This window comes from Paroedura picta, chromosome 1 (genome assembly GCF_049243985.1).
Source record: "Paroedura picta isolate Pp20150507F chromosome 1, Ppicta_v3.0, whole genome shotgun sequence".
NCBI lineage: Eukaryota > Metazoa > Chordata > Lepidosauria > Squamata > Gekkonidae > Paroedura > Paroedura picta.
Genome location: NC_135369.1, coordinates 1,695,596 through 1,832,979, shown reverse-complemented (window position 1 = coordinate 1,832,979; position 137,384 = coordinate 1,695,596). Strand labels below are relative to the sequence as shown.

The 137,384-nt window shown below is 56.3% G+C and overlaps 5 protein-coding genes across 6 annotated transcripts; 4 read left to right on the top strand and 1 right to left on the bottom strand.

Moving 5' to 3' along the window:
- Positions 1 to 5,197: 5,197 nt before the first annotated feature.
- On the top strand, positions 5,198 to 8,200 carry LOC143827316 (uncharacterized). Its single transcript, XM_077317177.1, has 2 exons — positions 5,198 to 5,719; positions 8,123 to 8,200. The coding sequence occupies exon 1, from the start codon at positions 5,286 to 5,288 to the stop codon at positions 5,676 to 5,678; it is 393 nt and encodes a 130-aa protein (XP_077173292.1). The 5' UTR covers positions 5,198 to 5,285; the 3' UTR covers positions 5,679 to 5,719; positions 8,123 to 8,200.
- A 9,919-nt stretch (positions 8,201 to 18,119) lies between these two features.
- On the top strand, positions 18,120 to 53,435 carry MTMR11 (myotubularin related protein 11). Of its 2 annotated transcripts, none has more exons than XM_077319261.1 (17): positions 18,120 to 18,195; positions 22,631 to 22,703; positions 28,628 to 28,764; positions 30,573 to 30,645; positions 31,406 to 31,548; positions 31,887 to 31,965; positions 32,068 to 32,215; positions 33,759 to 33,846; positions 34,377 to 34,465; positions 35,592 to 35,722; positions 37,474 to 37,546; positions 38,539 to 38,609; positions 39,013 to 39,185; positions 39,733 to 39,903; positions 41,807 to 42,061; positions 42,763 to 43,041; positions 49,605 to 53,435. In XM_077319261.1, the coding sequence occupies exons 1-17, from the start codon at positions 18,139 to 18,141 to the stop codon at positions 49,731 to 49,733; spliced, it is 2,169 nt and encodes a 722-aa protein (XP_077175376.1). In that variant the 5' UTR covers positions 18,120 to 18,138; the 3' UTR covers positions 49,734 to 53,435. The 2 variants fall into 2 exon arrangements, with proteins under 2 accessions (XP_077175376.1, XP_077175386.1); XM_077319271.1 differs by having other exon boundaries at positions 18,137 to 18,195; positions 30,578 to 30,645.
- Positions 53,436 to 55,951: 2,516 nt separating this feature from the next.
- SF3B4 (splicing factor 3b subunit 4) lies at positions 55,952 to 69,655 on the top strand. The gene is made up of 6 exons (XM_077319252.1): positions 55,952 to 56,102; positions 57,714 to 57,842; positions 59,482 to 60,024; positions 62,380 to 62,571; positions 65,655 to 65,825; positions 69,135 to 69,655. Exons 1-6 carry the CDS (start codon positions 56,069 to 56,071, stop codon positions 69,317 to 69,319), a joined length of 1,254 nt encoding a protein of 417 aa, XP_077175367.1. The 5' UTR covers positions 55,952 to 56,068; the 3' UTR covers positions 69,320 to 69,655.
- Positions 69,656 to 84,283: 14,628 nt separating this feature from the next.
- Positions 84,284 to 131,391, top strand: SV2A (synaptic vesicle glycoprotein 2A). The gene is given in 15 exon segments (XM_077319240.1): positions 84,284 to 84,492; positions 91,087 to 91,984; positions 112,520 to 112,700; positions 113,215 to 113,260; positions 113,262 to 113,365; positions 113,837 to 113,910; positions 113,913 to 113,971; positions 114,908 to 114,997; positions 117,595 to 117,705; positions 118,019 to 118,107; positions 118,916 to 119,080; positions 119,244 to 119,377; positions 121,427 to 121,630; positions 123,194 to 123,353; positions 126,982 to 131,391. Coding segments are annotated over 14 exon segments (2,193 nt in total). The 5' UTR covers positions 84,284 to 84,492; positions 91,087 to 91,392; the 3' UTR covers positions 127,166 to 131,391.
- A 1,336-nt stretch (positions 131,392 to 132,727) lies between these two features.
- BOLA1 (bolA family member 1) lies at positions 132,728 to 134,730 on the bottom strand. Its single transcript, XM_077319229.1, has 2 exons — positions 134,606 to 134,730; positions 132,728 to 133,335 (listed from the first exon to the last, which is right to left on the bottom strand). Exons 1-2 carry the CDS (start codon positions 134,716 to 134,718, stop codon positions 132,897 to 132,899), a joined length of 552 nt encoding a protein of 183 aa, XP_077175344.1. The 5' UTR covers positions 134,719 to 134,730; the 3' UTR covers positions 132,728 to 132,896.
- Positions 134,731 to 137,384: the final 2,654 nt, after the last annotated feature.

The following is a 137,384-nucleotide window of genomic DNA, read 5'->3' as shown; positions in this document are numbered from 1 at the left end:
CAAATCCATCCGAGGTTTTGAAAAGCTCTTGGGCTTCGTTTTAGGGAACAAAGTAAGCCAGGTTCTGGAGTCAGGGTGGGCAGGAACCATGTTCTCACCCACCCCTCGCATCCAGGGGGTGGGGGATGCGACCAGGGCTGGAGCTGCCCCGGACATCAAGTTCGTACCTCCCAGGACCATGTTTGTAGCACAGGAGCCGCCCCAAATGGGTCTCTGGCAGAAATAAAATCAAGCCAGGGCCGCATCTCCTCCTTGTGAGGGTTTGGGTAGGGGGGGTGGCAGCTTCTTCTTCCCAGGCGGTCTGCTTGGGGGTCAAGGCTTGGAGCAGCCAGCATGGGCTCTGGGGCTGGGGGCTGGAGGGCAGTTGAACTTCCGTTAGGATTCGGTTGTGAGAACTCAGGTTGAATTTAGTGGTCTCCCCTTCCGGGGTGAACGGATATCTAGCGCTCACGCACATCCGTGGGCTGCGAAGGTCCTCACTAGGACATCTTGGGGGGGGGGGGGTCCATATCCAGCCTGTGCTGGAACGACTGCCCTGGTTGCCAGTTTGCTTCTGGATCGAGGTCAAGGTTTTAGTTTTGACCCTTCAGGCTCTACGTGGCCTGGGTCCTACCTATCCGAGGAACTGCTTATCTGCTTGTGCCCCTCGCAGGGCTCTTTGCTCCCAGGGGCGAATCTCCTGGTTGTCCCGGGCCCTCCGAATATTCACCTGGGGCCTTCTCAGCCCAACTGAGGGCCGGTCGATCGTTTTTGATCAGCCAGAGATCCCTAGAAAAATGGCTCTGTTTTCCAAATAAGATCTCAGTCTGGGGAAAAGCCAGAAATGCCGTTTGCACAAACCCGGTGCCAGATTTGGATGAAGAGAGGCTATCCCACTTGTGAGGCCTCCCCAGCTGCCTGCCCCCCCTCACAACCCAAGGAAGAGGGAAGAGTCGAGACCGTTTTAAACCAAACTGATTAAAGCCTAGGATGATGTGGAGTGTGTAAAATTCTGCTATTTACAATCCTGACCTTCTCTAAAATGCATAAGAATTTATTGCTAGACACCATGGTGGTTAGGAAAGATGCATACATTTTAAAATTAAGACTGTGAAAAACTTTTGCAATAACCATTGTCAATATTTTGTGGAATATGCAGGTGTTTTTAGGAAATGAAATAGTAAGTTTACTGCTATTAAAAAAAAAAAAAAACACCCTTCAGTTTACAAGTTTTATAACCTGGGAAGTGTTAACAAGATGATCATCATTACCTGACAGGGACAGTGTAACCGAGACAGTTTTAAAGTACAGATTAAGAGATGTCCCAAGTTCATGGTCTTCTCCTCTCTTGATTGTTTCTATCACCATGCTGTTCAGTGCCCCCAAGTAATGTTTGATGCTGACTGTTTTGACTATTATAACCTTATTTATTTATTACATTTTTATACCGCCCTTCCCTGAGGCTGTTAAAAATGGTTTGATTTATGTTCTATTCTACTGGTTTGATGTGCATCATCCTGAGACATCAGTGAGGGCTGGTATATAAACTGATTCAATAAATAAACAAATGAACTCAAATCATCAAATGCACTAGAGATTAAAAAAAAAAACCAATATTTTTCTAGCCTTACAGCTTCATCACCCCAAAGTTCATCGAAATCTGTTTGTCTCCCTTGTCCTTACTCTCTGTCTCCCCTGTGAAGATCCCTCGCTGACATTTGGCAAGGTGGCTTTTGCTTGTGGCTCCAGTTCTTGACAATCTTGTCTAATTTTGCTTAAAAGATCCTGAAGTGAGCTGTGCAATCTTGCACAAGTACTCAGGAACAGTCCTGATTTCTGAATGGCTTTGCTGACCTTGTGAAAATGCAGCATAAACACAAATTCCGGTTCTGCCATTTTCTGCAAAAGATTGTTTGCTTGAAACTTCACATCACCCTTCCCGTTAACCTCAGAGGACAATGACAGCCAGCGCCAGGGTGTTGGGCCTAAAATCTTCATGCCACTGCACAAAACTCAAGCAATAATCCAAAATAAGTGTGGCGAGAAGCTGCTTCTGCACGAAGCAAAGAGAAAAGTTCATGGTGCACAAAATAGGGAGATAAAACAGCTTAACAACTGTCCAAAACAGTGACAGTATTCTTACTAACGATGGATCTGACAGGGAATGCCCCCACGTTTTCTACAGACTAGTGTCTCTCAGGCCTCCCTCTCAAATGACAGCACTGTCACTGCTGTGGCTTTTCCATCTGCCTCCCACATGGCGTTGGACTAATATTTAGGCACTTTTGACTGGGGCTGCAAGTGCCGTTCTAATTGTTCCAGTTGATGTGTTGTTGTTCTTGTTATACAGTTATATTGATTTTGATAGTGTTTTATGTAAACCGCCCAGAGCCGTAGGGAAGGGCGGTATAAATAAACAAACAAATAAATAAAATGATTGTAGAATTGCCCACCTCTTTGTGGAGGATGAAAAGAAGGTATAAATCTCATTGATAACGGCAAAACAGTTCCCTGCATCCCGACAGCAATACACGGGCGAACAGGCCTCCAAATGTACAGGGTGACCAGCGCATGGAATAAATCTTGCAAATTTGTGGGGGGGGGGGTTTGATTTTTTTCTGCATGCCACTGCATGCCACCTTTTGCCCCACGGGGTCTGGTCCTAAACCGTTGAATAAAATAGAATATTCTGCTACGATGAAAACCATGTGGGCTACACTGGTGTGGAGTTATCAGCTTGAGGCGGTATTATTCTAAAATGGAGTGCAGGGAAACCTGCTGGAGACGGTTGTGAGGGCCCGTGCAAGAGAGGCCCAGGACTGGGCCGGAGGTCTGAGGCACTTTGGCTGGAGGCTCCCTGCATTTTGAGGCCCCCGGCTTCGGCCTGCTGAGCCTCCTGGCAAATCCGCCCCTCCACTCCTCCTCCAAGCCAGGCAAGACCTGGAGACGGCTGGGTTTAGGGTGCAGGCTTCCCTGGGAATGCAGGCAGCCAGTCATGTGACCCTTCACGCCGGGCTTTGCAGCCCTCCAGAGCTCTGCGCATGGCCACCGCAGATCCCCCCCTCCCCTTTCTTGCAGCCATCAACAAATCCCTAACCTCTTTTTCGCCTTAATAAATACTCCAACGAGCCCATTGATGGTACAGTTTTCTGGAATCCGTTTGCCCTTCTGGGAAATGTGTTCTTAAAAGCATTAGGGTGGGGCTTTGAGCCATTGTCCATTGAGAAGACCATTCCCCTCCCCTGTTGGGGCCTGCCCACTGGCCCCGGCTGCTGATCTCTAGCGTAAGATTGTCCCACTTTTGGAGGGACATCTGGGGGCACCTGGCAAATTGTACTTATGTTGAACTTAAAGATATATATATATATTACAGTACTATTTTTGCGCTCCATGCATTCTATGAATCTTTTTGTTGTTCTATATAGACCAAATTTTCAATCTAGAACCGCCCTGGTCAATGGTGTCCCGCTTTACCAATGTTAAGATCTGGTCACCTTAGTGTCAGGATTGTAGAATCTCTGTCATAAATTAGCCTGAGTTCCTCCATGTCAGTTATATTGTTTAATGGGACCTGGCGCCTGCTAGCCCCGGCCTTGTAGTTTGTAAGCAATAAAATAGAATAGTGATGTTATTCTAACCTTATCTTGTTGTGGGCTCACAGGGTTGTTTGTACCTCTCTCAAGGATGGGAGTTTGGAATCCTGTTTTTGTTTCACATATGTCTTTCTTCACTAACCCCCCTCCTTGGGAACTGTCAAGTTTTGGGCGGGAGAAATGTATTGATAAGCTGAGGCAAATCTGGCTTCGAGTCAGATTTGACTTTCAGTCCAATGCGTATAGTGCTAATCAATAAAACTATTTTCTTTTGAATAAGTTTTGTTGTGAGTTTCCTGTGCGTCTGACATCAAGTCAAATCTCACAACTCCTTTCACCTGCAAAATGCAGGGCGAGGGACATACTTTTTCTGAGCAGGGAGAGGGCCTGGATTGGGACCTCTCCCAGGGCGACGGCGCGAGTGCCGGCCCGCACAGCTCGGGCATGATGCGGGCAATCTCGGGGACAACCCCGGGGCCCGAGGAATTTTTGGAACGACACGTCACCCAACGCAGGCGATTGTCTAGATACGACCGCCCTACTGGGGATGAGAAGTGGCCGGAGCACCTGGGACTGCCTAGCTACGCGCTGGAGCCTGTGGGTGAGACACAGGACTTGCAGTACAAGCTGGACAGGGTGACTAACTGGCTGCAGGATCTTTCGGGTCGGTTGGATCCGGAGGAGAAGCGCCGAACGCAACGCCTGCTGAAGGAGGTGCTCGGTGGTGGTGCGCACGATACCAGCCTGCGAAGAGTGAGTGGTGGGCTTGCACTGCGGGAACACGGCATGGCGGACACGCAAGCGGCAGCGGATGCTGAGGCGTTGGCCAGGGCCAGGGCGCAGCTGGAAATCGAGGCGGAGGCAGGGGCTCGAGCGAGAGCGCAGCGAGAACAAGAAGGCGAGGACGAGGAGCGAGAGGACGAAGGCGGCGCGGGCGGCGATGGGGCCGGAGGGGACGGCGCGGACGGAGGCGAGGATGCAGCGGCGGCGGCAGCAGCAGCGGCGGCGGCGGACGTTGCGGGAGCCGAGGCGGCGGCGGCAGCAGCGGCGCGCGAAGCGGCGCGAGCGGCAGCGCGAGCAGCAGAGGCGGCGCGGGCAGCGGAACGAGCAAGAGTGGCGGCGGGGAGAGGACGAGGCATCGGCCGTGGTGCAAGACCCCCAGTACCGGCCCCGGCACCGGCGGATTGGGGCCCGGGGCGCCTACCGGCCCACCTCCGGGGTGTGGAAATGCGGAGCACCTATAAATTCAAGGCTAAGTTTTCCGGAGACCCCTCCGATTTTCCTACGTTCCTGGTGCACCTCCAGGCCTACATGATGGAAATGGGGTTCACTTTCCAGGACGACGCGGAGAAAGTGCGTTTCGTGGGTCAAGCCCTAGAAGGCAAAGCAGCCAAGTGGTTCGTGGACTTGTACCGCTATCACCCCCAAGCCATCCGTGACTACAACCATTTTATGAGAGCCCTGCGCCAGATGTACGTGGAACCGTTCGAGCGAGAGACCGCGGAGAAAAAACTCAGGGCTCACCGGCAAGGGAAGTTGTCAGTGGTCGAGTACGCCAGGGAGTTTAAGGAGCTGGCTTCCTCGGTGCCGGACTGGACGGAACCCCAACGCGTGCTGTCGTTTGTGGGAGGCCTCAATCCTACTCTGGCAGACAAATGCCTCCTCCTGGAAGACCCGCTTACAGTCGAAGGGTGGGTCCAATTGGCTGGGGAGATGGAAAATCGATTGGAGCGAGCTTCGATGGTGCAGGTCCTGGCAGGCAAAACCGTGGCGAAAACTTCCACCCCGGCGAAAGCCAAGCCCCGAGCCAAGTTGGAGCCGTCTGAGCGCACCCGGCGCATGGAAAAGGGGCTGTGCTTGGGTTGCGGCCAAGCGGGGCACTTTCTCGCACACTGCCCGACAAAAGCAACAGCGACTCCGAGGGCCGTGAGCAGCGCCCCACCGAAAGCCCAGCCTGCCAAGAAAACCACTCCAAAGAAAAGTGCCAAGTCTCTCCTGGTGCCAGTGGCGACCGTGCCAGCAGTGGACGACTCGGAGGAGGGAAGCGGGCTGGAGGACGAGGATCAAGCCGAGGAGCAGTCGGGAAACGAGGACGGTCTGCTGTAAAGGCGCCCCGCCAGCAGGCCGCCAACAGGGGCAAACGCGTGGTGAGTGATTCCCCCTTGCTACTCCTGCCTGCCAAGCTCTCCAACCCCAAGTCGGGGAAAACAGTGGGAGTCCGGTGTATCGTGGACTCGGGGTGCACCCAATCCCTAGTGAGCCCGGCACTGGCCGAGACTTTGGGGGTGGGAAAGGTGCCGCTGAGGGAACCCTTGCCAATCACCCAATTAGACGGGAAATGTGCTCCCGGAGGGGAGGCCACAGCGAAAACGCGCCCAATGGACTTGGACATAAGAAAACATTGGGAGCAAATCCAGCCTTTGGTAGCCCCTCATTCTGCCTTCCCTTGTGTGTTGGGGTTGGATTGGTTGACGGAGCATGACCCCCTAGTGAAGTGGAAAGAAGGGACTGTGGACTTTACCTCTCCCGCCTGCGAGCAGCACGCCCGACCGCGGGATCCCCCAAGTACGGGGATTGTGGCCGCTTTGGGATCGGGGGGGGCAGCGCTCCCTCCTGAGTATCGGGACTTTGCGGATGTGTTCGCAGAGGTCGAGTGCAACCAACTTCCTCCCCACCGTAAAACTGACTGTGCCATCGAATTGAAGAAAGGGGAACCACTCCCCAAAGCCAAACTTTATTCCATGAGCCCCCGGGAAATGGCGGAGCTTAGGGATTTTCTGGATAAGAACCTGGCGAGGGGTTTTATTAGACCGGCCACGTCCTCATTGGCGGCCCCGGTCCTTTTTGTAAAAAAAAAGGACGGTTCGCTACGTTTGTGTACTGACTACCGTGGGTTGAACGCGGTCTCTACCTGCAATGCCTACCCGCTCCCCCTGATTAAAGACTTGTTGGGCCATTTGGGGAAGGCACGGATTTTTACGAAATTGGATTTGAGGGAAGCCTATTACCGAGTTCGGATCAAGAAGGGGCACGAATATTTAACGGCCTTTAATACCCCCCTGGGGCAGTTTGAGTACACCGTAATGCCGTTCGGCCTCGCCGCGCTCCGGGCGTGTTCATGAATATGATTAATGAAATTATGCATGATTTATTGTACCAGGGGGTGTTGGTTTATATTGATGATATTCTTGTGTACTCTGAGAATGTTGAGAGTCATGCTGATCTGGTCCGCGAAGTGCTCAACCGCTTGCGGAAGCACCAGTTGTTTGCTAAACTGTCGAAATGTGAGTTCCACCGCGATGCGGTGGAGTTTTTGGGGTTCCGTGTCTCCCAGGCTGGGATTGAGATGGACCCTGGCAAGGTGCGCGACTTGCTGGCTTGGGAACCTCCCCGCACCAGGAGGCAACTGCAAAGTTTCTTAGGGTTCGCTAATTTTTACAGGACTTTCATCCCCAATTTTGCTAAAGTGGCGTTGCCCCTCACTGACTTGTTGAAAACCAAACAAGGGGGAAAAGCGGCGAGCCGCCCGGGGACGCCCCTTCTGTGGACTCCCCCCTGTCAAGACGCATTTGACAAACTAAAGTTGTTGTTTACGTCCGAACCAGTACTGGCCCATGCTGACCCTTCTAAGCAATTTACTGTACAAGTAGACTCCTCGGACGTAGCAATGGGGGCCGTGATCCTCCAAGAGGGGGAGGACGGGAAGTTACACCCGCTGGCCTATCTGTCAAAGAAATTCTCGGGGGCAGAGCGAAATTGGACTTTATTACGGACCTCCCTCCCAGCCACGGGAACACCGTTATATGGGTGGTAGTGGATGCTTTTTCTAAACAGGCTCACTTCATTCCCTGTACGGGAGTGCCTTCAGCACCAAAATTGGCTTCTCTTTTTATTGAACACGTGGTACGTCTGCACGGGATCCCGACACGTGTCCTGACGGATCGGGGCCCCCAGTTCGTTTCCAAGTTTTGGAGGGAACTCTTGAGACTATTGGGGGTGGAGCAAGCCCTCACTTCGGGTTATCACCCTGAATCAAATGGCCAGACCGAAAGGGTAAACCAAATCCTGGAACAGTATTTGCGTTGTTTTATCAATCACCAGCAGGACAATTGGGTCTCCTTATTACCGCTGGCTGAATTTGCCTACAACAATGGGGTTCATGCCTCAACAGGGGTATCACCCTTTAAAGTAGTGTATGGGACTGATTTGGCAACAGCCCCCACCTGGGAACTCAGCTCCACTGAGACTCCTGACATAAATAAATGGGCATCGACCATCAGTACAGGTTGGCCAAAAATTGTTGCTAGCCTCAAAGAGGCGAAACAGGCCTATAAAGCGCAAGCAGATAAGAAAAGAGTACCTGCACCTGATTGGAAAGTGGGAGACCTGGCCTATTTGTCTACTAAGAACCTGAGGTGCCAGCAGAAATCTAAGAAACTTGGCCCTAAATATGTGGGGCCATTTAAAGTGGTAAAACTGATTAATCCTGTGACTGTTGAGCTAGCTTTACCAAAGACTTATAGGAATGTGCATCCGGTTTTTCATTCCAGCCTGCTGCGAAGAGCTCCGGTCCCAGACGAGTGGCACCCTCCTCCAAACCAGCCTGTGCCAATTTACATCGACAAAGACACCCACTATGAAGTCAACCAAATTTTAGACTCTCGTTTGCACAAGGGTCGCCTTCAATATCTGATCGAGTGGAAAGATTTCCCCTCGGGGGACAAGGAGTGGGTGGAGGCAGGGAATGTGAAGGCACCCCGCCTTCTCCGGGCTTTCCATCGAGCATTTCCTGATTGTCCTCGCCCGGTAGATGCCGGCTAGATGGGGGAGTGAAGTTAGTTTTAATGCGGAGGGATGTCAGGATTGTAGAATCTCTGTCATAAATTAGCCTGAGTTCCTCCATGTCAGTTATATTGTTTAATGGGACCTGGCGCCTGCTAGCCCCGGCCTTGTAGTTTGTAAGCAATAAAATAGAATAGTGATGTTATTCTAACCTTATCTTGTTGTGGGCTCACAGGGTTGTTTGTACCTCTCTCAAGGATGGGAGTTTGGAATCCTGTTTTTGTTTCACATATGTCTTTCTTCACTAACCCCCCTCCTTGGGAACTGTCAAGTTTTGGGCGGGAGAAATGTATTGATAAGCTGAGGCAAATCTGGCTTCGAGTCAGATTTGACTTTCAGTCCAATGCGTATAGTGCTAATCAATAAAACTATTTTCTTTTGAATAAGTTTTGTTGTGAGTTTCCTGTGCGTCTGACACTTAGGCCTGTCTAACGCAAGGGGCTGGGGCACGGGGACTTTTGCAGGCAGCACAGGACGTGGGAAACCTTTACAGGAGACTTTGCCAAAGCCGCCCAGTGGCCAGAGGGAAGGGGATGCCTGACCCATGCGCACGCAGCATGGGGCTGGCAGGCGCTAACTCCCTGCCGCCTGGGGTGGGGGGGCGGGTTCCATCCCCAGAGATTTTGCTTTCCATCTGACCCTGAGCCCCACATCTCTTCTCCAGGAGGGACCAGCAAGGACTCTCAGCTCGGCTTTCCTTCCGGAGCTGCTTGCTCCAAACAACCAGCCTGCAGAAGTAGACTGTCGAACAGGGACCCCCAACCTTTAGGAGCCTGTGGCCCCCTCTGGAATTCTGACAGAGTGAACGTGGTGAACGCAGCCACAAAATGGCTGCCCCAGGAGGTGGGATCAGTCAGAAAATGGCTGCCACAGAAGACTGAACCAACCACAAAATGGCTGCCTCAGGAGGTGGGATCAGTCAGAAAATGGCTGCCACAGAAGACTGAACCAACCACAAAATGGCTGCCCCAGGAGGTGGGATCAGTCAGAAAATGGCTGCCACAGAAGACTGAACCAACCACAAAATGGCTGCCTCAGGAGGTGGGATCAGTCAGAAAATGGCTGTCACAGAAGACAGAACCAACCACAAAATGGCTGCCACAGAAGACAGAATCAGCCACAAATTGGCTGCGGTAGGAGGTGGAATTAGTCACACAACGGTAGCCACAGAAGACAGAACCAGCCACAAAATGGCTGCCGCAGGTGGCAGAACCAGTCAGAAAATGGCTGCCACAGCTTCTCTTCAGTCACACGCTGAATATCCTTGTACTGTGGGGCAGCAGCTGCCAAAGCCCTCAGAGGTCTGTCTGGGCCTTGCGTCTGTATGGCAGACGGCTCCTCAGCAGCGTGTTCCGAGGGCAGCCATTTCTCCTCCCCACAGGCCCGGTGCTCCTTCAGAGACACCTGGTGCCTCTCCTTGGAGGCCAGCGTCTGTTCTCTGCTGAAGACCTCCTCCCAAGCACGAGGCCGGAGCCGTCCCCCAGGGCCCTTCCCGACCATCCTGCGCGGTTCTGAAACTTCTTCTCCCGCCCTGGGACGGTGGGATCACTCTTTCTGCCACCTTTGCCGTGCTGCTTTGATCTCTCTGTTTTGCTCTTTGCTCCATCCAGAAGTTTCCTTGCCTGACTTGCCTTGGATTATTGAAGCATTTGCTATTTGGGGTTTGGCACAAAGATTTTAGGCCCAACACCGAGGTCTGAAGGAAGTCAAGGCCTGAAACGCTCAACTCTCCCCTGCAAAAAGGCCGCTGGAGCCGGCCAAAATGTAGAATGCCGACCAGGGTTTGCTAAGACGGCCATGGCCCTGTTAAGGAGCACTTTGGGGTAGGGACATTCATCGAAGGAGTTGCAGGCTGTCTTTAAGCAAAACCCTGGGTTGGCAGCTCCTAGGGAGGGGGAGCATACAGCTGTGAACAGCACTATCAGGACTGTGACTAGCCCAAGGTCACCCAGCTGGTTTATTTATTTATTATTCAGCTCGGATTTTCTTATTCTCTGCAAACAGGCTCAGGGCGGTTCACAACAGGAAGATAAAACAATCAAAACAATTAAAACAGCCTAAAGTAGGCTTGGGAGATGCCATGGGTGAGGATAAATTGTCTGCCTTGCTTCAGGACTGTGAGGTCCCTTCTCATCCTGTGATAAAGGGAACGGTCAGGCTTTCTTCAGCAAGGCCTAGCAGGGCCGTGGCTAGGGATGCCAGCCTCCAGGCAGGCCCTGGCCATCCCCTGGATTTACAGCTCAGCTCCAGACGAAAGAGATCAGTTCCCCTGGAGAAAATGTCTGTTTTGGAGGAGGGGGGGCTCCATAGTACATACTCCACTGCGGTCTCGAATCTTATGACTGGCTGGTCTTTAACCGTACAATCAATATCGATCACTGAGGTCCCTTCCTGCTCCGAATCACGTCCTCTCCTGGCTCCACTTCCGAAATCTCCTGGCATTCCCCAACCTAGAGCCTGCCTTGGTGGTTGAATGAGGTCAGCCCTTTTGCAAGGGCAGGAGAAGCAGAGGACACAAAGCTGCCATCTAATGAGTTAGACCCACTTCCACCAAAGTATCGTCCGCTCAGGCCGGCAGGGGCTCTCCAAGGTCTCAGGCAAAAAACTTTCCTATCACCTCTAACTGGCTCCTTTCAGCTGGGAATTGAACCAGGAATCTTCTGCATGTCAAGCAGAGGCTCTACCACTGAGCCACAGTTGCTAATAGAAGTAGAGGTGCAGCCTGAGGAAAGAGCACTGTTTGGAGACCTGAATCAGGCAGTCAGCAGGATAGTTGGAAACCACCTAAAGGGATTGGTCTCAGTTCAGCAATTAATGAATTTCAGTAGGGATCAGTGTAGCGTTCTGCATTTAGATAGGTGAGACTTGTCTTGGCAGTAGTTCGTGTGAAAAGGATCTGGGGGTCTTAGTAGACCAGACACTGAACATGAGTCAGCAGTGGGACTCAGTAGCTAAAAAGGCAAAGGGGATTTTGGGCTGTATCAAACGGAGTATCGTGTCCAGATCACGGGAGGTGATGGTACCGCTTTATCATACAAGAGTATAAGAAGGACAGTCTAATAATTAAACCAAACAGAAACAGACCTATCCAATCATCAGAAAGGCCCACTGTTGGGTGCGGATGGACAAACTCTAACGGAAGATGCAGAGAAAGCAGAAAGGCTTAGTGCCTATTTTACATCTGTTTTTTCCCACAGGTCAAAGTGTTTAGGCACATCTAGAGATGGCCGTAGCCAAGGGATAGTGTCTGGGTGGCAGGTTGACATGGATAGAGAGGTTGTCGAGAGGCATTTAGCTGCACTGGATGAGTTCAAATCCCCTGGTCCGGATGAAATGCACCCGAGAGTGCTCAAAGAACTTTCCAGAGAACTTGCACAGCCCTTGTCCATCATCTTCAGGACCTCTTTAAGGACTGGAGATGTCCCGGAGGACTGGAAGAGAGCAAACGTTATTCCGATCTACAAAAAAGGGAGGAAGGATGACCCGGGAAACTACAGACCAGTGAGTCTGACCTCTGTTGTGGGGAAGATAATGGAGCAGATATTAAAGGGAGCGATCTGCAAACATCTGGAGGACAATTTGGTGATCCAAGGAAGTCAGCATGGATTTGTCTCCAACAGGTCCTGCCAGACTAACCTGGTTTCCTTTTTTGACCAAGTAACAGGTTTGCTGGATCAGGGAAATTTGGTTGATGTCATTTACTTGGATTTTAGTAAAGCTTTTGACAAGGTTCCCCATGATGTTCTGATGGATAAGTTGAAGGACAGCAATCTGGATTTTCAGATCGTTAGGTGGATAGGGAATTGGTTAGAGAACCGCACTCAAAGAGTTGTTGTCAATGGTGTTTCATCAGACTGGAGAGAGGTGAGTAGCGGGGTACCTCAGGGCTCGGTGCTCGGCCCGGTACTTTTTAACATATTTATTAATGATCTAGATGAGGGGGTGGAGGGACTACTCATCAAGTTTGCAGATGACACCAAATTGGGAGGACTGGTTCTATGATTCTATCCACTCGCAATATAATAAATGTATTCATAAAAGATAGAAAAGTGTCCTATTTCTGTAGGACGTCTGTCAAAACGGAATCCAGGTTATATCCGTTTTCAGTGAGACAGACCAAAATTCCATTCACCCGGCCCAGTCTGGCTGCCAGTCTGCCCCTCAGCACTGCCGGGAGAGGAGGGCAGCAGAGCTGGCGAGGGGGAGGAGAACAGAGCCTAACTGACATGCCCAACTGTCACTTTGCCTCAGAACCCTGACAGAGTGCTCCCCTCCCCCTCCCCCCTCCCTTCAGGCCTGCTGCGAAGGAGCCTCTGACAGGCCCTGACTGAGGGGAGGGAGGCCTTTCCAAGAGCAACGCAGGGGAGCCTGAGGGCCTCCTTTTGAGGGGGGGGGGAACTTTCCCCTTCTGCCAAACAGTTGCCTGACAGGGAGGCCACAGAAAAGCCCCTTCTCACTTAAAATACTGCTCTGGCCGGGGGTTAGACACAGCCAAGCCATGTGTCTTTCTTCTTTGCAACTCTCTGCAGATTTGAGGCCACTGCACAGCGTTATTCTGCAGAGGAAGCTGGATTCTGTTGCAGAGTTTCTTTTGTCTCCTGTTTCATCTGCACAACAACCCTGTGCAGTAGGCCTCAAGTCCTTCATTTCAACAACAACCTGTGTTGTTGTTATGTGCGAAGTCGTGTCCGACCCATCGCGACCCATGGACAATGATCCTCCAGGCCTTCCTGTCCTCTACCATTCCCTGGAGTCCTTTTAGGTTTGCACCTACTGCTTCAGTGACTCCATCCAGCCACCTCATTCTCTGTCGTCCCCTTCTTCTTTTGCCCTCGATCGCTCCCAGCATTAGGCTCTTCTCCAGGGAGGCCTTCCTTCTCATGAGGTGGCCAAAGTACTTGAGTTTCATCTTCAGGATCCGGCCTTCTAAGGAGCAGTCAGGGCTGATCTCCTCTAGGACTGACCGGTTTGTTCGCCTTGCAGTCCAACAACCTGTGTGGGAGGCCTTAAATGTTTCTTCTCTACCACAACCCTGTCCAAAGTAGCCCTTTCTGCCTGGAGAGCTGATCTTTATACTCTGCATCTGAGCTGTAATTCCAGGAGCTCTCCAGGCCACACCTGTAGGTTGGCTAACCCTGGGTTGGAAATATTCCTGGAGGTTTGGAGGTGGGACTTCAAAATCGTACAATGCCTCAGAGTCCAGCCTTCAGAGGAGCCATTTTTGCCTGCAGTTGGTAGGGAGTGGTGCAGGAGTGTCCCTCCTGGCCTATGGGTTATGGCCAGCCCTTACCAGCAACTGTTTGTATTCTGGGGCGCAGACAGGCAGACCAGCATCAATCCTGTGAGTCTGGAAAGAGCAGGAAGATCTAAATAAATATTTACAGCCTGAAGCTGTAAATAGTGAACAAGTAAATGACTGGAGATGACTGGGGAAGGCACTGGCAAACCACCCCATATTGAGTCTGCCATGAAAACGCTGGAGGGCGTCACCCCAAGGGTCAGACATGACCCGGTGCTTGCACAGGGGATACCTTTACCTTTACCTTTAAATGACTGGAGACACAAGGGAACTGACTTGACTTTTTCCAACCTTGGCCTGGCAAATAAAAAACCAGTATAAAAAACCTTGCTAAGGTCAAGACTGCTGTGCACAGAGAGTCTTCCTCTTGGGGTTGCCAGCTTCCCTCTGAGGCTCTCTACTCTACCTCCCTCATCAGGAATCTGCTATGGGGAGAGGAAGGGATTTGATTGGAAAATGCTTTGAGACACCTGAGGCCTGCTGGGTCACTGCGGCCCAGACCCCTCCCAGCCCCACATGCGGCCCAGACCCCTCCCAGCCCCACATCCCTCACAGGTTGACTATTGTGGGGAGATGAATGGAAAAGGTGTTTGTAAACCGCTTTGAGACTCCTTTGGGTAGTAAACAACAGGGTACAAAAATCCGTTCTTCTTCTAAGGAGCAACCATGAAAGAAGCATGTGGGCACATAACATTTTATCAACAGTGAAAAAATGGAGAAGAAGGAGCAGGGTGGACACCTGTGTACTGTGACTACCCCATGTGTATTAGGGCAGAGGGGCATTTCGGTGGCCTAATTCCCACAAGAAGGGAAATGACGCAGAACTGGGAGGAATTGGTTGCCATGTAATCTTCCCCTAAGAAGAGTCTCCAGTCTGATTTTCCCTTCACATATCTGAGGACATGGCTCTGGAAAGCTCATCTGTAGCCACTATGCCACAATTCCCAAAGGTCAGTCCTCTCCCACACTCAATGAACATTCCACACCACAGGTTCTTGACACCCATATCTCCACACCCATGGCCTCATTTGCCACCATGCCACCACAACCTCCCACACAACACACACATCCAACCCCATGCCCTTACAGACTGGACAACTCCTCCCCTTCCTCTTCCCACTGCCAAGCTCTAGCGCCCGTTGTATTCTTGGATACAACGGGCTTTGCCCCTAGTAGAAGATAGAGCAGAGTTGTTCTCCCTTGCCCCGGAGGGTCAGACCAGAACCAATGCATTGAAAAGTCAAAATAAATTTCTTCTAAACATCAGGAAGAAGTTCCTGACAGAGCGGTTCCTCAGTGGAACAGGCTTCCTCAGGAGGTGGCGGGTTCTCCATCTTTGGAGATTTTTAAGCAGTGGCTAGGTAGCCATCTCACAGAAATGCCGATTCTGTGAATTTAGGCAGATTGTGAGTGGGTGGGCAGGAAGGATCGTGTCCCTGCTTGGCTCTTGTGGCCCTTTCTTGCATGCCCAGGGAAATGCCAATCCATGGGTGGGAGGCGAATTTCCTCCAGGCCAGACTGCCCATGGATTATGGTTTTTTTAATTGGGGGGGGGTGTATCATCTGGGCATGGAATTGAAGTCACTGTGGATGGGCAGCTAATTGTTAATTTTCCTGCATTCTGCAGGGGGTTGGACTAGATGACCCTGTAGAGCCCTTCCAATTCTAAGATTCTATGAATATGAGAGGCAGCTTGATGTGGTTAAGAGCAGCAGACTGTAATCTGGAGAACCAGGCTTGATTCCCCCCTCTTCCTCCACAGGCAGCCAGCTGGGTGACCTTAGGCCAGGCATAGTTTTCTGACAGTTATTCTTGAAGAACAGTTCTCTTAGAGCTCTCTCCCAGCTACATCAGAGCATGCCTGGGGTTGGGAGAAGAAGAGAAAGGTGTTTGTAATGCCCTGTGGGACCCCAACCATCTGCTGCTGCTGCTGCTGCTGCTACTACTAGAGTCATAGAATATGATTGGAAGTTGGAAGGGACTTCCAGGGTCATCTAATCCAGCCCCCTACACAATGCAGAAACTCACAACTACCTGCCTACGAACTGTGCCCCCAATTTCATACTGAAGTGATCCCCCCCTTCCACTGAAAATCTCTAGAATCCAGCCTGGCATGGAAGAAATTCACCTACCACCCCACAGTGACAAGGAGCAATCCCCCTGGGTCTTAAAGGTGGTCCAAACTTGAACAGGTGGTGGGACTAGATGGCCTGCATGGCCCCTTCCCCCTCTAGGTTTCTAGGAGTCTAGTTCAGCCGTGGAAGGGGCTGCATAAGGAGGTAGGGAGCTCCCCCTCACTGGCCGACCTCAAGCAGTGGCTGGGCAGATAGAATCATAGAATCAAAGACTTGGAAGGGGCCATGCAGGCCATCTAGTCCAACCCCCTGCTCAACGCAGGATCAGCCCTAACCATCCTAAAGCATCCAAGAAAAGTGTGTATCCAACCTTTGCTTGAAGACTGCCAGTGAGGGGGAGCTCACCACCTCCTTAGGCAGCTTATTCCACTGCTGAACTACTCTGACTGTGAAAATACTTTTCCTGATATCTAGCCTATATCATTGTACTTGTAGTTTAAACCCATTACTGCGTGTCCTCTCCTCTGCAGCCAACAGAAACAGCATCCTGCCCTCCTCCAAGTGACAACCTTTCAAATACTTAAAGAGGGCTATCATGTCCCCTCTCAACCTCCTTTTCTCCAGGCTGAACTTTCCCCTCAACCTATCTTCATAGGGCTTGGTCCCTTGGCCCCAGATCATCTTCGTCGCTCTCCTCTGTACCCTTTCAATTTTATCGACGTCCTTCTTGAAGTGAGGCCTCCAGAACTGCACACAGTACTCCAGGTGTGGTCTGACCAGCGCCGTATACAATGGGACTATGACATCTTGTGATTTTGATGTGATGCCCCTGTTGATACAGCCCAAAATGGCATTTGCCTTTTTTACCGCTGCATCACACTGCCTGCTCATGTTTAGTTTACAATCCACAAGTACCCCAAGGTCTCGTTCACATACAGTGATACCTAGAAGCCTATCCCCCATCCAGTAGGCATGCTTTTCATTTTTCTGACCCAGATGCAGAACTTTACACTTATCTTTATTAAATTGCATCTTGTTCTCATTTGCCCATTTTTCCATTGTGTTCAGATCTCGTTGAATTCTGTCTCTATCTTCCGGAGTATTTGCCAGTCCTCCCAATTTGGTGTCATCTGCAAACCCGATGAGTAGTCCTTCCACCCCCTCATCTAGATCATTAATAAATATGTTAAAAAGTACCGGGCCGAGCACCGAGCCCTGAGGTACCCCGCTACTCACCTCTCTCCAGTCTGATGAAACACCATTGACAACAACTCTTTGAGTGCGGTTCTCTAACCAATTCCCTATCCACCTAACGATCTGAAAATCCAGATTGCAGCCCTGAAAAAACTGATGTAAGATAGGCACTAAGCCTTTCTGCTTTCTCTGCATCCTCCGTGAGAGTTTGTCCATCCGCACCAACAGTGGGCCTATTGCCTCCTTTACTTTACGTTTGCTCCTCACATAACTGAAAATTTTTTTCTTGTTACACTGGGCTTCCCTGGCCAATCTTAGCTCACTCTCAGCTTTGGCCTTTCTGATGATTGATCTACAGTGCCTAGTAACCTGTAGGTACTCTTCTTTAGAGCTCTGTCCTTCCTTCCATTTCCTGAACATTTTCCTTTTCTTTCTTAGTTCCTCTTGAAGTTCTCTGTTCATCCAAATAGGCTTCTTAGAGCTCCTGCAGTGTTTTCGTCTTTCTGGGATAGTCATTGATTGAGCATGCAATAGCTCTTGTTTGAGTAGCGCCCACCCTTCACATGCTCCCTTCCCTTCCAGCATTCTCGTCCATGGTATGACACTCATCATATCTCTGAGTTTATTAAAGTTTGCCCTACGAAAATCCAACATCCGCGTCTGGCTACAAGCTTCCTTGGCTCCCCATCTCAAAAGGAATGCTATGAGGTCATGGTCACTTCCCCCTAGGGTCCCCACCTCCTTCACCCCATCCACCAACTCCTGGGTGCTTGCGGACCAGTCGCAAGCACCCAGGATCCTTTTCCTGGGTGCTTGGGGCTGGTGCTGCCTTGCGCAGGGGTGGGTCTGGATGGCCTCTGGGGCCTTGCACCTGCGTGGCTCTCGGATGCGGGCGGCGCTGCCCCTGGTTTGCCTGGCCGCTTGGCTGCCCCCTCTCTCCGGCCCTGGAGCTGTCAAGGCGGCTGGGCGGCCGGGGCTGGGCGCTCCTTCCCTCCCTCCCTCCTTCCCTCCCTCCGTGGCGCCGGGCAAGGGAGGCCGGCGGGGGAAGCGGCGCCAGGTCCTTCGGCGGCGGAGCGCAGCGCAGCGGGGCGGGCAGCGGCGAGGGAGGGAGGGGGGGAGGGAGGCGGCCCGGGGGGGGGGGGGGTCCGGGGCGGCCATGCTCCCGGGGGGGTCCCGCCACTCCTTCCAGGTCCTGCAGCCGGAGCCCGCCGCGGTGAGTCCCGGGGGAGGGGGAGGGCGGGCGGCCTCCTGACCGGGCTGGGGGCTGGGGGGTCCGCGTCGCCCGCAGCTGGGTTCGCATTCCGGGCTCCCTTTTGCAGGCGCCCCTGGGGGGGGGGGCTGCCCAGAGAGAGAGAGAAGGGTGGGGGCGGCATCTGTCCACCGCCGAGGGGGTCAGGGGGGTCCCCGGCCAGCCGGGTGCGAAGGAGGGGCTCCTGCCGGCCACCCCGGGGCCCCTCTGCGTGCCCCCCAGCCCCGTGCCGGGCAGCTCCGGACAGCAGCCGAGGGCAGCGCGCTGGTCTTCCTCTGGCTGGACTGGGGACGGGGGGGGGGGGTCTCCCCGCTTGGCTCTGGTGGCCCTTCCTTGCCTGCCCAGGGAAAGGCCCGCCACCGCTTTGAGGTCAGGCCCACGCTGGCCAGGGGTTCTGTTTCATTTGGGCGTGGGGTGGGGGCATCACCTGGGCATGGAATGGGGGTCCCTGGGAGGATTCCGCAGGGGGGGGGACTGGAGGATTTAGAGTGTGAGTCTCTGTGCATTTATGTTTGGGTGCGTCTGGGAGACCAGTCCACTAAGCCTGGCAGAATATTTTCACGCATTCGTCTTTTAAGCTTTATTTCCTGTCCAGAGAGATTTTTATATTTCCCCTAAGCCAAGACTTTCAGGCTTGATCTTGGTTTGATCCCCCCCCCCCAGACATCAGGGTAAAGAGCATAATATGTATTCCTACATTTACTTACTCTTTTGTAAGTCAGTCTGGGCGGGATACACAGAGTAAGTCCAGCCAGTCAACCGTAGGAGTCTTCAGTCAACCATGGCCTAGGATTTTGGTTGTAGAAATCAAAAAACGGAACTCTAGCAAAGCCTAAACATGAATAGGACTCCTCAAATGGTGCCGCGTCCCATAGCAGGATCCAGCCTCTTCACAGACTTAGACTGGGGGTCTTCAATCAGCAGCTGGACAGATACTTGTCCTGCCTTGAGCAGGGGATTGAAGGGCCTGGACGGTCCCTTTGAACTCTGGGATTCTAAGACTGCTGTCCCTAGACATTTTTATAAGTAACTTTGTTGAATCATTTAGTATGGTGCAACTAAAAATGAAATGTTAGCTGTATTTCCCTCAGAGTAACATGAGAACCAAAATCCAACATACAGATTCCCTTGCAAAGGTCACATTGAATGAACTACCAAGTTTAATCCTGGGCAGAAGCTTCCATGTGCAGAATGAAGCTTCAGGACCAAGTCAGAGTCCAGGGGCCCCTGGAAGACCCCCCAAGTGTCCTTCTGGGCAGAAGCTTCCGTGTGCAGAATGAAGCTTCAGGACCAAGCCAGAGTCCAGGGGCCCCTGGAAGACCCCCCAAGTGTCCTTCTGGGCAGAAGCTTCCGTGTACAGAATGAAGCTTCAGGACCAAGCCAGAGTCCAGGGGCCCATGGAAGACCCCCCAAGTGTCCTTCTGGGCAGAAGCTTCCGTGTACAGAATGAAGCTTCAGGACCAAGTCAGAGTCCAGGGGCCCCTGGAAGACCCACCAAGTGTCCTTCTGGGCAGAAGCTTCCGTGTGCAGAATGAAACTCCAGGACCAAGTCAGAGTCCAGGGGCCCCTTGAAGACCCCCCAAGTGTCCTTCTGGGCAGAAGCTTCCGTGTGCAGAATGAAACTCCAGGACCAAGTCAGAGTCCAGGGGCCCCTTGAAGACCCCCCAAGTGTCCTTCTGGGCAGAAGCTTCCGTGTACAGAATGAAGCTTCAGGACCAAGCCAGAGTCCAGGGGCCCCTGGAAGACCCACCAAGTGTCTTTCTGGGCAGAAGCTTCCGTGTGCAGAATGAAGCTTCAGGACCAAGCCAGAGTCCAGGGGCCCCTGGAAGACCCACCAAGTGTCCTTCTGGGCAGAAGCTTCCGTGTGCAGAATGAAGCTTCAGGACCAAGCCAGAGTCCAGGGGCCCCTGGAAGACCCACCAAGTGTCCTTCTGGGCAGAAGCTTCCGTGTGCAGAATGAAGCTTCAGAACCAAGCCAGAGTCCAGGCTGCCCCCCCCCCCCCGTATTGAATTTGCCCTTTGGTGGGGTGTGAACAAGTGACCCTCTGGCTTTAGGCGCGAGAAGCTGCCAGGGGCTTGCCTTGGCTCCGTAGTGCCGGTTGGGCCTCCTGTGTTTCGGCCTCCGGTGCCTGATTCAGGGTCGCTTGTGGGCTTGCTTGCTGCCCCTGGGCCCAAACCACGGCCTCTCTGTCCCCTCACTTGGCCTCCGAACACAACTCAGAGCAGAGATAATTTTAGAAACGGGTGTTTTCCGGTGAACATTGCGTTCTCGGTAGTGGAGTCCCACCAGGGCAACTTGCCCATTAATGATTCACAAACTTTTTCACTGTTGCTCCCTGAGCAATTATTTTTGCCCGCTTTCTGGCCACAACAGTCTCGGCCCTTGAGCCGGTAGCTAGGAAACCCAAGCTTGGCATTCGGCTTCTCCCGTGGACCGCTGGTCGCTTCCGAAGGGGAATGCAGCCGGAACAGGGGCAAGGCCAGTGTGTGGCCCTGACTCTTGGGGAAGGGAGAGCACCCCCGGTCAATTTTTAAGCACCCCACCCCACCCCCCCACACACACGCTTTTCGTTTGGCTTCTTTCCAAATCAAATGCGTTTGCATCTGGCCTTCTTCCTTGTGTTTGGCCCGTGATTTCTTCCGCCCCCGCCCCGCTCTTGAATTCTTTGAGTAATCAAACAGGGTTTTCCAAATCGAGGCAGAAATATGCACCGAAGAAGCCAACTTACTTGTCGGCTCCTCTGAGCAGCCGGCGGAGGGAGTGCACGAAAAACAAAACTGCAGATTTCAGGGCCGGAGGGAGACTCTCCGTTTTGCTCAGTTTCGGAAGCCGTAGGGGGAGACCTCCTCCCCCCCAGTGCGGCCAGAGACGCTTCTGAGGTCCTCTCTAGGCGTGACTTGTGGTGGGTGACTTAGGGCGAGTCTGCCTGCCCCCACGGTGTGCTTACTTGGGAGGAAGCCTTACTGAACCTAGCAGGACTTACTTGGAGAAAATGCGCTTGGAGAAGGTTTCGCTCCCTCATTCCTCCCTGGAAGGAGCTGGGGAGGAGCTTCTGTTGTCCTTAAGCTCATGGAAGGAAATAAAATCAGAGTCCAGATTTATTCAAGGCGGGAGCTTTCGAGTGCAAGCCCTCTTCCTCAGACTAAGGACTCCCTACATGAAGGAAATAAAGCAAAATCACACGTTTTATTGCAGGTTGTCTGTCCTGCCACAGCCTACTGCCTGCCCCGCCCCAGGACACCTCTCACAGGGCCTGGCATGTCCCCTTCTAGCAGGCCCATAGCTGCAGGGGACATGTGTGGGCTGTGCCCCCTTGGAAGTATGCCCTCCCCTCCCTCCCCAGCCCAGCTTGCTTGCTTTGCTTCTAAGACAGCCTGTGGCCTTTTTCCTTGCTGAGGTATAGCCCAAAAGGTCCCAGCCCTTTCCCATAGAATTGCCTGGGAAATGAGGCGAGAAGGAGCTCAGCCAGTTAAGCCTTTGCTGGCTGGACGGATGGGATTGAGGTGCTGCCCCTCCAGGGCCCAGCTCGATTCTTCTTGGATCTGCCGCCCTTCTCCCGGGGCCTTTGCTGCTTTCCCACTGGGTTCTTCCTTCTTTCCAGCTGGCCGTGCCAAACGGGAAGCCGAGCAAAGCTCACGCTAACGTTGGGTTGGCAGCGAGGAATTTTCCTTAGGAGCAGGTGGAGCCGAAGGAAGCAGCGGGGAGGGGGGAGCTGAAAAGGGACCCCCAGGATCTGAGAAGCCTGGGCTGCCAAGGGGCAGCGGACTGAGGGGGAGACGGTCAGAGGTGGCTTGCTGTGGCCGGCCTCTGGGGCGGGCCCCTGGTTCAAGTGAGCTGCCGTCTCGGGCTGAAGAAATAGAACAGAATCCAAGTCCAGCAGGAGCACCTGGAAAAGTGACAAAGCTTCATTCTGGATCTAAGCCAGGGTGGCCAAAACGTGGCCCTGCAGGTGTCCATGGACTACAATGCCCACGAGCCCCTACCTTGAATAAACCTTTGTTGGCCTTATAACTTCCCGGGTCTTAAAGGTGCCACTGGAATCTACCTGGCTCTTAGGTAGGCTCTCATTCATTGTTGCTAAGGTGTGTGTGTGTGTGGGGGGGGGGAGCTGTGTCTTGTTCAGAGTTGATGGGGGGAGCAGCAACTAAGGGCTGCACCCTACCCAGTTCGATCCCCAAATCTCTAGGATTTGCCAAACCCAGAGTTGGCATCCCCAAGGTGTGGCCAGGTCCCTTTTCTCCGCCATGTGGAGCTGCTGCAGGTTGGACGTTCATTTTTGTGTTTAAGACTTGCCTTTGGCATCAGACCAAAGGTTTCTCTAGCTCAGCACTCTGTGTCAGCCAGACGGGCAAAGGAGGAGACGCTGACCCAACTCTGCTTCTCTCCCCCCCTCTGCAGCCCAAGGATCCAAAGTCCCCCAAGATGAGTGGAAGGAGGAAGAGGGACGGTCCGGCTCTCCAGTGCATTCCAGGTACTGAGAAAGGGGGCCACTGCTGGGGTCGGGCAGAAGGACTTGGACCTTGAACTGCGAAAAGCAGCTTTTCTCAGAATGGATATGTTTAACGGTACTTGTTTAGAGCAAAATGGCCATGTAAGACTGCCTGCAGCAGCAGCAAAGGGCTTCCTCAGGAGGTGGGGAGCTCCCCCTCACTGGGGGTCTTCAAGCAGCGGCTGGACAGATCCTTCTCCTGGATGCTGGAGGCTGATCCTGCACTGAGCAGGGGGTGGGACTGGATGGCCTGCATGGCCCCTTCCCACTCCAGGATTCTAGGAGTCTAGTTCAGCAGGGGAAGGGGCTGCCTAAGGAGGTGGGGAGCTCCCCCTCACTGGCTGTCTTCAAGCAGCGGCTGGACAGATCCTTCTCCTGGATGCTGGAGGCTGATCCTGCACTGAGCAGGGGGTGGGCTAGATGGCCTGGATGGCCCCTTCCCACTCTAGGATTCTAGGAGTCTGGTTCAGCAGTGGAAGGGGCTGCCTTAAGAGGTGGGGAGCTCCCCCTCACTGGCCGTCTTCAAGCAGCGGCTGGACAGATCCTTCTCCTGGATGCTGGAGGCTGATCCTGCACTGAGCAGGGGGTGGACTAGATGGCCTGCATGGCCCCTTCCCACTCTAGGATTCTAGGAGTCTAGTTCAGCAGTGGAAGGGGCTGCCTAAGTAGGTGGGGAGCTCCCCCTCACTGGCCGTCTTCAAGCAGCGGCTGGACAGATCCTTCTCCTGGATGCTGGAGGCTGATCCTGCACTGAGCAGGGGGTGGGCTAGATGGCCTGGATGGCCCCTTCCCACTCTAGGATTCTAGGAGTCTGGTTCAGCAGTGGAAGGGGCTGCCTTAGGAGGTGGGGAGCTCCCCCTCACTGGCCGTCTTCAAGCAGCGGCTGGACAGATCCTTCTCCTGGATGCTGGAGGCTGATCCTGCACTGAGCAGAGGGTGGACTAGATGGCCTGGATGGCCCCTTCCCACTCTAGGATTCTAGGAGTCTAGTTCAGCAGTGGAAGGGGCTGCCTTAGGAGGTGGGGAGCTCCCCCTCACTGGCCGTCTTCAAGCAGCGGCTGGACAGATCCTTCTCCTGGATGCTTGAGGCTGATCCTGCACTGAGCAGGGGGTGGACTAGATGGCCTGCATGGCCCCTTCCCACTCTAGGATTCTAGGAGTCTAGTTCAGCAGTGGAAGGGGCTGCCTAAGGAGGTGGGGAGCTCCCCCTCACTGGCCGTCTTCAAGCAGCGGCTGGACAGATGCTGGAGGCTGATCCTGCACTGAGCAGGGGGTGGGGCTAGGTGGTCTGCAGGGCCCCTTCCCACTCTAGGGTTCTGTTCCATGTGTCAGACCAGTGGTTTGTTCCGGCTCCTCTTCTGGGGCTCTCCCGTGTCCCCCAAGCACAGCCGGCCGGCCTCTTCCAAGGAGGGCAGAAGGGGTTAATGCTGCCCTCCATGCTTGGGTGCAGCTGTCTGGAGGCCTTTTGTGGGCCCAGCAGAACAATAGTCCCCCAGGCCGACGGTTCCCCTGAGGCCGAGGCTGCCGCTTTGCCGCTCTCCTTGGCTTGTGCGACTGGCCAAGAACAAAAGCCGCAAAGGCCCCGGTTGCCAGGGGAAATGTCTCTCCAAGCATGGGGCAGGGGGCCCCTCTCTTCAGGGGCAGTTCGGAGAGGTTTGACACAGTGGCCGTGTTTGAAGACGCGTTTCTGTGGCAGCTGCTGAAGGCGGCACCCCTGGGGAAAGACGACTGCAGCCACAGGGTGCCGGTGACAACGGGAGTCACAGAATCCAAGAATAACAAGAGTTGGAAGGGATCTCCTGGGTCATCTAGTCCAACCCCCACAGAATGCAGAGTGGTGGGAAGGGCCCCAGAAGAAGGGCCCGGGGACACCAGGGAATACTTGGCCCTTGCCCCGCAGCACTGGCAGACTAGATTTGGACAAAGAGGCCTGTTGGGAGTCATGTGAGGGTGCCACCTCCAGTTTGTGAAATTTCATAAGAACATAAGAACTAACAAACAGCCCCCCTGGATCAGACGGATGGTTCATCGAGACCAGCCCCTCCCTTCAAGGGACCTCCTGTCTGTCATCCGGGGTGTCAACTGGAATTCCAGGAGACCTCCAGGCCCTATCTGGAGGTTGGCAACCTGAATAGCAGCAATGATTCCGAACTGGTAGATGTCGCCTGACCTTGTAAACTTACTTAAAGGAAAGGGGAAATGAGACTCCAGAGGCGAACCTTACAGGGGAACAAGAGTTCTTCTCCTTGCTTGCAGGAAAGAAGGAAGTTTGGTTTTATTTATTTCTTAGTTAGATTTGTTGGCTGCTGCTCTTGGTTCGGCCAGCTCACAGCGGCTAACAACATGAACACAATGCAGCGTTACAAACATAGTAGAGCAGTGTGCCTCCCGACGAAAGCTTCTCCCTTGAGTAAAACTTGGTTGGCCTGAGTGGGCTCTAAGTGGGTCCAGTGGTCAAATAGTCCTCAAATCCCTCCCCACACCCACCGGTTGTTTCCAGGTCACGATGTCCTCCGGAGCAGTTTAGAGGAGGGCTCAAGTTGAATTGGGTTGGGCCAGATGGGGTTGTTAGTTTTTACGAGGATTTTATTGTATGAGGGGGTTTTATGTGTTTTTACTGTATGTGACCCACTGCGAGCCTTGCGGGAGCGGCGGGCTATAAGTCCAATAAACAAACAAATGAATAAATAAGTTCTTCCCCCCACCCTGGCCTTAACCAGAGGCCTGCCGGAAGAACTCCGTCTCCCCTCCCCTCTAGATTCTCCCAGCAGCCAGCCCTGTGAGGTAGGCTAGGCCAAGAGAGGGACTGGCCCCAGGCCACCCGGTGAGCTTCCATCCTTGTCTGGCTGAGGGACAGGCTGAGGGACTTGGGAATGTTCAGCCTGGAGAAAAGGAGGTTGAGAGGGGACATGATAGCCCTCTTTAAGTATTTGAAAGGTTGTCACTTGGAGGAGGGCAGGATGCTGTTTCCGTTGGCTGCAGAGGAGAGGACACGCAGTAATGGGTTTAAACTACAAGTACAACGATATAGGCTACATATCAGGAAAAAAATTTCACAGTCAGAGTAGTTCAGCAGTGGAACTTGGATGCTTTAGGATGCTTAGGGCTGATCCTACGTTGAGCAGGGGGTTGGACTAGATGGCCTGTGTGGCCCTTCCAACTCTGTGATCCTATGATCCTATGATTCTATGACCAGAAGCAACGGACTGGCAGAGGGCAGGGATTGGGTGCCGCTCCTGAGGTCCTTCTGCAGCAGCTCAACCTCTGTCAGGTCACCTACGGAGAGGTGGCAGAGGTGGCTCGATGGTAGAGCTGATTGCAGAGACTGAGCTTGCAAGAGTCAAAGCTCCAACTTGCAGCCGGCGAAAGGAGCCGTGAGTCTCAAAAGCCCCCCCCCCCTGAAAAGCTGGTTCTCTGGGACTTGAATCTCGCTGGAGAGGAGCTGACATTCCAGGAGAACTCCAGGCTCCCCCTGGAGGATGGCAACCAATCCTGTCCACCAGGGCTTCGGTCTCCCTTGGAGAGAGGTGAAAGACCTGGGAAGGGAGTGTCTCCTGGGCAAATGATTAACCGGAGCCTGTAGGAAACCCCGAGCGGCTCTCTTCCTCATCCGGGAGACTTGACGTCTCTAAGGCAAACGAGGGTGTCGGGAGACGCCGCAGTTGCCTGGGCCGCGGGTGCTGAGCTTCCAAGGACAAACCTCCCGGCAACGAGCGCTTGGCAGCGGCTTTTGTGTCCAGCGGAGGGAGGCCGGTCAGGGAGGGTGACCACGGCCAGGCTCCTTCTCTCACTCTCCCATGGGGGAGTCTCTGCTGCCGCCACCAACAAATCGGAAAGAGCATCTCCTGCCAGCAGCAGCCGTGGCTGTTGCCCTCCCTCCCTCCCTCCGTCCCTACACACCTAATCTCCTTCCTTCCTTCCTTCCTTCCTTCCTTCCTTCCTTCCTTCCTTCCTTCCTTCCTTCCTTCCTTCCTTCCTTCCTTCCTTCCTCCCTCCCTCCCTCCCTCCCTCCCTCCCTTCCATCCTTCCTTGCATCCATGCATTCATCCATCCATCCATCCATCCATCCATCCGAGTCAGACTAGTCTACTCAGACTGGCAGGAACTCTCCAGGGTCTCAGGCCGAGACCTTTCCAGGGACTGAACCTGGGACCTTCTACCTGCCAAGCAGAGGCTCTGCCATGGCTCATTTCTGCTTCCTTCCTCCCTCCCTCCCTCCCTTCCCTTGCCTCCTTTACTTTACATTTGCTCCTCACAAACTGAAAAATCTTTTCTTGTTACAATGGGCTTCCTGGCCAATCTTAGCTCACTCTCAGCTTTGGCCTTTCTGATGATTGATCTACAGTGCCTAGTAACCTGTAGGTACTCTTCTTTAGAGCTCTGTCCTTCCCTGCATTTCCTGAACATTTTCCTTTTCTTTCTTAGTTCCTCTTGAAGTTCTCTGTTCATCCAAATAGGCTTCTTAGAGCTCCTGCAGTGTTTTCGTCTTTCTGGGATAGTCATTGATTGAGCATGCAATAGCTCTTGTTTGAGTAGCGCCCACCCTTCACATGCTCCCTTCCCTTCCAGCATTCTCGTCCATGGTATGACACTCATCATGTCTCTGAGTTTATTAAGTTTGCCTACGAAAATCCAACATCCGCGTCTGGCTACAAGCTTCCTGGCTCCCCATCTCAAAAGGAATTCTATGAGGACATGGTCACTTCCCCCTGGGGTCCCCACCTCCTTCACCTCACCCACCAACTCACATTAGAAGCTCCTGAGCCACAACACCAAGCTGACTCTCCGTAAACCTTCTGCTCCTTCTATTTTTGTCTGTGCACGGAAGCAATCTGGGCTTGGGGCTTGATTACTCTTCCTGGCACTTCTCCTTCCTGCCGGCTATGAAATTGCAGTTGGGCTCTTGCAGTTTGGGGATTATTGAGGTGAATTCTAGCGGGGAGGGCATCTCGGTGGTAGCCAAGGGCTGGTTCGAGCAGCCAAGCCTCTCTTGTAAAAAAGGGAAAGTGGGCCCTCACTGGTGCCAGGAGAGCACGGCAGGAGGTCGGGTGGCCAAGCTGAGGCTCTCCAGAGGTCATGGCCTACTACAACTCTCATGTGCATGCTGGAAGGGGCTCTTGGGAATGGTAGTCCATGGGCTTCTGGAGAGCCACAGTTCGGCCACTGGTTGCAGTTGACTCCCAGCAGTCCTGCGGGGTTTTCAAGACGACGTTCATGCCCATGTTTCCATCGGTCCAGGCACCTGGTTGCTCCCAGGCGAACTCTGAATTTCAGAAGAAGCAGGATCTCCTTACAGCAGGAACCAGGCCCAGTCACTGCTTTATTTTGAGCTGTGCAGCAGTGAAGAGTTTAAGATTCATTCCTTCTTTTCAGCTTTTCATTCCGGATTTCCTCAACCTGACAGCATAAATCCCTCCCCAAAACCCGCAGAATCCCCCAGAGAACCACAAAAGGCCTAGAGTTAAATTCTCCTCTGTTTCCCTCCAGTGTAGAGGACACGTTCTCCCCAGAGCAGAAACTTCTCATGAATTCTCATGCATCTTCCTCAATGCTTCTTCCCTCACGGCTGACACTCCACGATCCTTCGCCTAAGCGAGAGAAAAGCCCTCCATATTGGGACGGGTGCAATCCCAGAAACTGTGCCATCCCCCCAGCAAAGCACAGAAAGAATTGATAGCCCCGGCATAAACTGACGGGCACTCTAATGCCTCCAGGCTCTGTCCAAGGGCAGACTGACTGCATTCCTGTAGAACCGAGAGGCATTGCCTCCTTAGATTTTACAGGGCTAATAAACTGGGGAATTGGGGACGTGGCCTTAGTCTCCTGCAGAGTAAGGCCTAGGGACAGCCACTCAAGGAAGTCCTTTTAAAGCTGTTCCTTGTTCCTCTCCCTGGCCTCCTTTGCAGGTGAACACATCCAGGAAGAGGCCCCCCAGGTGAGGAAGAGCGTCCCTTCTCGAGATGGGGGCGGATATGTCTCCGGCACCCTCTACTGCACCAACCTCCGCGTGGTTTTCTTACCAGACGGCTCTGCAAACACGGTGGTAGGTTGACCAGCCTTCCTGGGCCACAAGCAGCCCTCCGGTCTGGGGGGGGGGAAGCAGGTAGCCCAGAATGACGCAAAGGCCATGGGAGGGGCAGAGGTGGAGTGGATGGCCACGGGGTGATCAGGGGAAAGCAGCTCCTAGACTGGTCCCCCGTCCAGGAGCCCTGTGCTGCAATAGGAGGCCGTTGGTTTCCAAAGAGAGTTGCCCACCTGCAGGTACTGAAACCAAGAGAAATACCGTGTGGAATTAAAGCTAATAACCATCAACATCAAATAATTCATAAGTGTGTCTCCATTTCTTCACTGGGAGGGTTTAGCTCAGGGGTAGTCAAACTGTGGCCTCCAGATGTCCATGGACTACAATTCCCAGGAGCCCTTGCCAGCATTCGCTGGCAGGGGCTCCTGGGAATGGTAGTCCATGGACATCTGGAGGGCCGCAGTTTGACTACCCCTGGTTTAGCTGATTGTGGAATTTGCTTGAAGAAAAGAATAGAAACCGTTTCAGTTTATACCTTTGTCAGTTCAGTATCAACGTAAATCTATTAACAGCCAATTCCACAAATTAGCAACCTGTACAAAATAAGGAAAATGTTACATAAATGTAGAAGGATGAGCAAAAAGCTCTCAATTCGACTTAAAGACAATCTGTTATCAAATCCAGTGGTTGAAAACATCTCCCAAATTATACTGTGGGCCATTCCGCACAGCGCTAATGTTGCCGAAGTGTTACCATTGTGTAACGCTATTTATTTTACATTATTCACAACGTCATACACAATCTGCAACACTCCTGCAACACTCCCACAAAAATCGCTTCGTTGTAGTGATTTTTGGGGAATCCATAAAAGTGGATTACCCCTAAAAGAACTGCTTGACTCTTGAGAACAACCTGCAACACATCCGAAAAAGACATGTGCATTCTCAAAACAGCGGTAACAAGCATGTCCCTCCCTAATCTCTCGCACCTGAGTTTCCGGCATCCCGATTGCCATTTTTCCTCCTTAAACCGGCCAAAGAAATGAATCAGGGAAGCTTCTATGGCTGAAATCCCTCCATAAGCAATTGTCCGTAAATTTTCCGAGCACAATACAGCCCCCTGTTCGACACTGCACTAATTTTGGCAAGAAATAGCACTGGGGGGGGGGGGGATTTTTTTTTAAATTTCAGAACGTGTAAATGAATAAGTGCCAGCTCCTAAGCCAGCAAAAAAAGGTCTTTCTGATACATCAAATGAACGAATATGCATTGCTACTGAATTTTTGTGTTTTTAAAAAACGTTTTTAAAGGGAAACACAAACACAACAGTTAATTGGCTGCTCTCTTTGATTGACAGCCAGGGGAGGGAGGAAGTGCGGAAAAATATCACCTTCTTTGTTGCGATTTCGGTGAGACCGGAAACTTGTGCGTTAAGAGAGCAGCGCTAGTGGGAGAGCCTTTTTCTAGACTGAACTGGCTGTGTGCCTTACCGAGACCTGCCGCTTTTGCTTCCAGCGCTTTTCAATAGCGCTCAGACTTAGCGAAATGGCCGTTGTGCGGAATTGCCCTGTGGCTGGAGATCTGTACTGCATTACGGATGCAACATGACTATAGTTCCAGGATGATGTTGCTGCACAAAGATGTTGACTGTTATTAGCATTGATTGCCACGCAGACCCCGTCCCCTCCAGGCTCCACCCCCAACATCTCCAGGTTTGGCCTGGCCCAGAGATGACAACCTGAGGGCAGACAGGGCAGAGACCACTCCTTGCCCAGGGGGAAATCCAGGGGGAGTATGCACTGGCTCACAGCCCTTTCTCCTCTGCTCCAGGACAGCTCCTGCCCCCTGGCCATGAGCAGTGAGAACGACGTGGCCCTCTCCTGCATCAGGCGGCTCGTGGCAGGTAAGGTCCAAGGACCCCATTCCCGCCTTCTGGCAGGGTCCTGCTGTGGGCGGGGCCTCCGGGCATGCTGCTTCCCCCCAGTGCGGCCCTGCAAAAAGTTTCACCCCTGAACTCTGGCTAGGTTGGGAAAACCCTGGAGGCTTTGGGGGGAGTGGAGCCTGCAGAGGGTGGGGTTTGGGGAGGAGAAAGACTTAAACAGGGTACCATGGAGACCCCCCCCCCTCCCAAGCATCCCTTTTCTCCAGGGGAACTGATCTCTGCAGTCTGGAGATGAGCTGCAATTCAGGGGATCCCCAGGCCCCACCTGGAGGCCCTTAACTTGGCCTCCATTCAGTTGCTAAAAGTGCAGGAGGAAACTGGCAGAAGGAACTGGGAACCAATTGCCAGTTTGGAGCCAGGAAGAAGTTGTCCTGGGACCCTGGAGGGTTTTTGACCTTCTGTGGGCACAGGAGGAGCCTGTGGGCTGCTTGTGTTATGCGGGGGGGGGGGGGAGGGCTTATTGTTTTGATTGCTGATTTTTTCCAAAAAATTGGGGAAAGCACTCCATTTCTCTATTGTGCACCACTCTGGGTGATCGTAGGAAATGGAGAGTGGGAGAGAAATTCAGCCAACCACAAACTTTGCCGTGGCCGAGAAACCATGTTAATGTTCCATGTAAATTTATGCAGTGTTCCATATAAACCGCCCAGAGCCGTAAAGAATGGGCAGAATAGAAATCCAGACAAGCAAACTGACTCCTTTTGGTTTTTGACCTCTTTAGTCAACAGTTTTACGAAAGCAAAGGTGCTGACAGGAGCCTCCACCCTGAAGTTCATCCCCGAGGAGCTGGTCCTCTACTGCAGGGATTTCCGGGTGCTGCGCTTTCACTTCCACGAGAGCGGCTTGGAGCCTCTGGCATTCCGGGTGAGTCTTGCAGTGACGCGGATCGGCCCCCGGATTCAAGGGGCCTAGAGCCCCCCACTCTTTACCACTTCACCAAATGGTTAGGAGCGGCAGAGTCCAGCCTGGAGAACCGGGTTCGAATCCCCACTCCTCCTCTTCCCAATGCAGCTTGCTGGGAGATCTTAAGCCAGCCAGTTCTCTCTCAGGCCTCCCTCCCTCCCAAGGTTTCTGTTGTGGGGAGAGGAAGGGAAGGCGCTTGGAAGCCCCTTTGAGACTCCTCTGGGTCGTGCAAAGCCGAGTCTAAAGCCAGCTCCCCTTCCCCTTCCCCCTCCCCTCCCCCTCCCCCTTCCGCTTTGCAGGTGACCAAGGCCATTGCCCAGGCCCAGGAGAGCAGTAGGAGAGGCCACGGCCTTGAATCTGCAGCCCTGAGGAATTTGGGTGAGGCAACGCAGCGGGCAGGCCAAGGGGCATCCTGGGATCCCTGCAGCCTCCCCCCCCCCGACCCCCTGTGGGTCCCATCAATCTCTCCGGCCTTTGCAGGGCACAGCCCCCTGAAGAAGGAGGAGGAGGAGGACCCCCCCACGCTGCTGTTCGAGACCCCCCGGGACTGGGAGAAGGAGCTGCGGCGCCTTGGGGTGGCCAGCTGGCGGGTCAGCCCGGTCAACGAGCGCTTTGACATGTCCACCAGGTAGAGGAAGGACCGGCCAGCTGGGCCAGCTGCTTGGGCAGGCCTGGCAAAGTGTGTGTGTGTGTGTGTGTGTGTGTGTGGGGGTCTCCTTGCCCCTCTGAGCACCCCACAGGGCCTGCGGCTGGTGCTCTTCCCAGGTGGTGCCGGACCCATGGGGACAGAGTTGTGGGGCAAGGGCAGAGGTGAGGTCAAGCTGGGGGAGAGGAAATTGGGGTAGCCAGCTGTGGACTGGGAAATTGGGGGAGGCTGGGGGAGGGAAGGACCTCGGTGTGTGTGTGTGTGTGTGTCTGGCAGCCTTGGGAGATTCTGTGTAGATCTGTGGCTGGGAGGAAGCAGGAGGAAGGGGCCTGGGTTGCCAGCTATGGGTGGGAAATTCCTGGAGAACTCGGGGGGGGGGGAGGCTGGGGTTGGGAAGGGAAGGGTGTAAAGACAGACTGCCCACCTTCCAGAGTGGCCACAGTTTGGTCACCAGGATCTCCAGGCGTCACCTGGAGGTTGCAAGCCCAAAAGACGACCTGCTGTGGCTGTTCAATGAAGTGATTTATTAATAGAGTTGTGTCCGTGGTGGTGGAAACTTTGGTGTGTGTACAATTCTATTATGGTGCAAGAATTTTGGACATTGTCTACTGATAAATACAAAGGACACAACTTTACTGAACAGCCACAGCAGGGCCTCTTCTTGGCTTGCGTCCTCTTTGGACCTATGATATTTCTCCAGCTTCACCTGGAGGTTGGCAGCCCTAAAGGGCCTGAAGTGCATCCGGCCTAAAGTTACCTTGGCAGAGCCAGGATTTGAACCCGGGTTTCCCAGAGCCTCATATAACGTCTGTGCAGCAGGGAGGTCGTTTGGTGTTCCGTTATTGAGATATGTATTTATTTGGTGCACACTCCTCAATCTCTTATCTGTCCTGAGCACCTGGTATGGGCCTGGCTGGAAAACAAATGAATGAATTGGGGAGCAGCCTCCAGGGGGGGCCTGGGGATCACCTGCAGACTACAGAGATCTGCTGACTCATGTTCGATGTGTGGTCTACTAAGACCCCCAGATCCTTTTCGGACATGCTACTGTGGGCGCAAGACAAGTCTCCCCCGTCCCATAGAATCCCAGAGTGGGAAGGGGCCAGCAGGCCATCTAGTCCACCCCCTGCTCACTGCTGGATCGGCCTCAAGCATCCTTGAGTTTCCGAACCGAGTTCAGCAGCCTGATTTCTGGGCAGAACACAGCCTCTGAGCTGCAAGAAGGAGTTACACTGCTGATCACAGGATCAGGTTTGCCGTGATACCGGAACAAGGCGAAATAACATATCAGTATTCATCACTCGTGTCCGGGCTCTGACCTCGGCCTCTGACATCTACAGGGATGAAATACGCCACGGGAGAGGAGCAGGCAGGAGAGATACAGTTCTCAAGGAGGGGGGGGAAAGTCTCCTTGGGAGTTTGCTTCACCTCTTGGGGAAGGGAGCTTTCTAGCACAAGAGCCAGGCCTGCAGAGGGAGGCACGGGCGTCTCTTTTGCCAACGGCCTTCTCTCTGTCTCCCTGCAGCCTCCCAAAGTACTTGTGGGTCCCCAGTGGGTTCCTGGACAACGAGCTGAAGCGGGCCTGCGTGCATTTCAACGGGCGGCGCATCCCGGTGAGAACTGCATTGCGGTCCCCTGTGCCTGGGTGAGATCTAGCCGGGAGAGGGGCTTGCCGAGGGGACGGGGGCGGGATGTGATCCTGGAGGTCATCTAGTCCAGTCCGATAATCCTTATCCATGATTCCTCTATATATTTGTGAAACAGCCTGGGGGGTGGAACTTGTCAAGCTGTCCAAGTTGGAATAGGGCCAATCAGCTTTGCTGGCTGCACCCTGATTGGCCCTGCCCCTGCAGCTCCCGCCCTCTGTCCTGGACTCTAGCCTCTATGCTGGATGGCCGCATCCAGCAGGGCTCTTTTGAGGTCTTTCTCAGGGGAAGGCCTCGGCTAGGGTTGTGCGATTTGGCCGTTTTGGTGGTCGTTCCCTCCAGGAGCAGCCAGCGCCGCGCCGCAGGGGGGGAGGGGGCGGTGCCGGCAGCGGCGTGACAGCGGGCGCAACCACGCAGGCGCGGAATTCTGAGGGTTAGACCTGCAAAATCTTCTGCATGGGGTCCAAATTCTTCTCCCTCTTGCTTGTCCTACCCAGAGATTGTGCTGGCACCATCCTGGGGGCAGTGATCTTCTTCGAGCGGCCAGTTTCCATGCTGATTCAGACCCAGAGAAGGAAGACATGAGGTATGAGGCTGGGGCAGTGGGCCATGGAAGACGTTGGCCAGAGAATAGCTGCCCTTTTTGGAAGCTGGCAGGTTCTGCGTCCCCTCAGAAGGTCTCCCTTCAAGGCCCCTGATGCACATTCACACCCTGAGCACCACACAAGAAGGCCTGGAGGCCCCCATCAAAGGGGATTCCAGGTTCAGCTGGACAGAGAAGAGGGATTCTGCAGAGGTGTGGGGTGGTCGTGGTCTGCAAGGCCCCTGACTGAGTCATCGAGGGGGGGAAGCACCAGGCCCTTCAAGGTCTCTGTCTTCCCAGCCTGTTCACTCTTCGTCATTTTGCCAGAAATTCAAAGCCTGGGCATATGGAGACTTATGGGGCTGGGTGTCACCAGCAGAGTCAAACATGAAGCTGCCTTGCATGGAATTCTGCCCCCCATTTATCAATCCATCCGTCCGTCCGTCCGTCTGTTATCCATCGTCTGCCTGTCTGTCTGTCATCTGTCTGTCTGTCCGTCCATCGCCTTTCTGTCTGTCTGTCTGTTCATGGTCTGTCTGTCATGAATCCATGCATCTATGGTCCGTCCGTCATCTGTCTACGCACGCACGCAGGCACGCACCCACCCACCCTTCCTTGCTTTCTTGCTTCCTTCCATCCATGCATCCATCCATCCATCCACACATCCAAGCCAGACTAGTCTACTCAGACTGGCAGGAACTCTCCAGGGTCTCAGGCCGAGGTCTTTCTGGGGACTGAACCTGGGACCTTCTGGCTGCCAAGCAGAGGCTCTGCCATGGCTCAATTAAAACCACAAATGGTTTTTCCAAAGGTTAAGCAAACCGGACAGGGTTGCCAGCTCTGGCTGAGAACCGTGTGCAGCATTTGTGGGTGGAGTCTGGACAGGGCAGGGTTTGGGGGGGGGGGGAAGGACCTTTGCAGTGTATGATGGCATGGTGTCCACCGTCCCATTCCCTGCCATTTTCTCCAGGGGCTGGTCTGAACTGGAGATGAGCTGCAATTCCAGGCTGGGCCCCCAGTTCCCACCTAGTGTCCGGCATCCCCATCAGACTCCAGTTTCCTCCTTGTTCCCTGCGCTGCCTGCTGTGCTTCTCTGACGTGGCCTGTGGTTCCTTCCTCTTCTGCCCAGGTGCGTAGAAACCCTGATGCTTGCAGGGCATCCCCAGTGCGTGATTGTGGAGACGGGGGCCGACCTGCCCAGCCCGGCCGAGATCCAACAGGCCCACCTTAAGTTGTGGGGCCTCAGCCTCAGCCTCGCAGGTGAGAATTCACGGTGGACTGCCTTCTGCAAGGGAAGTGGGAGAAGGAAGGTGGAGCTGGGAGGGGGGCGACAGGCACACCTGCAAGCTTTAGATGGGCACCTCCACCCGTCCCAGCAGCTGACCCAGAGAAACAGAAGATGAGTTAGCTCTGAATGACTTGTGCCAGCCAGACCCCCCCCCCGCCCACATGCACCCCCCCCCAGATCACTCACCACTCTCATCAGGCCTCAGGGGAGCCAGGGAAACTGGGGCACCAAAGGCGACCCGTCACTCTTCTGAGAGGTCTCCCACTCTTACAACTGAGCTTCAGGGGACAGTCGGGTTGCCAGCTCCAGGTTGGGAAGCCCTGGAGACATTTGGGGGTGGAGTCAGGAGTGGGCAGGATTTGGGAGTGGGAGGGATGTCACTGGAGCGCCATTTTCCCCAGGGGAACTGATCTCTGTCATTCGTAGGTGAGCCAGAATTCCAGGGGATCTCCAGGTCCCACCTGGTCCACCTGGTGGCAGAGCTCAGTCCCTATGGGGAAGAATGGCTGCTTTTTTTGGGGGGGGGCGCTCTGGCAGTGATCCCACAGAGGTCCCTCCAGTCCCCACCCTCCTCAATTCCCTGAAATATCCAGGTATTTTCCAACCCTCGGTAGGACGACAGGGCCTGGAACCTCAGGGCTTTCCTTGCGTGTCGGAAGGGGGCCCTGGGATGGCTCCGGTGAAATAGGTACAGATCTCAGTACTCAGCCAAACGTCCCGAGAGTTCCCTGCATGTTTCTCCCATGGGCTTCGTCTTTCAGTAGTTCTTCAGAAAAGAGGACTGAATCAGTAGGGAATTTCTTGGATGGTGAACTGAGTAATGAGATCTCCATATAGCTCACCGGATTTTGCACCGTCGGCCTTGTCCCTCTTTGACTCTCCTGTGACGGGTGCAGCTCTTCGTTTGCCCCTCGGCCAGCCCAGCTGCTCAGGTGCTTTTCCGGATCCCGTTCTCATGTTCAGCCGCAGGGCATCCAGTGCAGAGAAAGATCCTGGGCTGCAATGTGAGCTGGACTTGCGTCCAGGAAGGTGCGCAGGGGCCCGTGCGTAAGGCAGGCCAGCTCTGCCCGTATGCAAAAGTTCACGCTGCTTCCTAGAGAGTGCACGGCAGTTAGGGTTGCCAGCTCCCGGTTGGGAGATACCTGGAGCTACGGGGGTGGGGTGGGGAGTAGAGAAGGGTGGAGTTTGGGGAGGGGAAGGGAAGGGAAGGGAAGGGAAGGGAAGGGAAGGGAAGGGAAGGGAAGGGAAGGGAAGGGAAGGGAAGGGAAGGGAAGGGAAGGGAGGGACTTCTGTGGGTCCCCATGTCCTGGACCATTTTCCCCAGGGGAACTGATCTCTGTCAGATGGAGATCGCTTGTAATCCCAGGTGATCTCGGCCATCCCCCGGCGGTTAAGTCAACACGGTGATAAAAGGGAAGCAAGAGGCAAAGCCCGAAAGGGATACGCTGTTGGGACTGAAACCCAAGAAAGAAAGAGATTGTTTTGTTGAGAGTTAGCCTTGTGGAGAAGTATTATCTTGGGCGTGAAACATACTAGACTTGTTCTGAGATAACAAAAACGGGGAGTATTAATGGTCAGCCGGCCTTTAATTGTCAGCCGTTGCCTTGTGTCTCTCCCCCAAAGGCTCCTGCCCTCTGCCGTGGGCTTCCAGAGCCAAAGGCCTCACTTTCCCCACGTTCACAGCGTGCCGCGTTCCCACCGAGCTCTTTGCCTCCCTTGTCAGATTCCTTCGTGGGGCCGACGGATGAGAAGTGGCTGTCCAGCCTGGAAGGCGCACGGTGGCTGGACTACGTGAGGTGAGAGGAGGGGCTGTGTGGGGGGGGGGGGGTCTGAGCCGCCTCTTCAGTCCGGGCCAGCGCCAGAGCGACCAACGGGCAGAGGTCTCAGTGCCCGCCTGCCCAGCCTCCCTGCCGTGTGCCGCCCAAGAAAGCGCCCGGCTTCATCCCCTGGGGGAAGGGGTCCCTGCGGAGGCCTCGCTAGCAGACCCCGCAGAGTGGAAGGCGGAAGTCTGACCGGGATGCTGCTGAGGCCAGGTGGTCCTTGCCCAGAGCGAGAGTTTGTTCAGTGTGGCCAAACTGGCTCCAAAGGTAGTTCTGCCAAGTGTGTTTGGGGTCGCCAGCTCCAGGGTAGGAAATGAATGGAGGCTGGGGGGTGGAGCCTGTTGAGGGCAGGGACCTCCGTCCTCCATGCAGAACTGATCTCAGTATTCCAGAGACCGGTTCTAATCCCTGGGTCAATATTTGGGAAACTTGGGGGTTCTTTTGGAGAGAGGCATCTGGGGCTAGGCTACAAACCTGGCGCCTCTGCCTCAAACGCCTGCCCTCCCAGGCCCGGAGCAGGCGGAAAAGGAGCATTCTGGTCCCTTTAAGCTGCCTGATTCCTGCATGGCTGAATTGCACCCGAATCGTTTGGTGATTTGGCCGAAGGTGAATGGGGCAGGTCTGTTTGGACCCCTTCCGTCCCAAGCGTGTCTGAAGCAACACTGACTCAGGTTCTTTTCGGACTACCCGAACTGAACCCCCCATGCCAACCCCCGACAACTACCCAGCGGGTACCCACCAATCAGTAGTGAGAAACCTCCGAAGGCGAAGAGTCACCACTTCCCCAGGGAGGGAGGCTGTTCCAAGGCCAAACACATTTGACTCCTCCCTCAGATTTAGACAGAATCTCCGTTGCTGGAAGTCCCCTCCACCAGTCGGAGTTTGTTTGTAGAGTTTGGCAAGGGGCCGACTTCGTCCTTGCTCTGCTCCCCTGTGGGCTGCCGTAACGGCCTCCCTGTCCCTCGCAGGGCGTGTCTGAGGAAGGCGAGTGAGGTGGCCGTCCTGCTGGCCGAGAAGAGCCGATCCCTCATTCTGCAAGGTATTTGCCCTGTCGTTCTGCTTCACGATCCTGGGTGTGACCCGGGTGGGAATCTCTACTCTGGAAGCTCACGGGGGGGGGGGGGGGGGGCTTGGGCCGGTCACACGCTCACAGGCTGGCCGACCCTACAGGGTGGTTGTGGACATAAACTAGAGGGTAAAGAATGATGTGGGCCTGTTTGGGCCCAGTTGGGGAGAATGGCATAAGTAAAGATGTAGGAAGTGGAATTTTGTGATATCGGTAGAGATTCCTAAGAAATGGGAGGAATGTCTGTGCCTTGACAGCTCTCTCTCTCTCTCTCTCCCTCATGGCCTTCCAGCAAGCCCAGGCCAGGATCTGAACCCGCCTCCCCCCATGGCCGGTTTCTCAGGCTCTCTTTCCACCCCCCCCCTTCCTCTCTCAGAAACAGATGACAGGGATCTGAATTGTTTGCTGGCGTCCCTGGTGCAGGTCCTTTCGGATCCGTACGCAAGGACCCTCGCTGGCTTCCAGGGCCTGGTGCAGAGGGAGTGGGTGACTGCCGGACATGCCTTCCAACAGCGCCTCAACCTGTGGCAGAAAAACGAGCGGGATGAGGTGAGGCCGCTGCCGGGGGAGCCAGAAGACGGGGCTGGAAGGCTGACGGATAAGTGGACTTCAGACATGGGGGTGGTTTTCCTTCTTACGACTATAACAACATTGGGGGAAGGCTTCAGCCTCTCTGCCCCACGGTGGGGCTTCCAGAGGAAGTGTTGGTGCTTGGGTGGGGCGCAGTGGGGGGTCTTCTGGAGCTCTGGCCTCGGAAACGCTAGCGGAAGTGCAAAGGGACGACCCAGAGAGGGGAACCCTTGCAGGGTTTCATCCCCACAGGGCTGAGGAGCTGGGGCTGTGGGGGACCCCAGAGAGGCAGCTGGGGGTCCTGGCACCCCAGCTGAGACCCTGTGCTTTAGCCAGATGGTGGCAGCGGTTACCCAGAGAGTCCGTTGTACCACCCGCCTGGAGGTGGAAGCCAGCCGGATCAGGGGTGGGCAAGGATGGCACGGGCCTGCAAGGCAGAAGGGGCCGGTTCCGCCATGGTGGTTTCTACCGTGCTGATTTGGGTCAACTTCAGCATTCTGCTCTCTGTGCTCCTCCCCCCCTCCAGTCCCCGGTGTTCCTCCTCTTCCTGGACTGCATCTGGCAGCTGCTCCAGCAATTCCCGCGGTCCTTTGAGTTCACGGAGGCTTACCTGTTGGCCCTGCACGACAGCACCTACATCCCGCTCTGGAGCACCCTCCGGTTCAATTGCCAGTGGGAGAGGGGGCGGAACAGCCAGGTGAGCCAGGTGGGGGTGGGGGTGGGGGTGGGAGGTACGGGGATAAGGGGTACAGCCTTGCGCTGGATACGCTCCTTCCTCCAAAACCGGACACAGAGGGTAGCAGTGGGAGGTGAACTATCAGGTCCTTACCGGCTCCCTTGTGGGGTCCCACAGGGCTCAGTGCTCTCCCCCACATTATTTAACATCTTTATGTACCCTCTGGCTCAACTGGTGCGGAGTTATGCGCTGGGCTGTCACCAGTACACTGATGGCACCCAGCTCTATCTCCTCATGGATGGCCACCCGGACTCTCCCCTGGAACCATTCGCCAGCTGTTTGGAAGCCGTGGCTGGGTGGCTTGAGCAGAGTGGCCTGAAAGATGGAGGCCCTGTGGTTGGGCCGTCGGGGGGCAGACCAGGAAGTGCACTTACCCTCTCTGGCCAGGATGCAACGTAAGATCACGTCTCAGGCCAGAAATGTGGGGGTGACCATGGATGCCTCACTAACACTCGAGGCACAGGTCAAGCAGGTAGCTGGCCAGGCATTTTTCCATCTCCGCCTGGCTCGGCTACTAGCGCCCTACCTGTCCCCCGAACACCTGGCCACAGTGATCCATGCGACCGTCACCTCCAGACTAGATTTCTGTAACTCGCTCTACACTGGCCTGCCTCTGGGCTTGATCCGGAAACTGCAGCTGGTCCAAAACGCGGCTGCTGGGGTCCTCACGGCTACACCTTGGCGGGCCCTTCTCCAGCCAGTGCTGAGGCAGCTGCATTGGCTACCGGTTATATTCCGGATCAGGTTCAAGGTTTTGGGTCTGACCTTCAAGGCCATCCGTGGTCTGGGCCCACCGTATATGAGGGACCGCCTATCGCCCTACGCCCCCCTCAGGTCCTTACGCTCTGCAGGGGCTAACCTATTGGTTATTCCTGGCCCCAAGGAAGCTCGCCTGGCCTTGACCAAGGCCAGGGCCTTTTCGGACCTGGCCCCAACCTGGTGGAATGAGCTCCCGGAAGAGCTGAGTTGTCATCCTTCCGCAGGGCCTGCAAGACGGAGCTCTTCCGCCAGGCTTTTGGTTGAGGCCGGGCAGCAAGGGAGATCCTCCCCCCTCCCCTCACAAATGTGGCGGTTGTGTGTGCCATCAGCCCCCCCCCCTTTTTCTTCTTCCTTTTAGTGGGTTATGGAAATTGGGTTAGTTTGCATGAACCTGGCCGCCATTCTCATCTTGACTTGTGATTAATGGACTATGTTTTATTGTTCCTATTACTGTTTTTAGCGGATTGGTTTTATGTGACCCGCCTCGAGCCTCTGGGGGGAGGCGGGATATAAATTAAAAGATGATGATGATGATGATGATAATAATAATAATAATAATAATACTGGTAATGGTAATGGTAATAATGGTAATGGTAATAATGGTAATAAAGTGGTACGAACAGGCCTGCAGGTCCGGAGCGGTGCGAAGTGTCAAGCAGAGGATGCGTGCCTCTGGACGTGGGGCCCCCCTCAGTCACCTCGGCCAGTGGCCACTGATAGATCTCTCCTCCACGAATCTGTCGGATCCCCCGGTGGCCCTCCCAAGATCCTCTGGCACCCAGCTCCACATTTGAATCCCTCTCCGTGCAGAGTAGCCCCTCCTTATTTCCATCCTGACCCACGGCCCGTCCGTTCATTGGGATGCCCTCAAGTTCTAGTATTTTGCAAAAGGGAGAGAAATTCCTCTTTGCCAGGAGGCCTCCAGGCTCTGCTTCAAAGCCTCCCTCTGAAGGCTCTTCCACGGGGATCCCCTCGCACTGTCAGGATAGCTAGCTGTGTCCCTGCCCTCCCCCCCCCCCCGTGCTTGTTCCTCGAATGCCCGTGAAAGCGGAAGGGAAGAATGCTCTTGGGAAAGCTCCACTCTCCTCTCTCTCCCCCCCCCCAGCACCGTTTCCTCAATCAGCTTTACACTCCTGTGAACGGATGGCGGGAGACGCTGTGTCTGGAAATCCTGCCGAAGGACGGCTGCTCTGCCAAGGAAGCGGCGGGCGCCTCTTTGCCCAGCCTCTGGGACTGGGGCCTCCGGTACGGCCTCCAGCAGCGAGCGCAGTTCCGGAACCCGGGCTACCAACACGGCAGCGGCACCAGCACCAGCAGGCCGGTTCAGAACGGGAACTTCCTGCCCCAGACGGGCAACAAGGTGTGTCTCTGTGTGTATCAAAGGATGGCTTCTTCTTCTTATTCATGACATTCTTATACTGCTCTCCCTACATGGTTCAGAGCAGGGCACAAGATGGGTTGAGTGGCATCTCGTAAGAGTTGAGAGCAGGGGCCCCCAACGCGGTCCCTCTGACCCCTTGCGTAGTGCCCGCCAAGGTCTTTCGGAAAGTGGGAGGGGCTCCGTGAGCCTTTGCCCAGCAGGGCATCTGATTGGCTATGCAGATGAAAGGGAGCTTCAGCCTGGAATGTCAAGGAGTTACTATCAACTGCTTGACATGTTGTGGTTGGCTCCGCCTCCTGCAGCAGCCATTTTGTTTCTGTGCTTGTGTCTGTGCTTGTGCGGTGGCCTTGTGTCAGATTTCCAGGCTCTGAAAGGCTGAGGACCCTTGGCTTGGAGGCTGGTTTCTGGCTTGTATCCTGCTCTGAACAAATTTAGAGTCCAAGGACACCTTCAAGTTTTTTTTTCAGGGAGGAGCTGTCATGGGAATGCACAATTCCTCCGATGCCAAGTCGTGTGAGGGAGCGTGCGTGCACACGAAAGCTCATCCCTTGGACACAACTTTGTCGGTCTTAAAGGTGACTGACTGGACTCTAAATTGGTTCTGCTGCTTCAGACCAGCGTGCCCCCCCCACCCCCCGAATGGATCCCATTCTGAATTTTTCCTTTCTTTGTTCCCCCAGATGGAAAACCCTCGTGGGAACTGGGCTGTATTCTTACTCTCCAAGGGCTCTTTGTCTTTGCAAACACAACTTTTCCCATGGAAAAACGGCTCCCTTTCTAAAAAGGTGTCCCGGTGGGCACAGCTGTCGGAGGGCCCGGGGGACCAGAACAAGCCTCTAAGGGGCCAATCCGGCCTCCGCCACCTCCCCCCCGAGGGTCTCCTGCTGCTCCCGTTGCATGCTGGGCCTTTCGTCCGGTTATGGAAAAGATGTTACCTCCGTGGGAGCCCAGAAGTTCAGGTAAGAAGGATCTTGGGAAGGAGGGCGGCTGCTTGTGAGAGCGCCAGTCCCAAGGAAGAAGCTCACAAATTGAAGCAGAGAATGGCTTGTTGTCTTGGCTTGCCAGCCTCCAGGCGGGGGCTGGAGTTCTCCTGAAATAACCAATGACCACCGGACAATGGAGGTCAGTTCTCTGGAAACTTTGAAAGGACAAGTCCCTCCTCAGGTATGAACATTTCCCCTTCTGAGATCTAGGCAGTACCGTTCTCCACATAGTTTAAAGCCATGACTGCGTGTCCTCTCCTCTGCAGCCAACAGAAACAGCATCCTGCCCTCCTCCAAGTGACAACCTTTCAAATACTTAAAGAGGGCTATCATGTCCCCTCTCAACCTCCTTTTCTCCAGGCTGAACATCCCCAAGTCCCTCAACCTATCTTCATAGGGCTTGGTCCCTTGGCCCCAGATCGTCTTCGTCGCTCTCTTGTGCCCCCTCTCCATTCCGTCCATGTCCCTTATGCCATAACTGGTTCTTCCAAAGCCAGACAGAGAGCATTAAAGAAAGAGGAAATGTTTAGAAATGCTCGACCAGGGTAGCCCAGGCACTCCCGATCCCCTCAGTCCACAGCAGCTAAGCAGGATCGGCTAGTATTAGGAAGCATGACCTCCAAGGAATGCCAGGCCATGGCAAACCACCCCCCCCCCGAACATCTCTGGCCTGGCAGCCGGGCAGCCTTAGGATCTCCTGGCAACGTGACACGGAGGCCACACGCCCAAAGCTGCTTGGTGATTTTTCCCAGGAATGGAAGATTTTGACAGGCCTAACAATCACCTGTTCTGTTTCAAGCGGCCTCCGAAGTTCATGATTAGAAATACTTTTTTTTTACCACCCCTGGTCGATAAAGCCATTACTGACTCTGTTCCTCGTTGAACAGACCCCAGTTAATAAAGTCAGGGGATCTGACAAACAGGATTTGAAACTAAGCTCGGGGGGGGGGGGGAAGGCCTCTCGGATACTGTTTGTGCTACTAACAGCTGAGCTTTGAGGCTGAGTATCCGCTGAACAGCCCTGGCCAGGCAGCCTGCTTCGAGCCTCAGGGAGAAATCCTTGGGAGGGTCCCTCCAGTCCAGCCTCCCCTCTCACCTAGGGGCCAGCCAGTTCCTCTGCAGGGCCAGCCACAAGGCAGAGAGGCCGAGGCCTTCCCCTGAGAAGACCCTCAGAGGAGCCCTGCTGGGTCAGGCCAGGGAGGTCCCTCCAGTCCAGCCTCCCGTCTCCCCCAGGGGCCAGCCAGTTCCTCTGCAGGGCCAGCCACAGGGCAGAGAGGCCGAGGCCTTCCCCTGAGAAGACCCTCAGAAGAGCCCTGCTGGGTCAGGCCAGGGAGGGTCCCTCCAGTCCAGCATTCCCTCTCCCCCAGGGGCCAGCCTGTTCCTCTGCGGGGCCAGCCACAGGGCAGAGAGGCCGAGGCCTTCCCCTGAGAAGACCCTCAGAAGAGCCCTGCTGGGTCAGGCCAGGGAGGGTCCCTCCAGTCCAGCCTCCCCTCTCACCTAGGGGCCAGCCAGTTCCTCTGCAGGGCCAGCCACAAGGCAGAGAGGCCGAGGCCTTCCCCTGAGAAGACCCTCAGGAGAGCCCTGCTGGGTCAGGCCAGGGAGGGTCCCTCCAGTCCAGCCTCCCCTCTCACCTAGGGGCCAGCCAGTTCCTCTGCAGGGCCAGCCACAAGGCAGAGAGGCCGAGGCCTTCCCCTGAGAAGACCCTCAGAGGAGCCCTGCTGGGTCAGGCCAGGGAGGTCCCTCCAGTCCAGCCTCCCGTCTCCCCCAGGGGCCAGCCAGTTCCTCTGCAGGGCCAGCCACAGGGCAGAGAGGCCGAGGCCTTCCCCTGAGAAGACCCTCAGAAGAGCCCTGCTGGGTCAGGCCAGGGAGGGTCCCTCCAGTCCAGCATTCCCTCTCCCCCAGGGGCCAGCCACAGGGCAGAGAGGCCGAGGCCTTCCCCTGAGAAGACCCTCAGAAGAGCCCTGCTGGGTCAGGCCAGGGAGGGTCCCTCCAGTCCAGCCTCCCCTCTCACCTAGGGGCCAGCCAGTTCCTCTGCAGGGCCAGCCACAAGGCAGAGAGGCCGAGGCCTTCCCCTGAGAAGACCCTCAGGAGAGCCCTGCTGGGTCAGGCCAGGGAGGGTCCCTCCAGTCCAGCCTCCCGTCTCCCCCAGGGGCCAGCCAGTTCCTCTGCAGGGCCAGCCACAGGGCAGAGAGGCCGAGGCCTTCCCCTGAGAAGACCCTCAGAAGAGCCCTGCTGGATCAGGCCAGGGAGGGTCCCTCCAGTCCAGCCTCCCATCTCACCCAGGGGCCAGCCAGCTCCTCTGCAGGGCCAGCCACAGGACAGAGAGGCCGAGGTCTTCCCCTGAGAAGACCCTCAGAAGAGCCCTGCTGGGTCAGGCCAGGGAGGGTCCCTCCAGTCCAGCCTCCCGTCTCACCCAGGGGCCAGCCAGTTCCTCTGCAGGGCCAGCCACAGGGCAGAGAGGCCGAGGCCTTCCCCTGAGAAGACCCTCAGGAGAGCCCTGCTGGGTCAGGCCAGGGAGGTCCCTCCAGTCCAGCCTCCCGTCTCCCCCAGGGGCCAGCCAGTTCCTCTGCAGGGCCAGCCACAGGGCAGGGAGGCCGAGGCCTTCCCCTGAGAAGACCCTCAGAAGAGCCCTGCTGGGTCAGGCCAGGGAGGGTCCCTCCAGTCCCGCCTCCCGTCTCACCCAGGGGCCAGCCAGTTCCTCTGCAGGGCCAGCCACAGGGCAGAGAGGCCGAGGCCTTCTCTGAGAAGACCCTCAGAAGAGCCCTGCTGGGTCAGGCCAGGAAGGGTCCCTCCAGTCCAGCCTCCCATCTCACCCAGGGGCCAGCCAGTTCCTCTGCAGGGCCAGCCACAGGGCAGAGGGGCCGAGGCCTTCCCCTGAGAAGACCCTCAGAAGAGCCCTGCTGGGTCAGGCCAGGGAGGTCCCTCCAGTCCAGCCTCCCGTCTCCCCCAGGGGCCAGCCAGTTCCTCTGCAGGGCCAGCCACAGGGCAGAGAGGCCTTCCCCTGATAGAACCCTCAAAAGAGCCCTGCTGGGTCAGGCCAGGGAGGGTCCCTCCAGTCCAGCCTCCCGTCTCCCCCAGGGGCCAGCCAGTTCCTCTGCAGGGCCAGCCACAGGGCAGAGAGGCCGAGGCCTTCCCCTGAGAAGACCCTCAGAAGAGCCCTGCTGGGTCAGGCCAGGGAGGGTCCCTCCAGTCCAGCCTCCTGTCTTCTCCCCCAGGGGCCAGCCACAGGGCAGAGAGGCCGAGGCCTTCCCCTGAGAAGACCCTCAGAAGAGCCCTGCTGGGTCAGGCCAGGGAGGGTCCCTCCAGTCCAGCCTCCCGTCTCACCCAGGGGCCGGCCAGTTCCTCTGCAGGGCCAGCCACAGGGCAGAGAGGCCGAGGCCTTCCCCTGAGAAGACCCTCAGGAGAGCCCTGCTGGGTCAGGCCAGGGAGGTCCCTCCAGTCCAGCCTCCCGTCTCCCCCAGGGGCCAGCCAGTTCCTCTGCAGGGCCAGCCACAGGGCAGGGAGGCCGAGGCCTTCCCCTGAGAAGACCCTCAGAAGAGCCCTGCTGGGTCAGGCCAGGGAGGGTCCCTCCAGTCCCGCCTCCCGTCTCACCCAGGGGCCAGCCAGTTCCTCTGCAGGGCCAGCCACAGGGCAGAGAGGCCGAGGCCTTCTCTGAGAAGACCCTCAGAAGAGCCCTGCTGGGTCAGGCCAGGAAGGGTCCCTCCAGTCCAGCCTCCCATCTCACCCAGGGGCCAGCCAGTTCCTCTGCAGGGCCAGCCACAGGGCAGAGGGGCCGAGGCCTTCCCCTGAGAAGACCCTCAGAAGAGCCCTGCTGGGTCAGGCCAGGGAGGTCCCTCCAGTCCAGCCTCCCGTCTCCCCCAGGGGCCAGCCAGTTCCTCTGCAGGGCCAGCCACAGGGCAGAGAGGCCTTCCCCTGATAGAACCCTCAAAAGAGCCCTGCTGGGTCAGGCCAGGGAGGGTCCCTCCAGTCCAGCCTCCCGTCTCCCCCAGGGGCCAGCCAGTTCCTCTGCAGGGCCAGCCACAGGGCAGAGAGGCCGAGGCCTTCCCCTGAGAAGACCCTCAGAAGAGCCCTGCTGGGTCAGGCCAGGGAGGGTCCCTCCAGTCCAGCCTCCTGTCTTCTCCCCCAGGGGCCAGCCACAGGGCAGAGAGGCCGAGGCCTTCCCCTGAGAAGACCCTCAGAAGAGCCCTGCTGGGTCAGGCCAGGGAGGGTCCCTCCAGTCCAGCCTCCCGTCTCACCCAGGGGCCGGCCAGTTCCTCTGCAGGGCCAGCCACAGGGCAGAGAGGCCGAGGCCTTCCCCTGAGAAGACCCTAAGAAGAGCCCTGCTGGGTCAGGCCAGGGAGGGTCCCTCCAGTCCAGCCTCCCGTCTCACCCAGGGGCCAGCCAGTTCCTCTGCAGGGCCAGCCACAGGGCAGAGAGGCCGAGGCCTTCCCCTGAGAAGACCCTCAGAAGAGCCCTGCTGGGTCAGGCCAGGGAGGGTCCCTCCAGTCCAGCCTCCCGTCTCACCCAGGGGCCAGCCAGTTCCTCTGCAGGGCCAGCCACAGGGCAGAGGGGCCGAGGCCTTCGCCTGAGAAGACCCTCAGAAGAGCCCTGCTGGGTCAGGCCAGGGAGGGTCCCTCCAGTCCAGCCTCCCGTCTCCCCCAGGGGCCAGCCAGTTCCTCTGCAGGGCCAGCCACAGGGCAGAGAGGCCGAGGCCTTCCCCTGAGAAGACCCTCAGAAGAGCCCTGCTGGGTCAGGCCAGGGAGGGTCCCTCCAGTCCAGCCTCCCGTCTCACCCAGGGGCCAGCCAGTTCCTCTGCAGGGCCAGCCACAGGGCAGAGAGGCCGAGGCCTTCCCCTGAGAAGACCCTCAGGAGAGCCCTGCTGGGTCAGGCCAGGGAGGGTCCCTCCAGTCCAGCCTCCCCTCTCACCCAGGGGCCAGCCAGTCCCTCTGCAGGGCCAGCCACAGGGCAGAGAGGCCAAGGCCTTCCCCTGAGAAGACCCTCAGAAGAGCCCTGCTGGGTCAGGCCAGGGAGGGTCCCTCCAGTCCAGCCTCCCGTCTCACCCAGGGGCCAGCCAGTTCCTCTGCAGGGCCAGCCACAGGGCAGGGAGGCCGAGGCCTTCCCCTGAGAAGACCCTCAGAAGAGCCCTGCTGGGTCAGGCCAGGGAGGGTCCCTCCAGTCCAGCCTCCCATCTCACCCAGGGGCCAGCCAGTTCCTCTGCAGGGCCAGCCACAGGGCAGAGAGGCCGAGGCCTTCCCCTGAGAAGACCCTCAGAAGAGTCCTGCTGGGTCAGGCCAGGGAGGGTCCCTCCAGTCCAGCCTCCCGTCTCACCCAGGGGCCAGCCAGTTCCTCTGCAGGGCCAGCCACAGGGCAGGGAGGCCGAGGCCTTCCCCTGAGAAGACCCTCAGAAGAGCCCTGCTGGGTCAGGCCAGGGATTTTTGCACAGTGATTTGTAAAATGCATTTTTTCTATGCATTTGAATATTATATTTTTGTAAAAAAAACCATTTTTTGACATTGGTTTGAGTATCATGCAGGGTTTCTGGTCTGTTATGTAAGCCCCTGCCTTGAGGTTCATTGCTCCCACCTGGACGATGACAGCTTCCAGGAACCATCCAGGATGTTTAGTGAGAGATTTTTGTTAATCAGCTTACTTGGTTTATAAACTGCCATAAGGCCTTTTTGGAGAAAGGGGGATTAAAGTTGCCTTAAATGGATAAAGAACAGGGAATCCATCTCAGTGTGGTGTGGCAGTTAAGAGCACTGCCCTCTAAGCCTCCATATGTAGCCAGCTGGGTGACCTTGGGCTAGTCACAGTCCTGTTAGGGCTGTTCTCACAGAGCAGTCCTGTCAGAGCTCTCAGCCGTACTTCCCTCACAGAGTGTCTGTTGTGGGGAGAGGAAGGGAAGGCACAGGGCAGAGAGGCCGAGGCCTTCCCCTGAGAAGACCCTTGTAAGAGCCCTGCTGGGTCAGAGGGTTCCCTTCAGTCAGCATGGCTCGTGGCCCCTGAAAGACCTCTCCTCCGTGGATCTGTCCAATCCCCTTTTAGACCTCTCTGTGCTTGTGGCCATCACTCCCTCTTCTGGCAGTGGATCCCACATTGGAATCACCCATCATGGAACAAAGCGCTCCTTTTGTCTGTCCTGAACTTACTGCCCGTCTGCTTCTCTGGGTGCTCTTGAGTGCTACTCCTTTGGGAGAGGCTCTCTCATTGTACTCTCCCTCCCCCATGCAGAGTTTTGCAAGCACCCCCACCCCCACCCCCCACCCCCCTTCCAGACCAGACATTTCCAGCCGCTTCAGCCTTCCCTGCTAGGAAGCCGGGCCCAATCCCAGGCAGAGGGCTCCTCTTCTCTCCTGCGTAAGGGCCGGCAGTTCTGGAATTTCAGCTTCAGCCTCGGGGGTGGGAAGAGCCTGTTTCCAGGGCTGTTCTCTGGAGGGGAAGGAAGGGCTCTTTCCTTCCAGCCTGAAACCCGCAGACGGAGCCTCCGGCAGGAGTCGGCTGCTTCCCTGGCTGGTTGTCCCCGTTAGCTTTGTTAACAGCCGCCTGCCTTTTCTCTCCAGGTGGGTCTCTTTGCTTCCTCCATCGCCGGCCTCACGGAAGAGCTGCATCTTCTCCAGGAGCGGCTGAGCAGCTGGCAAGCAAGAGAAGCCCACGGCCCGGCCACTGAGAATGGGAGGGAGCCCCACTGAGGGCCGGTCCAGATCCGGGAAACTCCCCTGGGAGCTTGGGAGTGTCCAGTGGAGAGCCGGGCCCAGCAACTGCACTCATCCAGGTTTGGGGTCTCCGCGGCAGGACCCTCGATCCGTTCCCATCGGGATCAAACATTCTGCAGGTAGAAGCCAGACCGGCGCACTATATGTGCAACTGGGCTAATGCTCCTGCGCGGAAAGACTCTGTTCTGGCTGCCTCCTTCGTCAGCACTGGGTGATGTGGAATCTCATAGTCCCCCACCTAACTGGATTTCCATTCATGCTGACAGCATAGAACGGGAAGGGCACCCAAGGGTCATCTAGTCCAGCCCCCGAAACAATGCAGGGAATTCACAGCTCTTTCCCCTCCACCCCTGACCAGGGGAAGGCAAAAAGCCTCCGGATGCCTGGGCCAGCCTGGCCATGGAGGAATTGTTTCTGACCCCAAAATGGCCATCAGATTTGCCCTGGCCGTATAAGAAAGCAGATTTGCCCTGGCCATATAAGAAAGCAGATTTGCCCTGGCCATATAAGAAAGCAAGAGCTCACTCCTTCATGCCGGACTCTGCAGAAGCCACCTGGCTGTCCAGTGGCCATTTAGCCGTGGCTTCAGGAATTCTCAAGAAGAGAGCCACAATGTCAGCATTTTTTGGAGAACAGAGAGCATCAGTGGATTTCATTTTTGCATGGCATACTTTAAAAAATCCAAAGCAGCCCTGATATTCCCATAGCCTGACAGTGTGTGTTCAGTATGTATTGAGAGCCAGCTTGGTAGGAAGTGGTCAAGAGCCGCGGCCTCTAATCTGGAGAGCTGGGTTTGAATCCCTGCTCCTCCTCCATGGGCAGCCAGCTGGGTGACCTTGGGCTCGTCACAGCCCTGTTAGAAGCTGTTCTCACAGAACAGTTCTGTCAGAGCTCTCTCAGCCCCTCCTACCTCACAGGGTGTCTGTTGTGGGGAGAGGAAGGGAAGGCAATAGGAAGCCACTTTGAGATTCAGGCAGTACAAGAAACCCAGCTCTTCTTCTTCAATTTAAAAGGCCAAGGCGTCTAGTCAGGATCTCTTCGCAACTAAGGCACAACTCATTGGTGTTGATTGCTCCCGTGTGTCTGGCACTCTGAAATGCCTTGCAGGACCAAGATCAAATCTGGTTTGCTCCAGGATCTGGCAGAAGACACCCTGCAACCAACAGGTCCCAAATGGTCCCCCAGAGACTGACCATGGGGTCCCTCAGTTGACCACGCCCTGTGCCATCTCCTAAACCATACCCCCTGTCATAGGATCCCTCATTCTTTCAGAGGTAGTAAGGAAAGTTGCAGGGTCAGAGATTCCTGTTCTCCTTTGGAGGAAGAGAGTTTCCTGCCCTGGTCTTCCCTCCTTTCAGCTATGCCACAGTTCCGGCCATCTTCGGCTTTTCCGCTCTCTCATTTTCCTTGCTTGTTGCTTCCAATCGTTTTCTATTCCAGTGTGTTTTGCTGCCTCTAGTGGTTGATTCAATATTACATATCTCTGTGCACAGCATAAAAACCAGCATAGAAACACCTGCAGGGAGAGAATGCTGGACATACAGAAATGTAATATTGAATCAACCACCACGGAAAGCAAAACATGTTCGGAAGAGGAAACGCCTCCGAATCAACAGGATCAACACACAAAGGAGGAAATCAAGAGTGGGGGACGGCTCTTACAAAGAGAGACGGTTTGTGGGTAGCTTCGAGGGGGGCCATTCAGGCCAGAGTTGGATCCTCTGCAGACTGTGGCGAGGCGATGATGGAGTCCTAGAGTGGGAAGGGGCCACACGGGCCGTCTAGTCCAACTTGCTCAAGGCAGGATCAGCCTCGAGCATCCTGGATCTGCAGTTATAGGATTTTCTTTTTGGCGGCTGTTTTCTGCCCAAAAGAGCAGACACAAAATGGGTCAAAACAGGCTAGGCATTGTCACCGTTTTTTTGTAGCCTGTTCTAGTGTGGCCCAGTTATTCTGCAGCACTTTCTCTGGCTTGTTCTGCAGTCCATTCCCAGAGCAGGCTAAAAAGCATTTAGAGTGTGTTGCTGATGCCGAAAGGGGTCACGGCGCCCGGCCTCCAGTGGCTCGGAGAAGCGTTTCTTTTTTTAGTGCTCTGTCCCAGTTCCAGTGCTTGGAGTAGCAGAATGCTCAGGCCCTCATTTGCTTTGTGCAGAGCCCCTTCCCTTATTGTGCGGCATGACTTCAAGAAAGCCTGGCCCACTTGGAGGATGTCCCATGAATAGTTGAGGGCAGCCCCTGTGACAAGAGGGGGACCTCCCCCACCCCCAATTCACCTTCTCCAGCCAGGACGGACTCTTAATTATAGCTCATCTCTAGACAGCAGACTCCAGCCCCCCTGGAAGGTGGGCTCTCCGCTGAAGTCCCCCTCACTGGCAGTCTTCAAGCAAAGGGTGGATACATACTTTTCTTGGATGCTTTAGGATGCTTAGGGCTGATCCTGCGTTGAGCAGGGGGTTGGACTAGATGGCCTTTATGGCCCCTTCCCACTCTAGGATTCTGTGATTCTAAGTCCTTCTCCCAGGCTCCGTCCCCAAATGGCCAGGAGTCTCCCCACTTGGATCTGGGAAGCCCCCCCCCCAGGGGGGGACCTGGCCCCCATAAAGCAGCATCCTTTGCTGCATGATGGATTGCGGGCAGGTGACGGAGTACAGAGTCGCCAGCTTCCCCAGCCTCACTTGTGTTGTGGGGCTTCTCTTACCAAGGGAGATGCTGTCCCCACCCCACTTTTGGTGTATTGCCTGCTTTCACAAGGTGGGATTTGTGCCAACAGAGCAGCAGTGTGAGCTTTTTTCAAAGTACGGTAGTTCCAGCTTCCAGAGGAGAAAATACTTTAAAAGTTGATGAAACGTCTTCCTAACATGCCTCAGACCCACTCTCGGCACGGACGTGTCCCTTCTGACAGGTCCTAAATGGCCTGTGGAAGTGGGGAGGGCATGGAATAGCTTGATACTGTCAGGACTGGGAAGGGAGGGCCCTGAGAAGGGCCATGCCGCCCTGCCTCTGCTTCTCCTGTGCCTGGAAAGCCCCTGCTGGGGCGGCCGTGACGGCTGCTGCAGCAGAACAGACTGAGAGGCCAGTCGGGCACCTTTAAGGCCAAGCTTTATTCACGGCGTGAGCTTTCGTGGGCACACGGTGGCTACAGCAGTTAGGGACATGGTGTTACACGGCTTTTGGGATTCTGCTTTAGGGCAGCACAGCCAACTGCGACTTCTGTGCCAAACTGCACATTCCGTGTGGCACGAAGCACGAGGCATCAAGGTACGAAATGGCAGCAGCCCCCCCCCCCAAAGATGTACATTTTTTTATTTAAGAGTCGGAAAATGTCAGTATTTCAAAACCTAAACACTCGCTGCAGAATGGAAGTTATTTGGGTGCTGGAGGAGGGCGGAAGGGGGCTGGGCTTGCAGAGGGCAACCTGGGCCGCTCCCTGGGGAGGCCTCTTTGCCCCTTTAAAAAGAACTTTCGAAAACACCAAACACCTAATTTTGCACAGCGTCTCGTCCCAGATGGGCACGGCGGCCACAAAATCAATGGTAATAGGAACAATCACTAGCACCACTGTTGCTCCTCTCAAGGATGCTGAAATGGTAGAACACATGGCTGCTTTAGCTACTGTTATTAAAGTGTTGATAGATTACCATTATTAATAATAAATTATTCACACTATTTGTAGCATGATTAATGGTTGTTTGTGTTATTTTCGGAACAGCTTTCTCATTAATGCAGGCTTTCTCAACCAGGGTTCTGTGAAACCCTGGGGTTTCCCAAATGGGTGAAAGTTAATTTTTTAAATATATTTTTAATTTGTTAAACATATATGATCATGTCAACCTGCCTCACGGTCTCAAAATGGCCACTGATGGGCCTGGAGGGGGTGGGAAGGGGAGGGGCCCCAGGTGGGCATGTCCACAGCTCTGCTTCCCAACCATATTCTGCATCATCTCATCACTTCTGGAGTTTCTTGAAGCCTGAAGAAGGTTCCATAGGTTCTTCAACATAGAAAAGTTGAGAAAGGCTGCATTAATGCCAAGTGTGGGGGTGGCATGTGAGTTGTAGCCACCCTTTCCCTCTTATGAGAAAGGAACTTCATCCACGTTTAAAGCTTTGACTCTTGGTGTCAAAGAGTTTTCTGGTAGGTGGGGCCTGGAGCATTCCTGCATTCTGCAGGGCGTTGGACTAGATAAACTTAAACACATACACGGAAACCTATACCCAAATTAAATTCTGTTGCTCTTAAACGTTCCCCCACTGGATTCAAATTTTGTGTTGCTTCAGACCCTACCTGAATCAGACCCTACACGGCATTCCAAAGGAAGATGCATCGTAGATCGAGGCAGGGGCCTTAAAGAGTGGCCCTGGCATTTGCCCCAAAGTGTAACCCCTCTAATCTGGGACCCCACCCCTCCTCTCTCCTGAGTTGCTAGGACATGTTTGCACTTGTTACCGATTATGAGTTGGGGAATTCCTAGAAATGTGAATGGTGGTGCCAAGAGGAGGCTTGGGGTGGGACTGCCTGGAGTTATAATGGAATTACAGATCTCCAGATCACAGAGATCGATTCCCCCAGAGAAAATGACTGCTTTGGAGCATGAACTTTATAGCATCACCTTGAGCTCCCTCCCAGCATACTCTCCTAAATTTACAGAAATATCCTGTAAATATCCTGTAACAGTAACATTGGAAGCCACTGCAAATAGTAACTGTCTTTACCAGAGTGAGAATTTAATGCAATGTCCATGTCGTTACAGCAGTCTGACGTGCCAGTCCCTGGAGCCGTGGCATTCAATTTCTCTCGTGCTTCCTTTGGCTTCTCTTCTGTCTTTGGCAATTTGACAGTTTCCTCTGCCATCCAGCCAGGCTTTTCTTTTCTCCTGGCTAGAGGCCGAGGAACTAGAGATCAAATTGCCAGCATATGCTGGATCATGGAGAAAGCTAGGGAGTTCCAGAAGAACATGTACTTCTGCTCCATTGACTATGCTAAAGCCTTTGATTGTGTGGAGCACAACAAATTGTGGCAAGTTCTTAAAGAGATGGGAATACCAGAGCATCTTATTTGTCTCTTGAGAAACTTATATGCAGGTCAAGAAACAACAGTGAGAACTGAATATGGAATCACTGACTGGTTCAAAATTGAGAAAGGAGTTCGGCAAGGCTGTATACTGTCGCCTTGCCTATTTAACTTGTATGCAGAGCACATCATGAGAAATGCGGGATTAGAGGAGTCACAAATTGGGATCAAGATTGCAGGGAGAAATATCAACAACCTCAGATATGCAGATGATACCACTCTAATGGCAGAAAGTGAAGAGGAACTAAAGAGCCTGTTGATGCGGGTGAAGGAGGAGAGTGCAAAAGTTGGCTTGAAACTCAACATCAAGAAAACGAAGAAAATGAAGATCATGGCATCTGGCCCACTCAATTCCTGGCAAATAGATGGGGAAGAAATGGAGATAGTGACAGATTTTATTTTCCTGGGCTCCAAGATCACTGCAGATGGGGACTGCAGCAAAGAAATTAAGAGACGCTTGCTCCTGGGGAGGAAAGCTATGGCAAATCTAGACAGCATCCTAAAATGCAGAAACATCACCCTGCCAACAAAAGTGTGTTTAGTCAAGGCTATGGTCTTCCCAGTTGCAATGTATGGCTGCGAAAGTTGGACCATAAGGAAGGCCGAGCGTCAAAGAATTGAGGCTTTTGAACTCTGGTGCTGGAGAAGACTCCTGCGGGATCTGCCTGGATCTGGCAAGCTGCTGCAGTCCCCCCCCCGGGATGCCAGCCTCCAGGTAGGGTCTGGAGATCCCCGGTCGCCTCTCCTCGCCAGAAATGGGCTCCCCGGAGGGAGGGGCTGTGGGGGTGGGTGGGGGAGGGGAGCCTGCGGCCTTGCGCCCCATAGACCGGAGGGGGGGGGGGTCCTGCGCGGCTCCCCATTGGTCCTCCCAGGCACGTGTCCCTGGGAAGAAGGCCCCGCAAGTGCCAAAAGGGGGATGGGAAGAGCGGCTCGCGCTGATTGGCCGGAACGTCTCCCACGATGAGATGAGTGGGTCGAACGTGATAGCGGAAATGACGTCGCCCACTCACAACCGTTTTTGTGCCGATAACTTCCGCCCTGTCCCAAAATGGCGGCAACACGGCTGGGCTCGTACGCCCAGAAGATGGAGATGGCGCATGCGCAGTTTCACGCCCTGCCGTCGACGGTCTTTGGCCCGCTGATGTGACGTCAGCCTCGCGAGGCCTGGTTGAGCCTACTTCCGGCTCCAGGCGGAAGTGGACGGCAGGAGTGCGGGGTCGCTTCGCGCGCCGCTTCGGGCAAGATGGCGGCCGGGCCTATTTCGGAGAGGAACCAGGGTGAGAAAAGGGCTTGTCCCTGCGCATGGACAGAGGGCCTGCCAGGAGGCCGCGCCGCGCCCCTGAGCGCGTGCAGAGTGCTGGGCGGGACGGGGGGCTACTCGGGGGCCGAGGCGAGCGGGGCACAGAAGTGGCTTCAGTGATTTGGTTTCCACTCCGGCCTCCGCCCAGGACAGGCCCAGAGCGGCCGACGGTGCTGCCCCCTCCAGCTTGTTCTCACAGCGACCCTGTGAGGTGGGCCGGGCTGAGATCCGGCAGCTAATTCTAGGCGGAGGCCCCTGGGGGCAAAACCGTCCCAGCTCCGAGGACCGGGGTCTGCTGAGGCCCAGAGGGAGGGGGGGGGCGCCATGCAGGTGAGCCCAGCGGCCTCCAGGCAGAAAGCGAGGCGAAGTCTCTGGTGGGGGCTGAACACAGAATGGGCGATACCGAAGAGGCTGGGACTCTTCCGTTGAGAAAAGAGATGACCAAGGGGGAGCATAATAGAGGTGTAGAAAGTGATGCGCATGGTGGAGAGAGTGGACAAAGATAACGTTTTCCTCCCTCTCCCACAATAATAGAACTCAGCAGGGCATCCAATGAAGTCGATGGGCAGTAGGTTCAGACAGCTAACAGGAATTACCGATTTACACAGAGAGTGGTGAAATGTGTAATTCACTGTCAGCAGTGATGGTCCCAGGACTAAATAGCTTTATAAAGGAGATTAGATAGCTTCATGGAGGGTAGGTTTCATCCACAGCTACTAGCCATGGTGTCTAAAGGGAACCTTCACGTTCAGAGACCATGAATCTCTGAATCCCAGAGCCAGGGGTCAACATCAGGAGAAGGCCTTGGCCTCTATGGCCTGTGGTTGGCCCTCCAGAAGAACCAGTTGGCCACTAGGCTCATCCAGGAACGCTTAGTTCTTAAGGGGGAAAATGTCATTGTCCTGTACACGAGGCCTCAGTTCCAATGTCACAAATTATGGCAACTTTGCACAAGGAGAATTGAACTCAGAGCATAACTTCTGTATTCTGCAGACCAGCCTTGATATTCTTGCTTCCTTTGTAAGGAGTGCTAGGAGGGGATGAGGCCTAAAGGATTGAAATCCTTGACAATCAGCTGGGCAGCCCAAAGCCCCATGTCCTGTTAGTTGAACTTGGTGAAGTCGTGTTTTGGCAGGATGTTATACAGAACAGGCCTACCTCTCAGTCATTAGATTTTGATAGTAGGAGAAGCAAGAGTTGAGTAAGAGGGCGAGATGACAAGGCAATGTGAGGAAATGCTGTGAGCCAGCTTGGTGTTGTAGTTAAGAGTGGTGACTTCTAATCCCGTGAGCCAGGTTTGATTCCCCGCTCTTCCACATGCAGCCAGCTGGGTGACCTTGGACTCATCACAGTCCTGAGTTGCTGCTTGCACAGAGCAGTCCTGTCAGGGCTCTCTCAGCCTCCCCTCCCTCACAGGGTGACAGTTGTGGGCAGAGAAAGGGAAGGTGATTGAAAGCCACTTTGAGACTCCTTTGGGGAGAGAATAACGAGGTATAAAAACCCAACTCTTTCGTTTTTGAAGGCATGCCAAAGGGAGCATCGCCTCTGCCTACTAACCCAGGTATTTTCTTTTCTCTCTCTCTCTCAGATGCCACTGTGTACGTGGGAGGTCTGGACGAGAAGGTCAGTGAACCCCTCCTGTGGGAACTGTTCCTCCAAGCGGGCCCAGTCGTCAACACACACATGCCCAAAGACAGAGTGACGGGCCAGCATCAAGGTGAGCTAGTTGAGTGGAGCCCTTGTGCTGTGCAGACATCCACCTGGCCTCAACCAGAGCAAAAGACCCTGGCTCCAACTTGGTGGAACTAGTTGCCAGTCGAAACTTGCGCCCTGACGGAGTTCTCAATGTTCCTTAGGGCCTCAGGTTGAGACCATGGAGGCAGGAGATCACATGGGCCTCTCTCCCCTGCTTGGCTCCCTACCTGATGGCCAGTTTCTGGAATGGGATGAAATGGCAGAGGGTGTGCGGGTGTGCGTGAAGAAGCCAAACTTTGTTTTTAACTCTTTTAACAATGTTACTTTACTGTTGTAAACCACCCCGAGCCTGCTGGTGGGGGAGGGCGGCATTAAAAATGTAAATATTTTATTTATTATATTTCTCCTCCGCCACTCTCGGTTAGAATACAAAAAGTCCCATAACAATAGCCCCAATAAAATTTCAATTAAAACCACACAAAATAGTACCCAAACCCCCCCCCCCCAATATGGCAGAAAAAATAATATAGTTGGGTTTGTTGGATTTGCACCCTGATAAATCTTCAGAAGAGACAGTTGGGGCTTAAATGTGGCTTCCGAGTCATGACCTTGCTTGGCCTTGAAAATACCTTCCAGCTCATTCACACATCTGTACTATGGAGTGGGTCCCACAGAGGAGCATGGCTTCCTTGCTACCTCCTCCTCCTGCTGCAGTCTGAAATTGCTCCCAAATTTCTGCTTCTGAGGGACCAGGGTCCCCCATACACAAGCTGTGAGCCCCAAAGGGCAGTTCCAGTGAGTACGTAAAAGACAGCCAAGAGCAGTTTGTTCTTTGGCTGACTTATTTGTATGTGGTTGAGGGGGCAGCCATCTCTTTATGTTCCCTTCCTATGGCACACAGTGAGGCTTCATCTAGTGCACCCTCATACACAGGCCTACCAGTTCCTTTGGGGGGCCAAGAATAAGGTAGAGATGCTGAGGCCTTCATAGCATCAGAAAAACCCTGCTGGATCAGATGAGGGAGTGTTCACCCAGTCCAACCTCACTCAGTGGCTGGCCAGTTCCTCTGGAGGGCCAAACAAACACAGAATGGAAGCCAAGACATAGTATCATAGAGTTAGGACCTCCAGAGTCATCTAGTCCAATACCCTGCACGATGCAGGACACTCACAACTACCTGCCCATGCACAATGATGCCAATTTCATGCCCCAGAGTTCCTCCCACTAAAAATCTCCAAAATCTAGCCTGCCCAGCCACTCACCATCTGCCTAAGTTCATAAAATTAGTATATCTGTGTGATGACTATCTAGCCAAAGAAAGAGAACCAGCCACCTCCCGAGGAAGCCTATCTCCTGATGAAGCTCTGGGATTCAGAGGTGTGGTGCCTCTGAATGTGGAGGTTCCCTTTAAATTCCATGGGTTGCAGCCACAGATCGACTTATCCTTTGTGGATCTGACTCTGCTTTACCAGGTGTGCAGGGCCCAGTTGGGAGCATTTGCAAGGAGTGTGAGCCAGTGGCTGATCACAAGGAAGGGGTCTTCCAGTCCCTGTGCAACGCAGAGAGCAGCCCCTGTTGGAGGGCCGGGCTTTGCCGTGTGCCTTGAGATTGTCTTTGCTGCTTGGTGCCTCTGAGCAGCCCTGACTGTCCTCTCCCTCCAGGCTATGGATTCGTGGAGTTCCTCAGTGAGGAGGACGCCGACTACGCCATCAAAATCATGAACATGATCAAGCTCTACGGGAAGCCCATCCGGGTCAACAAGGCCTCGGCCCACAACAAGAACCTGGATGTGGGGGCCAACATCTTCATTGGCAACTTGGACCCGGAGATCGACGAGAAACTGCTCTACGACACGTTCAGCGCCTTTGGGGTCATCCTCCAGACACCCAAGATCATGCGCGACCCGGACACGGGCAATTCCAAGGGCTACGCCTTCATCAACTTTGCCAGCTTCGACGCCTCTGACGCTGCCATCGAGGCCATGAATGGACAGTATCTGTGCAACCGGCCCATAACCGTCTCCTACGCCTTCAAGAAGGATTCCAAAGGCGAAAGGCACGGCTCGGCGGCCGAGCGCCTCCTGGCCGCGCAGAACCCTCTGTCGCAAGCGGACCGGCCTCACCAGCTCTTTGCGGATGCCCCTCCCCCACCGTCGGTGCCCACCCCCGTCGTTACCACCTTGGGACCCGGAGTCACCCCACCAGGTGAGCCAACACTGCTTTGGTTTTTGTCTTCTCTGGATCAGTGTGCCCAGATTTGGTACATCAGCCTTCTGTAAGGTTTGTGGAGGAATTCCACTCCCCCCCCCCCCCATCAATTTTGTGAACCAGATGAAAAACCAGCTTCCAGGGAGGTAGATCTCGTGGAGTAGCTAGTCCTTTCCCCTAGTAAACCCTTTTGACCTGGATCAAGCCGGTTTCCAGAGCAGCAGGATGTACCCTCGTGGATTTACTGTCACATGGGCCAGGGATTGCAGGAAGAAAGGAGGGCAGGAGCAGCATGGCCTTCTTCCAGTTTGGTGTAGTGGTTAGGAGTGCGGACTTCTAATCTGGCATGCCGGGTTCGATTCTGCACTCCCCCACATGCAGCCAGCTGGGTGACCTTGGGCTCGCCACGGCACTGATAAAACTGTTCTGACCGAGCAGGAATATCAAGGCTCTCTCAGCCTCACCCACCCCACAGGGTGTCTGTTGTGGGGAGAGGAAAGGGAAGGCGACTGTAAGCCGTTTTGAGACTCCTTTGGGTAGAGAAAAGTGGCATATGAGAACCAACTCTTCTTCTTCCTCAGTAATCTCAGGGCTCTCTCAGCCTCCCCTCCCTCACAGGGTGTCTGTTGTGGGGAGAGGAAAGGGAAGGCGATTGGAAGCCACTTTGAGCCTCCTTCGGGTAGGGAAAAGTGGCATATAAGAACCAGCTCTTCTTCCTCCTCCTCCTCCTCCTCACTGCAGCCCTCTATCCTGCCTGAGCTGTGGCTTTTCTGGGCTCAGCAGCGACTGCTGGTGGAGGGAGGTACTGCAGAAATTTGGAGCACCTGCCAGAGGTTGTGTCTCCAACTCATGGCTAAAACAGGAATAAACGAATGGTCCAGGCGCCCCTTAAAGGAGCGAAGATTTTAATTCACAAATGCTAAGATGTTGGCTGGCGGATCAGTGTCAGTGCTGCCCCTTTTCCTCACATGTTGAAGTGGTTTTCGTCTTGGAGTGTATTTATTAATTGAAATGTCTATATCTACCTTTCCTTGTGGTTCAGGGTGGCTTACAGGTTAGAATCATAAATCCAATTTAATCCTCCTCCCCCGCCTAGAAGACACCTGTTGTCTTCAGGGAACTCTTCCTGCGTGATGGAAGCCGTGGCGTGCCGGGGAAGGCATGGGCCGTATGCGGGGCCACCCCCAAGGGGGAGCAGCCAGCAGGAGGCAGCCTGAAGGTCATCCTTGGCACCAGGGACACAATGTCTTCAGCTCATCCAAAGACTTTATCGGGGGGGGGGGGGGGGGTTCGGGTATTAATTCGGCCGGACACCAGTTCTGGTATTTCTTCTGCTACCAAAATCGCCAAACCTGAAAAACCCCCAAAAATATTTGGGATGTTTCGGGATCGCTGGATAGCTGCAGTTGACATGCCTTTAAAAGGCTCTCAGTCCCTTTGGAGAGAACTCTCCGCTTGGCGAACGGACTTAAGAGGATTGCAAGCCCTTTAAATGCCCCTGGAGTTCACACGTGTTGCTGTGGCTTGCAAAGGGCACTTAAATTTTAACGTTCCCTTCAAAGTTTTAATGTCTTTCTCCCTCCATTGGAAACTGGGGGATGGGGGCACCTTCTTTGGGGGGACCAATAGAATCCAGGAGAGGTATCAGTAGCTATGCTGCAAACCACTCCCCTTCCCCCGACACCACCAGAACAATTTTCCGTTATAGCCCATGGGGACGGCAGGATATAACGGAGCCCAAAAAATCCAGCATTCCAGAAAATTTACCCAATCTGTTTTCCATACCAGGATTGGGATTTGGGAATACTGGGAAATGCCAGTTTTTTTTGGGTTCACTATACTGATCCTGAGAAATAACGTTTTTGTTTGTTCTTTGCTCACACTCTGGTTGGCACACAGGGGTGTACAGAAGGACAGCATCCTTCAGACACGCGGCCACTGGCCACAAAGGACTTGGGGAACCAACCAACCCCTCGGCTAGCTTTGGCCAGTAGCTCTTAGCCTCATGTGCATTGAACTTCAGTTCATTGGGCAGTATCAGTTAAGGGTTCTGCACAGAACCACCTGGCTCAGGTGTCAAGGCAAAATAGAGCTCCATATTGACTGCAGATTGGAGGCATCCAGATGTCACCTAGCTGGAAGGTCTGGCTGCATGTAGGGCTGAGATGGGGAACTGTGCCACATTCAGGCAAATAATAGGCTCTGGAGCGTGTCGGTCCATTTCTCCTGCATTTAACGTCTTCATCTGAACTCTCTCTGCTGTTACAGTGCCCATGGGCATAACACTAAGGATGGCCGTTCCTCCTGACAACAGGCTCTCATTCTCCCCACATTCTGCTTTTCCCCTTCCAGGCATCCCGCCACCAGGATCGTTCCCTCCGCCAGTGCCCCCTCCAGGAGCCATGCCGCCAGGAATGCCACCGGCCATGCCGCCTCCCCCCATGCCCCCGGGGGCCGGAGCTCCTGGGCCGCCTGCTGGAGCCGCTCCTGCCGGGGCACATCCTCCTCACCCACATCCGTTCCCCCCCGGAGGGATGCATCCAGGTACGACTCTGGGCTCTGTTGCTGCAGATGAATGACTTTGTCCAGGCACTGATGCTCGGCTAAGGAGCGGGGGGAGCCGAGTGTGCTGCTGCAAGGCGCTTTCACGTCGTGCATGTTTGCTGCTGGTGGCGCCTGCCGGGTCTCAAGAACGCAGCAGCTTGAGAATGTTGGAGGAGCCCTGCTGGGTCAGGCCAGGCAGGGTCCACCCAGTCCAAGCCTCCTATGCCACACAGGGGCCAGCCAGTCCCTCTGCAGGGCCAGCCACAGGGCAGAGAGGCCGAGGCCTCCCCCTGAGAAGACCCTCAGAAGAGCCCTGCTGGGTCAGGCCAGGGAGGGTCCCTCCAGTCCAGCCTCCCGTCTCACCCAGGGGCCAGCCAGTCCCTCTGCAGGGCCAGCCACAGGGCAGAGAGGCCGAGGTCTTCCCCTGAGAAGACCCTGAGAAGAGCCCTGCTGGGTCAGGCCAGGGAGGGTCCCTCCAGTCCAGCCTCCCCTCTCACCCAGGGGCCAGCCAGTTCCTCTGCAGGGCCAGCCACAGGGCAGAGAGGCCGAGGCCTTCCCCTGAGAAGACCCTCAGAAGAGCCCTGCTGGGTCAGGCCAGTGAGGGTCCCTCCAGTCCAGCCTCCCGTCTCACCCAGGGGCCAGCCAGGTCCTCTGCAGGGCCAGCCACAGGGCAGAGAGGCCGAGGCCTTCCCCTGAGAAGACCCTCAGAAGAGCCCTGCTGGGTCAGGCCAGGGAGGGTCCCTCCAGTCCAGCCTCCCATCTCCCCCAGGGGCCAGCCAGTTCCTCTGCAGGGCCAGCCACAGGGCAGAGAGGCCGAGGTCTTCCCCTGAGAAGACCCTGAGAAGAGCCCTGCTGGGTCAGGCCAGTGAGGGTCCCTCCAGTCCAGCCTCCCGTCTCACCCAGGGGCCAGCCAGGTCCTCTGCAGGGCCAGCCACAGGGCAGAGAGGCCGAGGCCTTCCCCTGAGAAGACCCTCAGAAGAGCCCTGCTGGGTCAGGCCAGGGAGGGTCCCTCCAGTCCAGCCTCCCATCTCCCCCAGGGGCCAGCCAGTTCCTCTGCAGGGCCAGCCACAGGGCAGAGAGGCCGAGGTCTTCCCCTGAGAAGACCCTGAGAAGAGCCCTGCTGGGTCAGGCCAGTGAGGGTCCCTCCAGTCCAGCCTCCCGTCTCACCCAGGGGCCAGCCAGGTCCTCTGCAGGGCCAGCCACAGGGCAGAGAGGCCGAGGCCTTCCCCTGAGAAGACCCTCAGAAGAGCCCTGCTGGGTCAGGCCAGTGAGGGTCCCTCCAGTCCAGCCTCCCGTCTCACCCAGGGGCCAGCCAGGTCCTCTGCAGGGCCAGCCACAGGGCAGAGAGGCCGAGGCCTTCCCCTGAGAAGACCCTCAGAAGAGCCCTGCTGGGTCAGGCCAGGGAGGGTCCCTCCAGTCCAGCCTCCCATCTCCCCCAGGGGCCAGCCAGTTCCTCTGCAGGGCCAGCCACAGGGCAGAGAGGCCGAGGCCTTCCCCTGAGAAGACCCTCAGGAGAGCCCTGCTGGGCCAGACCAGGGAGGGTCCCTCCAGTCCAGCCTCCCGTCTCACCCAGGGGCCAGCCAGTCCCTCTGCAGGGCCAGCCACAGGGCAGAGAGGCCGAGGCCTTCCCCTGAGAAGACCCTCAGAAGAGCCCTGCTGGGTCAGGCCAGGAAGGGTCCTTCCAGTCTAGCCTCCCGTCTCCCCCAGGGGCCAGCCAGTTCCTCTGCAGGGCCAGCCACAGGGCAGAGAGGCCGAGGCCTTCCCCTGAGAAGACCCTCAGAAGAGCCCTGCTGGGTCAGGCCAGGGAGGGTCCCTCCAGTCCAGCCTCCCATCTCCCCCAGGGGCCAGCCAGTTCCTCTGCAGGGCCAGCCACAGGGCAGAGAGGCCGAGGCCTTCCCCTGAGAAGACCCTCAGGAGAGCCCTGCTGGGCCAGACCAGGGAGGGTCCCTCCAGTCCAGCCTCCCGTCTCACCCAGGGGCCAGCCAGTCCCTCTGCAGGGCCAGCCACAGGGCAGAGAGGCCGAGGCCTTCCCCTGAGAAGACCCTCAGAAGAGCCCTGCTGGGTCAGGCCAGGAAGGGTCCTTCCAGTCTAGCCTCCCGTCTCCCCCAGGGGCCAGCCAGTTCCTCTGCAGGGCCAGCCACAGGGCAGAGAGGCCGAGGCCTTCCCCTGAGAAGACCCTCAGAAGAGCCCTGCTGGGTCAGGCCAGGGAGGGTCCCTCCAGTCCAGCCTCCCATCTCCCCCAGGGGCCAGCCAGTTCCTCTGCAGGGCCAGCCACAGGGCAGAGAGGCCGAGGCCTTCCCCTGAGAAGACCCTCAGGAGAGCCCTGCTGGGCCAGACCAGGGAGGGTCCCTCCAGTCCAGCCTCCCGTCTCACCCAGGGGCCAGCCAGTCCCTCTGCAGGGCCAGCCACAGGGCAGAGAGGCCGAGGCCTTCCCCTGAGAAGACCCTCAGAAGAACCCTGCTGGGTCAGGCCAGAGACGCTCCATCCAGTCGAGCCTCCCACCTCACACAGGGGCCAGCCAGTTATCATGAAGGTCCAATAAGACATAGAAGCTGAGACCTTCCCTTGATAAGACTATAAGGAGAGCCCTGCTGGGTCAGACCAGCAAGAGTCCATCAGTCTTCCGTCTCACCCAGGGGCCACCCAGTGAGAAACGGGGCATAGAGGCTGAGGCCTCCCCCTGATGTGCCCGCCTGGCCCTGGGGTTCAAGGATTGATTGCTGTGGAATGTCCCTGTAGCCATCCAGGCTAGGATCCTCTGAGGCCTCGGAGAAGGGCAGCATATAGATTGAGAAATAAACATCTGCTCAGAGGCAGGGTTCGTGTGTCATGAAGGAGGTTTGGAGATCGGTGTGTGGGCGTCCGCACAGTGAAAGCTGAGGGGAGAAATGGGGGGGGGGCTGCTCTGTGCAGCTGTGCCAAGGGGAAAGGGGGGGCTGCGGAATCCCCCCCTCGGGACGGATGGTTGCCTGTTGCCCTCCCCACCACCAGCTCTGGTCGGCTTCACGGCCCCTCCTGAAAGGTAGATCTGTGGGGGAAAAGACCGCAAGTAACCCGCCACGTGGCATTTGTTCTCTTTCCAGGAATGCCTCAGATGCAAGTCCATCATGGAATGCCAGGGATGGGCCCGCATCACCCAGGGCCCCCGGGTGCGGGAGGTCAGCCCCCTCCTCGCCCCCCCCCAGGCATGCCCCACCCTGGCCCCCCCCCTATGGGCATGCCGCCCCGCGGACCTCACTTTGGATCGCCAATGGGTAAGTGAGGCAGCGCTTCTTCCTTCTGTGTTGGTCCTGCGTGGGGTTGCCCTGAGTTAGAGCCGGTGGGGGTCAGCCGGTGGCTTCTTCCTTAGGGTTGCCAACTCCTGGAGAATAGCTTTGGGGCTGGGAGCTTCCAGGACTCAAAGTGCTGAGAAAGGTATTTGCCACAGGGGGGCTTGGTTCTCGAAAGCTTTGAGCCCCCTCCGCGAAGATTTTGTTGGCCAGAATCTAAGGTGCTCCTGGGCTCCGGTTCAGATTTTCTTGAGGCAGTTTGGGGGCCAGTAGTAATTCTGGGAGATCTCCAGGCCTCCTGTGGGGTTTGGCCACCCATTTATGCCTGGAGCCTATCTGTGCCGTTTCTGATTCCAGTTTGCTCCCCTCAGAGAGCCCACCTTTCCTCCTGCCCCTAGCTGGGTTCTAAGCTACCTGTTTGATGAGCCTCACCTGGCCCCGGTACTCAAGCTCTCACCTGGCCGCCTCTTGCCAGGCAAGGTCCGGCTGTGTGATTTTCAGGTTCTTTCGTCCAGCCTGAGCCCACTGGGAGGGAGCCCAGGAAGACCAGGAGCGGGAGCGGGGGGGGGGGGGGAATCAGTGGATCTAAATGGGTCCAACACGGTGGTCCTGGCGTCAGTGTGTAAGGGGCGGGGGGCTGGAGAACATATGAAAAAAGAGTCATTTAAAATGCTGCGGAAGTCCTTACAGTCGCAGCCGTGACCTTTGCTTCACAAGACTTTCACTTCTGCCATCGATTGCAGAGGCCCCTGAGCCTCGAATTCGCATGCTGTTTGGTCAGGGCATGTTGAGAAGAGGTTGCTGAGTCCATCCCTTGCCTGGGCCTGGCCCATAGAACAGCCTGAGCAGGGGGGTGAACGGGTGAGAGTCCAGGGAGGCTTCTCTTCCTGCACATTTTAGTGTCTCCGCTGTGAGCTGGAGGAGGAGGTGGCTCCCCCCGAGATACTTTTGGGCCATCAGAGCGAGTCACCCCTCCCCAGTCGGAAGGTGGAGGAGACTTGGAAAAAGACGAAATTAATGATGACAACCAAACCCCCAGAGGTTAGAACATGATTGTTGTCAAGTGATCTACCAGGGGTGGAGGACAGAAGGCTAATGTTAGGGGAAAGGAGGCAGGAAGGAAGGCTGTGGAGGGGCATGAGGAGGACAGAGACAGGAGAGGAAATCGGAGAGAAAGGCAGGAAGTTGGAAGCGTGAGGTATTTAGAACTGGTTGACGCTAATGATAAGAGAAGGTACAGCAGGTTGATTAGGAGCCCGAATGGAGATGCATGAAATCGGGCACACTAGGGATCAGCAGGGCCGAGGAGCACAGGGCAGAGGACCTGAATTGTCAGCTAGAAATGATGACCAACAACTGTGCCCCATTCCCAACCAATAGAGAGAGTAGAGGGGTGGGCCCACAGGGGAGAGGCATCCCAACAACTGGAGGATGCGGCAGGCATGGCCTTGGGAGGAGGCTGGACAAAAGAAGGAGCGCGAGATATTTCCCTCCCCCCCAAAGGTACGCACAATACAGGTATGCTCACAATGCTCCTAACCGCCAGTCCATCCCGAAGGACGCAGGGATAGAGCCTAGGAGTGTCAGCCTGACTCCAACACAGATATTGTGCACTGCCTCTGCAACTCCAGATTCCGTGTTGGGCCTGCTAGAGGTGGCAGCCGTCTGGGTGCTTCAGTTCTCCCGACTTTTCTTTCTGGGGGACTTTAATGACCATGCGGAGCTGCCATCCTCTGGTAAGGGCAGGGACCTTGTGTCATCCATCCATGGCGACACAGGGGCTCTCGCAGTTTGTTGCTGGTCCACCCATCTAGCAGGCCACACCCTGGACTTGATCTTCAGCGCAGGGCTGGTAGTGCTGTGCCACGGTCAGACCACTTAGGCCTGTGTGGCTGGTGGTTGTATTTCGACCCGCCCGCAGAGGCTTCTGGATCAGGTTCCGCGGGACCCAGTGCCTCCTGGATAGGCTGGCCAAGGACTGGCCTAGCCAGATGCTTAGAGCCAGCTGTGAGATCGCTCCCTGACATCCTCTTCATCCCCACCTCCAATGGACCCCCTGGTAGGTGGAGGAGCTACGTGAGACAAAACAGGAACTGAGACACTTAGAACAAGCTCGGAGGAAGACTTGGGACCAATTTTGGGAACTTCTTATAGAACACTTGTGAGATGCCGGTGAAAACCGTGAAGCACAAATTCTACGTAGTCTGCCATCGCCTCCAGGAGCTCACGGCCAGCACAATCGTTCAGGGTGGTTTGGTTGCTCACCGCTCTTGAGGGGGGTGTAGAAACAATAGTCAGTTGGACATAAGGTGGGAGGATTTGGAAGCTTTCTTGTGGATAAGATCCTGATGCTCCACAGTGACCTCCCTCCAAACATTGATGCAATAAGGGAACCAGGGACCCCTGGGCTGCCTTTGGAGGGAGCATTTGGTGGCTTCAGGCAGCTCACGCCGACTGAAGTGGATAGGTTGCTGGCACCAGTGAGGCCAGCCACAATTACAGCCATCCACTCTAGCTGCTCAAGAACCAACTGTTTGATGATTTGTTCTAAAATTTTGCCAGCTATAGATGTCAAGCTGACGGGTTGCTAGTTACCCAGATTCTCCTCTTTCCCCTTGAAGATGGGGACAACATTTGCCCACCTCCAATCTTCTGGCACGTCACCTGTGCTTCACCTGTCCTGCATAGTGCAGGTGGTTGGACTAGATGACCCATGAGGTCCCTTCCAACTCTATTATTCTGTGAGTCTAAGAATTGTCAAAAATAACTGACAGAGGTTCAGAAATTACATCAGAAAGTTCTTTCAGGACCCTTGGATGCATGTCATCTGGCCCAGAAGATTTGGTTTCATTTAAAGAAACCAGGTGTTTATGGACTACCCCTCCGGTGCTCCTGGGCCACAACTCCCCTCCCTCATCACATGAAATTATTTCACCACGTTGAGCAGGATTCCCCTCACAAGAGAAGACTGGGGAGAAGTGGGAATTGAAATTGAGCAGTTCAGCCCTGCCTGGACAGTGTGCAGTTTACAGAATGATTTAGAAATAATCACCATTTTGATGTTGCTGCTAGTCGTAAGTGCTGTTTTAGTGGTTTTAAATTGGTTACTAATTGATTTCAACGTCTTTTACTGTTATTACCCATTATAATGCTGTACACTGCCTTGAGCTGGCTTTCTGGGAGGGAGGTGAATAAATAACTGAACGAGGGTCCCGAGTCAGCCCTCGGTACAGGTGGCTGTTTCAGGCACGATCCCTTGGAGGGCCTCTCTCTAAACTCTGCCTCTTCTTCCAGGTCACCCCGGGCCCATGCCCCCCCATGGGATGCGAGGACCTCCTCCCCTGATGCCTCCCCATGGGTACAACGGACCCCCTCGCCCTCCTCCCTACGGCTATCAGCGGATCCCCCTGCCTCCTCGTCCTGCCCAAAGACCCCTGGTGCCTCCGCGAGGGCCCATGCGGGGCCCACTACCCCCCTAAGCCAAAGGACAGCACAGGCCGCCTTCAAGAAGCCCCCGGTGGTCGCAGGTCTCCTCCAGGCTCCCCTCTTCTTATTTCTCTTCGGACCAACCTTCCTCCACCCTGGGGCATGGCTCCCTGTCCAGCCCCCCCCCAGCTCCCATATGGGAAGCCGTTCTGCCATCTGCCCTGGCAGCATGGTTAAGGTTTTGTTCATCTTGGTTTTTTTATTAGCTCCCTCGTCGCTGAGAAAGATGAACCCGTGTTAAGTTCTTTTTATTGTTAGTGCTCTTTGTGAAATGCAGCTGGCAAATAAAAGTTTAGGAAGATACTCCTCGGATGGGAGTTTATTTTTAACCACTCGTGCTTCTTGTTAAGGATGTGCGGGATGTGTGCCACGAACAGGGGCAGAAAGCAGCTGCCTCCCAGAGGGTGTGATTCTGGCCACGGTCTGAGTGGGGGGGGGGCTTCTCTGGGGCAGCAACCTGATTCAGAATAGGGCAGCTTCATGTGTGTGGGGAGGAGGGCCCCTGGCTCAGTGGAAGACCCTCTGCTCCATCCCCAGCACCTCCAGTCCCATGCACCAGGGGATGGGAAGGGCCTCTCTGTGCCTGAGACCTGGAGAGCAGCCTGTCTGAGTAGGCAGTCCTGACCTGGGCGAAGTGAGGGCCGGATTCAGTAGAAGGCAGCTTCATCTTGCATCCTGCAAGCTCTGTGGGGAAGAGTCTTGTGCTTGGCTCCTTTCTGGAGGCCAGTGAAGCGAGCGTCGCAAGGGAATGACTCCAAAGCGGCCGTGGGGACTGTAATGGGCCCAGTGCAAGTTCCCAACCCCTCCCTCCCCTGGGTGGCTGCAGGGCCTGAGGAGAACTGCCAGAAATGACACAAGTTCCAGGATCTTCTTGCACTTCAAGTGAATCTCACCTGTTTAAACAGAAGAGGACAGTTTCTTTACATGGGAAAAAGCGTTTTAAAAAAACAGCTGTGAATTTTCAGACAGTATGGAAGGAAAACAACAAAACTGGCTAGAACTGCGTACCGCCTAACTTCAAAAGTGATTGCAAACAGCTGAAGCTTTCTCCATTCCAAGGTAGGCTCTTAAAAATGTGCTTAAGGAAGGCAGGAGGGGAGAAAACGTCTCAGCTACAAAACAAGGTGCTCTGGACTGTTCCTTAAGACACGGAGGCCAAGTTGGCAGTAGTGCCTTCCCTTTGAGAAAAAGCCAGCTGACCCTCTACAACATGGCTGGTTGTGTCTGTTCATGAGAGATGGAAAGAGCCAGATTCAGGAGCCCTCTGAAGAGGAACGCCATTTGTGGAGGGGGGACTCTTGGGGGTCGCTGCTCACTTCAGAAGGGGAGCCCATCTGTCCTTGCATCTCAGCGAGGGGGTGGGATTTCAAATGCCAAACGCTATTGTCATTCACCTGCTAGTATTTGGAATCTGAAATCACCCCACTCTCCAAGAAAAGCAATTTCTGAACCTCTATCCATTATTTTTGACAATTCCTGGTGAACACGTGGAGTGCCGGACGATTGGAGGCTGGAAAATGTTGTCCTCATCTTCAAGAAGGGCGGAAAGGAGGATCCGGGTAACGACTGACCTGTTGGTTTGATGTCTATAGCTGGCTAAACTTTTGAACAAATCAAACAGTTGGTCCTTCAGTTGAGTAGACAAGTGGTCCCCAACCTTTTTCAGACCGGGGACCAGTCCGCAGGGGAGGTGCTGGCATGTTGGCGGGCACAAATGCGCAGGCATGGAGCTGCTGCACCTGCGCATTTGCGCCTGCGCCTCCCCACAGCACAAGATGTAAATTCTGGAATGAAAAGCACCTTCTGGGCCTGGAATTGGGGTCACCGTGGGCTAGATGACTCTTGGATTGTAGGAATGAGGACAGATGGACTCGCATTCTAACTGAATCCAAGGAAGTGAGCCGTGGCCCTCGAAAGCCCCTTCCCTGGCTCAGATTTTTTGTCTGGGAGGTGCTGCTGGCCTGTGGCTCTTTTCTCCTGACTCACTACAGGCGTGTGGCTCTCTGCCTCCTATCTACCCAGACCATGGCATACAGAGATAAATCCACAGCAGCTTCCCCTCTGTTTTCTCACGATCCTGCTCACTGGAGCTCTAATTGGGAAACTTCCCTAAACTTCACTCTTACCTTGAACCCCCCAAGGAGAATATGGGATTCTCACCCTTTCCAGGAGCCAGTAGGCTACTGCTGCCCATAATGGGCGACTCCGGTCATCTTAGCAGCACCTGGACAGGGAGGGACGGGGGCAGGGACAAGCTGCTCTTGATGGACAGCTCCCCCACCTCCAGGAAGGGGGGCTCCACTGTTGCTGCTCTCCTGGCCGCAATTTCTGTTCTTCCAAATCACTGGTTTTCATTACTCAGTTTGTACCCCACCCTTCTCTCCAAGGGGTCCCAAAGTGGCTGACATAGCTCCTTTGCCATTTCATCCACACAACAGCCTTGCGGGGTAGATTGAGATACAGCGTTTGTCTGTCTGGAGCAGTGGAAAAGAGCGAGATCAGCATGGTGGGACAAGAGGCAGAACTGAACTGAGAAACCACAGGGAAAAAAAACCTATTTATATAAAATCCTGAGCCATGGATCTTCATGCCATGGGTCAGTTTCAGTGGTGTGAAAGAACCCTTGCCTAATTTTATGGTTGGGGGTCACCACGACAGGAGGATCAGTATTAAAGGGTCCCAGCATCAGGAAGGTGGAGAACCCACTTTAAAGAGTGTCGTGCAGCATAAATGGCTCGCTTGCGTGGAATAGACATAAAACCGACCAGCCTAGCTGCTGAAATCTGCTCACCCGAGGCACAGAGCTTGCTGTTTCCAACCACTCCAGGTGGTGCAAGTCGGTTGTTCCTCTCTCCTACCCTGCAAAACAGGATGTCTCCCCGGTTGACGTGCGTGGCGCAGAGCACACCAGGGGGAAGGCCCAAATGGGGAGAGTGAGCTTGTCCAAAGCCATGGCTTCCGGCAGACGACGCTTCAGCAGTCAGTGATTCGTGGTTTAGCAGTAAAGAAGAAAGGAAAACTTTGGAGGGCAGAAGCAGCTCTTGAGGTCAAATCTCTGGGAACGAAAACTGCGCTCCCAGCTCAATAAAATCAGAGTCCAGGGGCACCTTTAAGACCCACAAAGATTTATTCAAGGCGTGAGCTTTCAAGTGCCAGTTGGACGAAGAGTGCTTGCACTCGAAAGCTCACGCCTTGAATAAATCTCTGTTGGTCGTAAAGGTGTTCCTGGACACTCTGATTTCATTGTGCTCCTTCAGACCAACAGGGCTACTCATTTGAATCTTTGTCCTCCCAGCTGTCCATCTCAAAGGAGCCCTTCTTAGGCAGCCAGATCCAAACGGTGCAACCTCCTGATTCTGTCACCTTCCTAGAGTCCCCTGGTGGGTCTCGTGTAGGGGGGAGAGGACCTGCAGCCTGTGAAGGTGTGGGCTGAGGCTCCCAAACCCCACTGCCATGGGGCAGTCCTTCCGTTTGAGTTGCCTCCGAGGCTGGGATGGGAATAAATGGAGGAGTTGGGGCTTCCTGAGCATCTTGGGGAAGGGCAGCAGGAAAACGTAATAAGCAAACGGACTGCAATGAGGAGCGGGGCCCTCGGAACAAGGGAGCCGGCCCGTCAAGTTATAACCAGTCCATGTTGGAGAGCCAGTTTGGTGTAGTGGTTAAGAGTGCGGACTTCTAATCTGGCATGCCAGGTTCGATTCCCCGCTCCCCCACATGCAGCCAGCTGGGTGACCTTCGGCTCGCCACGGCACTGATAAAACTGTTCTGACCGAGCAGGAATATCAGGGCTCTCTCAGCCTCACCCACCCCATAGGGTGTCTGTTGTGGGGAGAGGAATGGGAAGGTGATTGTAAGCCGCTTTGAGCCTCCTTCGGGTAGGGAAAAGCGGCATATAAGAACCAACTCTTCTTCTTCTTCTTCTTCTGGGACATCGACCCTGGGCAACCAAGGAAACCCCTTCCACACACACAAGGATGCATGGAAAGGAAGCCAGGGGAAGAAGGAATTTTCTCCCTTTACCGGAATAGGAACGGGGGGCATGCAATGAAAAGAAGGGGCAGGAGGCTTTGAACAGGACTTCAGCCAAAGTCACCAACCGGAGGGGTTCCCTGCCGCAGGGAGTGGGGGCACAGGCAGCTTCACGAGGAGCTGGAGAAACATCCAGAACAGCCACCTGGCCGAGAGGGAACCACATCAGGCTGTGAGTTCCGCATCCTAATCTGACTGGGGCAGGGATGCTCTACCAGATCCAATGGGATGATATTAATTCAAAAGAAATTCCGTCTAAACCTCCGGAAGAAGTTCCTGACAGTCAGAGCGGTTCCTCAGTGGAACAGGCTTCCTCGGGAGGTGGTGGGTCCTCCATCTTTGGAGATTTTTAAACAGAGGCTGGAGAGCCATCTGACGGAGAGGCTGATTCTGTGACGGTTCAAGGGGGTCAGGTTACCCTGTCAGCAATAAGGTTGTGGGTGTCCTGCATATTGCAGGGGGTTGGACTAGATGACCCAGGAGGACCCTTCCAACTCTATGATTCTATCTTCTTGGGGCTTCTGGTGGACCTCCTGCTGGCACCTGGGCTTGGGGCTTCTGTATGGCAGAGTTGACCCATTGGCCTGATCCAACATGGCTTCTCTTACGTTCTCATGTCTGGGGCAGGGATGCTCTGCCTTCTTGGTGCTTGGGGTGTGGCCCTGCTGGTGGACCTGCTAATGGCCTTGGGTTTGGGCCACTGTATAGGCCAAACGCTGGACTCCATAGGCTTGACCAAAGGTGGCTCCTCTTATGTTCTAATGCTGGGCCTAGAATCATGGTGCGCTTGGTTGGCTGGCTCTCCTGGAAAGATGATTCTTAAAGCTTTCTCTTTTTTGACTGGATCATTCCCGGAGAGGGTCAGGGTTCTGGGTCTCATGGGCTGGTACCACCAGTGACTGGGCTTTAATGTGGGTCAGGACAGGACCCTTTCTTGACCTGGATGCTTCCTGGGTGGGTGGCCCTGGTTTCATTCTTGGACTAGCCTTGCTGTCGATGGTTGTGTAACAGGGAGATGGGAGTGGTGCGAAGCACAGCCCTAACCCTCTGCAGGGGTGGCCAAACTGTGGCTCTCCAGATGTCCATGGACTACGATTCCCATGAGCCCTTGCCAGTGTGCTCCTAGGAATTGTAGCCCATGGACATCTGGAGAGACACAGCTCAGCCACCCCTGCAGTGTAGGGTTTTCAAGGCAAGAGATGCTCAGAGGGGGCTTGCTGGGGGCGGCCCCTGCTTAGCAATTCTTAGTGGTTTCCCATCCAAATACTGCTCGGGCCTGGCCCTGCTTAGCTGACAAGCTCTGATGAGACTCAGGACTGGGCTTGCCTGGCCCACTGAGGCCGCTGGAGAGGGCCCCTCGTGACTAGACTGGGCAAAGAGGGAAAGGCAACGAAGGCCCTCTTTCGGGACCATTGGAAAGGCTCTACATCAGGGGTAGTCAACCTGTGGTCCTCCAGATGTCCATGGACTACCATTCCCATGAGCCCCTGCCAGCATTCGCTGGCAGGGGCTCGTGGGAATTGTAGTCCATGAACATCTGGAGGACCACAGGTTGACTATCCCTGCAACAGCATGCGGAAAAAACAACACCGCATCTTTCATTGTTCACAAGCTCCGTGCCGAACACCTTCAGTGTGAGCATGGGGGGGGGGGTATGACTGATAATTAAGCCAGCATTTTTTCAAAGTCATGATGGAAAAGATAACACCTCCTGTGAGACACAAATCTTGGGTTCTGCTCTTGGCCTGTCGCTTGTGAAGCCAGCCTGGTGCCATGGGTAAAAGCAAGGGCCTGTGATCCAGAGAACTGGGCTTGAGTTCTCTGGATCACTCCCCCTCCCCCCCCCCCCCGCAGCTGGCTAGCTGACCTTGGGCTGGTCACAATTCTCCCAGAGCTCCCTCTGCCCAACCCCCCTGTGGGGAGAGGAAAGGAAGTCAGAAGGAAGCCATTTGGAGGCTCCTTCGAGTAGTAGAAAGCTGGGTGCAACAAACCGGCTCTTCTTCCGAAAGACTTCCGTGCAAACTCTTTTATGGAGAAGGGAGTTCCTCCAGACAGCCAACAATTGCACAGTGGCCCAGTCCTTCCACTGACGCCCCCTCATGACTGACTGCCTCTGCACATGGAGGCTCCCTTTAGTCACCATAACTAGCAGCGACTGATAAACTTATCCTCCATGACTCTCTTGTATAGGATAGAGCAGGGGTAGTCCAACTGCGGCCCTCCAGATGTCCATGGACTACCATTCCCAGAAGCCCCTGCCAGCATTCGCTGGCAGGGACTTCTGGGAATTGTAGTCCATGGACATCTGGAGGGCCACAGTTTGACTACCCCTGGGATAGAGTGTCAACAGAGCTCATATGTGGGCCTGGCTGTCTCCAGCTGAAAGGATTCCGGGTGCTACACCTGGGCATGTTCGCAAAATTTTAGAACAAATCATCAAGCTGCCGGAGTAGATGGATGTAATTACTAAGCGTCAGCATGGCTTTCTCAAGAACAAGTCATGTCAGACTAACTTGGGTAGCCGAGTTGGTCTGAAGCGGCACAACGAAATCAGAGTCCAGGAGCACCTTTAAGACCAACAAAGATTTATTCAGGGCGTGAGCTTTCGAGTGCAAGTCTAAGGAAGACTATGAATTCCCTTCACGACAGTGGGGATATATAGCAGAAATTAATTCTGTGGCACAGCCTACCGATTAACAGAATTGATTTTTGCTATATATTCCCTGTCATGTAAGGAGATCGTAGTCTGACCAAGAGTGCTTGCCCTCGAAAGCTCCCGCCTTGAATAAATCTTTGTTGGTCTTAATGGTGCCACTGGACACCGATTTTATTGTCAAACTTACGGTCTTTTTTTGAGAGAGTTTCTACCTTGCTGGATCAGGGGAATACTGTGGACATTGTTTACCTTGATTTCAGTAAGGCTTTTGATAAGGTTCCACAGGATATTCTTATTAACAAGTTGGTAAAATGCAGAATGGATCCTATTACTGTTAGGTGAATCAAAAACTGGTTGACAGATTGCCCCAAAGGGTGCGTGAAAATGGTTGGTCATCTTGGAGAGGAGTGACAGGCAGAGTGCCTCGGATTTGTCCTGGGCTCTGCGTTGATCAACATATTGATAAATGATTTCGGGAGCCTGGTCTGTTTAGCCTGGAGAGGAGACGACTGAGAGGGGACCTGATCACCATCTTCACGTATTTAAAAGGGTGCCATGTGGAGGATGGAGCAAAGTTGTTCTCTGAGTTGACAAACTGGAGTGTGTCCAGAGGAGGGCTACAAATGGGTGAGGGGTTTGGAGAACAAGTTGCATGAGGAAAGGTTGAGGGAGCTTGATCTGTTTAGCTTGCAGTGAGTTCCTACTAGATGGCCTGCATGGCCCCTTCCCACTCTAGGATTCCTGGAGTCTAGTTCAGCCGTGGAAGGGGCTGCCTAAGGAGGTGGGGAGCTCCCCCTCACTGGCCGTCTTCAAGCAGCGGCTGGACAGATCCTTCTCCTGGATGCTTGAGGCTGATCCTGCACTGAGCAGGGGGTGGGACTAGATGGCCTGCATGGCCCCTTCCCACTCTAGGATTCTAGGAGTCTAGTTCAGCAGTGGAAGGAGCTGCCTAAGGAGGTGGGGAGCTCCCCCTCACTGGCCGTCTTCAAGCAGCGGCTGGACAGGCCCTTCTCCTGGATGCTTCAGGCTGATCCTGCACTGAGCACGGGGTGGGACTAGATGGCCTCCGTGGACCCTTCCCACTCTAGGATTCTAGGAGTCTAGTTCAGCAGGGGAAGGGGCTGCCTAAGGGGGTGGGGAGCTCCCCATCACTGGCCGTCTTCAAGCAGCGGCTGGACAGGCCCTTCTCCTGGATGCTTCAGGCTGATCCTGCACTGAGCAGGGGGTGGGACTGGATGGCCTGCATGGCCCCTTCCCACTCTGGGATTCTAGGAGTCTAGATCAGCAGTGGAAGGGGCTGCCTAAGGAGGTGGGGAGCTCCCACTCACTGGCCGTCTTCAAGCAGCAGCTGGACAGATCCTTCTCCTGGATGTTGGAGGCTGACCCTCCACTGAGCAGGGGGTGGGACTAGATGGCCTGCATGGCCCCTTCCCACTCTAGGATTCTAGGAGTCTAGTTCAGCAGTGGAAGGGGCTGCCTAAGGAGGTGGGGAGCTCCCCATCACTGGCCGTCTTCAAGCAGCGACTGAACAGATCCTTCTCCTGGATGCTGGAGGCTGATCCTGCACTGAGCAGGGGGTGGGACTAGATGGCCTGCATGGCCCCTTCCCACTCTAGGATTCTAGGAGTCTAGTTCAGCAGTGGAAGGGGCTGCCTAAGGAGGTGGGGAGCTCCCCCTCACTGGCCGTCTTCAAGCAGCGGCTGGACAGATCCTTCTCCTGGATGCTGGAGGCGGATCCTGCACTGAGCAGGGGGTGGGACTAGATGGCCTGCATGGCCCCTTCCCACTCTAGGATTCTAGGAGTCTAGTTCAGCAGTGGAAGGGGCTGCCTAAGGAGGTGGGGAGCTCCCCATCACTGGCCGTCTTCAAGCAGCGGCTGAACAGATCCTTCTCCTGGATGCTGGAGGCTGATCCTGCACTGAGCAGGGGGTGGGACTAGATGGCCTGCATGGCCCCTTCCCACTCTAGGATTCTAGGAGTCTAGTTCAGCAGTGGAAGGGGCTGCCTAAGGAGGTGGGGAGCTTCCCATCACTGGCCGTCTTCAAGCAGCGGCTGAACAGATCCTTCTCCTGGATGCTGGAGGCTGATCCTGCACTGAGCAGGGGGTGGGACTAGATGGCCTGCATGGCCCCTTCCCACTCTAGGATTCTAGAAGTCTAGTTCAGCAGTGGAAGGGGCTGCCTAAGGAGGTGGGGAGCTCCCCCTCACTGGCCGTCTTCAAGCAGCGGCTGGACAGATCCTTCTCCTGGATGCTTAAGGCTGATCCTGCACTGAGCAGGGGGTGGGACTAGACGGCCTGAATGGCCCCTTCCCACTCTAGGATTCTATGGGTCTAGTTCAGCCGTGGAATGGGCTGCCTAAGGAGGTGGGGAGCTCCCCCTCACTGGCCGTCTTCAAGCAGCGGCTGAACAGATCCTTCTCCTGGATGCTGGAGGCTGATCCTGCACTGAGCAGGGGGTGGGACTAGATGGCCTGCATGGCCCCTTCCCTCTCTAGGATTCTAGGAGTCTAGTTCAGCCGTGGAAGGGGCTGCCTAAGGAGGTGGGGAGCTCCCCCTCACTGGCCGTCTTCAAGCAGCGGCTGGACAGATCCTTCTCCTGGATGCTGGAGGCTGATCCTGCACTGAGCAGGGGGTGGGACTAGATGGCCTGCATGGCCCCTTCCCACTCTAGGATTCTATGGGTCTAGTTCAGCCGTGGAATGGGCTGCCTAAGGAGGTGGGGAGCTCCCCCACACTGGCCGTCTTCAAGCAGCGGCTGGACATATCCTTCTCCTGGATGCTTGAGGCTGATCCTGCCCTGAGTAGGGGGTGGGACTAGGTGGCCTCTATGGCCCCTTCCCACTCTGGGATTCTAGGAGTCTGGTTCAGCAGTGGAAGGGGCTGCCTGAGGAGGTGGGGAGCTCCCCCTCACAGGCCGTCTTCAAGCAGCGGCTGGACAGATCCTTCTCTTGGATGTTTGAGGCTGATCCTGCACTGAGCAGGGGGTGGGAGTAGATGGCCTGCATGGCCCCTTCCCACTCTAGGATTCTGTGATTCTAGTTCAGCAGTGGAAGGGGCTGCCTCCGGAGGTGGGGAGCTCCCTCTCACTGGCCGTCTTCAAGCAGTGGCTGGACAGATCCTTCTCCTGGATGCTGGAGGCTGATCATGCACTGAGCAGGGGGTGGGACTAGATGGCCTGGATGGCCCCTTCCCACTCTAGGATTCCAGGAGTCTATTAAACAAACCAACAAATGAGGTGGTACAAACTTTATTTTGGGACTCATTTTGGGACTTTGTTGATTTAATTATTTCATGAATGTGAACAAATTAGGAACAAGCAACCAACTTCAGCCTCCTCCTGAGTGTGGCTGTTGAGGGGAGGCTGGTTTGGAAGTCACTGATCTGGAGGTTCACCATCAGCCAGAAATGACTTGACTGGCCTTAACGTTCCCTATGGGATCCCATGGGAAACCCTTGAACCAGGGATGGACTTCCTGCCTTCAGTGGTGTGGAGAAAGATGCTGCTAAGAGCTGGGAGGGAGGGTGGGAGGGAGGGTGGGTGGGTGGGTGGGAGGAAGGAAAAGGAAGGAAGGAGGGAGGGAAGGAAGGAAGGAAGGAAGGAAGGAAGGAAGGAAGGAAGGAAGGAAGGAAGGAAGGAAGGAAGGAAGGAAGGAAGGAAGGAAGGAAGGAGGGATTTGGGTGTGTAGGGAGGGAGGGAGGAAGGAAGGAAGGAAGGAAGGAGGGAGATGGGTGTGTAGGGAGGGAGGGAGGAAGGAAGGAAGGAAGGAAGGAAGGAAGGAAGGAAGGAAGGAAGGAAGGAAGGAAGGAAGGAAGGAGATGGGTGTGTAGGGAGGGAGGGAGGGAGGAAGGAAGGAAGGAAGGAGGGAGATGGGTGTGTAGGGAGGGAGGGGGAAGGAAGGAAGGAGTGAAGGGAGGGAGGGAGGGTGGGGGAAGGAAGGAGGGGAGGGAGGGAAAGGGAAGGAAGGATCTCATCATGCCATATTCGGCTCTGCTCCCCGCCATCTTTTTTGTGAATCCAAGGAGGATCTCCCCGCTATCCTCACATTCTGCATTTCTTTCTGGGAACCTGTAAACATGCATCTCTTGCGACAGCAGGCTGCAGAGCGTCACACATTGAGGGCTGTAAAATTAAAGTGAAGTGTACCACAAATGGGTGTAAATTGCAGCCTCTAATTGTGCTGTCGGCAGCTCCTTCCTGGAGGTTTTGTTGTGTGCTATTTAGAGGCCCTGAAACACGAGAGCCCCACGCAGAGCCGCTGATGGGTCTGAGCAGTTTGCCTTCACTGAGCGAGACAAATCAGTAGGAGCAAGATCAGCAGATCCGGAAAATTTCAGCACAAACTAACAGTCTTGGTTGCAGGGATTAGGTGTGTGTGTGGGGGGGGGGAGTGGGGAAAGTCAGACTGGGTGGGCAGATCTATACCCGTGGTTTAAAGCTAAGCCAAAAATTTGGACTTCTCTCACCGGTAGGGATTTATCTCCTGCTTTTATCCATGGATGCTGGTGTCATTCTGGGCTCCAGGTTGCCGTCACCTCTAGACTAGACTTCTGCATCTCGCTCTATGCAGGGCTCCCTTGAGGCTGGTCTGGAAACTCCAGCTGGTCCAAAATAAGGCTGACAGAAGTTGTTTGCGCAAACAGCTGGAGGCTGTAGAAGAAGAAGAGTTGGTTCTTAGATGCCGCTTTTCTTTACCCGAAGGAGTCTCAAAGTGGCTTCCAGTCACCTTCCCTTCCTCTCCCAACAGACACCCTGTGGGGTGGGTGAGGCTGAGAAAGCCCTGATATCAGTGCTCAGTCAGAACAGCTTTATCAGTGCTGTGGTGAGCCCAAGGTCACCCAGCTGGCTGCATGTGGAGGAGCACAGAATCGAACCCCATGCGCCAGATTAGAAGTCTGCACTCCTAACCACTACATCAAATGGTAAAGTATAGTATGATGTAGATTTTGCTGTGGGGCGGGTTCTGCTATGGACTCTTGCACAATTTTATAGAATCATAGAATCGAAGAATCACAGAATCCTAGAGTTGGCAGGGGCCATACAGGCCATCTAGTCCAACCCCCTGCTCAACGCAGGGTCAGCCCAAAGCATCCTAAAGCATCCAAGAAAAGTGTGCATCCAACCTTTGCTTGAAGACTGCCAGTGAGGGGGAGCTCACCACCTCCTTTGGCAGCCTATTCCATTGCTGAACTACTCTGACCGTGAAAATTTTTTTCCTGATATCTAGCCTATATCGTTGTACTTGAAGTTTAAACCCATTACTGCGCGTCCTCTCCTCTGCAGCCAATAGGAACAGCATCTTGCCCTCCTCCAAGTGACAACCATTCAAATACTTAAAGAGGGCTATCATGTCCCCTCTCAACCTCCTTTTCTCCAGGCTGAACATTCCCAAGTCCCTCAACCTATCTTCATAGGGCTTGGTCCCTTGGCCCCAGATCATCCTCGTCGCTCTCCTCTGTACCCATTTCAATTTTATTGAAGTGAGGCCTCCAGAACTGCACACAGTACTCCAGGTGTCGTCTGACCAGTGCCGTATACAATGGGACTATGACATCTTGTGATTTTGATGTGATGCCCCTGTTGACACAGCCCAAAATGGCATTTGCCTTTTTTACCGCTGCATCACACTGCCTGCTCATGTTTAGTTTACAATCCACAAGTACCCCAAGGTCTCGTTCACACACAGTGTTACCTAGAAGCGTATCCCCCAACCAGTAGGCATGGTTTTCATTTTTCTGACCCAGATGCAGAACTTTAAAAGGTAAAGGTATCCCCTGTGCAAGCACCGAGTCATGTCTGACCCTTGGGGTGATGCCCCCCAGCGTTTTCAAGGCAGACTCAATATGGGGTGGTTTGCCAGTGCCTTCCCCAGTCATTACCGTTTACCCCCCAGCAAGCTGGGTACTCATTTCACCGACCTCGGAAGGATGGAAGGCTGAGTCAACCTTGAGCCGGCTGCTGGGATTGAACTCCCAGCCTCATGGGGAAAGCTTTCAGACGGCTGCCTTACCACTCTGCGCCACAAGAGGCTCATGATGCAGAACTTTACACTTATCCTTATTAAATTGCATCTTGTTCTCATTTGCCCATTTTTCCATTGTGTTCAGATCTCATTGAACTCTGTCTCTATCTTCCGGAGTATTTGCCAGTCCTCCCAATTTGGTGTCATCTGCAAACTTGATGAGTAGTCCCTCCACCTCCTTATCTAGATCATTAATAAATATGTTAAAAAGTACCGGGCCAAGCACCGAGCCCTGAGGTACCCGGCAACTCACCTCCCTCCAGTCTGATGAAACACCATTGACAACAACTCTTTGAGTGCAGTTCTCTAACCAATGCCCTATCCACCTGACTATCTGAAAATCCAGATTGCAGTCCTTCAATTTATCCATCAGAACATCATGGGGAACCTTGTCAAAAGCTTTACTAAAATCCAAGTAAATGACATCAACCGAATTTCCCCGATCCAGCAAACCTGTTACTTGGTCAAAAAAGGAAACCAGGTTGGTCTGGCAGGACCTGTTGGAGACAAATCCATGCTGACTTCCTTGGATCACCAAATTGTCCTCCAGATGTTTGCAGATCGCTCCCTTTAATATCTGCTCCATTATCTTCCCCACAACAGCGGTCAGACTCACTGGTCTGTAGTTTCCCGGGTCATCCTTCCTCCCTTTTTTGAAGATCGGAATAACGTTTGCTCTCTTCCAGTCCTCCAGGACATCTCCAGTCCTTAAAGAGGTCCCGAAGATGATGGACAAGGGCTGTGCAAGTTCTCTGGAAAGTTCTTTGAGCACTCTCGGGTGCATTTCATCTGGCCCAGGGGATTTGAACTCATCCTGTGCAGCTAAATGCCTCTGTATGTATCATTGAGCAGGGGGTTTGGCTAGATGGCCGGGAGAGCCCCTTCCCACTCTATGTTTCCATCACTTATTCTTGGCTCCAGTTCGGGTGTTTAGACACCTGGTTGGTTCTACAAACCTATTTCTAGCCCTTTGTGTACTGGACATCCTATCCTGTTGCTTGTTTTGAGTTGCTCTGGGCAATTAGTTTTGTGTCCATGAATAATGTAAGTAAACAAAAAATGAATCAAAGTATGTATATTCACATAATAAGCCAATCAAAGCATCTAAGCAGACAGAAGAACCCCTTAAACCAGGAAGGAGGTCAATGGCAGTCATTGGGGTAGGCCAAGCAGAGCCATTTTCCCGCACTGGGGGAAGACAACTGCAGAGGGAGATGTTTAAAATTGTTATTATTTATTAGGTTCCTATACCGCCTTTCCCAAGAGCCTCTTGTGGCGCAGAGTGGTAAGGCAGGCGTCTGAAAGCTTTGCCCATGAGGCTGGGAGTTCAATCCCAGCAGCCGGCTCAAGGTTGACTCAGCCTTCCATCCGGGTAATGACTGGGGAAGGCACTGGCAAACCACCCCGTATTGAGTCTGCCATGAAAACGCCAGAGGGCGTCACCCCAAGGGTCAGACATGACCCGGTGCTTGCACAGGGGATACCTTTACCTTTACCTTTTACCGCCCTTCCCACTTTTTCGAGAGGTTCACAACTGTCAGAATGCAAGAGCATACTTGGTGGAAATTAAAAGTGGTATGTGAAACAGGATTTGAGAAGGTATGTGTTCTGTCAGTAATCCTTACAACACTCCTGCAAGGGAGGCTCGTGCTGTTCTCACTCTGTGTGCATGTAGGACTGAGGCTGAGACAGGGTGGTTTGCCAAAGGCCTCCTTGGGAGACGGATTGCAGTCTGGGACGTTCTGGGCCTCACTGCTCACTCTCTTAAGCTGATTTTGCGTGAGTGTGTGTGTGTGTGTGTGTATTCCCCCACATTTTAGGGGGAGCTTGCACATGACAAGAAGCTCCTTGGAGAGGGATTAAGGTCGCTATCCTCCAGGTGGGGCCCAGAGGTCTCCCAGAATCACCACTGGTGTCCAGAGGTCAGTCCTGGTGAGAAAAGATGGCTGCGATGGAGGTGGGTCATTGGGTGGGTCCTTCCCCCAGGCCTCTGCAGGATGCGCCCCTAAATCCCGAGAGGCCTTCATCTGATGCTGAAGCCCCCCCATAGCCGTGGCCGCTGGGGGTGGGGGCAACATGCCCTCCCTCCCTTTCCGCCCGGTCCTTTATGTGAGGGGCTCGATGGGCCAGGGAAGCTGCCCTGCAGGCGCCCCCTCCCCCCCTCCCCCCCCTGGCAGCGGGCAGCGTCTGCACATTGGCCGTCCTTGCAGTGCCACGCGTGCCTCGGCGGGCAGGGCTGAGGCGGGAGCCCGGTGGGAGAAGGCGGCTCGGCTGGGCTTGGCCGCTAACGCGCGCGCTCTCTCTCTGCCTCTTTTGCTGGCTGGCTGGTCCCCTGCATCCCCCTCCCTCCCTCCCTGCCTCCCTCGCTCCCTCCTCCCTGCCTGCCTCCCTCCTGCCTCCCTCTCGAGCATCCCTGCGCGGCCAGATGCGCGCCGGAGCGCCGGGGACCACCGCGGGGAGGTAAGGCGGAGGAAAGGGGGGGGCTGCAGCCGCCCCCCCATCGGGGCCCTCTTGTCCGCGGAGGGGGGGCCCTGCCTGCTTTGCGGGGCTCGGCGGCGCCGCTGCTTCGGGGGTCGGTGCGCGGGGGGGGGGGGGAGGCGGCGGGCGCCTGTGGTCTGGCCCTGGGGAGCCGTGGCGGGCGTGGCAGGGGGCGCGGGGGTGGGGTGGGGGTGACCTTGGGCTGCTCCGGGGCGCCGCTGGGGGAGAGGGGGCTTCGAGGGCGCAGGGAGGGAGGGGGCGCCCCGCTGGCTCTCCCGGGCCCTGACGCGACCCCCCCCCAAAGGCCCCGTCCGGCCCCGCTGCAGATGGCGGGCGGGGATGCGGGGAGGGGTCGCCCCAAGGAAGGCGCCCGGGAGGATGCGGGCGGCGGCGTCCCGCAGGCGCTTACTGGGGACGGAGCCCCTCCCCGCCGATGCCCGCGGGCGCCTGCCGGGGCGGCCCTGGGGGTCCCGCTGCCTTCCGCGGCCGAAGGTCGTTGGGCTCGCAGAGGGAGGGGGGCTCTGGCGGGGGGGGGCAGGCGCGCGGGTCCCCCGTGTCCCTCGGCCTGGGGGGAGGGGGGCTGTCTTGGGCCCCCGGGCCCTGCAAGCCGGAGCGGAGCGTCCCTTGGCCCGGGCAGCGCGGGAGGGGGGGGGGCGGTGACCTTGTCGCGCAGGAGCCCGTCGACGGCTCCGGGGTCTGCCTCGCAGGGAGGGCGGGAGAGGGACGGACCCGGGAAGGGGGGGGAGGCCTCCCGGAGGGGCTCCCGAGCCCCGCAGGACCCGCTTGGCACCTGCCCGGACCGCCCCGGGGGCCCGGCGAAGAGGGCGCAGGCTGGGGGTCCCGCCCAGGGCCCCCCTCAGCGGCTGCCGGGAGCCCGAAGGTCGCTCAGCCACGTCTTGTTTTTCGGGGTTCTCTCCGAGTTTTGTGGGTCTGTGGGCGGAGCGATGCAGGAAAAGGGGAGGGGCTTGTCCACACCTGCTGGCCGACCCCCCCGCCCCGCCCCAGGCTTCCAGTCCGGAGGGGGTGAAGAGCGAGCCGGGGCCCTCGTCTGACACTTGTGCAGGGGGTTTAACAGGGCCCGGGGATGGCTTAGGCCAGGGGTAGTCAACCTGGGGTCCTCCAGATGTCCATGGACTACAATTCCCATGAGCCCCTGCCAGCAAATGCTGGCAGGGGCTCCTGGGAATTGTAGTCCATGGACATCTGGAGGGCCCCAGGTTGACAACCCCTGGCTTAGGCCCTGCTCATGCCCGCGTGCGGTTTGGACAGCGCCCTGGGCGGATCCTCCCGCGGGCTCCCCATGCCCAGTCCTGCTCGACCAGGAAGCTGGCTGCCCGCTCTGGGCTGGGGAATTCCTGGAAATTGGGGGGTGGGGGTGGGAGGTGGCAGAGTTTGGGGGTGGGCTAAGGGAGGGGGAGACCTCAGCGGTAGCGAGCTCCTGACCGAGAGGCCATTTTCTGCAAGGGAAGTGACCTCCGTGGTTGGGAGAGAGGGCTGCCAACCTCCAGGTGGGGCTGGGAATCTCCCACTGCCACAGCTGATCTCCGGGCAGCAGGGAGCCCTATCCCTGGAGACAGCAGCCGTGCTGGAGGGCGGGCCTGCAGAGGCCCCTCCCCCTCCCCAGCCCCGCCCCCTCAGGCTCCACTCTCCCAATCTCCCGGCCTAGAGCTGGTGGTGACCCCTTTGGGAGACCAGCTGTGATCCTGTAGAGTTGCCAACTCAGGGTTCAGAAAGGCCTGGGGAGGGGTTCTTTTGGAAAAGGGGGGGCCGGTTGTCCCCAGGGGAGGGGAGGGAAAGCGACGATTGTCATTGGGAGATTTCCTGCAGTTCTGGGAGAGCTTCCGCCCCTCACTGGGAGAGGGTTGACTAGGAGATCCAGGTTCAAATCCCCACATGTCCCGGGAAGCTGGCTGGGTGACCTTGGGCCAGTCGCACATCTGCAGGGTGGTTGTGCTGAGAGGAGAAGGGCGTCAGCTGCTTGGGCCTCCAGTTGGGACCCCAGTGAATTAAACAGAGCCTTGACCGGGCCTATCAGTAGAGGACAGGCAGGCAGAGCCTTTCAAGGCGGCAGCTCCTTCCCTGCTGTAGCCATCTAAAAGACAGAAAAGGAATTTATTTGGGGCCAGACGTCCAAGGTGGCAGGCCCAGAATGGCAGGACTGGGGAACTCAGCAGGTCAACACACAGCCTCGGGGAGAAGCGACCGAAGGGGAGGCACCCCCCCCCCTTTGGAAAGATCTTCAGTCCTTCCCTGTCTCTGGAAAGAGGCCTTGGGAATGGCCCTGGGTCCTTTTTGACTTCCACGTGCTTTTGCAGCTGGGTTTTCCGTGCAAGAGAGGGGAATCTTGTTCTCAAATGCGGTGGAAGTGCATTATCCAGCGTGTGCAGAATTACACCGCTCTGGCTTCTCCCCTCTCAAGGCTTCTGCTTTTCCTCTTTGTAGCAGCTGAGGCTTCCTAGACAGACAAGCCGTTCAGCTTTGATTTAGGTTTTGGAATGCTACCCTAATGGATATTCTCTTGATTCCATCTGTCATCTTTGTGTAAATCATTCACAAGTCATCAAAACATTATGTTGCCAGCAAAACCCTTTTCCTGGGAAACGGATTGACATTCAGCCCGGCTTTTCGGTGGCTTGGGAGTCCCCTCCATCCCGTTGGCCAGGAAACTCTAATGGACTTCCCTAGCAATGAAGCACCTCCTTGGCCTGCAGAAGGCCCTGGGTTCAGGTCCTGGCATTCTGGTTTAGGAGAGCTGGAGAAACAGGACTGGGACAGATCCCCCCCTGCTGCAACTTTCAGCTTAGAGACGAACAAGGTTTGGTTGGGCATCCTTGTCAAAGGGAGAGCCAGATTTCCATCCTGAATTTCATCGGCCACTAATGTAAAGTTCTGCATTTAGGTCGGAAATGCCTCATTATAGGATGAGGGAGGCCTGTCTAGGCAGGAGGACTTTCAAAAAGGGCCTGGGGGTCTTAGTGGTTCATATGCTGGACGAGAGTCAGCAGCGTGATGCAGCAGCGAAAAAGGCAAACGTGATGTGGGTCCTGCAGAAGGATGATGACCCGGCCTGGCAGAAGGACGGTGTTGCTTTCCTGTGCTCTGGTTAGACCTCCCTCGGAGTGCTCTGGTCAGTTGGGAGCACCGCAGTTTAAAGAGGATCTTGATAAGCCGGAGGGGGGGTGTGTGTGTGACCTTGGGCTTGCCACGGCACTGATAAAACTGTTCTGACCGAGCAGTGATATCAGGGCTCTCTCAGCCTCCCCTCCCTCACAGGGTGTCTGTTGTGGGGAGAGGAAAGGGAAGGCGACTGTAAGCCGCTTTGAGACTCCTTTGTGTAGAGAAAAGCGGCATATAAGAACCAACTCTTCTTCTTCTTCAGTAATCTCAGGGCTCTCTCAGCCTCCCCTCCCTCACAGGGTGTCTGTTGTGGGGAGAGGAAAGGGAAGGCAGGAAGCCACTTTGAGCCTCCTTCAGGTAGAGAAAAGCGGCATATAAGAACCAACTCTTCTTCTTCTTCTTCAGTGATCTCAGGGCTCTCTCAGCCTCCCCTCCCTCACAGGGTGTCTGTTGTGGGGAGAGGAAAGGGAAGGCGAATGGAAGCCGCTTTGAGTCTCCTTCGGGTAGGGAAAAGCGGCATATAAGAACCAACCCTTCTTCTTCTTCAGTAATCTCAGGGCTCTCTCAGCCTCCCCTCCCTCACAGGGTGTCTGTTGAGGGGAGAGGAAAGGGAAGGCGAATGGAAGCCACTTTGATACTCCTTCGGGTAGAGAAAAGCGGCATATAAGAACCAACTCTTCTTCTTCTTCAGTAATCTCAGGGCTCTCTCAGCCTCCCCTCCCTCACAGGGTGTCTGTTGTGGGGAGAGGAAAGGGAAGGCGATTGGAAGCCGCTTTGAGCCTCCTTCGAGTAGAGAAAAGCTGCATATAAGAACCAACTCTTCTTCTTCTGCAGTAATATCAGAGCTCTCTCAGCCTCCCCTCCCTCACAGGGTGTCTGTTGTGGGGAGAGGAAGGGAAGGTGACTGGAAGCCGCTTTGAGCCTCCTTTGGGTAGAGAAAAGCTGCACCTAAGAACCAGCTCTCCTTCTTCTAAAGGGGTAGGGATTTGAACTGGTGGCTCCCTTGCCCATCTCTCGAGCCGTCCTGGAGCACTGGGTGGCCAACTGCAGGGCCCCCCACATCTGTCCTGTGCCCCGGGTGTTGGACCCCTTCCCCAGGACCCCGTGCCAGGGAGAGGCTTTGCCACCACGCGGTCTCTTGCAGGGCAGAAGGGCCGAGCGGCAGTTCATGAATCACGAGTTTATTAAAGGGCCCAGTGGCAGGTTTATCTCTCCCTCGCTGGGGCCGAGGCGTCGTGGCCTGCTCCTCCTGACTACACAAATTGCCCTCTGATTTGTTTTGGGCCATCGGATTCCACGCAGTCCGTGGGGGAACATAACGTGCCTCTCTTCAGAAGCAAGAGGCACGGACGCCCTTAATAATGCCGGGGGCAGCCTCATTAGAGGGCCATGCGGTCTCCTTCGCGAGAAGGGCAAAGCAGCGAAGGAGCCTGACGGTGCCGCCCTGTTCCCACTCCAGCCGAGCTCTGTGCCAGAAGGCCGGCCGGTCGGTCGGTCGGTCGGGCAGCCAACGCAGCTGGCCCTTGAGTTGCCAGAAACGGGGCCATTTTTCAGCCGCTCTAAATTAAAAGCCTGACTCGATTAGGACGGCATCAAGATGCAAATGGCAGCTGGGCTGGTTTCCTCGAAGGCTCCCGCGCCTGGCCTTCCGGGGGGGGGGGGACTGGACGAACATCCAACCAGATTGCCTGGCGCAGCAGGCAGTAGTCCAGGGGGCTTGCAGCCTTGCCCCCGTGCCCAGGGGCGCGTGTCTCAGGGCTCCTTGCAGCCGTCCTCACGGGGCTGCAGGGCAAAGCCGGGCCAGGCAGGAGAAGGGAGAAGGGGGTGGGGGCCCATTTCTGGAGTAGCTTTGGAGCCAAAGTCATGTCTCCTCAAGGGAGCAGGTGGGATCGCAGCCATAATGGAGGCTGCCAACATCCAGGCAGGGCCTGGGGATGGCTGGGAATCACAGCTTAGCGCCAGACCCCGGACTGAATGACAGCTTTGGAGGGTGGGGTCTTTGGCATGACAGCCCCCTCCACAATCCCTCCCTCCCCGTCTCTATCCAGGAGTTGACCACTGGACTCAGGGGCCCTGGGGGAGAGGGAAAGCTGCCTCTTGAGCAAAAGGACCTGATCCTGTGCCTCTCCTCCGCCATCGCAGTGCCTTCCCTGGTGCACAGAGGTCTCCCTGGGAAAGAAGAGGTGCAGGAACACATTTTTAGGCTCCATCTCAAGGGATTTTGTAAACAAATTCCATCCTGTATGTTTTCATCTTGCACTTCCTCCAAGGAGGGCAGGACAACATGCAAGGATCCCCCCTCCTCCATTCTGATTTCACAACAACCCTGTGAGGTAGATTAGGCTGAGAGTGGGGTTGCCAGGAATCACCTTAGCCACGGGGGGCCAGATCCAGGCAGGGGAACTCCTGGGAATTTGGGGCTGGAGCCTGGGGAGGACAGGTACCACAAACCCACCCTCCAAAGGGGAACTGAACTCTGCAGTCTGGAGGTGAGCTGGAATTCCAGGGGATCCCCAGGTCTCACCTGGAGGTTGGCCTCCCTAGCTGGGAGAGAGGGACTGGCCCAGGGTCACACTAGTCACTTCTGTGGCATGCTGGGATTTGAACCTGGGTCTGCGTTGGCCACTATTCCCCGTACCCCACACGAGCTTCCTGTGTGGTCAAAATGATGCCTGACAAAAAGAGAAGGGGCGCGGGGGGGGGGGAAATGAGCTTCATATCAATATTAATACGGAGGTGAAGAAAAAGGAAATCCCATAGAAAGAGCAGGAACGTGGTCACGTGACCCAGACTGTCCGGCGATTCAGGCCGAGGTCTTTCGCGGCCCCTCTTCCCACTGGAGCTCGGCCACGGCTGAGCCAGTATCCGTAGACGGTTAGTCAGCCGGAATGTGGGCTCAGGTAGGTGTTCAACAGGCAGTGCTGCAAAGAGGGATAGAGCAGGCCTTAGGAAGCCTTCCTGTGATTTCGGTAAAAACTGGGCAGGGGCCGTTCTGAACTTCCAGTTACAGGCAATTGGCTGCCAAAATCTGGCCCGCATGAACCAGCTAGGGGGACCCTGCTTGGTTAGAAAGGTGGTACAGAAACCTTAAAAAAATGAATAAATGTTGCAAAATAAACATTGAAACTGCCTGAAAAGGGAAATGGGCCCAATGAATAATAAGTTCCGCCATGTTGGGATTGTTTTAAAGTCTTTTAATGGGTATTTTAATGGGGATAGGACTCCTGTGACCCGCCACGAGCCTACGGGGAGTGGCGGGATATAAATCCAAATAATAATAATAAAATAATAATAATAATAATGTCCCTTCCCCCCCCCCCCACGACTGGGCCCGGATTCATCCCATCTGTATCCCAGGCTGGCCCATTTGGCCACCCCACTTGGGCCTGGACTTTCATGGGTGGTTGTTCTTGTGGACGGATGCTAAGATCTGCTGGTCTGGCTTTGTCCTTTTGGCAGGACCGTGTCCACCGGGCCCAGCGGAGCGGCTTCCTTGGCTGTCACTTCTGCTTTCCAGCCATAAGCGGAGACCCAACGGATGGGTGGCCCCTCCATGCCCTTCCGCAGTGGCCCCGGGACAGCCGTTGAGACTGCCTCTTCCTCCCCAACTGGAAGGCTGCAGCGGGGCCCCACAGCTTGATAGGCACCCCCAGAAGCCCACGCTGCCCTCCCATCCGAGCGGAAGCGTCAGCCGTCTGCCCCGCACCTCCTCCGTCTCTCTTCAGTCTCGAGACCCCAAAGGGCCTTGCGGGCGAGCCGAGAGCCATGGACGAAGGCTTCAGAGACCGGACGGCCTTCATCCGCGGGGCCAAGGACATCGCCAAGGAAGTGAAGAAGCATGCGACCAAGAAGGTGGGCAAAGGCGTGGACCGGGTGCAGGACGAGTACACCAAGCGCTCCTACGCCCGCTTTGAGGAAGACGACGACGACGACGAAGACTACCAGCCCCAAGATGGCTACTACCGTGGGGAGCCGTCCATCGACGACGAAGGGGCCTCCAGCGACGCCACCGAGGGCCACGACGAAGACGACGAGATCTACGAGGGGGAGTACCAAGGCATCCCCCGGAACGACTCGGTCAAAGGGGGGGACCCCCTGACGGCCAACCAGCAAGTGGTGAGCGAGTTCAGGGACTTTGACGACCTGGAGGGGGACAGGAAGAAGGAGAAGGAGGAGCTGTCCCAGCAGTACGAGCTGATCCTGCAGGAGTGTGGCCACGGGCGCTTCCAGTGGACCCTCTACTTCGTGCTCGGACTCGCCCTCATGGCCGACGGGGTGGAGATCTTCGTGGTGGGCTTCGTCCTCCCCAGCGCCGAGAAGGACATGTGCTTGTCGGACTCCAACAAGGGCATGCTGGGTAAGTCCCCCGGAAGGCGGCAAGGGGCGGGTCTTGAGGCTGGGGTGACCGGGGAGGAGCAGGGGGCCATCTGGCTGGTCTCCCCTCAGACCGTTCTGCTGCTGGGGTTTTGTCCCTTTTACAAGGGGATATTCTGGGTGGGTCCCAGGGGGGGAGTCGGGGGACAGGGTCATGCAATGCACAACGAACTCTTAGGCACCATCAGGAACCGTCCACACAGAATCATAGAGTTGGGAGGGGCTAGACAGGTCATCTAGTCCAACCCCCTGCTCAGTGCAGGATCAGCCTCCAGCATCCAGGAGAAGGATCTGTCCAGCCGCTGCTTGAAGACGGCCAGTGAGGGGGAGCTCCCCACCTCCTGAGGCAGCCCATTCTTCTGCTGAACTAGACTCCTAGAATCCTAGAGTAGGAAGGGGCCATGCAGGCCATCTAGTCCACCCCCTGCTCAGTGCAGGATCATCCTCCAGCATCCAGGAGAAGGATCTGTCCAGCCGCTGCTTGAAGACGGCCAGGGAGGGGGAGCTCCCCACCTCCTTAGGCAGCCCCTTCCACTGCTGAACTAGACTCCTAGAATCCTAGAGTGGGAAGGGGCCATGCAGGCCATCTAGTCCCACCCCCTGCTCAGTGCAGGATCAGCCTTAAGCATCCAGGAGAAGGATCTGTCCAGCCCCAGGGGTTGTGCCTCTCCTCTGCTGCCTACAGGAACCTTTCCCTGCCCTCCTGTCCCCTCTCAACTTCCCTTCCCCAGGCTGAACATTCACAAGTCCCTCAGCCCTTCCTCACTGGGCTTGGTCTCCAGGGATTGGCTAGCCCCTGGGTGAGACAGGAGGCTGGACTGGATGGGCCCTCCCTGGCCTGACCCAGCAGGGCTCTTCTGAGGTCCTTATCAGGGGAAGGCCTCGGCCTCTCTGCCCTGTGGCTGGCCCTGCAGAAAAACTGGTTGGCCCTGGGTGAGACAGGAGGCTGGACTGGAGGGACCCTCCCTGGCCTGACCCAGCAGGGCTCTTCTGAGGGTCTTCTCAGGGGAAGGCCTCGGCCTCTCTGCCCTGTGGCTGGCCCTGCAGAGGAACTGGCTGGCCCCTGGGGGAGACGGGAGGCTGGACTGGAGGGACCCTCCCTGGCCTGACCCAGCAGGGCTCTCCTTGGGGTCTTCTCAGGGGAAGGCCTCGGCCTCTCTGCCCTGTGGCTGGCCCTGCAGAGGAACTGCCTGGCCCCTGGGTGAGACGGGAGTCTGGACTGGAGGGGCCCTCCCTGGCCTGACCCAGCAGGGCTCTTCTGAGGGTCTTCTCAGGGGAAGGCCTCGGCCTCTCTGCCCTGTGGCTGGCCCTGCAGAGGAACTGGCTGGCCCCTGGGGGAGACGGGAGGCTGGACTGGAAGGGCCAATGGCCTGATCCAGCAGGGCCCTTTTTCTATGCTTGTGGAATTGGCAGACATGCAGAGACTGACAGGAAACCGCATGGCTTTTAAAAGACAGTGAACTCTGTGACCCTTCTGTCTTGGAGGTTACAAGGGAGGCCACTTTGTGGCTTGGCTTGCAGCTAGATAAGAGCCAGTCTGCCATTCAACCTACTGTGTAGACATTTCTGACAGTGAATTCTTGGCCGCTTCAGGTGGGCTCCCATAGACTACTTCCTGACAGCAAGGCACTGGGATAAAAGGCCTAATGCCCCAAGGGTGGCCAATTCAGTGCTGGATTTGGGGAGGGGGCTAAGGGGGGCACCATGCCTCCCTTTTCTTCAGGGGAACAGATCTCTGTGGTCTGGAGAGGAGCTGGAATTGCGGGGGATCCCCAGGCCCCACCTGGAGGCTGGCAACCCTAGTACCTGACTCCCTCGGGCCGTGGTCTCCCTCACGCTTCCTAAAAAAGACGCTTGCATGTCCTGGCGGGTGGCCACCCGGCTGATGGCCCCGGGAGCGTGTCTGCCCGTGTGTGCTGTTCTCGCTCTCCCTGGTGGCGCCGGATGCTCGGATGCTCCCTCGTGCAGGCCCGGCGGCCTGCGGTTCAGCAGGGGACACCCTGGCGTTGCCATGGTTACCGTTGGTACCCGGATGGGGGAGAGCTGCTGAACGTGGCGACGGGATCCGTCAACAGTAGGAAAGGAACGTACTCCGGGGAGCCTCCCGATCACAGGGCCCGTGCTCAGCCCAGCAGAGCCTCTCTCTCGCCCTTTGCCTTGCGGGTGCCAGATCCCCGTTTGCCACTGGCGAGGGCTGGGAGGAGGGGGCCAGACCTTGGCTGGGAGTCTGGGGGAGACAGGGAGCTCCGTGGGGCCCGATGCCACAGGGGCCCCCCTCCCAAGCAGCCCTTTCCTCCAGGGGATCTGATCTCTGCAGTCTGGAGGTGAGCTGGAATTCCAGGGGATCCCCAGGCCTCAGCTACTTTTCTGCTTGCAGGGTGTTTTTGTTTTTTTTTTGGAAGAAGAGTTTCCTCTTCAGTTTCCTCCCTCTGTTTTTTGAAAAAGGGCAGGACACAGGCCTTCCTAGAGAGAGAGGTGCAAGGGAGAAGAGGCGAATGTGCCTTTTTCCACCCCAGGGCACAGTGAGGCTGAGGCTTCCGGACAGAGGGGAAAGGTTTGTTTTAACGTCCCTTTCTGGGGAATGGTTCTCGTTCCCTGCAGAAAAGGGCTTCTCCATGGAAGGGAGGCAACCAGGGAGCGTGAGCAGCTCTGGATCTGGAATTTGGGGAGGGAGTTTAGGGAGGGGAGGGACTTCAGCTGGGTATGATGCCATAGAGCAGGGGTGGCCACACTGGACTACAATTCCCATGAGCCCCTGCCAGCATTCTTATTTAGTTCATGGATATCTGGAGAGCCACAGTCTGGCCACCTCTGCCATAGCATTGGTCAGCAGTGGAATAGGCTGCCTAAGGAGGTGGTGAGCTCCCCCTCACTGGCCGTCTTCAAGCAAAGGTTGGATACACACTTTTCTTGGATGCTTTAGGATGCTTAGGACTGATCCTGCGTTGAGCAGGGGGTTGGACTAGATGCCCTCCATGGCCCCTTCCCACTCTAGGATTCTAGGAGTCTAGTTCAGCAGTGGAAGGGGCTGCCTGAGGAGGTGGGGAGCTCCCCCTCACTGGCCGTCTTCAAGCAGCAGCTGGACAGATCCTTCTCCTGGATGCTTGAGGCTGATCCTGCACTGAGCAGGGGGTGGGACTAGATGGCCTGCATGGTCCCTTCCCACTCTGGGATTCTAGGAGTCTAGTTCGGCAGTGGAAGGGGCTGCCTCAGGAGGTGGGGAGCTCCCCCTCACTGGCCGTCTTCAAGCAGCGGCTGGGCAGATCCTTCTCCTGGATGCTTGAGGCTGATCCTGCACTGAACAAGGGGTGGGACTAGATGGCCTGCATGGCCCCTTCCCACTCTAGGATTCTCGGAGTCTAGTTCAGCAGTGGAAGGGGCTGCCTAAGGAGGTGGGGAGCTCCCCCTCACTGGCCGTCTTCAAGCAGGAGCTGAACAGATCCTTCTCCTGGATGCTTGAGGCTGATCCTGCACTGAGCAGGGGGAGGGACTAGATGGCCTCATGGCCCCTTCCCACTCTAGGATTCTAGGAGTCTAGTTCAGCAGTGGAAGGGGCTGCCTCAGGGGGTGGGGAGCTCCCCCTCACTGGCCGTCCTCAAGCAGCGGCTGGACAGATCCTTCTCCTGGATGCTGGAGGCTGATCCTGCATTGAGCAGGGGGTGGGGCTGATCCTGCACTGGCCTTCTTCAGGCAGTAGCTGGGCAGATCCTTATTCAGCGCTGAGCATGGGTGGGACTAGATGGCGTCTAGGAACACTTTCTTCTCTAGGAGTCTATGAGCCCTCCCCCGTTTTCTACTTGGGGATAGGATCTCTTTCACCTGGAATCCAGTTGTTCTTCCGGGAGATGTTCAGGCACCCCCTGGAGGGTGGCGACCCAAGAACCAACCTCAAGCTGATGTCTGGGCATGCTCATAGGTGCCCTCTTCTTTGTCCCCCCCTCAGACCTCCCAGGAGGCCCAGGGGCAGAGTAGAGGCCGTGGCAGTGCTTGGCATGCTGGCAGTTCCACTTTCCTTCCCGGCATCTCTAGGTAAACGCTCAGGCAGACCCCAGAGAGCAGCTGCCAGCCTGAGCACAGCATATTGGCCTTGATAGACCCAGGGTCAGATCCGGCACAAGGCAGCTTCATTTGTGGCCTCCCTTTTCCTGAGCCAGATCCTGACCCTGGACTGGGGGTCACTCTCAGGGCCTCACGCCAGGGGGAAGACCCCCAGCAGATGTACCCCTTGAGTCCTTTAAGCGAGACATGCTTGGAATGGAACCTGCTCCCCACGGCCACCCCTCCCACTGGGCCGTGACTCAAGGGGGCGATTTGCAGCCTGCAGTGCCCGATGCCCCTGTGAGGAGGTCGAATCCTGCCCAGAGACGCTCCTGGCAGAACAGGCACTGACTCATCCCCCCCCCCCCCCGCAGTGTGGCAGGATGTGTCAGGATACCAGGGGCCCCCCAAGCTGATCTCTCCGCTCCGCAGAGCCACTGCTGGGCCTGTGCTGCAGCGGATAAAGGCTTAGGCAGAATTAAATCCCCATGAAAGAAACCATGGCGGAAGGGGGGGGGGCGTCTTTTGCGGGGGTGGGGCAATGAGGAGGGAGCGTGGGGGTGGTGTGCGGTCGCCTGCAGGGAAATGCTGGGTTTTGACACGGATTTGGGGCCGGATTTCTCGGCACCTGTGAACTGCAGTGCGGCAAAGGCGCCGTGCGCCTGTCCCCTCCCACCTACGTCAGTTTGCAGGGCCCCCACTGGGAGCAATTCCCAGAGTTTCCGGGGACAGCAGAGTGGCCTTCCCTGGTCCCTCCTGTGGGCAGAGGTGGCCTAGGGAGCCCTGCCCCACAGGAGCCCTTGAGTCTCCCACCCTCAGTGTACCACTGATGGTCTGTGCATGGCTGGGTTTCATGGGCAGTCTTTTGGGGTCAAGAGAGCCCCAACATCTCTCTTTAGAAACAAAGAAGTGGAGGGTGAGGCCATGGCTCTCCAGTTAAAGAATCAGTGGAAAGACCTTCTCCTGAGACCCTGGAAAACCCTGGGGAGGTCCCCGGTTCAATCCCAGGCAGCATCTCCAGCTGAAAGGACCAGGCAGGAGGGGATGGGGAAGACCTTTCTCTGCCTGAGACCCTGGAGAGCCCTGGGGAGGGGCCAGAGCTCAGGGGCAGAGCCTCTGCTGGGCAGGCAGGAGGTCCCCGGTTCAATCCCAGGCAGCATCTCCAGCTGAAAGGACCAGGCAGGAGGGGATGGGGAAGACCTTTCTCTGCCTGAGACCCTGGAGAGCCCTGGGGAGGGGCCAGAGCTCAGGGGCAGAGCCTCTGCTGGGCAGGCAGAAGGTCCCAGGTTCGATCCCAGGCAGCACCTCCAGCTGAAAGGACCAGGCAGGAGGGGATGGGGAAGACCTTTCTCTGCCTGAGACCCTGGAGAGCCCTGGGGAGGGGCCAGAGCTCAGGGGCAGAGCCTCTGCTGGGCAGGCAGGAGGTCCCCGGTTCAATCCCAGGCAGCATCTCCAGCTGAAAGGACCAGGCAGGAGGGGATGGGGAAGACCTTTCTCTGCCTGAGACCCTGGAGAGCCCTGGGGAGGGGCCAGAGCTCAGGGGCAGAGCCTCTGCTGGGCAGGCAGAAGGTCCCAGGTTCGATCCCAGGCAGCATCTCCAGCTGAAAGGACCAGGCAGGAGGGGATGGGGAAGACCTTTCTCTGCCTGAGACCCTGGAGAGCCCTGGGGAGGGGCCAGAGCTCAGGGGCAGAGCCTCTGCTGGGCAGGCAGGAGGTCCCCGGTTCAATCCCAGGCAGCATCTCCAGCTGAAAGGACCAGGCAGGAGGGGATGGGGAAGACCTTTCTCTGCCTGAGACCCTGGAGAGCCCTGGGGAGGGGCCAGAGCTCAGGGGCAGAGCCTCTGCTGGGCAGGCAGGAGGTCCCCGGTTCAATCCCAGGCAGCATCTCCAGCTGAAAGGACCAGGCAGGAGGGGATGGGGAAGACCTTTCTCTGCCTGAGACCCTGGAGAGCCCTGGGGAGGGGCCAGAGCTCAGGGGCAGAGCCTCTGCTGGGCAGGCAGGAGGTCCCCGGTTCAATCCCAGGCAGCATCTCCGGCTGAAAGGACCAGGCAGGAGGGGATGGGGAAGACCTTTCTCTGCCTGAGACCCTGGAGAGCCCTGGGGAGGGGCCAGAGCTCAGGGGCAGAGCCTCTGCTGGGCAGGCAGGAGGTCCCCGGTTCAATCCCAGGCAGCATCTCCAGCTGAAAGGACCAGGCAGGAGGGGATGGGGAAGACCTTTCTCTGCCTGAGACCCTGGAGAGCCCTGGGGAGAGGCCAGAGCTCAGGGGCAGAGCCTCTGCTTGGCAGGCAGGAGGTCCCCGGTTCAATCCCAGGCAGCATCTCCAGCTGAGAGGACCAGGCAGGAGGGGATGGGGAAGACCTTTCTCTGCCTGAGACCCTGGAGAGCCCTGGGGAGGGGCCAGAGCTCAGGGGCAGAGCCTCTGCTGGGCAGGCAGGAGGTCCCCGGTTCAATCCCAGGCAGCATCTCCAGCTGAAAGGACCAGGCGGGAGGGGATGGGGAAGACCTTTCTCTGCCTGAGACCCTGGAGAGCCCTGGGGAGGGGCCAGAGCTCAGGGGCAGAGCCTCTGCTGGGCAGGCAGGAGGTCCCCGGTTCAATCCCAGGCAGCATCTCCAGCTGAAAGGACCAGGCGGGAGGGGATGGGGAAGACCTTTCTCTGCCTGAGACCCTGGAGAGCCCTGGGGAGGGGCCAGAGCTCAGGGGCAGAGCCTCTGCTGGGCAGGCAGGAGGTCCCCGGTTCAATTCCAGAGAGCATCTCCAGCTGAAAGGACCAGGCAGGAGGGGATGGGGAAGACCTTTCTCTGCCTGAGACCCTGGAGAGCCCTGGGGAGGGGCCAGAGCTCAGGGGCAGAGCCTCTGCTGGGCAGGCAGGAGGTCCCCGGTTCAATCCCAGGCAGCATCTCCAGCTAGAAGGACCAGGCAGGAGGGGATGGGGAAGACCTTGCTCTGCCTGAGACCCTGGAGGGCCCTGGGGAGGGGCCAGAGCTCAGGGGCAGAGCCTCTGCTGGGCAGGCAGGAGGTCCCCGGTTCAATCCCAGGCAGCATCTCCAGCTGAAAGGACCAGGCAGGAGGGGATGGGGAAGACCTTGCTCTGCCTGAGACCCTGGAGGGCCCTGGGGAGGGGCCAGAGCTCAGGGGCAGAGCCTCTGCTGGGCAGGCAGGAGGTCCCCAGTTCAATCCCAGGCAGCATCTCCAGCTGAAAGGACCAGGCAGGAGGGGATGGGGAAGACCTTTCTCTGCCTGAGACCCTGGAGAGCCCTGGGGAGGGGCCAGAGCTCAGGGGCAGAGCCTCTGCTGGGCAGGCAGGAGGTCCCCGGTTCAATCCCAGGCAGCATCTCCAGCTGAAAGGACCAGGCAGGAGGGGATGGGGAAGACCTTTCTCTGCCTGAGACCCTGCAGAGCCCTGGGGAGGGGCCAGAGCTCAGGGGCAGAGCCTCTGCTGGGCAGGCAGGAGGTCCCCGGTTCAATCCCAGGCAGCATCTCCAGCTGAAAGGACCAGGCAGGAGGGGATGGGGAAGACCTTTCTCTGCCTGAGACCCTGGAGAGCCCTGGGGAGGGGCCAGAGCTCAGGGGCAGAGCCTCTGCTGGGCAGGCAGGAGGTCCCCGGTTCAATCCCAGGCAGCATCTCCAGCTAGAAGGACCAGGCAGGAGGGGATGGGGAAGGCCTTTCTCTGCCTGAGACCCTGCAGAGCCCTTGGGAGGGGCCCGGAGCTCAGGGGCAGAGCCTCTGCTTGGCAGGCAGGAGGTCCCCGGTTCAATCCCGGGCAGCATCTCCGGCTGAAAGGACCAGGCAGGAGGGGATGGGGAAGACCTTTCTCTGCCTGAGACCCTGGAGAGCCCTGGGGAGGGGCCAGAGCTCAGGGGCAGAGCCTCTGCTGGGCAGGCAGGAGGTCCCCGGTTCAATCCCAGGCAGCATCTCCGGCTGAAAGGACCAGGCAGGAGGGGATTGGGAAGACCTTTCTCTGCCTGAGACCCTGGAGAGCCCTGGGGAGGGGCCAGAGCTCAGGGGCAGAGCCTCTGCTGGGCAGGCAGGAGGTCCCCGGTTCAATCCCAGGCAGCATCTCCAGCTGAAAGGACCAGGCAGGAGGGGATGGGGAAGACCTTTCTCTGCCTGAGACCCTGGAGAGCCCTGGGGAGGGGCCAGAGCTCAGGGGCAGAGCCTCTGCTGGGCAGGCAGGAGGTCCCCGGTTCAATCCCAGGCAGCATCTCCAGCTGAAAGGACCAGGCAGGAGGGGATGGGGAAGACCTTTCTCTGCCTGAGACCCTGGAGAGCCCTGGGGAGGGGCCAGAGCTCAGGGGCAGAGCCTCTGCTGGGCAGGCAGGAGGTCCCCGGTTCAATCCCAGGCAGCATCTCCGGCTGAAAGGACCAGGCAGGAGGGGATGGGGAAGACCTTTCTCTGCCTGAGACCCTGGAGAGCCCTGGGGAGGGGCCAGAGCTCAGGGGCAGAGCCTCTGCTGGGCAGGCTGATCTTCTCCCTTTTGTCTTCTGCCTCCTCTCCCAGAGCTGTTCTTGATGGATGTTATTTTGGAGAACTGCGTTTGATCCCACCCCCACATCAACATGCATCTGATGGGCCAAATAGCCAAATTAGGGTTCCCTTTGCCCATCCCTAATGAATCACAAGGAGAGAAAACCCTTTTTTATATTTTTACTGCAGAAGAAATATAGACACAGAGGGGATTCCCACATCTGTGCAAAGGACAATGCAGTGACACGAGACTTTATAACTTCCCATTGGAGGCAGGAAAGGTGATGCCCTTTCGGGTCAAACCAGTAACCTGGGGTCTTCACCCCCTTGCACATCCCACGGGACCACCCTGCTGTATCCATGCCAGCTCCCCGGAAAGGTCACAAAAGGCAACCTTTGTTCCCTCCCCCTCCCGGCCAGCCTCTAATGGTTAATATAAACAATTACAGCTTTTCCCTCTGCTCTTGAGAACAGGTCAGTTTGACACACCAACTTTGGCAGCTAAGTACAAGCTGAGACTTCTGTTTGCAAGTTATAAAAAAAAACAGTTATTTCGCTCCTCACCCCCTCACATCCAGCTGGGTGACCTTGGGCCAATCACAGTTCTCCTGGAGTTTTTCTCGCAGAACATTTCTCTCAGGGCTCTCTCAGCCCCACCTGCCTCACAGGGTGTCTGTGGTGGGGAGAGGAAGGGAAGCTGCGTTGGGACACCTTCAGGTCGTGAAAAGGGGGGTATAAAAGCCCAGCTCTTCTCTACTTAGTCTGTCCGTAGCAGGAGAAAAGAGCCAGAGCCCTGGAGCAACTTCAAGATTGATGATGTCTGGGGCCGGGAAGGAGCTTTCATGTGTATCTGCACGCTTCCTCGTGAGTAGTGGACTCACGAAAGGTCCTCCCCTACCAACAGCTTTGTTGGTCTGTAAGGTGCTGCTGGCTCTGGCTTTTTCCTTCCTGCTTCCAGCCCTTTTCCTGGACTGAGTGTGACGTGGTTAAGAACGGCAGCCACTGATCTGGAGAACTGGGCTGGGTGCCTCCGTCTTCCTCCACATGCAGCCTGCTGGGTGACCTTGGCCAGTCCACATTCTCTGAGAGCCCTCTCAGCCTCACCCACCTCGCAGGGTGCCTGTTGTGGGGAGAAGAAGGGAAGGCAATTGTAAGCCACTTTGAGACTCCTTCGGGCAGAGAAAAGCAGCATAGAAGAACCAACACTTGTTCTTCCTCCTACTTTTAGGCCATATTCTTGCATTTTCCTTGTCCAGGAGTTAAAGGGAACTTGCCTGAATACCGTATACCAGTCCCTTTTGTTAAATGTGGTATTTAATTCTAGTTCCCACATTTTAAAGCATTGGCTCACCTAAACATTCCTGAAGTTAGCTGAGCATGCAAGGCCATGTTGGACTTCAGCAATTGCAGGCAGAGGCCAAACTACGCAAGGGGTTGGTGCGCAGGTGGCGATATCAGAAGGCCTTGGTGTCATGGTAGGTGTCATGGAAGGGGAAGACCTGGCTGGAGGCCCAGTGTGGTGTGTGTCAGAGTATGCTCTGGGAGACTCGTCTGCCCTGGAAGCTTGCTGGAGGACCTTGGTCCCATCACACCCTCTCCGCCTACCCATCCTTGCTGTTGGGAGGGCAACATGGAGGTGAGGAGAATCCTCCCCACGGAGGCAGGAAATGTATTTCAAAAGCAAAGGGCTAAATCAGTCTGCATTGGAGGCCTGCTTTCTAGTGTCTAGTTTCTAGTGTCAGCATTCGGGCTCACCAGTTTGGTGTAGTGGTTAGGAGTGCGGACTTCTAATCTGGCATGCCGGGTTCGATTCTGCGCTCCCCCACATGCAACCAGCTGGGTGACCTTGGGCTCGCCACGGCACTGATAAAACTATTCTGACCAAGCAGTGATATCAGGGCTCTCTCAGCCTCACCCACCTCATAGGGTGTCTGTTGTGGGGAGAGGAATGGGAAGGCGACTGTAAGCTGCTTTGAGCCTCCTTCGGGTAGGGAAAAGCGGCATATAAGAACCAACTCTTCTTCTTCTTCTTCTTCTTCTTCTTCTTCTTCTTCTTCTTATGGTGTCAACCCACCTCAAGGAGGACAGTGTAGGGCTAGAGAAGGGATCAGGCACCTTTCTTGAGACTTTTGTTGAAAAACCATGAGGGAGGTCATGTGGGGGAGTGGCAAAGAAGCGCGCCTGTCACAAGATAAGAGGACTGGATTTCTTAGGGTTTACATGGGTTTTAAAAAGGGGTCCAGAGGGGAAGCTGGAAATCACAGGCCAGTCTGTCTAATGTCTGTTTCTGGCAAATTAGTAGACACTGATCAAAGACAGGATTGTCAGATGCAAAGAGGGACAAGGCCTGCTGATGGAAAATGAGCATGGCTTCTGCAAAGGCTTCTGCCTTTTGGGGTTGGGTGACCTTTGGCCAGCCATAGTCCTGTCAGAGCGCTCTCAGCTCCCCACCTCTGTTGTGGGAACAGGAAGGGAAAGGCATTTGTAAGCCGCTTTTGGGGCTTCTTTGGGAAGTGAAAAGCAGGGTATAAAACCCCAGCTCTTTTCTCTCACCTGTACCCACTTGCTTCCACTGGAGTTTGGAGTTGCTTGCAGAAGATTCCAAAGCATGTTTCTACCTTGGCATTGTCTCCCAGATGTTGACCTGCATTCGGGCAACCGTGGTACCAGACCAACCTGAGTGCACCGAATGGCAGGGGTTTGGCAGGAGGAAATTTCTGGCTGGCCAGCAGGCTGGGACAGCCCCCCCCCCCGCTTTCGTCTGCACAGAACCGTGTCTAATCTGCCTGAAATGAGGCCAGAAAGAGCGACAGCGGAAGGAAGGCAAAGTGTGACTCATCCCAACGTTTTTGGCGGAATGTTCCAAGGAAACGCAGCTCCAGGGAAGCAGCAGGGGTGGGATTTATTCCTGGCTGCTGCAAGACTTCAGCTAGGCTGAGTGGGAAGGCCTCTCTCCTTTGTCTGCAAGAAGAGGCGCTTGAGCTGTGAGCCCGAATGCTGACACTAGAAAGCAGGCCTCCAATGCAGACTGATTTAGCCCTTTGCTTTTGAAATACGTTTCCTGCCTCTGTGGGGAGGATTCTCCTCACCTCCATGTTGCCCTCCCAACAGCAAGGATGGGTAGGCGGAGAGGGTGTGATGGTACCAAGGTCCTCCAGCAAGCTTCCAGGGCAGACGAGTGGATTTGAACCTAGGTCTCCCAGAGCATACTCTGACACACACCACACTTGGCTTCCAGCCAGGTCTTCCCCTTCCCCATTGGGGAAATTCGAGATGAAGATAAGGAGGGTCCTACCTTACAGGGCTGGTTTAAGGATTCATTAAGCGTTGGAGGCTCCGGGGAAGGCTGCTTACACTGGAGGGAAGCCTCAGCAGTGGTGGAATGGATCCACAGGATCCAGCCCTCTTGCAACCAACTCCAACTTCAATCATCAGAAAGGCCAAAGCTGAGAGTGAGCTAAGATTGGCCAGGGAAGCCCACTGTAACAAGAAAAGATTTTTCAGTTATGTGAGAAAGCAGAAAGGCTCAGCGCCTATTTTACATAGATAGAATCATAGAATCATAGAGTTGGAAGGGGTCACACAGGCCATCTAGTCCAACCCCCTGCTCAATGCAGGATCAGCCCTAACCATCCTAAAGCATCCAAGAAAAGTGTGTATCCAACCTTTGCTTGAAGACTGCCAGTGAGGGGGAGCTCACCACCTCCTTAGGCAGCCTATTCCACTGCTGAACTACTCTGACTGTGAAAATTTTTCCCTGATATCTAGCCTATATCGTTGTACTTAAACCCATTACTGCGTGTCCTCTCCTCTGTAGCCAACAGAAACAGCATCCTGCCCTCCTCCAAGTGACAACCTTTCAAATACTTAAAGAGGGCTATCATGTTCCCTCTCAACCTCCTTTTCTCCAGGCTGAACATTCCCAAGTCCCTCAACCTATCTTCATAGGGCTTGGTCCCTTGGCCCCAGATCATCTTCGTCGCTCTCCTCTGTACCCTTTCAATTTTATTGACGTCCTTCTTGAAGTGAGGCCTCCAGAACTGCACACAGTACTCCAGGTGTAGTCTGACCAGTGCCGTATACAATGGGACTATGACATCTTGTGATTTTGATGTGATGCCTCTGTTGATACAGCACAAAATGGCATTTGCCTTTTTTACCGCTGCATCACACTGCCTGCTCATGTTTAGTTTACAATCCACAAGTACCCCAAGGTCTCGTTCACACACAGTGCTACCTAGAAGCGTATCCCCCATCCAGTAGGCATGCTTTTCATTTTTCTGACCCAGATGCAGAACTTTACACTTACCTTTATTAAATTGCATCTTGTTCTCATTTGCCCATTTTTCCATTGTGTTCAGATCTCGTTGAACTCTGTCTCTATCTTCCGGAGTATTTGCCAGTCCTCCCAATTTGGTGTCGTCTGCAAACTTGATGAGTAGTCCCTCCACCCCCTCATCTAGATCATTAATAAATATGTTAAAAAGTACCGGGCCGAGCACCGAGCCCTGAGGTACCCCGCTACTCACCTCTCTCCAGTCTGATGAAACACCATTGACAACAACTCTTTGAGTGCGGTTCTCTAACCAATTCCCTATCCACCTAACTATCTGAAAATCCAGATTGCAGTCCTTCAATTTATCCATCAGAACATCATGGGGAACCTTGTCAAAAGCTTTACTAAAATCCAAGTAAATGACATCAACCGAATTTCCCCGATCCAGCAAACCTGTTACTTGGTCAAAAAAGGAAACCAGGTTGGTCTGACAGGACCTTCCTCCCTTTTTTGAAGATCGGAATAACGTTTGCTCTCTTCCAGTCCTCTGGGACATCTCCAGTCCTTAAAGAGGTCCTGAAGATGATGGACAAGGGCTGTGCAAGTTCTCTGGAAAGCATCTTTAGGATGCTTAGGGCTGATCCTGCGTTGAGCAGGGGGTTGGACTAGATGGCCTGTATGGCCCCTTCCAACTCTATGATTCCAGTCTATGGCCTGTATGGCCCCTTCCAACTCTATGATTCTATGATTCTATGATTCCAGCCTTTTAAAAAGATTAAAATTTATTATTATTTATTATTATTAATTAAATGTATAGCCCGCCTTCCTCTGAAGACTCAGACCGTTCCTCCTCCCCAAACTGGCCAGCTAGAAATGTTTGAGCCTGGGGTCGGAGCTCAGCTGAACCTGCGAAGCCGGATTCTGCTCCGGTCCCAAACTTTGCCTGATCAAGGGCTGGTCCTGCTGGATCCAACCCATGAGGTGCCCCTCTAGTCTGCCCTCTAGTGGCCCCCCCGGATGTCACCAGCCCCTGGGTGGGACCTGCCCATCTCCCCGAATCACAGCTGATCTCCGCTCCCCAGGAGGTAACAGTTGCTTTGGAGCGTGGCCTCCCTTGCCCTCTGTCCCGCTGAGGCCCTCTCCTCTCCAAAGTGGTCCCCCCCCCCATAATTGGCAACTGCGGTTCTCTCCTTCTGCCTTTAAATCGACCAGCCAGGAATCGTTCCTCAGTCGACCGTGCATAGTCAGGGAGATCACGGCCCTCTGGCCCCCTTAAGAGCGGCAGCCTCTGATTGGGAGAACTGGGTTCGATTCCCCATTGCTCCTCCACAGGCAGCCAGCTGGGTGACCCTAGGCCAGTCACAGATCTCTGTTCTTGCAGAGCAGTTCTCTCACAACTCTGTCAGCCTCTCCTCCCTCACAGGGTATCTGTTGTGGGGAGACCAAAAAGCCCCTGGCTCTTCAGCCTGGCTCCATCCGACCCCTGACAATGTTGCTTCTCCAGCTGGGAGACTCACAAAGCTCAGTGTGATCTGGCCACAGGGATTCATGATTTGAGCATTGCCAGGCTTGACTACTGTGATATGCTGCACCGGGGTCTGCCCTTGAACACAACATGGACTCTCCCTCTGGAGCAGAAGGCAGCTGTCCAGTTTCTTGCTGGCATTCGAAAGCATGGTCTTATAAGAGTGGCCCCGGTCACCGATTTGCTTGGTCGCCCTTGGAGCTCTTCAGGGGCTTGGGAGAGGCGTTGCAGGGGGTCTGTGCCTGCTGCTGCTTGAGGGGCACTGCCTTGGCCGGGCATCGGCTCTCTTTGGCATCGGCTCCTGGAGCCGGCGATCCAAGTCGACCCGTCATTAAACTCCTTCCGATGCCCGATGGGAGATGTTTGGGGGCCTCCTGCCGGTTTTTCCTTCCGATACCCCTGGTCTGAGTCTGTAAGATTTCGAGCAAGAGGGTTTTATCGATAGTTCTTGATAGTGCCAAATGGCCTCGTGGGTCAGAACGGGCAACTGGACATTTCTCACGGAGCTCACGGAAGTCCCTCCCAGCCATCTGAGCCTCCGGCTGGCTGCCTGGAGGGAGAAGCATCAGCATCAGCATCAGCTGGAACTCCTCATGGGCAGGGGTCCTTGGGGGGGGGGTCCTTCCTCTCCTCCCTTCCCCCTGATGGGGCACTGCATGCTGGGGCAGGGCAAGTCCCCGCCTCTGCCGTGTTGAAGCAGCAGGTCTGGGGCAGGAAGGAGGCCGCATGAGACATCCCACCCCAGATAACTGGGGTTGCCAACTCCAGGACAGATGACTCCTGGAGATTCAGGGGTGGAGCCTGGGGAGGGGAGGAATGTCAGGGGGCATCAGGCCCTAGTGTGGCGTCATGCTTGAGCGCAGCGGCTTCTATTCTGGAGAGTTTGGTCTGTTTAGCATGGAGAGAAGGTGACTAAGAGGTGATATGAAGAGCATCTTCAGGTACTTGAGGGGCTGTCATGGAGGATGGAGCAGAGTTGTTTTCAGTTGCTCCGGGGGGTCGGACCAGAAATTAATTCAAAAGCATTTTTGGCTAAACATCTGGAAGAAGTTGCTCTAGGATGCTTTGGGCTGATCCTGCGTTGAGCAGGGGGTGGACTAGATGACCTGCATGGCCCCTTCCAACTCTAGGATTCTAGGAGTCTAGTTCAGCCGTGGAAGGGGCTGCCTAAGGAGGTGGGGAGCTCCCCCTCACTGGCCGTCTTCAAGCAGTGGCTGGACAGATCCTTCTCCTGGATGCTTGAAGCTGATCCTGCACTGAGCAGGGGGTAGGACTAGATGGCCTGCATGGCCCCTTCCCACTCTAGGATTCTAGGAGTCTAGTTCAGCAGTGGAAGGGGCTGCCTCAGGAGGTGGGGAGCTCCCCCTCACTGGGGGTCTTCAAGCAGCGGCTGGACAGATCCTTCTCCTGGATGCTGGAGGCTGATCCTGCACTGAGCAGGGGGTGGGACTAGATGGCCTGCATGGCCCCTTCCCACCCTAGGATTCTAGGAGTCTAGTTCAGCAGTGGAAGGGGCTGCCTGAGGAGGTGGGGAGCTCCCCCTCACTGGCCGTCTTCAAGCAGCGGCTGGACAGATCCTTCTCCTGGGTGCTTGGGGCTGATCCTGCACTGAGCAGGGGGTTGGACTAGATGGCCTGTATGGCCCCTTCCAACTCTAGGATTCTAGGAATCTAAGTTCCTGACAGAGTGGTTTCTCAGTGGAAGAGGCTTCCTCAGGAGGTGGTGGGTTCTCCTCCTTTGGAAGTGTTTAAACAGAGGCTGGAGAGTCATCTGACCAAAATATTGATTTTATGAGCTTAGGCAGATGGTGAGTGGGGGGGTGGGCAGGAAGGGATGGGCCAGGGTTTGTCTCTTGTGGCCCTTCCTTGCAGACCCAGGGAATTGCTGATCACCACTGTGGGATGGGAGCTGAATTTTCTCCTGGCTAGGCTGGATTTGGGAGATTGTTGGTGGGGGGGGGGGGGGTGGATCACTTGGGCATGAAAAGGGGGTCACTGTGGGTGAGCAGGTAGTTGTGAGTGTCCTGCACAGCGCTGGGGGTGGCACTAGACGACGCTGGAGATCCCTTCATGATTCTGTGATTCCCTGCTTTTCTTCCACATGCAGCCTTGGGCTTGTCCCAATCCTGATAGTGCTGTTCTCCCAAATCAGTTCTGTCAGAGCTCTCTCAGCCCCACCTCCCTCCCAGGGCGTCTGTTGTGGGGAGAGGAGGCGAAGGCTTTGAGACTCCCTCAGGGGGAGTGAAAAGTGTGTTATAAAGAGCAGCTCCTCTTCCTCTAAGGCAGCCATGCTGTTTGGGGGAATTGCTCACCATAGTCTGGAAAGCGGCAGTGATTTGGGGAGCCCTCCAGACCCCGCCTGGAGGTTGGCACCCTGAAGAGCGACGCTTGGGGTCTAGCCTAGAGAGCTCCGGCTTGAGCAGTGCCATCGCCAGTGGGGCTGGGGGGTGGCTGGGCCTGCACGAGAGGGGTGGCGGACGGACGTCGTGCTTTCTCGAACCCGCTCCCCCCTCCTGAGAGAAGCGCTGCCAGCGTCCTCCCCAACCGGCCTGTCACCTTGCATCGCTGAGACTCCGGCCCTGTGACTGCAGCGATGCTCGATCCGGAATCCGGGCTAAAAATAGGCTCCCCTCTCAGCTGGCGGACACTCGGCCTTCTGGCTGTGCCCCCCCTCCTGCTCCGGCCCCTCACTGGAGGCGGCTGACCCCCACGACGCTCCCCGGGAGAGCTCAGCTGCCCTCCCCATCACATCCGCCTCGAAGGTGCTGCTGGGATCCAGTCGGACCGAACACCCACCCCTGGGACCCTCTCCCCCCGGGTCCCTCCTGCATCATGAGCCCCTCAGTCCAGGGCAGGGAGCAGGCTGGGCATCCCTCCCCCTTGGGCACCACGCGTGCCTCCCCACGTGCTTCTCGCCGTCCTGTGGTCCGTTGGCCGTCTCTGGGTGGGGAGGGATTCCTGGGGGGCGAATCTCGCAGGGGTGATCCCGCCATCGATCCCGCCCTCTCTGCCGCCTGGATTGCAGCTGCAGTTCTGAGAAATCTCCAGGCCCTGGGGTGCAAGTTGGCAACCTAACTTGGGACCCACTTGGGAGGCCGTCTCTGTGTGGCTGGCCCATACCGGGTGCTACTCCGGGTCCTCCCAGGAGCACAAGCCCCCAGGTGGGTTGGCAGAGTGGCCTCCTTGAAAGACGTGGCCAGCCGTGGGTATTTTCAAACGGTTCGCCGTGTTGGTCTGAAGGAGCACAACAAAATCAGAGTCCAGCAGGGGCACCTTGAAGACCAACAGAGATTTATTCAGGGCGGGAGCTTTCGAGGGCAAGCACCCTTCCTCAGACTGGCACTCGGAAGTTCACGCCCTGGATACGTCTTTGTTGGCCTGAAAGGTGCTCCTCGGCTCTGAATTTATAGTTCTGGGTCTTGTATGTCAAAAAGACACTGCAGAGTGGGGGGGGGGGGCAGTACTGGACTCAGAATGGTCTTTTTCTAGCAGGGGCGGGGAAGAGGCTGCTGCAATGCTGTTGAGAGCGTCCACCCCATTTACAGTCCCCTCCTACAAGGGAGGAAGCCGGGACCCTCCCCCCTCCCCCCTCCCCCCTCCCCCCTCCCCAACGCTGCATTGCCTTGTAGGATCCAAGGCCTTGGGCTCCGATGCAGGTGGGAACGCGAGGCTGGCAAGGAGGAGGAGGAGGAGGGGTCCCCTGTCTTCCCCGTCCCCTGGAGGAGCATCTGGCGGGCTCCTGTAATTGGCCTGGCGTTTGGCCCGTTAATCTGGGGATTAGAGCGCCACTAAGAGGAGCTACTCAGCCACAGCCCGGCCGGCTAGAGGGATTACGTGGGGAGATCAGGCAGGGATCCTCTCCCCACCCCCTTTGCCTGGAGCAGGCTCAGGGTTGCGGCAAAGTTGTGCCACCCTTGAAGCCGCCCAGGCTCCATCCCCCTCCTGTGCCAGATGCCACGAGCCACGTGCTTGGCCACTAACCTGGATGCCACGCCATGCCCAGGGAACGCCAGCAGCCCCCTCCTTCTGCCCGGGACAGGAGGGGGTGAAAAGGTAGGGCTGGCATCTCCAAAACGGGCTGCCCCCAATCGGACTCAGGTTCCCAGGATGGGGGTGGGATGCTTGGGGGAGAGAATCCTGTCTCCTGCAAGAAGGAAGGCACCAGAAGAAGAAGAAGAAGAGTTGGTTCTTATAGGCCGCTTTTCTCTACCCGAAGGAGGCTCAAAGCGGCTTCCAGTCGCCTTCCCTTTCCTCTCCCCACAACAGACACCCTGTGGGGTGGGTGAGGCTGAGAGAGCCCCGAGATTACTGAAGAAGAAGAAGAGTTGGTTCTTATATGCCACTTTTCTCTAGTCGAATGAGGCTCAAAGGGGCTTACAGTTGCCTTCCCATTCCTCTCCCCACAACAGACACCCTGTGAGGTGGGTGAGGCTGAGAGAGCCCTGAGATTCCTGCTCGGTCAGAACAGCTTTATCAGTGCCGTGGGGAGCCCAAGGTCACCCAGCTGGCTGCATGTGGGGGAGTGCAGAATCGAACCTGGCATGCCAGATTAGAAGTCCACACTCCTAACCACTACACCAAACTGGCTTGGCCTGGAGCCCCTGCTCAGCTGGGAGCCATCCCGGTCTGCTGGAAGAGATGATCTTCTTCTTGGAAGATTTGATTAACGGAGCAAGGGTTTGCCCAGTCATAGATCTCCCAAGAATCATATTGCAGAAAAGGGGGATTTACGTTGATTCCAGGCGATCCAGTTCACGTGCAGCTTGCAGTCAAAGGGGAGAGAGAGAGAGGCCTGATCTTCCCCCCTCACAAACGGCTGGCTAGCCCAGCATCAGGAGGCAGGTAGTTATTTACTGGTTTGTTTCCTCCGCTCGGCTAACGTCAGATTGAAAAGACAAAGTTAAAATTCAACCAAACAGCCTACAATTCCCCCACCCATCCCCATTCCATCACACCCTCCTGGCTGCCATCATGTATGTCTCCGAAAGGCCATGTGGAGGGAGTGAGAGGACAAGACTCGAGGGGAGGACACAGAAGGCCACTCCCATTTAAGACAAAGTAGTAGAAGAAGAAGAGTTGGTTCTTAGATGCCGCTTTTCTCTACCCGAAGGAGTCTCAAAGCGGCTTTCAGTCGCCTTCCCTTTCCTCTCCACACAACAGACACCCTGTGAGGGAGGGGAGGCTGAGAGAGCCCTGAGATTACTGAAGAAGAAGAAGAAGAAGAGTTGGTTCTTAGATGCCGCTTTTCTCTACCCGAAGGAGGCTCAAAGCGGCTAGCAGTCGCCTTCCCTTTCCTCTCCTCACAACAGACACCCTGTGAGGTGGGTGAGGCTGGGAGAGCCCTGATATTACTGAAGAAGAAGAAGAAGAGTTGGTTCTTATATGCCGCTTTTCTCTCCCCAAAGGAGTCTCAATGTGGCTTACAAACTCCTTCCCTTTCCTCTCCCCACAACAGACACCCTGTGAGGTGGGTGAGGCTGGGAGAGCCCTGATATTACTGAAGAAGAAGAAGAAGAGTTGGTTCTTATATGCCGCTTTTCTCTACCCAAAGGAGTTTCAAAGTGGCTTACAGTCGCCTTCCCTTCCTCTCCCCACAACAGACACCCTGTGAGGGAGGGGAGGCTGAGAGAGCCCTGATATCACTGCCCGGTCAGAACAGTTTTATCAGTGCCGTGGCGAGCCCAAGGTCACCCAGCTGGCTGCATGTGGGGGAGTGCAGAATCGAATCCGGCATGCCAAAAAATTTCACATTCAGAGTAGTTCAGCAGTGGAATAGGCTGCCTAAGGAGGTGTTGAGCTCCCCCTCACTGACAGTCTTCAAGCAAAGGCTGGATACACACTTTTCTTGGATCCTTTAGGATGCTTTGGGCTGATCCTGCATTGAGCAGGGGGTTGGACTAAGATGGCCTGTGTGGCCCCTTCCAACTCTATGATTCTATGATTCTATGATTCTACACCAAACTGGCACCAAAGCAAGGCTTTTCATTCCAGGAGGTCACACCTAGTGCCCCCCAGTTGCCCCCCCCCCCCCGTTCTCTGGGTCATGGGCATTGTCCCTTGCTTGGAATAGCCCCCTGGAGGGTGGGAGCAGGGGTCTCCCTTAACACCACCCATCGGAGGGACGGGGGGGGGGGCATGGCTGGCGGGGTGGGGGGAGGTGGGACTGTGCCCTGCAGTCTGCCCCTTGGCCTCACCCCGCTTTCCTCCTCAGGCCTAATAGTCTACCTGGGGATGATGGTCGGTGCGTTCCTGTGGGGCGGCCTGGCAGACCGGCTGGGGCGCAAGCAGTGCCTCCTGGTGTCCCTCTCCGTCAACAGCGTCTTCGCGTTCTTCTCGTCCTTCGTCCAGGGCTACGGCACCTTCCTCTTCTGCCGGCTGCTCTCCGGCGTGGGGTAAGGGAGGAGTTGGGTCCCTATTCGGGGTGGGTGGGCGGGCTAGGCACCCCTTTTGGATGCTGTGGAGAGAGGGGGGGGCTGCCAATGGGAGATTTCGGGGGCCCCGGGAGAACAGCTTGAAGCGTGGAGGGTCCTTAACAGGCCGCCATGCCGCAGAATCATTCCTCCTCCTCCTCCTCCTCCTCCTCCTCCTCCTCCTCCTCCTCCTCCAAACGGGTTCTGGGGGTTCTGCTCTGAGCACCTCCCTGGGCCTAGACTGGCAAGCACTGCTCTGCTCCAGTCCGGCTTCTGTCCTTCCTCCGGCGCTGTGCTGCCTTACCCCGGGCAAGAAGGGCTTGGGGGGCCTGGGGAAGGCTTTTGCACAGGTTGGCCCAGCTCTGTGGTGGGAGGCGGTGCAGGCCAGCCCCAGCAGGGCTTCCCCTGCAGTCTGAAGTGGTACAGTCCCGCCCAGAGTCCAGCCTCGGGACATGGCCGCGGGCGCAGGGCTGACCGGGCTCTTCCTCTCCTGCAGCATCGGGGGCTCCATCCCCATCGTCTTCTCCTACTACTCCGAGTTCCCTGGCCCAGGAGAAGAGGGGGGAGCACCTCAGCTGGCTGTGCATGTTCTGGATGATCGGGGGCATCTATGCGTCTGCCATGGCCTGGGCCATCATCCCCCATTTACGGTGAGTGCAGGGGAGCGGGTTGCCAGCTCCTGGCTGGGAAAGACCTGGAGACTTTGGGGGTGGAGTCGGGTGGGTAGGATTTGGGGCAGGGGGGGGGACTCAGTGGAGTATGATGCTCTGGAGTCCACCCTGGAGATCGCTGCCTGCCGAGGGATCCGGGATTGCTTCTGTCCTGCGTTTCTGAGGCTGCCTGGGCAGACATGACGGTGCCAGGCCCAGGTGGGGAATGCCTGGCGTTTTGGGAGGGGGGCTGCACTGAGTACAAAGCCCTGGAGGCCACCTCCCAGAGGAGCCATCTTCTCCAGAGGAAAGGGTTTCTGTTGGCTGGGAATCCGTTGTAATCCCGGGAGAGCTCCAGCCGGCACCTGGAGGTTGGCTCCCTGTCCTGTAGTCCGCCCTGCTCCCCCCTTCCATCTGTGCTGACAGGTCCCCTGCCTCTTCCCCCCTCCCTCCCTCCCTTCTTGCCGCAGGGTGGAGCTTCCAGATGGGCTCTGCCTACCAGTTCCACAGCTGGCGCGTCTTCGTCCTGGTCTGTGCCTTCCCTCCGTCTTTGCCATCGGGGCGCTCACCACCATGCCGGAGAGCCCACGCTTCTTCTTGGAGGTAAAGGGACCCCCGAGAGGGAAGGGGAAGGGGAAGGGGAAGGGTCCCACCCACCTAGCAGTCGCACTTTCTCCCGCTCGGGAGACCTCATAAGAACATCAGAGAAGCCGTGCTGGGTCAGCCCAATGGCCCCCCCAGTCCCTCCCTCTGTGTCACGCAGTGGCCCAAATCCAGGGGCCCTCAGGAGCCCACCAGTGGGGCCAGAAGTCCTCCCACTGTTGCCCCCCAAGCACCAAAGACAGAGCACCCCTGGCCAGACAGGCTCTTCCATCCATAACTTGAGGCTAAGAGCCACTCAGGGACCTCTGCTCCAGGCGTTCATCCGACCCTCGCTTGAAGCTGTCCCTGCTTGTAGCCGCCACCTCTTCCTGCAGCGGGGAATTCCACAGGTTCATTCCTCTTTGGGGGAAGAAGGAGTTCCTCTGATCTGTTCTAAGCCCCCTCTTTGGAGGGGGGCTCCTGAGTGTCACGGAATGCCCATGAAGACGGCCTCCTGCAGTGGGGGGAGGCTCCTTGTCTTGGAGAAAGTGCCCCCATTAAACAGATTGGGCCCAGCCCCTGGGCACCGCGAGGGCACCCCTGCTCCATCACTTCCTGTCTTCCTTCCTCTCTCCAAGGACTCCGTAGCTTAGAAGGGACCCAAGCGTATCTTTCTTTTAAAACCGCCCAGTCCTATGTAGCTCGTGAGTTTTGAGTGCAGGGGGTTGGACTAGATGACCCATGAGGTCCCTTCCAACTCTATTATTCTATGATTCTGTGAGTGTTTTGCATCAGGCAGCTACTTAAGAGTCCTTGCGCCCTCGACTGATGATGGGGAAGGAGGGGAGCAAATAAACAAAGAGCTGGGTCTCTGGCCAGGGTTTTCTGTTTTTCAGTGCAATTCCGGGGGGCCGCATCTTGGTCTTGCATTTTGGCCTCTCCTCTTTATCTTTCTAGAACGGGAAGCATGACGAAGCTTGGATGGTCCTGAAGGCAGGTTCACGACACCACATGCGAGCCAAGGGGCACCCTGAACGGGTCTTCTCAGTGAGTAGCACAATGAGTTCAAGGCCTCCCCAAAATCTCCCGCATGTCCTGAGCCTGAGAGGGTTTCGGGGGACACTAACGCTGGGGGCCTGTTCCCCACGCAAGAGCTGTACCTTGAAGTCTCATGCATCAGAGTAAAGCACTCCCATTAGTGGCATAGCCCATGGATCCAGCCCCCTGCGTTTGAAAGAGACAAGAGAGAGAGAGATGCCTCCTTTCTAAAGGTTTATTAGGCATTCCCATTTTCCTTGTTTGTAAGTTCTTGTTTCTTTGGATTTATTTATTATTTAGATTTATATGCCACTCTTCCTGGCAAGCCAGCTTGGAGTGGAGAACAACAAATAATAATTACATAGAGTTAACACATTAACATTAACACAATTATGACATTAATTAAAATCAATTGAAACCAACTAAAACATTATTTAAGTTATTCTGTTGTCACACAGTCTCAAAGTGCTTGCCGGTAATATTCCTCATGTCCAGGAGTGGGTTCATCAGTTCTCCCCACCTCACCCCAACCAACCCCACCCGTGTTCTGCATGTGTTTTGTGCCCTCTTGATATTATGTCTTGCTGGACATAAACCGCTGTAATCTCAAATTAACCACCAGAGGGCACAAAACACATGAAGAACAGAGAACCCCCCCCCCCCCAAAAAAAAAAATCCCTAAAGAAACGAACAGAATGAGGCTGGGCAATGCTTAACACTTATTAATCTCCCTCATGAATCCAGGAAACTTTCTTGCATCTCTTTGTGGGGAGGGTTGGGGGGGAAGCAATTTTGCCCCACAGCCGGATCCTCAGTGTATAGAGCGGGGCAGATATCAAAGCGCGCACCCTCTGAAAGATTTATGTTTGCCCAGGAAAGTAGATGCAAGCTGCTTTCTTGCTTTCTTGCTTTGTGGTGTGGGATGCTAAGCTCTCACCAAAGTGCCCAGGGACACTTGGCCCCCTCCAAGACCCCCCCCCCGCTCTTTGTTAACAGCAAATCAGGGGGCATCAAGGGGAATTTATCTGGAATTTCCGCAAGTCACGCATTCAACAGGAAGAGGTCTTGCAAGCCTGTTTGAGCAGAGTGACGGAAAATTATGGATGTTTGGTGTCTAATATTTGGGGTCAGATAAAAATTCCCAGACATTCTTTGTAGGTAGTTCTCCACACAGCTGTCTTTGTGCTGGTAAACCCTGAAGATACTTCTGGTCAGGCAAAGGACATTAGATCCCATTTATTCATCCCCCCCCCCCCGGGCAACAAAATGCTGGGAAATGACCCCACCGTGTTTGTTGTTGCTGGAGCAGATGCCGTGGAAGCAGTTTTGCTGCAGTGGCCACAGCCCCTCGGTGCCTTAGATCAGTGGTCCCCAACCTTTCTCAGGTCAGGGACTGCCTCTGGAGTGAGGGAAGAGCCGACGGCCCGGGTGCTGCGAAAACGGGCACGCGCAATTGCCGCACATGTGTGTTTTCGCCACCAGGTGGCGCTAACGCACATGCGCGGCAACTGCGTGCGCACGTTTTTGCCACTAGGGGCGCTAACGCGCTTGCGCCACCGCCATGCCGGCAGCTGCGCCTGCCTCTTCCCTTCCTTCTTGCTGCCGGCAGGGGAAGGCAGGCGTGGCTGGCGGCGGCCCGGTACCGTGGCCTTTGTGGCCCGCCACCGGGCCGCGGACCGGGGGTTGATGACCCCTGCCTTAGATGCACTTTGGCATCTCTGTGCCCAGTGAGGGCCCCCAAGGCAATAAAGGAACTTAAAAAAAAAAACATAACACAATGAGTCTTTCAAAAACAGCACTTTGATATTAAACTAACAGCTAAAGGCTTGAATTGTTGGAGGATTAACAGAGTTGAGTCAGAGACGTAACTTGCTTGCTCCAGAGTTGAGCGATAACATGAAATTCCTTCTTCCTGCTGAATGAACGTCTTCGGTGCTCCTGGGCGTCTTGCAGGGACATGGATGGGCCTCTTCACGGACAGCGATGTGAGGGTGGAAAGTTTCCCCCAAACCTTGAGATTGAGGTTCCTCCAGGACAATATTTTTATGGCATTCACACAATCGTTGCCACTTGGACTGAACCGAGCTCCAAATCAAACCATGGGAGGCATATTTTCTTCATCTGGTTTCATGCGAGTTATGAAATTAGCCAAGAGAGCACAGCTTCCTAGGCATGAGGGGGGGGGGGCGGAAGGGGGGTGTCTCAGCTTGGCTCTTGGGATTAGGAGGCAAACGTCCTCCAGCCCTGACTGGCCTGGGTTTATGGGGTTATTTGGGGGGGGGCATCTGGGCCTGGAATTAAGGTCACTGGGCAGGCAGGTACCTGTGAGTGTCCTGCATAGTGCAGGGGTCAGACTAGATGACCCTGGAGGTCCCTTTGACTCCACGATTGTATGATTCACTCTCTCTTTACCCGAGCAAACTAAGTGGGCTGGAAAGTGGGGTGGCTGAAGGGCAGGGGGGGCCACACGAGGGGGGGCAAAGGGAAGGGGCCTAGCTGGGGGAAAGGGGGCTGCTTGTATTCTATCCCCCGGGGCCCAGGCACTCCCGACAGCGGCCCCGATACCTCCTGACAATACAAGCTCCTTTCCCGCTGTTTCTCTTCAGGTGACCCATATCAAGACGATCAAGCAGGAGGACGAGTTAGTGGAGATCCAGTCGGACACAGGGACGTGGTACCGACGCTGGATGGTCCGTTGCCTGAACCTCTCACAGCAAGTAAGTGTGGGGTGCAGAGAGGGAATATGCAGTGTGGCCCCTGAACACGGACCCTTCGTGGGCTCAGCAGAACGGCCTTTCTCGCTTTCCTCTAAGAGGCCCCACGGCCGCGCAATGTCCCTGAGCTTTTATCCTGAGCTGCTAGAGTGTTTGTGGACATTCCGTGCGACCTTGTGGCAGGAAATGGTGCAAGGGGGACGGGAGAGCTGCAGAGGGACAGAGGGGGCTCGAGTGATGCAGGACGATAAAACTGCACCAGCCCACCCTGGGAAGAGCTCTCTGGTTTCTCCACGGCTGTTTCTGCCCTTCGCAGGTCTGGGCCAATTTCCACCAGTGCTTTGCTCCTGAGTATCGCCGCGTGACCCTGATGATGATGGCCGTGTGGTTCACCATGTCTTTCAGGTAGGGCCCTCTGGGGGAGATTCCGGCAGGGAAGCGTTTCTGGAGGGGGCGTGCGTTTGAAAGCCCTGCAGTTTCCCTCTGGATTTGACATTTTCTGTGTTGACATCTCCAGTGAGTCATTCTCAAAGTATTCTGCCCTCGCCAGCCCCACCGTCTGTATGTCTCAAAAAGAGCTTCGCTGACAAGGGGCCTAGATAGGGATGCCACCCTCCAGGTGGGAGCTGGGGACCCCCCAGAATTAAAGCTCATCTCCTGAAGGCAGGCATCATTTCCTCTGGAGAGAAGGGCTGCTTTGGAGGGGGGGGGCCCTGTTGACATACCCCACTGAGGTCCACCCCCAAACCTAAAAGGAGTTCCCCCCAACCTGGATCTAAAAGCCCTCACCCCCCACCGTGGCCCCTCCTAGAGCCGAGATCTAGATGTGTTTGTCTTCCAAACATGGACAGCAAGACTCTCAACCCTGAATCTCCCCCCCCCCCCCACTGAAATTGCACTCAGGGGAAAGCCGGCCAGCTGAGACACCAGCAGGGGGAAATGTCTCACCTCCACAGGAGCCTTCTTCTCACTTCCCCCAGCTGGATGATCCTGGGCCAATCACAGTTCTCTTGGAGCTGTTCTTGCAGAGCAGTTCTCTCAGGGCTCTTTCAGGCCCAGCTACCACATAGAGGGTCTACCCTTGTAAGCGGCTTGGAGACTGCTTCTGGCAGTGTAAAGTGGGATACAAAACCCCAGCTCTCCTTCTTTTTCTCCCCTCCCTCCCTCCATCTCTCTCTCTCTCTCCCCGCTCTCTTTCCCTTCCCCCCCGCAGCTACTACGGCTTGACCGTCTGGTTTCCGGACATGATCAAGCACCTGCAGAACCTGGAGTACGCCTCCCGCACCAAGGTCATCGACCGGGAGCAAGTGCACCACTTCACCTTCAACTTCACCTTGGAGAACCAGATCCACAGCCGCGGGGAATACTTCAACGACAAGTAGGCAATCAGCACTGAGGGGGGGGGGACGCGAGGGGGGGGACGCAGGTGGGCCAGGGCCGCCTTTGTGGCCTCCGCGTCTTCTGCCCTGTGGGGGGGGGGGGCAGGCGCAGGGCCCCCTTCTCCCGAGGCAGCTCCGAGCGGCCGCTTCTCTCCTGGGCAGGTTCATCGGCCTCAAGATGAAGTCGGTCTCCTTCGTGGACACCTTGTTTGAGGAGTGCTACTTCGAGGACGTGACGTCCAGCAACACCTTCTTCAGGAACTGCACCTTCCTCTCCACCATCTTCTTCAACACGGGTACGGGCCGCTGGTGCTGCCAGCTCCGGGTGCGAATCCTGTTTTCCGCCAGGAGGCTGGTGGAGAGCCACAGAAGCAGGAAATGTCTTGCATGCGTTCGGCAGGCTGAATCCTGCCCGTGTGGTGTCGGCTGGGGTGGGGCCACGGGAATTGTAGCCCCACAATTGGGCTGCTCCTTATGCCAAACCTAACCTCATCTCCCTGGAGGCAATGGGTGGGGGTGTGGGAGGGTGGGCTTTACGACCTTGGACCCCTCTGGGGCCCATCCCCTCCCAAACCATGCCCTTCCCGAAATCTCCTGGAATTCCCCAACCCAGAGGTGAGAACCCCCATTGCGCGGAGGGGCATCCACGCTGGACAGGGCCTTGGGGCTGCTGCCCCCTTCCCTCTTGGCGGAGGGAACTCTTGGCCCCAGGGGGCCGCCTGTCCCCTGCACCGAAGGCTCCTTTCCCTTCCTGCTCTCTGCTGCGCTCTTTGACTCTGCTGTTGCTCCCCCAGCAAGGAGGGGGTAGAGCAGTGGTCCCCAACCTGCGGGCCGTGGCCCGGTGCCGGGCCGCGAAGGCCAGGGCGCTGGGCCGCGGTTCCCTCTCCCCGCAAGCTTGCGGCCCGGGAAGCTCCTTACTGCGGGAGGGGGGGAGAGGGAATCAGGGCCGCGCCGCGCATTGCACATGCGCGGCCCGGTCGCGCATGCGCACATGCGCCATGCCACAGCCGAAATCGCGCATGCATGCATGCGCGAAAGTGCCGCACATGCACAATTCCACCTGCGCATGGTGCATGCAAACATGCGTGGCTGGGCCTCGCGTGCGCGCTGTGCGCTGCGAGTGCGCGGCAGTTGCCCCGCCGGTCCCCAGCCAGAAAAAGGTTCTTGACCACTGGTGTAGAGGAATTAAAGATGCCTCACGTCTGTTGCCAGCCTCCAGGTGGGACCTGGAGATCTCTCGGAAGCACACCTGATCTCCAGATTCCCCTTCCCATGCAAAGAATTTCTGCCTTGGAGGCTGGGCGGAGCAAGGCCTGGTTGCCAGCTCTCAGCTGGGAAATTTCTGGAGATTTTGGGAGCTGAGGCCAGGGGGGATGGGGCTGCGGGAGGGGAGAGGCAATTGTGAGATGGAATGCCACCTTCCAAGGTGGAAGCAACCTCTGTAATCTGGAGATGAGCTGTAATTCTGCCAGAACAGCCCCCAGAAGGGAGGGTCTCCCTGCTTGGCTCCTGGGGCCCAAGAAAATGCAGGTTGCCACTTTGGGGTCAGGAGGCAAAAGTCCTCCAGGCCAGTCTTGCCAGGGATTCTGTTTTCTTGGGGGGGGGGCTCATCTGGGCCTGGAATGGGGGTCCCTGTGGGTGGGTGGGTTGGTTGGTTGTTGTGAATTTCCATCATTCTACAGGGGGTTGGACTAGATGACCCTGGAGGTCCCTTCCAGCTCTATGATTCTACCCCCTGAAGAAGAAGGAGAGCTGGTTCTTAGATGGCGCTTTTCTTTCCCCAAAGGAGTCTCAAAGCAGCTTCCTTTCGCCTTCCCTTTCCTCTCCCCACAACAGACACCCTGGGAGGTGGGTGAGGCTGAGGGAGCCCTGATATTACTGGAGAAGAAGAAGAAGAAGAGTTGGTTCTTAGATGCCGCTTTTCTCTACCCAAAAGAATCTCAAAGGGGCTTCCAGTCACCTTCCCTTCCTCTCCCCACCACAGACACCCTGTGAGGGAGGGGAGTCTGAGAGAGCCCTGATAGTCCTGCTTGGTCAGAACAGCTTTATCAGGGCTGTGACTACCAGCTGGCTGCAGGTGGAGGAGGAGCGGGGATTCAAACCCAGCTGGCCAGATTGGAAACCACGAGACCCCGCTGGCTGTGGCGACAATTTTAAAAGGCTGGCCCAAATTTTGGACAGTGAGCTGGCAGGGAAGAGCGGAGGCCGGAAGGTCCGGAGCAAGTCCAGCACAAGGGTCATGCTGCTTTCAGGCAGCTGGGGGGGTGGGGGGTGGCGTCCCCTCGATTCTTGGGGGAATGAAGCCCCGAGTTCGAGTCCTAACTTCCTGGCCTTCCTGCCCACAGACCTCTTTGAGTACAAGTTCATCAACTGCCGCATCGTCAACAGCACCTTCCTGCACAACAAAGAAGGGTGCCAGTTGGACTTCAGCGACGACAACAGCGCCTACATGATCTATTTTGTCAGCTTCTTGGGCACGCTGGCGGTCCTGCCAGGGAACATCGTCTCTGCCCTCCTGATGGACAAGATCGGGCGCCTCCGGATGCTGGGTGAGGAGCTGGGGGGGGGGGGCTGCCAAGCAACCAGGGACCAAGGGTGGGTGGGTGGGGGGAGGGCTGCCTTGGTTTCGCTTCAGTTCAGCTTGGAACAGCTGTCTGCATCTGCCCTAAGCCCCAGGACACAGACCCTTGTTTCTGAGCATGTTTCTGAGCATGTTGTGGTTGACATAGGAGCCTCAGAAGAGCCCTGCTGGGTCAGGCCAGGGAGGGTCCCTCCAGTCCAGCCTCCCGTCTCACCCAGGGGCCAGCCAGTTCCTCTGCAGGGCCAGCCACAGGGCAGAGAGGCCGAGGCCTTCCCCTGAGAAGACCCTCGGAAGAGCCCTGCTGGGTCAGGCCAGGGAGGGTCCCTCCAGTCCAGCCTCCCGTCTCACCCAGGGGCCAGCCAGTTCCTCTGCAGGGCCAGCCACAGGGCAGAGAGGCCGAGGCCTTCCCCTGAGAAGACCCTCAGAAGAGCCCTGCTGGGTCAGGCCCGGGAGGGTCCCTCCAGTCCAGCCTCCCGTCTCACCCAGGGGCCAGCCAGTTCCTCTGCAGGGCCAGCCACAGGGCAGAGAGGCCGAGGCCTTCCCCTGAGAATACCCTCAGAAGAGCCCTGCTGGGTCAGGCCAGGGAGGGTCCCTCCAGTCCAGCCTCCCGTCTCACCCAGGGGCCAGCCAGTTCCTCTGCAGGGCCAGCCACAGGGCAGAGAGGCCGAGGCCTTCCCCTGAGAAGACCCTCAGAAGAGCCCTGCTGGGTCAGGCCAGGGAGGGTCCATCCAGTCCAGCCTCCCGTCTCACCCAGGGGCCAGCCAGTTCCTCTGCAGGGCCAGCCACAGGGCAGAGAGGCCGAGGCCTTCCCCTGAGAAGACCCTCAGAGGAGCCCTGCTGGGTCAGGCCAGGGAGGGTCCCTCCAGTCCAGCCTCCCGTCTCACCCAGGGGCCAGCCAGTTCCTCTGCAGGGCCAGCCACAGGGCAGAGAGGCCATCCCTCCCTCCTGTGGCCACAGGGCAGAGAGGCCGAGGCCTTCCCTGATGTTTCTTCCTGCCTCTGAGATTCAGAGGTTGACTGCCTCTGAGTGTGGAGGTTCCCCTTGGTGCCCATGGCTGGGAGCCCCTGATAGGTCCATATGCCAGCTTCTCCGGTGGCCATCACTGCATCCTTTCTTCCTTCCTGGACCACCTGAACCCCACCTTCACCGGATGCCCCCGAGTCTTTTGGGTCAGGCAGAAAGAAAGCCTCCTTGTTAACTGTTTCCAGGCCATGCATAATTTTGTGACCTGCTTGCATGTCCCCATTATTGCCCTCCCCCCAAGGCCCTGCGTTAGAGGCCTTGTACTGGAGTGGGGGGTGCTGCCTTTAGCCAAAGCGCCCCCCTGGGGGGGACTCTTCCCATCGCCCCCCCCTCCCCTTGCAATGCTTTCTAAGCTGTGTGATTTTGGGTTGAGGTGGGAGCCGAACCAGCATGAGAGCCTATTGCTTGGAATGACAGCCCCTCCCCACCGCAGCAGTGTGGCCCCTTGTTTCCCGAAGGGCCCGACTGACAGAGCTTTCTCTCCCCCCCGCCCCTCCTGGATGCTCAGCCGGTTCGAGTGTCATGTCGTGTGTGAGCTGCTTCTTCTTGTCCTTCGGGAACAGCGAGTCGGCCATGATTGCTCTCCTCTGCCTCTTTGGGGGCGTCAGCATCGCCTCGTGGAACGCCCTGGACGTCCTCACGGTGGAGCTGTACCCGTCCGATAAAAGGTAGGGGGGGTGCCTGCCCCACAGGGCCCCTCTTCGAAATGGCGGGGACAGGCGCATGCGGGGGGCAGCTGCTCCTGCCCTGGTAGCCAGCCTCAGCTCAGGGCCCCCTTCACAAGGCTCCACCTGAATTTCATCTGGGGATGTCTGGAAGAACACCCTTTTCCTTATTCTGAAATTTGGTGACCATTTATCACTGATTCAGGCGCTGTTTGGGGAGCACAGAATTCTGGGGATCATTCGTTTTGACTGTTCCCCCATCCCCACCCTGGGAGGAGATCAGGGGGTGGGACTAGATGGCCTCCACGGTCCCTTCCCACTCTAGGATTCTAGTTCAGCAGCGGACGGGCTGCCTAAGGAGGTGGGGAGCTCCCCCTCACTGGCCGTCTTCAAGCAGCGGCTGGACAGACCCTTCTCCTGGATGCTGGAGGCTGATCCTGCACTGAGCAGGGGGTGGACTAGATGGCCTGCATGGCCCCTTCCCACTCTGGGATTCTAGGAGTCCAGTTCAGCAGTGGAAGGGGCTGCCTAAGGAGGTGGGGAGCTCCCCCTCACTGGCCGTCTTCAAGCAGCGGCTGGACAGATCCTTCTCCTGGATGCTGGAGGCTGATCCTGCCCTGAGCAGGGGGTGGACTAGATGGCCTGCATGGCCCCTTCCCACTCTGGGATTCTAGGAGTCCAGTTCAGCAGTGGAAGGGGCTGCCTAAGGAGGTGGGGAACTCCCCCTCACTGGCCGTCTTCAAGCAGCGGCTGGACAGACCCTTCTCCTGGATGCTGGAGGCTGATCCTGCACTGAGCAGGGGGTGGACTAGATGGCCTGCATGGCCCCTTCCCACTCTGGGATTCTAGGAGTCCAGTTCAGCAGTGGAAGGGGCTGCCTAAGGAGGTGGGGAGCTCCCCCTCACTGGCCGTCTTCAAGCAGCGGCTGGACAGATCCTTCTCCTGGATGCTGGAGGCTGATCCTGCCCTGAGCAGGGGGTGGACTAGATGGCCTGCATGGCCCCTTCCCACTCTGGGATTCTAGGAGTCCAGTTCAGCAGTGGAAGGGGCTGCCTAAGGAGGTGGGGAACTCCCCCTCACTGGCCGTCTTCAAGCAGCGGCTGGACAGATCCTTCTCCTGGATGCTGGAGGCTGATCCTGCACTGAGCAGGGGGTGGGACTAGATGGCCTCATGGCCCCTTCCCACTCTGGGATTCTAGGAGTCTAGTTCAGCAGTGGAAGGGGCTGCCTAAGGAGGTGGGGAGCTCCCCCTCACTGGCCATCTTGAAGCAGCGGCTGGACAGATCCTTCTCCTGGATGCTTGAGGCTGATCCTGCCCTGAGCAGGGGGTGGGACTAGATGGCCTTCATGGCCCCTTCCCACTCTGGGATTCTAGGAGTCTAGTTCAGCAGTGGGATGGGCTGCCTAAGGAGGTGGGGAGCTCCCCCTCACTGGCCGTCTTCAAGCAGCGGCTGGACAGATCCTTCTCCTGGATGCTGGAGGCTGATCCTGCTAGATGGCCTTCCTGGCCCCTTCCCACTCTAGGATTCTATAACCTCTCTCTCAGGCAATTTAAATGAGACTGTTATTCTCTATTGGCATCTAGATGTCAGAGGCCAGATCTCCCCCTAGAAAATAACAGACCTTTAATATTTAAATATTTAATATTTTAAGGGCATCTGTTTGTGGGGTAGTTCTCCTTCTCCCTCTCCCCCCACTTCCATTCCTGCACATTAGATAAAATCATGCAGTCCTCAAATTCCAGGAGAGAAGTTATCAATAGTCCTGGAATTTTGCCTTGCCATGAGGTCTAGAAACTTGGATTAAAAGCAAGCAAACCAATCAGAGCACTGCGTGGCGATTGTCACGGTGACTTTCCCGCACTGTGCAGAGGGCTGGACTAGATGTCCCTGGTGCTTCCTCCTTGGGGTCTCTGTTTCTGCACCGGCTTTCTTGCCCAGCTGGCCCGGACTCCTGGAGGCTGAATCAGGGCCAGTTGGTTCTTTTCACCATTTCAGGCCGATGTGCCGACCTGATTCCCCGCTGCTGCTGCTGCTGCTGCTGCAGTGTTTTTTGCGGCTGACCCGGAAAGGACACAGCCAGTGCTGGAGCTGCAGTCAAAGCGAGTCCCAGAATCCCAAGAGGGTCACCTGCTGCCCAGAGCTCTGACTGCGGCCCTTCCCTGATGCTACATTTCTAGAAACCCAAATCCGCAGATCGTGACGTCACAGTCCTCCCTCCTCCCTCCCAACATCCTTGTCTGGCAAAGCGCTGCTCAGGGAACGAGGTCAGCAGGGCAGCATTTGGAAGGAGGGCCAGGAGGGCAAGACCGAAAGCGCCAGCCATGCAGGCCCCTGGAGAAGAGCCCTCGGGAGCCCCACAAGTAGCTTATGGAGCACCACCATGCTCCACCAGCCACGCAGACCCCTAGGCTTGCTTAGAAGAACAGAATCCTAGAGTTGGGACCTCCTGGGTCATCGAGTCCAACCCCCTGCACTATGCAGGACACTCACAACCCTCTCGCTCATCCACTGTCACCTGCCACCCCCATGAGCCTCCACAGAATCAGCCTCTCCGTCAGATGGCTTTCCAGCCTCTGCTTAAAAATCTCCAAAGATGGGGAACCCACCACCTCCCGAGGAAGCCTGTTCCACTGAGAAACTGCTCTGAATGTCAGGAACTTCTTCCGGATGTTCAGATGGAATTTCTTTAGCATTAATTTCATCCCACTGGTTCTGGTCCGTCCCTTAGGGGCAAGAGAGAACAACTCTGCTCCATCCTCTACATCAGTGGTCCCCAACCTTTTTATCACCGGGGGCCACTCAACGCTTGACAATTCTACTGAGGCCCAGGGGGGGGGGGGGATAGTTTACTTCTCTACTCTCAACCACTGCCCTGACGCTCTCTGATCGCTATGGTAATGTTTAAACATCCCTTCAAAATAAGATACAGACACGCCACAACAATGAACATAAGGAACCTTTTATTTTCATGGAAATTTTAACTCACGACAAATCAATGGGAACCCTGAGCTTGTTTCTCTGCAATGAGGTAGTCCCATCTGGGAGTGATGGGAGACAAGGACACCCAAAGTGTGTTGTATAGGGCCGGGGGGAATGAAATAAAGGGCCGGGGGGGGGGGGAAGAAGGCGTCCTTTGGGGCCCACCCCCAATTAGTCAAAGGACCACATGTGGTCTGCAGCCCACAGGTTGGGGATCGCTACTCTACATGGCAGCCTTTTAAATACTTGAAGATGGTTATCAGATCCCCACTCAGTCATCTCCTCTTCAGGCTAAGCAGACTGAGCTCCCCCGACCTTTCCTCCTACGTCTTGGTCTCCAAACCCCTCCCCATCTTTGTTGCCCTCCTCTGGACACGGCCTTGCAGGGCTGTTGTAAGGAGTCCTGAGTCAGGGGGGGGTAAGTTGAGCCATGGGGCGCAAGGCCCTGCCTGCCTGCTGTGCCCCTTTCCTGCCCCTGTGAGATGCCCTGGCTGCGTTGGGGGCACCCAATGTTTCTTGGTGTCCGACCTCAGTGTGTCTCCGGAGCGCACCAGACGTGTACCGGTGCGTGACCTCGAGGCGCCTGCTGGGCCTTTGCTCTGCCCCCCTCACCTCTCCTGTGTCTCCTCCCTCTGCCCCCCCCCCTGCAGGACCACCGCCTTCGGCTTCCTCAATGCCCTGTGCAAACTGGCCGCCGTGCTGGGCATCAGCATCTTCACCTCCTTCGTGGGCATCACCAAAGCAGTGCCCATCCTGCTGGCATCGGCAGCCCTCGCCCTGGGCAGCTCGCTGGCCCTCAAGCTGCCGGAGACACGGGGGCAAGTCCTACAGTGAGAGCGAGCGAGAGAGAGAGAGAGAGAGAGAGAGAGAGAGAGAGAGAGAGAGAGAGAGAGAGAGAGAGCGCCCCCCACCCTCCCATCCCCTCGAGGGAGATTTAGAGTCATAGACACTGTGACTGTCTCGTTGGTGCCATCTTGACGGCCAAGCCATCTTTTGTTGGGTTTTTCGTTTGCACACTTGCTTGATCCCCAACCCCCCCCCCATCTCCCCCCCTGTGTCTCTCTCTCCCTCCCCTGGCTTCGGTGTAGGTGTAAATCCACTCCCAGGTGTGTGTGTGTGAGCCATAGGAATGCAGAGGGGCCAGAAGGGGGTGGTCAGGATGGCAGGGAGCCCTCCCCCCCTTTCAGGGAACGGCCCCCGTTGTGCCAGGCGAGCGAGGGGTGCGGACGTCCCTTGGCGGAGAAGCTGACACCCCGGTGGGGCCAGTGGCTCCCTCTTCTGGGACGCACCCCGTGCTCCTAACAGATCCTGGCCTTGTTTACGTTTCCAGACGGCACGCTCTGCGTGTGTGTGGGGGTCTGCGTTGGCGTGTGCATGAACGTGTGTGTGTGTGTCTATGGATCAATGCACTGGTTTCTTGACCCACCCCCACTGTATGTCCCCGAAATGCACCCCCAGCTAGCGTCCGTTTTGGGTGTGAAGCTCGTGTTGATTCAGGTGTAACTCTGTTTAGCTCGATGTTCCAGGAGTCCCTGTGGAGTCCTCATTTGCTCCGAGCGGCCGGGCTGGGGCCTCGCCAGGACAGGGGCCCCGTTTCTCGCCGGGGAAGGCAGAGGCGGGCTGTGGGGGGGCCCCCAGGGGCAGCCGCCCGCAACAGATACATTTTGTCCTACATCCGTGCCACCCACGGGGTGCTGGCTCTGTTCTCCCGTTGGCATGCCAGGGCGGGGGTTGTAGGCCAAGCGGGCGGCTGTCTGGTGAGATCTCGGGCGACCCGTTTCCTGAATCTGTACCCCGGTGACCTCAACAGCAGAACAAGCACATGCTCCTTCCTGTCCGGCCCTGAACCCACCACTGCCACCCTCACGGGCAAGAGCTCCCCTTGGGCTGGGCAGAGAGACCCCCCCTTTGCACCAGGACTTCTGATCCCCACGAGCCCCCGCCTCTCCCCCCCCCCTGGCCTCAAAGCCAAACTGCCTCTGCAGGGAGGCAAGGCGAGAGAGGAGTGGGGGCAGCGACTCACTGCCCACCTCTGCATCACACCCCTGGGCTTCCTGGGTGGTCACCCACCCGCCCACCCCTGCTTTGCTCCTGAGATCCAGTGAGAGGATCCTGCCCCGGCCCACCTGAATCCCTCCCTCCAGGTATCCTAGAAGCCCCTCTTCTTCACGTAATGATGAGCTCAGGTGGGGAATTTAGTGCCACAAGATGTGGCCAAAGCGACTACTGGCCTACGTGGCTTTCAGGAAGGAATAGAGGTATGTGGGCAGACCTCAGTGGAGCCTCCATGCCCAGAGGCAGTATACCTGCGAGGATGGCCTTCATGCCCGCTGGCTGCCGCCGGAAACAGAACACTAGACTGACCCAGCAAAGCGGCACAGATGCTTCTAAAGGCAAACAGGGTTCTCAGCCTCTGGCTGTCTTGTCCACCTTCCAGTCCCTCTTTGGGGGCTCTTTGGGAGGGGTTCTCACTCTCCTCAGTCAAGCACAAGGAGGAAACAGCACAAAGGGGGAAGCCAAGGGAGCCGGCTAGCTAGGGAGATGCTGCCGTGGATGGAACCGGGGACCTCCTGCCTGCCAAGCAGAGGCTCTGGCCCCTCCCCAGGGCTCTGCAGGGTCTCAGGCACAGAGAGGCCTTCCCCATCCCCTCCGGCCTGTTACTTTTTAAGTGGAGATGCTGCTTGGGATTGAACCGGGGACCTCCTGCCTGCCCAGCAGAGGCTCTGCCCCTGAGCTCTGGCCCCTCCCCAGGGCTCTCCAGGGTCTCAGGCAGAGAAAGGTCTTCCCCATCCCCTCCTGCCTGGTCCTTTCAGCTGGAGATGCTGCCTGGGATTGAACCGGGGACCTCTTGCCTGCCCAGCAGAGGCTCTGCCCCTGAGCTCTGGCCCCTCCCCAGGGCTCTCCAGGGTCTCAGGCAGAGAAAGGTCTTCCCCATCCCCTCCTGCCTGGTCCTTTCAGCTGGAGAAGCTGCCTGGGATTGAACCGGGGACCTCCTGCCTGCCAAGCAGAGGCTCTGCCCCTGAGCTCTGGCCCCTCCCCAGGGCTCTCCAGGGTCTCAGGCAGAGAAAGGTCTTCCCCATCCCCTCCTGCCTGGTCCTTTCAGCTGGAGATGCTGCCTGGGATTGAACCGGGGACCTCCTGCCTGCCCAGCAGAGGCTCTGCCCCTGAGCTCTGGCCCCTCCCCAGGGCTCTCCAGGGTCTCAGGCAGAGAAAGGTCTTCCCCATCCCCTCCTGCCTGGTCCTTTCAGCTGGAGATGCTGCCTGGGATTGAACCGGGGACCTCCTGCCTGCCCAGCAGAGGCTCTGCCCCTGAGCTCTGGCCCCTCCCCAGGGCTCTCCAGGGTCTCAGGCAGAGAAAGGTCTTCCCCACCCTCTCCTGCCTGGTCCTTTCAGCTGGAGATGCTGCCTGGGATTGAACCGGGGACCTCCTGCATGCCCAGCAGAGGCTCTGCCCCTGAGCTCTGGCCCCTCCCTCCTTAGAGCTGCACGCTCTGAGCATTTTGAGCTGGTGGCTCTAGAGAGGCACCCTTAACGGTGGGCGGGAATCCTGCAGAGAGCTGACTGCTGTTCAGGCCGGGACCCCCATCGCCTCCTGTGGCTCGTGCCACTGAACCGTGTTGTAGCAAACAAAGCTGGAGGTTGGTTTTGGACAGCCAGATCTGAGCTGCTTCCTGCTTTAGGATGCTCTGGGCTGACCCTGCGTTGAGCAGGGGGCTGGACTAGATGGCCTCTGTGGCCCCTTCCCACTCTGGGATTCCATGAGGCAGGGAGGGGTGTGCTTTTTCCTCAGCCTGCTACAACAAGAAAAGGATTGCCCAATTGGGGCCAGGTGCGGTTAGGGGTGCCTTTGTGGGCCAGCCATGCGCATGGATGGGTCCGAGGCCAGTTGCCCTTTAAAGATGGAGGAGATTTTGCAGGGGGATGCTTTCCAGAGATCTGATGGGGGCAGCTTTGACTCTTGGATTCCTCTGCCCCCGGAAGCCTCCCCTCTCCCAGTCCTGGGGGCTTTTGAGAGGCCCTGCAGAAATCCCCACACTCTCCTCCCCAAACGGGGAACTGGGCTCCACTCGGCCCACGTTGGTCTCACCGGGAGGCGAAATCCCTGCAGACAGAGCCGGCCAGGGGCGTTCTGCGGAGGCTGGCTCAGCCCTCGTCTTCCTCAGTGGTCTCCCATCCAAGCACAAATCAGGGCCAACCCAGGTTAGCTTCCGAGGCCCGGCAGCCAGGAGCGAGAGAGGCAGGAGGCATCCAGAGCGGGGCTGGCCATTGTGTGCCTCTGGCCACCAACCCCGGCCTTTCTCCAAAGGCTGGCCGTCCTCTGGCCGCCCTGGGCCACCAAGGCAGGGTTGGGCCAATTCGCAGGGCACCTTTCATGTCCGTGTGGCTGGAAATAACGTCCTGCCCCCCCCCCCCCAAATTGTGCTGCTTTGTGCATCGGTCCCATTAGCGGTGGCTCCAGTAGGGAACAGAGCCACATATTTTTGAATGTCTCAAAGTCCTGACCCCCGCGATCTGACCCCCCCCCCCCCCCCGGCCTCCCTCCCCACCCCCCAGTTAACTGTTTCTCCCCCCAAGTGGTCTCTTTCCATCTTGACGACGTAGCTGGTCTTTGAAACAAAGCCAACATACCAACATACGTAGACCTGTCTGTATGCAAAACTCTGTGCTGTGGCGTAGTTTTTAGATGTTTGTAAAGAAGAATTTTAAAACCTGTACAAAAATTATGAGAGTCCTATCAGGGGGAGGGGATCCTAGCTGCAGTTCGTGGTCTCGGCCTTGTTTGTTTTGTATAAAAACAGAGAGTCAATGTCAGGGTGCCGATGAGGAAGGGCAATTTGAAAAAGGGGGGGGGGGAGACACGACACGTGTGGCCCAAACGACACGATGGTACGATTTTGACCAAGAGGTTGGGTGTGCACGTCTGTGCAGCAAGGAAAGGGAAGCTGCCTCTGCCCCGGCCACACGGTGACTCTTTCCCCCCAGGCGTTACGAACTCATAGTCAACAAAACTCCATGTAAAAACGATTTAAAAAAATGAAATAAAAAGATTTTAAAAGCCACCCAGCCAGCTTTTGAGTGTTTTTTGTTTTTGTTTTGGATAAGCGTTGGGGGCAGAAAGCACCTTCAAGGAGAGACCCCCCGGGGACTGGGCCCGCCTGTCATTGTTCAGTCCCCCAAAACCCGATCAACTCTTCCCCCTCCCCAGAAACCCGCTTGAAGCTCATGCCTGCAGTTGGTCGACAAGCAGCTTCCCCGAGCCCTGGCTCTGCAGCGGAGGCGTTAAGGAATGTTTAACAACACTGCAGCCTCTGAGAAGAATGGAAAACTTGTCGGCACATAGGAAAAGCACGCTGCTGGTGGGAAGGGAAGCAAAAATCAAAGGAGCGAACAGCACGGTTGGCTTATCGGAACAGGAACAGAACAGATTCCAGCAAGCTGCAGAGGGAACTGCCCTGCCCCTGGGTGTCTCCACAAAGGTCCCTCTGCCTCACTGCACAAGCGGAAACTCAGCAGCTGCGAGACACATCCCACTCGCCTGCTGTGGCTGGTTTCATTGACTCAGGAGGGCCGAATCTTCTGCTGAGGAGACCCTGGACTCCCCCCCCCCCACCCCCCCAGGAACCAGCATCATAGCCAAGGGGCAGCCGGGGTTCGGAGCTCTAGAAAAGAGGCTCAATTGGGGTCAGAGTGCGGATTCTGTCTCCCAGGAGAGGGAGCTGACGGTGGGTCTTAGCCAACAGGTGTAGATAGAACAGCCTGTGTGGCACAGGGATGCTTGGGGGGCAGAGTCCTGGCCCTGCTGGTGGACCTCCTGAGGGCCCCTGGGCTTTGGCCCCTGTGTGACCCAGAGTGTTGGCCTGGAGGGGCCACTGGCCTGACCCAACAGGGCTTCCCTTATGGCTTCACTCTGGCCTCCAGCCTTGCAGAATGGAGGCTGACCTTGGGACTGTGGTCTGCAGCAGGCCCCATAAGTGGCCGGCCTTCTGCCCTCAGCCGTTCAGCTTCTCCCTTCAAACGTCCAGCTGCCAAAATCAGATTAAGCTGCAGGCAGCCTGAGCCCCTTTGGATGGGGGTCCCCGCCTGGGCCCGAAAGAGCCAAACAAATCAGTTTAAGGTGCAGTGGGCAAAGGGTCGAGTTAGGCACGGGGAGACCCAGGTTCAAATCTCCACTCTGCCAGGGAACCTTGCTGGGTGGCCTCATGCCAGGCACGCCCATTCCGCCCAGCCTGCCTCACAGGGGTGTTGTGAAGTCAAAACAGAGGAGTGGCTCCCAGTGGACAGAAAGGCGAGTGATAAGTCAAGTGAATAAAGACAGCCCACGGTGTCATCATCCCCCCCCCCCATGTCCCCTTTTGCATCCCGGTTGCTCCCACGAAAGCAGCCCCCGACCACACCTTCAGGAGACAGAGACATTTAATTGGCTTAGGAGAGCACAACCCCCCCCCCCCGTGCTCCTTGCCATGGAAGACCCATCTTGCTGCTGCTGCAGAGCCAGGCTGCTGCGGGGTGGGAGTGGCAGGAGGACGGAGATGAAAAGCCGGGCAGCTCCCCCCGCCGGCTGGTGTCAGTCCCGCGTCCCCACTTTGCTGGCCATGTGTGGGTCGTGTTTGGAGCCGCCGAGGCAGGGGGGGCTCTTGCTCAGGGTGGGGTTCTTCTGCCACTGCTGCGGGGTCTTTGCTTGGATGGAGAGGGCGTGGACCGGCCCGGCCAGCTCTTCCTGCAGGATGTCGTTCACCAGCCGGTGGCGGTGGATGAGGGGGAGCCCCTCGAAGCGGGGGCTGGCCACCACCACCCGGAAGTGGGTCTCCGAGCCCCGGGGCACGTCGTGCATGTGGCTGTCGTCGATGACCTCCAGGTGGACGGGCTGCAGGGCCTCTTGGAGCTTGGCCCGGATGGCTGTCCCCACCGGCTTCTCCATGGAAGGGCCGCTCCCTGCCGAGTAGGCACGGAGCAGGAGGGGCAGCCGCAGGAGGCGGGAGGGCACCATCGGAGGGACAGTCGGCCTGCAAGACAGAAGGGGAGCCATGGGGCAAGGGGGGCAGGTGTGGCCTGAGGGCAGGTCATAGCACACAGGTGGCCTTAAAGGTGCTCGGGGGGGGGGGGGGCTCCTGGGCAAGGAGAGAACCATGCTTGGCCAGTTTGGGAGAGAAAGGATTAAGAGAATTCTCCCTTGGGGGGACACTGCACAGCCCCCCCCCCCAAGCTGTTGAGCCTCCTTGCCCCTCCCTGCCTGGTCATCTCCTACAGGGCCCCTCTCTGTCTCTCCTCTATTCGGGCTTGGGGCTGCATCAAGGCAACGCGTCAGAGGAGCCCCTCCACAAATGGGCCATGTCAGACGAGGGCCTGGCCTTGTAAGTAAAAATTCTTTTTCTTGTGACCGCTGGAGTCCGACCACCTTTGTAATTGGTTTCGGCAGCATCTCCTCTTATCCGGGAACCGTGGGGGATCGGGACCACTGCCTGGACCCTCCTGTCTCCGCCAGGGATTGCGGACGGCCCTGGAAAGGCTTCCCAAATGGGCCGGAGGGAATTAACTTGCATGTTTTTCAGAGGCAGTCAAACTGTGGCCCTCCAGATGTCCTTGGACTGCAATTCCCATGAGCCCCGGCTTCAGATGTCCTTGGACTGCCCCGGCTCATGGGGATTGTAGTCCATGCACATCTGGAGGGCAGCAGTTTGACTACACCTGGTTTAAATTTTTAAACGTTTAAGGGCTGATACGACCCCCTGTGGTCCTGCCGCCCCCCTCCCACAAAGGCACTGATGGGCAGGGGGGGGAGGAGGGGAGGGGCTCCGGGTGGGCGTGGCCGCAGCTCTGCTTCCCAACCAGATTCTGTAGGATCGCGCGATCTCTCAGCGGGCTGCAGGGCGGTGGGTGCTCGGCGGGGGGTCCAGATCATCGCACTAAACAGCTGGGAGGGGCCGAAGCACTTCCGGGATCAGTTTTTACCCCGAGAGCAGCCGAACAGAGGGGTCTCTGAGCGTGTGCAGAGTGCCTTTCCTGGGGAGGGCGGCCTCGCAGGGCTGATGCGCAGCACCGGGTTGCCAACCTCCTGGCGGGGCTTGGCGTGGGGGAGAACTGCTGGGGGGGGAGAACCGACGCCCCTCCCCCCACGCGACCTTCCGTGGGCCCCGCCCCTCCAGCACCCAGAGCCCCCCCTGCGCAGGTAAGGGGGGAGGGGCAGGGGGCGCCCAGGTGGGAGAGTCTCTGGGGGGAGAGGGGCGTCCCAGCCTGCATGCCCCACCCTGCAACCCCCCCCTCCCCCCGGCTGACCTGCGCGGGGTCCCACCAGACGCCTCTGCCGGAGCCGACCTTCTGCGGGCGGCTGGGGGGGGGCGGGCTCTGCGGGGGATTCTGGGAAGGGTAGTTCGCCGCGGGCACTGCATCCCCCAGAAGGCCTCGCGCCCTCCCCGCCCCTTCCGCCCGCTGCCCCCTGGGAGTTGTAGTCCGCGCTTTCCGTCGGCGATGCCTGCGCGACCCTTCCCTCGCAGCGGAGCCGCGCACGTGGATGGGGCTGCGCTGAAAGTCTGCAAATCTTGCCCCACTGCGTCAGACTCACGCAGAAGCATCGGGCTGGCAGGGACCTCCAGGGTCATCTAGTCCAGCCCCCTCCACAAGGCAGGGACTCACGACCCACATCCCTCCAGGGCAAGAGAGAACAACTCTGCTCCATCCTCTACATGGCAGCCTTTGAAATACTTGAAGATGGTTATCAAATCCCTTCTCAGTTGTCTCCTCTCCAGGCTAAAGAGACCAAGCTCCCCCAACCTTTCTTCATACGCCTTGGTCTCCAAACCCCTCACCATCTTGGTTGCCCTCCTCTGGACACGCTCCAGTTTGTCTACATCTCTCTTCAACTGGGGTGCCCAAAACTGAACACAGGACTCCAAGTGAGGCCGAACCAGAGCAGAGTAAAGCGGCACCATCACCTCCCATGATCTGGACTCGATACTCCGTTTGATACAGCCCAAAATCCCATTTGCCTTCTTAGCCACTGAGTCACACTGCTGACTCACGTTCAATGTATGGTCTACCAAGAGTCCTAGATCCTTTTCGCACATGCTCCTGCCAAGACAAGTCTCCCCCATCTTATATTGGTGTATTTGGTTTTTCCTACCTAAATGCAGAACTCTACATTTATCACTATTTATCACTATCCTCCTCTATTCCTTCATCCAAATCAAAGATGAATATGTTGAACCATGCAGGGCCCAGGACAGATCCCTGAGGCACTCCACTTGTCACTCAACTCCAAGAAGATGATAAACTATCTACAAGCACCCTTTGGGTGCGATCTGTCAACCAGTTCTTGATCCACCTATCAGTAAGAGGATCCATACCTCATTTTACCAACTTGTCAATAAGAACATGATGGGGAACTTTATCAAAAACCTTACTGAAAGTCCCCTGATCTAGCAAGGTAGTAACCTTCTCAAGAAAAGGGGTAAGGTTATTTTGACATGGCTTCTTCTTCAGAAAGCCATGCTGGCTCTTAGTAATTACAGCCATCCGCTCTAGCTGCTCAAGGGCCAGCTGATGATTTGTTCTATACATTTCCCCAGTGACTGGCATCAAGCTGACGGGTCAGTAGCTACCTGGCTCCTCCTTTTTCCTCTTTTTCAAGATGGGGACAACATTTGCCCCTGGACACGATACTCCATTTTCTATCAGGTGGGTGGCCATGGTAGTCTCTAGCAGGTGGACAAAGCGGAAGTCCAGGGGCACTTTTCAAACCCACCAAGCTTCATTCAGGCTATCGGCTTCTTTGAGGTGTTCCTGGACTCAAACTGTGTTCTGGTTTTCTTTTTGATGCAGTGGTGGGGGGATCCCCCCCAAGCCCCCTCCCCGAGATCCAGGCAAACACAGTCCCTGGTTGTGCTTTGAAGCAGGATGCCCACCAGGTGGCGCCCTTGCCCAAGAGGACCCCCCCATCCAAAGGTGTATCAATTGAAAACACACTTGACACCGCAATGTGCAGAAGCACCTTTTGGCCTTGAAGACCCTTGCAAATCCAGGCCGGCTTCTCCAGGATGAGGTTGATGCTGCACCTGAAATCCTGGTGTAAGCTTCTAAATTCCCTTGAGGAGTGGACCATCTGCAGATTTCTCTGCTAGCTCATTTCTTGAGCATTTCTGTGTGCCGCCCTATTAGAATCACTGTTCCAAAATCATAGAATCATAGAATCATAGAGTTGAAAAGGGCCATACAGGCCATCTAGTCCAACCCCCTGCTCAACGCAGGATTAGCCCAGAGCATCCTAAAGCATCCAAGAAAAGTGTGTATCCAGCCTTTGCTTGAAGACTGCCAGTGAGGGGGAGCTCACCACCTCCTTAGGCAGCCTATTCCACTGCTGAACTACTCTGACTGTGAAATTTCTTTCCTGATATCTAGCCTATATCGTTGTACTTGAAGTTTAAACCCATTACTGCGTGTCCTCTCCTCTGCAGCCAACAGAAACAGCATCCTGCCCTCCTCCAAGTGACAACCTTTCAAATACTTAAAGAGGGCTATCATGTCCCCTCTCAACCTCCTTTTCTCCAGGCTGAACATTCCCAAGTCCCTCAACCTATCTTCATAGGGCTTGGTCCCTTGGCCCCAGATCATCTTCGTCGCTCTCCTCTGTACCCTTTCAATTTTATCGACGTCCTTCTTGAAGTGAGGCCTCCAGAACTGCACACAGTACTCCAGGTGTGGTCTGACCAGTGCCGTATACAATAGGACTATGACATCTTGTGATTTTGATGTGATGCCCCTGTTGATACAGCCCAAAATGGCATTTGCCTCTTTTACCGCTGCATCACAAAATAAGAATAAAGTGGCTGATGTGTCTGCCGTGTCCCTAATCTTAGCAAGCTGGAGTGCTCTGCGGGAGCCCCAAAGGACGACAAAGGCAGCCATCTTCCTCAACGTTACTCAGTGTGTGTGAGAACATCAGAGGAGCCATGTTGGGTTCCACCCCAGGCCAGCACTCTGTGTCACACACAGGGGCCCAAACCCATGGACTACTAGGAGGTCCCCCGGCAGGGCCAGAACTCCAGGAGCCCTCCCACGC

Excerpts from the sequence above, each read along its gene's own strand:
- LOC143827316 (XM_077317177.1), top strand. The coding sequence starts at position 5,286 with ATGGAAAATCGATTGGAGCGAGCTTCGATGGTGCAGGTCCTGGCAGGC.
- MTMR11 (XM_077319261.1), top strand. The coding sequence starts at position 18,139 with ATGCTCCCGGGGGGGTCCCGCCACTCCTTCCAGGTCCTGCAGCCGGAG. Across the intron at positions 30,646-31,405 it reads CATCAGGCGGCTCGTGGCAG|TCAACAGTTTTACGAAAGCA; the intron begins GTAAGGTCCAAG and ends TGACCTCTTTAG. Across the intron at positions 38,610-39,012 it reads CCGATCCCTCATTCTGCAAG|AAACAGATGACAGGGATCTG; the intron begins GTATTTGCCCTG and ends TTCCTCTCTCAG.
- SF3B4 (XM_077319252.1), top strand. The coding sequence starts at position 56,069 with ATGGCGGCCGGGCCTATTTCGGAGAGGAACCAGG. Across the intron at positions 56,103-57,713 it reads TATTTCGGAGAGGAACCAGG|ATGCCACTGTGTACGTGGGA; the intron begins GTGAGAAAAGGG and ends TCTCTCTCTCAG. Across the intron at positions 60,025-62,379 it reads ACCCGGAGTCACCCCACCAG|GCATCCCGCCACCAGGATCG; the intron begins GTGAGCCAACAC and ends TTCCCCTTCCAG.
- BOLA1 (XM_077319229.1), bottom strand. The coding sequence starts at position 134,718 with ATGCAGTGCCCGCGGCGAACTACCCTTCCCAGAATCCCCCGCAGAGCC. Across the intron at positions 133,336-134,605 it reads TCTGGTGGGACCCCGCGCAG|GCCGACTGTCCCTCCGATGG; the intron begins GTCAGCCGGGGG and ends TCTGTCTTGCAG.